The sequence below is a fragment of the Heloderma suspectum genome, chromosome 6, assembly GCF_057233095.1.
Source record: "Heloderma suspectum isolate Gila_16-S chromosome 6, 16-S_ref, whole genome shotgun sequence".
Classification (NCBI taxonomy): Eukaryota; Metazoa; Chordata; class Lepidosauria; order Squamata; family Helodermatidae; genus Heloderma; species Heloderma suspectum.
The window spans coordinates 36,197,107-36,341,285 of record NC_139463.1 but is presented as its reverse complement, the minus strand read 5'-3'; the positions used below and the strand labels follow the sequence as shown (position 1 = coordinate 36,341,285).

Here is a 144,179-nt window from a genome sequence, read left to right as displayed (position 1 = left end):
GTTGACTTATCAGGGGGTTGAGGAAGGCATTAGACAGGCAGACACTGTAACTACTGTAGCCAAGGAAAATGTAATGAATGAATTCCTCCCAGTCTTGGCAGAATTAAAGGTATGGCACCAAGCAGCTTGGACTGGGAGTGGGCATAGTGAAATCATTTAAGCCAAGGGTGCAGAACTTCAGGCTAGCTGTGTGTGTGTGTGTGTGTGAGAGAGAGAGAGAGAGAGAGAGAGAATCTGGCCCACCTGGGGCCCCAATATGGCCCTACAGGGCTCCCCAGAGGGCCATGTCCCCTTCCCATGCCCCCCCCTTTCTCAGCTTTTGTGTACACCCCTCGCCCCCATTCAAAAAGGTTGAAATGCCTCTCCTAAGGCTTAGTTTCTGGCAGTAAGGGCTTTAAGCTAAACTGTGCTGGTGTTTGGGGGATTTTTGGCCCCACCCCTTTTGCATTTGGCCCCACCCACCACTGGAAGAGAGCTGATCTGAAATGAAATTCAGCCCTCCGGCTGAGAGAGCTCCACACCCATTTAAGCATTCTGCTATATGCTGAGAGTCTGCTATTGCATGCTGTAGCGTGTAGTGTCATGCTAAATCACAAACTGGATGTGTTTTTCCACATGGATTAAAACAAAAACTATGAAAACTGTGAGCCAGAGTGATCAGCATCTAGTCAACTTGCTTCTCTTGAAGAGCCACACTGATGTTTCATTCTGGCATAAAGCTTTTTCTTGTGCATTGCTCCTCTGGCTTTGCTCAGTAGAAAGGTGGTAGTGGTGGGGAAACATTATTTTTGGATTTTCCCTTTGGTTTCTACTCATCTGAAGGTTTATTTGTACAGATAAGGCTTCCTTGGAGTCCCCCCACCCCACGCAGTCACCGCTGCCCTTGACATGAATGGCTTTGTAGGTTGATGCAAAGGAATAGAGATAGTGGGTCCTTTGTCTGACAAGATCCTATTTTTACTCATAAGCAAAGCAAAAAGGAAAACTGCAGAGCATATCTTCAATATTAATTCAAGTCATCTGCTTCCGTTTAGGAAAGAAAAATGCAAACAATTTAGCAAGTTTTCTCTCACCCCCCCTTCCCCTCCTTTAAATGCTATTGGCTGGAAACTATGGGACATTATACAATATGCTGTTTTTTACAGATAAATGGCAGTTGAGATGCCTGGGCTAAGTTCTGATGTGCTGATTTCATTCATTTCTATCTGAAGAAATGTTCTGCCTAGGGTAGCTGTGTACCCTATTTGAAGACAGGGCTTTATTTGAAGGGATCCTCTGCAGGGGAGTGGGGGGAGAGGGTAGATGGCCAGATGGGAGATCTTGCTGTGGAGGGGCCATGGCTCAGTGGTACAAGCACCTGGTCTGCTCGCAGAAGGTGCCAGGTTCAATCCCCAGCATCTTCAGGTAGGGCAGAAAAAACTCCTACACAAAACCTTGGAGAGCCACCGGCAGTCAGTGTCAGCAGTACTGCTCTTAGATGGAACAATGGACCAACTCTGTATAAGGCAGCTTCCTATGTTTCCTATGTTCCTACGATGGTTTGGACTTCAGTTCCCAGAAGCCCCTGCAAGCATGGCCAATGGTTAGGAATGCTGGGAGCTGAAGTCCAAAACTCTGAAGATCTACTTTCTGCCCACCTCTTCTCTACAGAAGCCTTCCCTCCTTTGGTGCCTCCAGAGGCATTGGACTACAACTCCCAACATCCCCAGCCAGTATGGGCAATGGGATGTTGATGGGAGTTGTAGTCCAACGCCTCTAGAGGGCACCAGGTTGCGGAAGTCTGCTCTAGAACTGGCCAGTCCAAGTCCAGCTTAAAGGTAAAGAACCATAAGAGGCTGGGAGAGCAGGAGCCCTGAAGTGGCCCACCAACCTGGATAGAAGACCAAGGCAGCATACAGGTCACCTGAGAGCAGTCATCCCCGCTATGGTGAAATGTACTGCGTTCTACTTAAATTCTTCTCCATGTGCATCTATACAGATAAATCAGCCTATTCAAAATTTATGCAAATCTGTCTCCCCTTTTGCCTTCTTCTTGGGTGATGTGGCCAACTGAGGTGAGTCTCTGTTAGGGATGAGAGGATTTCCCATATTCTCTTCCTTTCATTGTTCCTCTACTTTGCTTTGCCATGAAAGTCAGTCCACCTGAGTCCAGGTTGAACTCAAAGAACGTAAAAAAAATAATAATTCTGGAACTGAAGCACATGCTGTTCTCTGCTGCTTTCAATTCCTACAGTGCCTTTGCATCTGATTCTCCCTCCCTGCCCCATCTCATGCCCTGACTGGAGGAGTCCTCAGAGGAGGAGCTAGAGCCCCAGAAGCCCAGGGTGCCCCAGACCAGGGACCGTCACCAGACCCACAGGAGCCTGAACCCTCGGGGGAGGTGGCTGCAGGGCCATCCCTGGCAGGAGAGAGGGACTCTGCCTCTGAGGCAGAGGCTGAGCCACCCCCTGATCCCTGTAACCAAGCAACAGGCTAGTAGGGCTCCTAGGCACTCACCTCCGGAAAAAGCCTCCTCAGGAGGAAGGGTCTCCTCAGGAGTAGGCTCTGGACCCGGAGCTGTGATTGCTGCAGCTGAGCTCTAGGTGGGGTCCTGCTGGCTTTGGGCTTAAAAGCCTTCACTAGAATCCCAGCCAGGGGTGGAACTTGTTCCATCTAACTACTGCCGTGCCCCTTGCCTCCCGAATAATGCCCTGTGATTAATGCCCTGTTTCCTGACCTTCTGCACTGCCTAATCACCCTGCTCCTGGACTGTGTAATGTACCTGACTGATTTACTTTGACCTCTTGCTTGTTTGCCACCTTGACTACTCCTGCTGCTTCCTGATTCTCATTGCCCGCCTGTGTTCTGACCTCTGCCTGGATTTTGAGCACTCCTGCTTTGGCCCAAACCTCCTTAGACTGAAACCTGTGTGCTTGACCATTTGCTTGCCAGCTTGGCTATTCTGTTGCATCACTCCCTGTCTTTGCTTACAAACAGCCAAGACTCAGTCTAGAGCATGACACCCCATCTGACACAGCTACATATATATATGCATTGATAAAACAGTATTAAAAAATCTCAGTGTGCCCATCAGGATTCTTTTTTGTTGAGGTGTTCTACCACTGCAGATTAGGGATGTACGGATTTGGTCAAATCCATTCCGTCTATGTTTCACAGATGGTCAGGCATCTTTCCTTCTGCTGTCTGCTTTGATGGAATTGATTTTTTTAAACCAAAATTTCATCCCACTAATGCACAAATATGCATTAGTGCTAATGTGCATTGTGCACATGCACTAATGCGCACTTGTTGTTCAGTCATTCAGTCGTGTCCGACTCTTCGTGACCCCATGGACCATAGCACGCCAGGCCTTCCTGTCCTGCGCTGTCTCCCAGAGTATGCTCAAGTTCATATTCATTGCATCGGTGATGCTATCTAGCCATCTCATCCTCTGTCGTCCCCTTCTCCTTTTGCCTTCAGTCTTTCCCAGCATCAGGGTCTTTTCCAGAGAGTTTTCTCTTCACATTAGGTGGCCAAAATATTTGAGCTTCAGCTTCAGTATCTGTCCTTCCAATGAGCACTCAGGGTTGATTTCCTTTAGGATGGACTGATTTGACCTCCTTGCAGTCCAGGGGACTCGTAAGAGTCTTCTCCAGCACCACAGTTCGAAAGCATCAATTCTTCGGCACTCAGCCTTCCTTATAGTCCAGCTCTCACAGCCATACATTACAATTGGGAAAACCATAGCTTTGATTAGACGGACCTTTGTCGGCAAGGTGATGTTTCTGCTTCTTACTATGCTGTCTAGGTTTGCCATAGCTTTCCTCCCAAGGAGCAAGCGTCTTTTAATTTCATGGCTACAGTCACTGTCTGCGGTGATCTTGGAGCCCAAGAAAGTAAAATCTGTCACTGCTTCCATTTCTTCCCCTTCTATATGCCAGGAAGTGATGGGGCCAGATGCCATGATCTTCGTTTTTTTAATGTTGAGTTTCAAACCAGCTTTTGCACTCTCCTCTTTCACCCTCAACAAGAGGCTCTTGAGATCCTCTTCGCTTTCTGCCATTAGGGTGGTATCATCTGCATATCGGAGGTTGTTGATAATTCTCCTGGCAATCTTAATTCCGACCTGTGATTCATCCAACCCGGCGCTTCTCATGATGTACTCTGCATATAAGTTAAATAAGCAGGGTGACAATATGCAGCCTTGTCATACTCCTTTCCCAATTTTAAACCGCTCGGTTGTTCCATGTCTGGTTCTTACTGTTGCTTCTTGACCCTCGTACAGGTTTCTCAGGAGACAGGTAAGGTGGTCTGGTACTCCCATCACTTTCAGAATCTGCCACAGTTTGTTGTGATCCACACAATCAAAGGCTTTAGCATAGTCAATGAAGCAGAAATAGATGTTTTTCTGGAATTCTCTTGCTTTCTCCATGATCTAGCGAACATTGGCGATTTGATCTCTAGTTCCTCTGCCTCTTCGAAACCCAGCTTGTACTTCCGGTAGTTCTCAGTTCACATACTGCTGAAGCCTAGCTTGTAGGATTTTGAGCATCACCTTGCTGGCATGTGAAATGAGCGCAATTGTGCGGTAGTTTGAATACTCTTTGGCGTTGTCCTTCTTTGGAATTGGAATGTAAACTGATCTTTTCCAGTCTTGCGGCCATTGTTGAGTGTTCCAGATTTGTTGGTGTATTGAATGCAGCACTTTAACAGCATCAACTTTTAGGATTTTAAATAGCTCAGCTGGAATACTGTCATCTCCGCTAGCTTTGTTGTTACTAATGCTTCCTAAGGCCCACTTGACTTCACTTTCTAGGATGTCCGGCTCAAGTTCAGTGACCGCACTATCATGGCTATCAGGGACATTCAGATCTTTCCTGTATAGTTCTTCTGTGTATTCTTGCCACCTCTTCTTAATCTCATCTGCTTCTGTTAGGTCCCTGCCTTCTTTGTCCTTTATCACGCCCATCTTTGCACAAAACGTTCCCTTGAGATCTCCAATTTTCTTGAAGAGATCTCTAGTCTTTCCCATTCTGTTGTTTTCCTCGATTTCTTTGCATTGTTCATTTAAGAAGGCCTTCTTGTCTCTCCTTGCTATTCTCTGGAACTCTGCATTCAGTTGGATATATCTTCCCCTTTCTCCCTTGCTTTTCGCTTCCCTTCTTTCCTCAGCTACTTGTAAAGCCTCATCAGACAGCCACTTGGCTTTCTTGCATTTCTTTTTCTTTGGGATGGATTGAGTTGCTGCCTCCTGAACAATGTTACGGATCTCCGTCCATAGTTCCTCAGGCACTCTGTCTATCAGGTCTAATCCCTGAAATCTATTCCTCACCTCCACTGTATATTCATAAGGGATATGATTTAGGTCATACCTGAATGGTTTAGTGGTTTTCCCTATGTTCTTCAATTTAAGCCGAAATTTTGCAACAAGAAGCTCATGATCTGAGCCACAGTCAGCTCCAGGTCTTGTTTTTACTGACTATATAGAGCTTCTCCACCTTTGACTGCAAAGGACATAATCAATCTGATTTCGATATTGACCATCTGGTGATGTCCATGTGTAGAGTCGTCTCTTGTGCTGTTGGAAAAGAGTGAACGCGCACTAGTGAATGTGAATTAGCACAAATCCCCATCCACAAGTGGAAAAACTGGTTGACAAGTCCATGGAATCCTCAGAATTTGGAAAAAGCCAGTCCACTGCAGAATCTGTAGGTTGGATTCATAGAAATCCAAACTCATTTGAATCCATTGTAGATTTTTTAACATCCCTAGAGGACATGCACTTTTGCATCTGGCTAAAACACAAAATAATATTGATGCAACCAAATGTGCATCAAGACTGATAAAACACTGAGGGAAAAGCAATGCACATAAGAACAGATGTACGACAGCACTGAGTGGCATAAAAGAACTTTGATACGATGACTTGTATAATTATATCAAGGTAGCTTTTTTTGCTAGGGTTTTACTAAGGTGATGTGCATTGGTGATGTGAAGGCGAGGGGACATGAATAAACCTAAGGAAATCTGCAGCAAAATGGATGCACAGCAGTTTGTACAAAAGCTGAAAATCAAGCAAAACAAAACATAACACAGAACAATGGAGAATTCTTAATGCATCAACTCCATTTTGAAACAGTACAAGATAGTATAGAGATCCAAAATCCAGGGAGAAATCCAGAATGGGGAGAATTTCAGAAGCCCGCTCAGCCTCTGTGCAGTCTTAAAGCTTGATACCCTACCAATACAGGGGATCCAACAAGAATAATTGAATTATAGCGCTGGAAGGGACCTTGGGTGTCATATTCCAATCCACTGCTCAATGCCGGATCAACAGTAGATTCCCAATTATTTCTATCTGTGTTTGGGAATCAACACCACAAACTCTTTTTCTTGTTTTGGAAGCAGGGGTATGCATTGACCCGATTAGCACAAAGTAGCTGGTTGTGGGAGCAGTCATGAAAGCCAGCCAGCTGACAATATCACCCTTGGTTCTAGAGTCAACATCTTTCAGTCTTTGTTGAAGGCTGTGCTGTCATTGCACCTTTCCGGAGGAGGGGTGCTGAACCTCTTTCAGTCCAAGGCCCAAATTTTGGAGAAACTCTTGGGAGCTGCATTCCAATGGTGGATTGGGGCTAAAACTACAAAAACACCATCATATTTTAGTTTAAAGCTCTTGGTGCCAATAACTAAGGCAAAATTAAAAGATGCTTGCTCCTTGGGAGGAAAGTTATGGCACACCTCCTAGACAGCATAGTATGAAGCAGAGACATCACCTTGCCAACAAATGTTCGTATCATCAAAGCTATGGTTTTTCCAGTAGTAATGTATGGCTGTGAGAGCTGGACTTTAAGGAAGGCTGAGAGTCGAAGAATCGATGCTTTCGAACTGTGGTGCTGGAGAAGACTCTTACGAGTCCCCTGGACTGCAAGGAGGTCAAATCAGTCCATCCTAAAGGAAATCAACCCTGAGTGCTCATTGGAAGGACAGATACTGAAGCTGAAGCTCAAATATTTTGGCCACCTAATGCGAAGAGAAAACTCTCTGGAAAAGACCCTGATGCTGGGAAAGATTGAAGGCAAAAGAAGAAGGGGACGGCAAAGGATGAGATGGCTAGGTAGCATCACCGATGCAATGAATATGAACTTGAGCACACTCCGGGAGAGAGCAGAGGACAGGAAGGCCTGATGTGCTATGGTCCACGGGGTCACGAAGAGTCGGACATGACTTAATGACTGAACAATAACAACAAGAGATGATGTGGGGATGGGGGAATAATTGCATAAAAGCTGAGAAACCACCATATGATGGGTTATCAGTGGGAAGGGAGCATAGCCGTTTAGGGTCCCCCAGAGTAGGGATATACAGATTTTGTTAAATCCATTTCGTCTGTGTTTTATGGACTGTCAGGTATCTTTTTTCCCCCATCATCTGCTCATTGACAGAATTGGATGATTTTCAGCAACATAAATTTGTGCACCTCTTCTCCCACCCCTTCAGTTACCCAGCCGCCAGCCTGCAAATCTGCAGAACTTGTGTAACTCAGAAAAAGCCAGTCTGCTGTGGAATTTGCAGGTCAGATCCATAGAAATCCAAACCCATTTGAATCTGTTGTGAATTTCACTGACATCCCTACCAGAGGACTGGATTTGCCTCCTGGGCCTGAGTTTCTGCATTCCTCTTCTGGAGCATTATGCGGTCTTCACTGGCAGGTCATGTTTCACTCAGACTTTAGTGTATGATGTGAGCTTGGGGATTACACTGGATAGAAAGAGCAGCAAATAATTAAATGTATTCCAGAGCACTGGTGTGTGTAAGGGATGATGGGAGTTGTAGTCCAACAAGATTTGGAGGGCCAAAGTTCCTCAGTTCTGAAGTAAAGAACATTAAAATTTAAAGTCTGACCAACCTTTCCAACATTTAAAACAGAAGAACTGAATGGACAAGCAAATACCCCTCTTGGTTTAGGCCAGCCAATAAACAACAACCTACATCAGGTAATAATGTGATTCAGGGTGCAATCCTATATTAAATATATCCAGCTGGAGAGCTTTAGGATTTGGTGGAAATCCTCTACATTTGGAGATATTTTCCCACTGAACACAATTATGGAGAGCCCCTGACACCTACTCCCAGTTCACTCACACTACACTGATGGATGCAAATTAGTGCAGGATTGAACCTTTGATGGGGCAAATGTTCAGACAGAAAGTGATGGTAGTGGCACGGGGAGGAGTGACACAGTGAAAGGGGGCAAATCACTTTCCTTCTTTTGGAATATTGGGGTGGTTGGAAATTAATTCTGAGTGCAATCTTCACCATCACTACCACACTTTTCAGGTGCTGTCCACCATTTTTAATTCCCATAATGCCCTGAAAAATGCTCCACTATGATGTAGCATCATTCTCAGGGGCGTTGTGGGGGTGCGGGAAAGGGTGGCAGCTAGTAGAAGCTACCATTTCTACCCTAGTATGCCATTGATGTCTCTCAGAATGATACTACATCAGGACATAGCATCGTTCTGGGGCATTTTGGTGAATTAGAAGGAGGAGAAGGAGGAGGAGGAGGTAGGAATGAGGAGCCAATGGAGTGCCTTTGAGCTTTGTTCCCCTACCCTCAAAATTCACCATCACCCTTCAAAAATAGCCCAAACACCTTCTACTTTTTGAGGCCTACTGCCAATCCTAGCACAATACTTCAAAGCGGTATATAAGCCCCTACCGTGCATGCTTTGAGCACATGCGAGAAAGCCTTGTCAATGGAAACCATGTCAAAAAGGCACATTGTGCCAAAATATAGTGTTTTGCACCAATATATAGAAATTGGCCACAGAAAAAGATACATAGTGTTTTATTTCTCTTACTTCACTTCTGCCATTTTGTGCCACTGGGGTAGATTTCTGGTTTGTCCTTTCTTTCATGGATAACAGCATACAAGCAGGGAAGAATAAAACAGTGTGTTATTTATTTCTTCCTTGGAAAGGCTAATAATTCATTTTAATAATAAAAGCAGCAGCTTTCGGAATAAGTAGCTTACATCTATTATCAATAATGTGATTTAACAGCTGAACGTTCCCATGCAGTGCTTATTTTTCAAGTGAAAATCTTTGGGGGACACTTCATGTGAGAAAGAGGTTCACCTAAAGGTTGTTAGTTACAGCCACTTATAGGACAATCCTATACTCAAAAGGAAGCCCCATTGAGTTGGATTTATTCCCAGGTGAGTGTGTATATACCCAGGTTTAGTGGGAGTTTCTCCCAGGTAAACATCTGAGTAAACATGTATAGGGTTGTGCTGTTAAAGCTACAGTTTTAATATTCGTTCAGCAGAGACTGTTGTAGCAGTGGAAGTTTAAGAGGTGATGTTGTTTGAAAGCAGCAGAACAGGTGCACTAATGGCATTCGGGGGATCAGCCATGGAAAGGTGGGTGCCAGTGTATGTCGCACTCAGTCTGGTTCAGACTCAACGTTAAGGTAATTGAGGGACAAATCCAAAGGCATGTCAATGAACAGGCAAAGGTCAAAGGCACACTGTTACCAGACAAGTAATTGTTTCCAGAAGAGAGGTCTGAGGTCCAGCCAAGATCGAAATGCAAGAGAACAGTCTAATAGAACCCTAGTCCAAAAAGCAGAGACAAGCAGGAGTCCAGAGGTCAGTAGCACAGAGGTTCCATCATAAGGCAGGGTCAATGAAACAAGCATGCAAGGCACTGGACTCTAAGGTATGGTATTGTTTTCAACAGCTCATAAGCTCCAGCTGAAAGCTGATAGCCCCATCTAGGCCTCAGCTGAAGTTCATCACAGGCTTGTGTAAAAAAAGTCCTCAAGGGCCCTACTCATGAGGAGTGCAGTTGCTGTGGTTCTTGAGGCATGCTCTTTGCCTCTGGGTGGCAGCCTGTGCTAGGGCACGTTCTAGGGCTAGGCAAATACTCAGCCTCCTCCTCAGATTCTGGGGGGGGATTTATGGTCCTCAGGGGCCTCGTTCAAGGTTCATCACTGTCCACCAGTACTAGAGGACTTGGTGTAGCTTTCCTGGATGTGCCAGGAGTGCCAGTGTAGAGATGTAAAATTTCTAGAAATTTTGAGGCCATGGAACACCCCCCCCCCATTTTTCTCCAGTTTTTTCCAGAAAAAAACAGAACTTTTTGGGAAAATGAGCAATACTTTTTTAGTGCTCTTTACAGATCTTGGTTGCTTTAAGACAGCCTTCCCCAACCTGGAGCCCTCCAGATATTATGGACTTTGGCTCCCATCAGCCTCAGGCAGTATGGCCAATGGTCAGGAATTCTGGGCAAGTCCAAAACATCTAGCAGGGCACCAGGTTAGGAAGGACTGCTTTAGGAACATAAAGCAGCCTTCCTGTTCCTAAAGTTATTTTATGTATGACTTAGTTTGCTCATAAAATTATCATTATATTTTAAAACTTTTAAAAGTAAATTCAGTAAATTTGTAATTATTGTCTGAATAGGTTAGAACTACATTAAATGACTGCTACAGCATCAGAAACCCAGGACTTTATAGAACAAAACCCAAACTGTCAAGAATGCACATTTACTGTCAAGAATACACAATGGTGACTACTTACATCCTGGGAAACTGAGCATAAATATCCATCAGTAAAATATAAGTTAGATCAATAATTTCAATAAGGAATGAAAGAACTAACTATGCTGGGAATCTTACAGAGAGGACTAAAAAAAATCCCCCATGGCTTCTTTATTTCCAGGCATTGTAGATCTCTAGTCATTCTATACAAGTATTCTTATTACATGGTTTGTTTTAGAAATCATTTTGGGCAGGATTAAAGGCTGGATAACAATATATAAATACTTTGTCTCAAATTCTAAAAGAAAATATTTCATGATGCAAAGCTGTTCAATTTTTTCAGTTTTTTGGAAAAACACACAAAAATGGTCCTCAGAAAAAAACAGAAAAAATACCATATTATTTCTGAATGTTTCTGGGTTGTTTTTTTCCTGGGTCTTCACATCTTTATGCCCATGTCAGGATAATGCACAGGGTTGTTGGTCTCTGCAGTCTCAGGATCATCATCTGACGAGTCATCCCGTTCTGAGTCAGCCACGACAGACAGGAACTGCTTAGGGCATATCTATGCTACAGACAATGCAGAACAATTCTATTTATGTTTATTTGGAAGTAAGTCCCACTGTGTTTAGTGGAGCTTCCTCAAGGTAAGGGTGCCCAGGACAGCACACTGTTTTCACTGATCCACGCATAAGTTATTTGCATGGATTTGTGTTGTGCTGGTCCGAGTAGTTATGGAAGGTTGATTCTTATGTCTATTTTAGCATGGTGGGATATAGGTTATTTGACAAATGGTGAGTACTTAACGTACACTCCAGCAGTCCTGATTCCCCCTCCCCATTTTTGTTTCTTCATCGCAAGAGCCCTAGGGACAGCCCTAAGTGCAACCTGAAACCCTCATAACACCTTCTGGAGCCTAATTAAATTGGTGTCCTCCATCTGTAAAATGGGTAATTTTTTTCTAGCCAGTCTTCTAAGACAGGCTAGAAAAAATGTGCCCATTTTACAAATCCCCAATCCCTTGATAATATAGTACAGAGATGCATGTATGTTTTGTGACTTGATGTGCAGTCTGTGGATGAGATCATGTGCTTGAGTTATTGCCTCTGCAAATGTTTCTAGTGCTTGTTTTGTGCTTGTGACACACTGTACTAGTCTGGATTATGTTAGATTCAGGCGAGCCAGTAGAAATGCTTAATCAGCATCTGACCCTAGTAATGACTGGATGAAGGGCAAGACACTGAAGCGCAATCCAGACAAGATGGAGGTACTGTTAGTGGGTGGTTCATCTGTCTCAGTGAGTGGTGTTCAACCAGTTCTGGAAGGGGTTGCACTCCTCCTAAAGCAAGGGTGTCTAATTTCTTTCAGCCCAAGGACCAAATTTAATTTTGGAGAAGTTTTGGGGGGCTGCAGGGCCAAAGGCAAAAAAAAAGTATAAGAGAAAAACACCAGCATATTTTAGCTTAAAGCTTTTACTGCCAGTCACTAAGCCTTAGGAGAAGCATTTCAAACTTTTAGGATGAAGAGAAAAAAGGGTACAAAATCTGGGAAACTACTCAACAACTGGCAGTTGGATTGGGACCCAGGCAGGCTGGATTTGGCCCGCTAACCTGAAGTTCAACAAGTTCACAGCTTATAGATGCATCTTTGTCTTTAGAGGCGTAAGTGTCGTCTATGGCATGGAGCGCTGTCTTCCAGCTTAGGCTGGTATGCCAGCTATGATCTCACCTGGATAGATTCAGCCTGGCTTCAGTGATGCATACCCTGGTAACCTCCCATTTAGATTACTGCAATACAGTGTATGTGGGCCTGCCCATGAAGACAGTCCAGAAACTTCAGTTAGTACAAAATATGGTGCTTGGGGTACAGACTGGAAGTGGGCATTATATATATAATTTTATGTATTATATTTAATCTGTTTTTCCTGAGAGGAACCCAAGGCAGCTTACATAATCCTCCTCCTCTCCATTTTATCCTTACAAGAACCCTGTGAGGTAGGTTAGGCTGAGAGTCAGTGACTGGCCCAAAGTCATCCAGTGAGCTTCATGGGTGAGTGGGGACTAGAACCTGGATCTCCCAAATCCCAGTCCAACACTCTAAGCACTACACCATACTGGGTCTACACCAGTGTTGTACCACCTTTTATTGATTGGTTGATTGAGTTGATTTGTACCCCACCTTTCTACCAAGAAAATAGCACTCAGTGGGGCTCACAGTTAGTTTGGGGGCCTAATTCAAGGGGCTGGTATTAATCTATAAAGCTCTTCATGGCTTGAGGCCACAGTATCTGAAGGAGGACACCTTCCCATGTATACCTACCTACCCAAGCCCTTAGATTGTCATTGGAGGTCCTGCTCTGAATGCCCTCAAATGCTGAATTACAGTGGGTGGCTACTCCGTAGTAGCCCTCTAACTGTGGAATACCCTCCCCAGAGAGGTCCACTTGATGCCTAAGTTCTTATCTTTTCAGCACCAGGCAAGAATTTTTTCAAAAATTCTCTTTTAGGCCTTTTAATCCTCTGTATCTTTGCTGTTATGCCATGTTTTGCATTTATACTTTTAGTTCTCTTCTGAGGCCTGTTTCTAGCCTCTGCTGGTTTGAACTGATTGTATTTGTGCTGTTTTCTCCTCTTCCTCCTCCACATGGATTTTGGATTTTATCTTTATTTTTATTGTAAGTCACCCTGAGAGCTTTTTAGCGATAGACGACTAATCAATTTTAGAAATAAATAAATAATAGATGGATAGTGGGGGCCTCATATCAGCTGTGGGGGCCTACCTTCTTCTCCAGTTAGAATGAGGGTGGCCAGGTAACATAGGAACACAGGTAGCTGCTTTATACTGAGTCGGACCCTTGGTCCATCTAGCCCAGTATTGTCGACACTGACTGGCAGCAGATCTCCAGGGTTTCAGGCAGAAGTTTTTCCTGCCTGAAGATGCCGGGAATCGAACCTGAGACCTTCTGTATGCAGAGCAGGTGCTCTACCACTGAGCCATGACCCCTCCCCTCTGCATACTGCATTGTCAAAAAAGAAGGCAAAAGAAGACAGATATTTGCACAGAATTTGCATATGCTATTTTACAGCTGCACATTTAGAAATAAGCGCTGTAATAGAAATACAGTACAGCTCACCGCAGTGTGAAAGACTGTGACCAGATGACCTGTGTGCCCAATGTGCTGTCCGGGTACTGTTGATGGGAAACTTCAAAGCCCAGTTCTTCCTTCTGATGGTTCTTCATCTTTTAACTGGACTTGGACTGGACAGCCTTTTGAATACCTTTCTGTAAAGTAAGATATCTAGCCACCCTAGCTAGAATACCATCTCTACCGATGCATATTTACTCAGAAGTAAGTCCTATACATAAGTATGATTGCAGCCTTTTTTTCTTTTAAAGCTAAATGGAAAGTATTTTTCACATGTGTCACTGATGCTACGTTGGTTATTTTCCCCTCTTTGTTCCCCTAAAAATATACTGGAGGACTATCTTAAATCAGATTTTCAGTCAGTTGTCAGATCTGACTGAAAATCTGTTTGTTTAATCTATGTCTGCTTAAAAATTACATTAATTGGGGTTTGGAGATAGAAAGCTCCAGATGGTCCCATTTGCAGCTGTACTTTGATTTTATTTGAACTAGCAATGCAACTGGATCATCCCATTGGAACCACACACACACCCCGAGTTCCATACAACATCTCTAGACTTGTCTGCTTTAAGGTGGTCTGCAGACTTTAAAAAATGCCTCTAATGTACAATCCAAACAAGAGTTCCATTCTATTCAGGACATTCTGTTTTTGGGACAGAGAAATGAGATTTGCAATACATATATGCATTTGGGTTGGGAATATTCAAATTGTTTCCCTTACATTCTATCAGGGTAAGGCCAGCTTTCCCAACCTGGTACCCTTCAGACATTTTGGACTACAACTCACAGGATTCCTGACCATTGGCCATGCTGGCTAGGGCTGATGGGAACTGAAGTCCAGCACATCTGGAGGGCACCAGGTTAGTGAAGGCTGTTCTAAAGCTACCATTCTGTCCTGATCCAGCTGGGACATAGGGCAAGTACTCATGGAGGCTCTGGTATAGAGAAGTCATATCTGGTGAGGTAAGGGTCACATCCTGTAGTTCAAGTCACATTTGATACAGCAAGCTCACATCCACTAAAGCATATTACATTTGGCAAGTAAGGGCAGAATACTATCAGTACCTTGGACAGTGCTCTGCAGGAGCTATGTGGCTGGTGTAATTTCTCACAAAAGGAGCTGTTGTCCCAGCGATGGACTATCAGGGACCCAGGGCTTAAGTAGGCTGGTTAGCCCAGGTTCTTCAGAAGCTCCATCCTCACTGGGTACTAACTGCAAACCTTAAAGATCCCATGGTCACTTTTGTAGCTTCAAACTTCTACATGGCTGGGGGACGTGAGAGGCTTTGGGAAAGCCATCTTTGGAGGCTGAGACTGAGGAGAGAGCCAAATCCTTTGGTCCAGAGTATGCATGAGGGTTGCTGAGGGTTCTCCCTGGCATGGAGCCTCATCAGGCTCAGCTCTTCAGGGTGACACTGAGACTCTGAGTCCAGTCATGACACATTTGTGGCAGAAGTAGGATCAGAACTGGGGGTTTCCTGTTCTGTAGCTTAGTTCCCCAAGTCTCTTAGAACTTTAAGATGTACAGTTTTTCAGCGAGCATCTAATTAAACATTGAGTAGGCCAATGCTTGCTCACTAGTTGATGTACCACTCACGTAGCAACTACTAACAGCTGAGTAAATTCACCTCCAAGTTGATGGGATAAGTTGCATCCCTAGAGCACATAGATTGTCCAGCTGAGGTACATCTCATGATACAAGGAGCCAAACAGGAAATCAATGGAGCCCTGCAATCGATACAAAATATATGCTTAAAATTCAGGTATGCTCTCCTGGGAAATAGTTGTAGTACTACATGGATCAATGGCTTGGTGTTCCTTGTGTTCACTGCACCTCACTTCAACCAGTCCCCCAAACTCCCCCACTGCAGAGATGAGGGTAGGTCCAGGTCAAAAGTTGCCTTGAGTGCTGTTTTCTTGGTGGAAAGGTGGGGTACAAATCAAACAAATAAAAATAAATAAATAAAAGCAAGTGTGTATGTGAAAGTTAAAAAGGGCTTAATCAAAAGAGACTCAGGGCTTGGAGTTCCTCACTAGGATCTACCTCAAAGTTAGATTACTGAAATATGTTCTACATGGCTCTGCCCTTGATGCCTGCCTTGAAACATTAGCTTGTGCCAACTATGATGAATTGCCTCCTGACTGAAGATTGGGTCACTAGAAGCATGCTTAGGGACCTGCACTAATTTCTTTGTCTTCTAAGATGCTGCTTTTGACCTTAATCAGTGGAGGCTCGTGGTTTCGACTTCAGTGGGGCTGTGAATCCATTCTGGGTTTTAGTCAGAACCAGCCAGAACTCTAAAGGAGCTGTCCCATGTGCTGAATCTCAGCCCCCAAATGGGTTCAGCACATGGGATAGCTCCTTTTGGGTTCTGGCTGGTTCTGACTAAAACCCAGAAAGGGTTCACAGCCCCACCCAAATTGGAGCCATTGGCCTCCATTGACCTTAATAAGTTTGGTCCTCCATATCTAAGAGACTACCTTTCTCCTGATGAATTTAAGAACCTGCCTTGACTGAAGTCAAACTATCATTGGGACACTTAGCTTAGTACTATCTATTTTGACTGACAACAACTCTCCTTTCCAGCCTTGCTACTGGAGATTCCTCATATAGAGATGTCAGGGACTAAACCAGCTATGGCTCCCTTTTGGAGAGACCTGCCACAAAACAATGCTTTGCTCTGCACACATTTTAACCCTGCCTCAGTATGTCTCTAAATCAGACCATGGGATAGTTCCAGATTTACTCAATGGGACTTGGGTTAGTCCTCATTAACATAAGTCCCACTGATTTCAAGGGGTCTACTCTGAAATATGGCTAAGTCTGGAACCAGCTGCATAAAATTTATGACAGCTGGTGACATTTCAATCAAACCCTTGCTTACAAACTGGTATGCAATCACACACATAGCTTGTTCATGTGCAATGATCCATTAAAGGCTTCTGAGGCAAAAAAATAATGTTTCATTAAGTAACTATAGTAATTAAATAGAGATACAAACTGATCTATTGGGCCTGTTGGAGCAATACAATGGACAGCATTCCCCTCTGGGGAACTGTTGTGAAATTGGATTTTCCCTAGTGCAAAAGCTGGCATAGTGAAAGTAGCACAATATTAATAGCTGTGGTTCCAAAGGGGTTAATCCAAAACATGTTTGGGGTATCGTAAATGTGTATTGCCAATATATTGCTAATGTACTAACAACAATATTTATTGTTGGATTGTTGTATATTTGTAACTACTAATTTATTGGGTTTGATTTAAGTGAGATATTGCTATGCTTATTAAAACTAGTATCTATCTATCTATCTATCTATCTATCTATCAATCATCTATCTATCTATCCATCCATCCATCCATCCATCTATCATGAGAGAAAGATAGAAAGACTAACAACAGAGTATTAATTTATATGTGTGTGTGTGTGTGTGTGTGTATATATATATATATACATATATATATATATATATATATATATATATATATATACATATATATATATATATATATATATATATATATATATATATATACACACACACACATACACACACACACACACACACACGTTTTGGCTTCTGTCCTCATCAGTAGCTGTGCTGTTAAATGGGTACAGCTACTGATGAGGGTGAAAGCCAAAATGCTTAGCTTAAAATATATTTTTTAATACTCTGTTGTTAGTCTATCTTTCTTAGACATTTTACCTTAAGACTGATGGCATCCACAATGGATCCAGAGCCCCCTTGTTGCTTTGCTGTTGGGCCGCTTTCCACCAGCCCCCCCCTACACACACACACACACACACACACACGCACACACACCTTTACCTTCTTTCATTTTTGTGGTTCTGTAAGTAGTTAAGGACAGAACTGTTAAGCTGATCATAGACAGGATTGGAACCTGGATATTTATAGGTTGAAGGTGCAATCCTATGCATGTTTTGTCAGAAGAAAAGACATACAACTCCCAGCATGGCTGGCTGGGGAATGCTGGGAATAGTGGGACTTTTTCTGCCTAAATATTCATAGGATTGCACCCTAAATGATCGATGTCTTCTGCACAGTAGGCTAAATCCCTATACCTGAATTAGCTCCATTGCTGTCCATAGAACAGCTTGAGATGGAAACAAATCCAAAGGCTACAGGCTTGCATCCAGATGTACGCATAGTTCCAGGGCTTTCTACATGTGGTCTTACATGGTCTACAATCTAAATAACTGGCATGTATCTGTTACTTTATATTGCTTCTGTTAGCTACAACAAAGAATGAATTATGCAGACCGTTGCCAATCCATCTTGTGATCGGTCTGTCAGGACTTCCTCAACACTGCACCACTTCCAAACATGGCTTCCTTTTTATCTGGATTTATAATTATTAAAATAAATACGAAGGTTGCCCTTACAGTGCTATAAGCCTCTCTGAATTAGTCTGTGATCTAATATGATCTAATATTCACCAAGCAGTAATAAATCCAGGCAGTCTATACTGGCTTGCCAAGAAATTACCATTAAGGGTTTCGGAAACAGTAACAATATGAAGTGTTCAGTTAACTCTTCCCAACCTACACTTCCATGCTAGGTAAAAATGAACAAACACCTGTTTTATTATTTGTAGCCTTGGTAAACATTTCGGTCATAAACACAACCTTATCAGTACCAACTTTCTGGGCTGTTTCACTAAAACAAAATTTAAAAGCACTTCCAAGAAGTGTCCAGTATCCAGCTACAGAGTCAGCTCCACTGCACAGAGTTAACCCCATACCACCACCACCACCACTTAACCCCTTACAGGCATACACAAAGCTCACATTCTTAAAACACGTAATTCACAATTCCGGGTGCCTTGACCATTTCTTCTTTTGCAGTCATGCCAGGCTTCAATTACTCAATATAAATAGGCGACTTGGTCTTCCTCTTGTGTAAATTTGATTCATTTGCCAAAAGAGACACCTTGACTTTGATTATTTTGCCCACATGTTCTTCTTTTGCATGCAGCACCCATGGTTTATTTCTAGGAAATGAACATCTCTAAGAACATAAGGATTGCCTTGGGTTGAGTCCTGGGGTGGCAGACAATAAAATTCTTCAGAGTTTCTCTGGCAACATATACTGGCAAATACAGTATATATTTTTGAAGTATGATAAATATCAGACAGACATCTTCCATTAGACCTATTAGCATATTCCTTACCATGCTGGAGTTCTGACAGTCACAGAGTTGTTCAGCTATTACTTTTAACAGAAATGCAGCCTTTGAGAAACCATGCCAAGGCCATTCAGGTGGGCTAAATGCAAATGTAGCTAATCACTTTAACATCCAGAATCATCCAGAGTGCAACAGTGGTGTCAGAAGTATCTTTTACCACTGCTGAAACCTTTTGAATGCCATGATATCCTCTTCTTCTAGATTCAGGAGCATGTCAGGTGAGGACCTATAGGAATGGTCCCATCTTGTCCTTGTCATGGTGCCCATCTGTAGAGCTCATGTTACGCCCAAGCTTTGTCTCAGGCTATCTATGAAAATCACATCATAAATTGCAGCCAGTGTTATCACAGCCCCTTGAACCCCCTCCTCTTGAAGGCTCTCACTGTGGCCTGCACTGACTGACTGTTCATCAGCAATTCTACTATTAATATTTATAAGCCTTAAATAATGCATACGTTTGTGTACCTGACAGACCATATGTTGCCCTCTGTCCTATTGAGGCACCTGAAGTGATGGGACTTGATGCTCCATGTAATACCAAGGTATGATCCCTGCTCAAGGATGCATATCTTTTCCTCCTCATTAGTTACCAAAGCACATCTCTGGTCTTCTTCAACAGAAAGCTCAGGGATTATCGCTTTCCTTTCCATAACTTGAGAGCTGAAAAAGAAGTCATCAGGGTGTGTTGCATGTGCTTTCTTTGTTTTAAACAGTGACTCCTTTTGCTTGTGACTTGGATTGGTTTAGGCATTTTGCCCTGTTGGTGACAACTTGAGCAATTTGGGGAGCTTTAATTCTTTTGTGTATCCATGCTTGGGTGGGTGGGGGCACAGATGACTGTGAATTAACATTTAATGGTATGCATCTGAAATAATGAATAATGCATAGAAATAAATGGCTTGGGAAAAATCATTTGGACTGGGAAGAAACTGAATATGGATTTTAAAAAATAATCATATTCCTGAAGAGCATTTTGAGTTGCATTATTGGATGGGTGTGACCAAAGTCTCAGTCAAATGCATCTGTGTGATGCAGCTCTACATTTTGGGGGTAAAAATCTGTCTGTACCAATCCATCCACATACACTTTCTGTATTTTATTGCAATCTTTCAGTGTGTAATTCTTCCTAGAATAAAAAACACACACACCTTTGAAGCCATTTGCCCCAAATGGTAAATTATGGGGGAAATATATATATATATATATATATATATATATGACTTACCTTCTTTAGTAGGGCTGAGCAAAGGGCTGGAATATGTTTGATCCAGATTTATGTCATACTCAGAGTAAACTCATTGAAACCAATGGGACTTAAGGAAGTCATGGCTAATTTAAGTCCCATTGATTTCAATGGATCTCCTCTAAGAATGACATAACTCTGGATCCAACCTATTAAGTGAATGGTATGGGTGTTATGTGCAGTCCCTTAAGAACATACAAAGAACCCTTCTAGATCAGGCCAAAGCAAGGTACCTCTTTCCCTGAGCATTTCCACCTAGATGCCTCTGGGAAGCCCACAAGCAGGTTATGACTGCAGTGCCCCTCCCACCACAATTTCTGCCCCAGAAGCAGGTATTTATGGATAGACTACCTCTATTTGCCCCCTCTTCCCTTTCCACCCCCTTTTCCTTGTATACTGTGCCTTTTAATATTGTAAACCTGGGGGCAGGGACCATCGTTTTTGCCCACTGATTGTAAGCCACTATGGGATTCAGGATATATATATATAAAACTGTGAATAAATAAAATAAATAATAATCATGGGGCTGTACCTAGTTATCAGAACTATTAGTGTCCTCCATGAATACATCTAATTCTGGCCAGTGGCCATCATCTCAGTAATAAAGGGGGTGGGACAGAACTCCAAGATATTTTCTAAAGGGACTGTGATCACGCCCCAGGTTCCCTGTAGTGCCTGCCACGAGAGGTGTTTTTTCTCCCCATCACAATCGAAGCTGCTGTGGCTTCGGTCCAAGAGAGCCAAGTAGCGTGGTGCTGAAGGGACAGCGCCTGTAAAGCCAAGTGAAAGGAAGACGCCATCTCACTCAACAAGGGGACCCGGTTGGCCAACAAGGCTGGTGATGTGCAGGAAGCTCTTGAGGGTTCTCCCCTTGCCCAGATTGGAAGATCTCAGGCATCGTGAGCAGGAGATTCGGGAGCAACGTCCAGTCCCGAGGGCCCACTGTAAACACACCCTACAATAAGGTTGTAGGGGCGCTCATGGGGCACTCTAGTTCAATAAGACAGAAGGCCCAAAGAGGCGTTGCTCTAAATGTAGCTATGTCTAGTAGCTATGTTTCTCTCTCTTTCCTCCTCCCCTAATTTTTACTCTAAAGTAGGCACAGGGCCCCGCGATCCAGATCAGCACCCTAGCATGGATGGGTCAGTGGGGGCGTTTAAGATCAGGATCCGGGCCCCTGTGCCTACTCAAGAGTAAAAATGAAAAGACAACATCGGTGCTAGACCCGGCTTCCCCAACCTGGTGCCGCCCAGATGTGTTGGGACTACAACTCCCAGCATCCTCTAGCCAGCCTGCAGCTCCCATCATTCCCAGACAGCATGGCCAACAGTCAAGCTGGCTGAGAACGATGGGAGCTGCAGTCTGGCCAGGGGATGCTGGGAGTTGTAGTCTCAACACATCTGGACCGCACCAGGTTGGGGAAGGCTGTCCCTGGTTCTATCTCTGGCATCTCCAGAAAGAAAGGATGAAAGAAAGAAAGAAAGAAAGAAAGAATCTCAAGTTGCAACGGCAGTGATGGGAGAGACGCCCTATCTGAGACCTTAAAGAGATGCTGACAGTCAGGGTAGACCAGCCTTCCCCAACCGGTGCCCTTCAGAAGTGTTGGACTACAACTTCTATCATCTCCTAGGGGTGATGGGAGTTGTATTCCGGCACATGGGGGGGAGGGACCAGGTTGGGGAAGGCTGGAGCAGAGAAGTCTGGGCAAGATGGACCAATGACTGTCTTAAGACATCCATATTTAACCTTCCCTCTTCAGCCGCTCCTTTTTTTAAGCCTTCTCTCCCCCCCCACGCCTCTCTCTCTCTCTCTCTCACACACACCACCACCACCACCACCACCACCACCGCCCAGTATCGCAGCTTTGCCAAGGTCAAACCTCGCCTCTTCTTTTATGCACCCCCACCCCACCCCTGGAAATCTCCACCTTCGCCATGGCCACCTGCCTGCCTCTCATTCTTACCTTCCCATCTCCTTACACACACACACACACACACACACACTCACCCGGGGGAGGGGAGGGGAGGGGAGGGGGGATGCCACCCATGGCTGTGAGTCAGCATTCTTCCCCCAACCCCGCAGCCTCCAACTCGACTCCCTCCCCAAAGCTGCCCTCTCCTCTGTAAGCGCTTAGCCCCGAGTGGGAGGGGGGTGTCCGTGGGCGTGTGTGTTCAGAGCGGTGTGCTAGGACGAACACCACGGCGTGCTCGCCCCGGAGGTAGGTGTGGCTGATTGGGGAAGCCTCCGCAGCCTCCGCCTTGCACAACCCTCTCCTCGTAAAAGGGGCGGGGGAGGGAGAGAGAGAGAGACGTTTGAACATCTATGACCCCTTCCAGCCCTAGCTTCCTTCCTACCACTTGTGGCAGCTGCAGTGCTGGGGGTGGGGGGGAGAGGGAGAGAAAGCTTCTTTCTTTCTCCAAGCTGTGCCACTTCTATTCGCCCATTTCACTTGTCACATCACTTCCGGATCAATCCTTAGTTTCTGCTGCAGAGTGAGTGGGGATTCCACCCCCTCTACCACTCTGCTTTCCTGCCCTCCCCCTCCACCCCCATCATCTGGATGCTGGGAACTTGAACCCACCCCCTTTCCGGCTGCACACTGCAACTGACAGTCCCCTCCTCGCTGCCAGCCCTTCCTCCTCCCCACCCCCACTCGGTCGCCTCTGGCAAGTCAACTTTGCGTCGCCTGCTAAGCGCCAGCTTCCACGTCCAGCCTGGTCTACGATCCGGGAAGGCGAGCGGCAATACAAAGGCGCCGTCCTCCGGTCACCTCTGCTGGCCGCCCCCGCTGCTGCCGCGAGCGACCCGGCTGTCTCCAGGACTAGCGTGGATGCTCGCATCTGCACTAGCTTTTCCGTTTCAGCCAGAGCGAGCGAGGGAAGGAGAACCCAGGGAGGCAGAGCCGCAAGCCGCCCCCCGAAAGAGCCATGGCTGAGAAGAGGCAGGCGGCGGGCAAGCCCCACGACGACGAGGAGGAGGTCCCAGCCTTCTTCAAAAACCTGGGCTCCGGCAGCCCCAAGCCCCGGCAGAAATTCTGCGGCATGTTCTGCCCGGTGGAAGGCTCCTTGGAGAACAAGACCATCGACTTCGACTCCCTCTCGGTGGGACGCGGCTCGTCGGGCAAGATCGTGGCCAAGCAGAAGGACGTGGCCCACCTCGGGCTGGAGACACCATCCCTGGGCTCGTGGCAGAGCAGGAAGGGCGGGGAGCCATCTGTTGATTTCGCGAGGAAGGTGGAGATCCGGAGAGCCACGGGCAAGGAGGCGCTGCAGAACCTGAATGACAAGGTGAGGCTGGGTGGTGTGGGGGTGGATCCGAGAGCCATTGGATCTGGGAGCCATTGGATCTGGGGCTTGATCTCCCTCTAGGCTGACTGACTGACTGACTGACTGACTGGGGCAGGCAAAACCTGCTCAGAGACCATCCCCATGGAAAGATCAAGAAGGTTCTTCTCTTCGTTAGGCGGTGAGGGAGGGACAAGTAGCCACAGCAGCTTCTCCTCCACTCCCCCCCCCCATTTTTTCTGCGTAGTAGTGGAAGCTGACTCCCCCACCCCTTTCCTTGGGCATTTTTCATTTTTCAAACAGTGCTATAATAAGAAAGCCCCACCCATTTGATGCAGGGTCCAAGACTGTAGGCAATCACTAGACAAAGATGCTCACTGGCAAATAAAACAAAGAGAGAGAGAGAGAGAGAGAACCAAATACAACTACCCTGCTTCTTATCAAAGCTCGCTTGGACCACAATCTTCCACCTGCTTCCTCTGAAGTAGTTTTGGTAATGCAGTGGAACTCCTCCAGGTGTGAGACACTTTGAAGAATGGTCCTGTAGGAACTTGAATCAAGTAAGGATCCCAGTCAGATCAATATTGAATCAGAGAAAATCTTGATTTGAGTGCTCTTGGAACAGCCAGTCTATTGGGCAAATGGGACGGATGTCCCAAGTACCATTACAAAACAGGGTTCTAACTTGGAACCAGTGCTGGTCATGCCGTGGTTGTAAGCTTCCTGGAACCAATTCTCCAGATCAAAAAAGGGTGTGTTTTTTTTTTTTTAATAATTATTTTGTTTCTTAGGAAGGAGGGATTGGGTATCTCAGCAGCTACAGTAGATGGAGTCCTGACCACCACCTGTAGGCCTGGATACTGAAAAGGATGGACATTGCAAGATGGCTTATACTGGGTCAGACCATTGGTCCACCAAGCTCAGTATTGTCTACACCAGCCTTTCCCAACCTGGTACCCAGCAGGTGTGTTGGTCTACCTGCCTGTCAATGACACCACATGGTTTCAGCTGGGAGTCTTTCCCGACCATACCAGTAAAGATGGGGATTGAACCTGGGTATCTTCTGTGTGCATGTGCTCTAACATTGAGCCATGGCCCTTCCCATATAAAGAGGCCATTCCCTTTCCTGTACACTCATGCTACAGCTGGGCCTAGTGCAAAGACATGTGATATTGGGCTCTTGGTTTCAACAGGGTTTGGGGGTGTTAACCACATGGTTGGACAGAATAGGTCATGGGAGCTAATAGCTGGCTGGCTTGGGAGAGGGGGGCACAGAGACATCCTGGCACCTTTGATGAAAATGGTGTGTCCACCTTCAGATAAAGACCTTTAACGTTGCCACTCATTATAAGGACTAAGGAAAGATTACATAGGATGCCAGCATGCAAAAACATCTTGTGTTTTATCAGCACATCTTGAAGAGCACTGCTCTATGAACAACATTGCCTTAGATGGCCACCTCCAGATCCAGTCACCCTCAGATGGCAAGACCACTCAGGATAGAGAAGATTCAGGGCTGGACATCCCATTAGGCATAGGCAGAGTCAAGTGGCCATGTCCAGCAGCTGATTCTGAGTGTCATGAAAGGGCAGCAAATAGTTAGTTGTGTGTGGGGTATGCAGGGAGTTGCAGGACTTTTTAACGTCTAAACATGCATAGGGTTGCACCCTTAATTAACGGTATTTTAACTCCCGAGGAAAGGTGACTATGGGATTTTCTGCCTCAGCTGCCAAAATAACATGATCAGCCTGGGATACTATGCCCCTTTACTGGGGGGTGGAGACGATTTGCTGGTGGGGCAGCACAACGTCATAGGCCAGCCCTGGAGGAGGAGGAGGAGGAGAAGGAGAAGGAGAAGAAGAAGAAGAAGAAGAAGAAGAAGAAGAGAAGTTGGATCTCTCTCTCTCTCTCACCCCCTGCTTGCCCTGATAACACTAGAATTCCAGCAAAATTGACTGGCAGTAGATTCAGGACAAACAAAAGCTGTACACAGGTGTCCATCCTGCTCACATGAGGGCTAAAAGCAGAGATATGCTGGGGTATGCCCTGCCAATAACATTCCCATCCCTCAGTGTCTGACCTTTGCATCTTGAGCAAGGAGGTATGAAGGGGGATGTTCTACTCACATTCAGTTGACCACAAGTAGAAACCTCTGCATGATCAGGAACCCTGCTTTATCTTTTTCTTTTTTCTTTAATCATGAGATGTTATTTTCTTTCAAAATAAAGAAAACAAAGTAAAGGCAACAAAAAGAAGAGCATACATCATAATAAATCAAGATCACTAAAGAAACAAAGGAGTACACTAATTATAATTCTAAGTCTATAGCCGATATGCTTATGGAACATCTGCAGTAAAATGGCCAGAGTACAAGCTCAATACTTAATGAAAGAGTGAAAATACAATTTATACACCTTATAAAAGGACTGTGTGCAAGTGTGTGTTATTTTGTGTGTATTAGTCAGAAAAAATATAGGCAAGTGTACTTGGTTAGAATTTGATCAAAACTTTGAAGAGCTTCAGCATAGGAAATAAATGGAAACCATGGTGCCATAATGTGTTCCTTAAAGTTAGGAGTCCTTGCTTGCTGCACTTGCTGAGTAAGTTTATACATAGTCATATTCTCCCAAATTCTATCAACTCATTGCTCTTTAGTTGATTACTTTGGAGACTCCCAATTACATGCTATACATGACTTTGCAGCTGTATACAATTGCTTAAAGAGGTGCTTTATCAAGGTTCTCCATTGGGCAGAGCCTTCTATTTGCATCCAAGTGAATGCACATTGAAGTCCTCATCAGACCTAACTCAATGTGGGAGAGGGACAGGGGATGAGGACATGGGGGTTGTGTGGAACTGTCCCATTTCTAATCCTTTGAGGCTTGTTGGGAAGCAGGTAGCAAGATCAAGGGAGGAAGGCAGATAAGGCAGAAAGAAAGTGGGACCTTGGATAGCTCCAAGTGGGTCCTGTCTGGAACTGTCTTCTGCTAAAACAAAAGGAGGATATTGTTTCAGCAGGAAACTAAAGCCAACTGAAGACCTGTAGTGTGGTCAACTCCACCCCTCCTAGAGAAGGTTACTGGACTCTTAAAGGGCTCTTGACTGATTTTGTAGCCTGAGACTCCTGCAAAGCTGGAGAGATAAGAGATTCTGCAGGGACTCATCCCCTGAGCCAGAGGACGATGGCAGAGCTGTGTCCTCTGGCCAGAAGGCTCTTACATAAGGCACTGACTGTCCTTCTCCCAAAGAATTAGCCTCTGCCTCATCACCATCAGAATCCTCTGCTGCATGTTGGAAGGTCTGAGAGCTTCCAGTAGCACAGCTTATTTCTCCTTTCCTAAGGGTGGGCTTTTTTTGTGGGGGGCGTTGCTCTGCTACCAGAAGTGGCAACAGCAACAGCTGCAGCAGCAGCTTGGCCCCCTTTTTATGTCCTCCACAATATCCCATACCTAGCATTGTTCTGGGGCATTTTGGGGGAAGAGAGGGAAGGCAGCCACCATATAAAATAAATTGAAGCATGGGAAGCCAAGGTGGCTGCTGGCTGCCAGAGAGATGATTGTACAATGAAAGGCACAGACTCCTTGGCCACTTCATAAGCAAGGTATGCACAAGAACATGAAACCCAGCCCATGAGAATTCTCTGGAGATGTCTTCTCCTTTGAATTTCTTTTCAAAAGCAATTTCTTTTCTATCAAATTGAATGAGAATGGTCAGAAAATTGTGGGAGAAATTTTCAGCACAGTACTAGAGTTGATGTCCAACACATTTAGAAGGCACCAAGTTGGGGAAGGATGAGCTAGATAGAATATTGGCCTTATCTAGCAGGGCTCTTAGGTTCTGAGCAAGCCATTTGTAACCTTTAAAAAAAATACTGCCCAAACTGGGGGTCAGGGTCATTCATAACCTGTTTGGTCCAAAATTAAGATTCCCCCAACCAACTAGCAGAATGTCACCTGCGGCACATATAGCATCAAAGGCATAGCTGGACCCCAATGTTTATCCCACTTTTTTTGGACTGTTTTCCCCACTGGTTATGGCAATGACTACATAATGAAGCATGCCTTTCTTTTTAACAAACACATTTTTTAAGCAGAGCTCTATCTAGATGTGTACTGCTCTCTAAGAGCAGTATAAGCAGCTTCAAACCAGCTTCTCTGGGATGTAAGCCAAGGGATATTGCCACTCTCTGCATTTTCCTTTGCCATTAAAGAGCTCACATTTGATGCTTTGAAGATAGCTAAGTCAACCCAACACCTAACAAACTTCCAGTTTCAAAGCCAAAGGTGTCTTTTGATGTCATTCCACTTACTCAGCAGGAAGGTCAGCCCATGCATCACTCTTCTAGGTATCCCACAGGTGCGTCACCTGAGGACTTGATTTTTTAGAAGTCTCATGAGCCACCATGTCAGCTCATCGCCTCTGAGAAAAACACCATGCTTTCTGCAGAAACTGAAGGAGTGATTCAGATGTTATCTTTTCAAGTGTAATTATGCCCAAAGATGCAACCATTTCATGTGTGGATGAGGGCCATTAGCAACTGGGTGAATGAGTTTTAAAGTGAGAATAGCAGGTGTGGCCCCCCCACTAATCCACATCACGACCATGCTGGGGAGGAAGGGTTTTTTTAACCCTTTCCACCCTGCTTGGTCCCAGTCTGGATCATGAGCCCCCTTTGGCACAAATCGGAGCTTTCCTTCCAGTGCCAATAATGGTTGCAGGGGCCCTGATCCAGATAGAGACTGCAACGGGGGGGGGGATTAAAAACACCTTCCTCCCCCACTGGACTCTGGATCCATATCAGGCCCCAACACACCTGCTATTTCCACTTAAAAAACCATTCACACAATTGCTAATTGTATGAATGGCATCGCATTTAGCCCTAAAAAACGCACACATGTATTTGAAACAACATGTGTACAGGTCCATTAACTGGAGAGTCAGGACTAGCAGCAACTCCCCACCCATTGTATACTTGGTCCTCAGAAACCCAGGTCTGCCGCCATGTAATATGTCAAAAAGCTCAAAGGCCATGTTCCCCAAAGCACAAAGTTGTGTGAACATCTTTACTCATGAGACTATTGGTGTCTTCATTTTATGCATTTCATCTATTTCTTAGCTGCCTCTGGAGACCATTTAGTCTCCCTTAGGCATTCCACAACTGAGCAGAATGATACTATCAAGGGAACAGTGAAACTGTTAAAATAGGCATGGTTAACCGTTAAAATAGAAGTTAGCTTTCCATCTGCATTCTGTTGATTCATAAAAGCAGGGTGATGCGGTGAAGGCACTTGTACCAGGGGGTGGGGGCACACCTATGGTGAGCCTGTCACCAGCCTTAGGAGGGGTTTGAACTGATGCATGGCTCTGCTGGCCAACAGCAAGGTCAAGCCATCAGAATGCCATCAGAGAGCTACAGGCCTCCCTGGCTGACCTCACCCTCTTGTGATTGGGTACTGCTGACCCTGCCTCAGGTAAAAGCTTTCTGGGCAGGCCCAACCCTTTTTTCCTTGAGCATAATTTCTCTTGGCTTCGTGCTCATATGGGGATCCTTTACTCCTCAGCCTTTGGTCTCCATCACTATGTTCCTGGCCTACTGTCATGTCAGGTTCCCTGGTTTCTTCTCCCAGCCTTATTTAATACTGTATCCTTGGTGGAAATCATGCCCCATCTCCTTCACTGCACACCTGTGAGATGTAGGAGCTCCACAAAGAGACTTGAACAAGCAGTCAGGGCAGGATGAACATGGAGGGAAAAGATATCACACATCACAGCCCTGCACATACAGGCTTCCGTTTGCTGCTCCTGCATGTCACATACTTTCAAGTGACTGTCCACCCCCTCCACAAAATGAATGTCATTGCCACTGTTACTAATGTATGAACAGAGGCGCAGTCCTCTTGGACTGGTTGCCAAGCTGTTGACCCCAGACTGTCATCTATCTAGGCTCTTATTTCTGCCATGTTCTGCATCCTGAATTGGACCAATATGCTTACTCATATTCATGACTGATGTCTGACTATACTGCCGCTCACCCCACCCTTCTCATACCAGTGACTTCCATGGAACTACTGTTTGTTATGGTCATACGTACCTGGCACTGTGTCTTCCACATGACTTAATTCACTGCCTATGCACCTATCTTCTCTGCTGCTAGAAGCTTCTGCTCTTGGAAGTTGTCTTTGGATGTATTGGCAGAACAAGCAGAAGATGAAGTCAAAGTCTAAGGATTAAAATCTGATTTGTCCACTTTCACAGGGGCCATCTTTGGAAATGAGCAAGGGCTGACAATGCCACCAGCTCTGACCACTGAGTCATTCTTGTGTGCCAAGGCACCAAGCATAAGCATAAGCATCAGTAGCTCTGCCAGGAGTTTTTCCTTGATGTACCTCAGCAGCTCATTCTCTTACGCAAGCCAAGAAATGGGCAAATGCTCATGCACAACTGATCTGTATGAGGGGAGGGGGAGTATTCTATCAGAGGACCCTTGTGTCACCAGTTGCTGACTCTCAGTTTAGAGTAATAGGAATAAAGAAATGTGGCAAGAAGAAATGCTTATGTCCCCACCAGTGCCAGGGTTTTTTTTTTCAGGGGGGGGGGAGATGCTGTGAGTGAGCTCCTCCCTGTGTAAGCCCAGCTCTTCCTTGCTCACCACTATTGTTATTGTCTCTCCCTCTGGACCCACACCTCCTAGAAAGAATGGACAAGGCTTCCTGAGGTTACTAGGCACATGGGAAGCTGCCTTATATTGAGTCAGACAATTGGGTCCAACTAGCTCAGTATTGTTGACACTGACTGGCAGTGGCCGCTTTTCAGAGTTTCAGGCATGAGTCTTTTCCAGCCATAGCTGGGCTGCACCTAGAACCTTCTATATGCAGAGCACGTGCTCTACCATTTATATATGACCTCCTCTTCCTCTTGTCAGGGTTGGATCTGAGCCCACAGAGTCCCAAAGCAGCTCTGATTCCGAGGACGAGATACAATCCGTGGGAGAGGAACTCTCTCAGGTTTCAGAGGCACAGCTGGAGGGGGAGGCCCCCCCTGCTCACATTCCTGGGAGTGACAGTGACCCTGGCATGGAAAGGGAGGGACAACTTGAGCTTTTAGACATGAGGCGCAGGTGCAGGCACAAATGAGAGGTTGTGGGAGCCAAGTTTAGGCGCTCAGCCCGATTGGCTCGACGTCAACAGCTGTGCCCCAAGGCCCCATGGTAGAGGGGGAGACCTTCCCCTCCTACTCCTTAATTTCAGAGAGTTGCTGCACTTTCCCCCAAATGGAGACCAACTGATGTCCTAACTCTTAGAAACCCCTGGTAGGCTGTTCCTTTGTATTTCCTCTGAGTCTCAGGCAATTAGCATCTGTAAGCTTCATTAGGGTGAATGGAATTAAAGCCTTGGAAAGCAGCCCTTTTGTCTGAGTGTTGCTTCTGGCTACTGGAGATTCAGAAGGTTACAGAGGCAATCCTGACACCTCCCCCCCCCCCGCTTGCTTATTCAAGGAGGACGGGTGAATAGGCAGCATGAGCAAAGTAGAGAAGTAGCAAGACCAGGAAGCTCCAGGGATTGGCAGTGTATCCTCTACTAGAATGTGGGCCTTGGCAGGGACCCAGCAATGCCAACCCCTGAAACTATCCCTGAGCCCCGCTGTCCTAGGATTTTTATTTTACCACCTTAGTCTTTAAAATCCCTCCAGGACCAGCAGTATCACAGTTGCCTCATACAACCTGCTTCATCTCGTGCTTAACCTTGAGAAGAAAAATTAGGATGCGCTGACACGTTCCTATTGGAATCATGGAATTGGAAGGGGCCATTTAGGCCATTGAGTCCAACCCCTTGCTCAGTGCAGGGCGGCCACTGTCATGGCCTGGGATCAAGAGCCCTCTGAGACTGAGGTTTCTAATGGCAGTGACTCTGAAGGTCAGAACCAGTTCCCAGACCTTCACAAGTGGGGCCCTCCCCCTTGCATCCCACACCCTGTCCTCTCAATCCCAAGGAGGTGCCACTGACCCCTGAGGCCAAGGCATGGACTTCAGACACCTCCAGTGAGCAGGGAGCTGTGGGGACCATTCCTTAACCAGCTCCTCATCACCCAGAAGAAGCTAGCAACTGCAGGAAAGGATGCTGGCCCTTTAAGGAAACCAGATGTAGCAGTTGAGGAGGTGGAGCTCCCAGAAGGGCTTTCCTGGCCTGGCTATAAATCCCTGCCAGTTGCTCTTGGCCAGTGCTGGGGTAACTTGTCAGTACTCTAAGGGTGGGATTGTTCTTTGTGGTCCTGAACTTACGCCCAAATCCTGGAATAGTACCTGTTGTGCTGGCCAAGGTGCTAGAACTGCTCTTGTTCCAGTTCCCTGTCCAACACTTCCATGGTGGGAAGACTGTGGCCAGGGGACCTGTGTGCCTGCTGCGCACTCTGCTGTCCATGTAAGAAATGTTGATGGGCAACTTCAAGGCCCCTGCTCTCTCTTCTTTGGCTTCTTTATCTTTAAACCAGGCTTGGACTGAAGTAGAGGGCAGCTTCAAGGAGAGAACTGTCCTGAGCCAGCCCTTCAAATGGGGGAGTATCCTCTAAAGTAGGAGGCATGGCCACCTTAATTCTTGTACACATTCATTGGCGTAGAGTGGCTCACATCAATAGTGCGATGTTGTCATCTTGCTGTCAGGAGTGCCCTTGCTGCCTTCTGAAATCCTCAAGCAGCCAGAATCAACATGCATGCGGATGACAGGGCTCTTTTCTAAGGCTTTATTTCCATTCAACCTAATGATGCTTACAGATGCTAATTGCCTGAGCCTAATGAGGGAAACGTAAGAGAGCTGCCTACCAGGGGTTTCTAGCCTTAGGGAATCAGTTGGTCTCCATTTGGAGGGAAATGGCAGGAAGCCTCTGAACTTAAGTGCTAGGAGGTGAAAGTCCACCCCTTTCCCGTGGGGCATCAGGGTGCAGCTGCTGACGTCGCGCCAAGAGGGCTGAGCACCTCCTCGCGGAGCCCTCCATCTCCCACTTGTCCCTACACCTGCACCTAGCATCCCGAAGCACCAGTTGTCCCTCCCCCTGCCTGCCAGGGTCACTACCACTCTCAGGAATGTGAGCAGGGAGGGGCTTTCCCTCCGGCAGCACCTCTCAACAGCGCGCGGGTTCCTCCCCCATGGTTTCTATCTCTTCCTCAGAATCAGAACTGCTTTGGGGCTCTATGGTCTCTGATCCAACCCTGACACTTACCTGCAGAGCAAGAGGGGACTGTATGGAAGATTGGGGGTTGATATCTAGGGATGAGTAGTTTTCTCCCCTTCCTTCTGTTCCTTTATTGTTCAATGGGGGTACACTGTAGGGATGTATGGATTGTATAAAACCTTTTCCATCTGTGTTTCGAGGAGTGTCAGGTGCCTTTCATTCCACAGTCAGCCCATTGATGGAATTGGATTTTTTTTTACTCCAAATATGGATTTGCGCAAATTTGCGCATGCGAAAATGCACAAATTCCCCCCTCCCTCATACACAAAATCCTCCCAAATGTGCATTTCATGCTTTAGGCTATGGGGAAATGCACATTTTTGGCCAGGTTTTTTTTAATTGAATATTTTTCCACAACAGCATTTGCGCAAAATTGGCAAAGTTAGAAAAATGGCCCAGAAGTTGGCAGAATTCGCTGGACAGGGGCAAAGCCAGTCTGCTGCAGAATCTGCTGGTTGGATTAATCAAAATCCGACCTCATCTGGTTTTGTTGCAGATTTCTCCAACATCCCTAGTTCACAGTGTCCTAAGATCCACTCACACCTCCTGAATTCTGGATTAACTGAAAATTTCTTGAATTCATTATGGCAATGTAGCATACACAGTTTGCTGCAAATGTCAGTTCATTTGCATATTTCTTTTCTTCTGTGTTACCAGTACAAATGCTTCAATGAAACACTGCAAAACAGCAGTTTAGATGTGATCAGACATACAACTGTATCAAGATTCTTTTGGCGAGGAATTTTACTATGCACACATATGTTCACTGACACTGAAAAAGAATCACTGGACAAAAAGAAGTGGAGTACAGTTGAAAGTACGATCACATCAAGAATATATATATTTTTTACAATGTCGACTGAACAACATTGGTAATGTCTGTCTGTGAGAAGACAAAACACTAATGAACTGTAGGGATGAAGAAAACTTGGGGTAAGCAGGAGTGGACTTTGAAAGGACTAGGAGTACAGTTCAAATTCTGGTACTGAGCATGAATGCATTGGGTCAGAATGCATTCTTTCCCTTAATTTTAAGTGTATGTCTATTGCACCTGGCTCTGATTGGAGGATCTTGGGGTTCTAATAAAGAATCCAAAGTAGATCTGTTGAGTGGTGAGGTTATACATTTTGACAGTCCCCACAGCTATGCCCCCAAAGAGGTTGCACAAATGCAGGCAGCCCTGTTGATCTGTATCAAAAAAACAGTTATAGCATTTCTCATCTCCAGGAGACGGCCTTGTGTAAAGCGAATGGGTCTTAATTGCCCATTCAAGACCAGGCCACTCAAAATACATTGCATTATTTAGAATAGGGGATAACTCCCAACAATATATTGCTGCTGGGAAAATCATTTCCCCCCAGCTACTGTGAGGACCGTAGCTATGCTCGGAGGGAATAGGGAAGCCTGAGTGGGGTGAAAGATGACACTATCATCCCTGCTAATCAAAAAAGTCCAGGAGCTTTGACCCTGTGAGCTCCAGCTCCACTACACCACTGCTGAAGTCTGCTGGTCCTTGAACTATGCACTCAGACAGATTCTCCAAGCCAGAGTTCTTCCTCAGCCCTGCCACTTGAGATCCTTTGAAACAGAATTGGTAACAATCCTGGGACCTTATAGAAAGATAGGAAGCTGCCTTACACTGAGTCAGAGCGTGGGCCCATTTAGCCTAGTGTTGTCGACACTGACTGGCAGCGGCTCTCTGGGGATTCAGGCAGGAATTTTTCCTACCCGACCTGGAGATGCCGAGGATCGAACCCAGGACCTTCTGCATGCAAAGCAGGTTCTCTTCCAGTGAGCTACAGCCCTTCATTATAATTGTCAAGCACATGCTCTGCCATTGAGCTACGGCTTTTCTATGATATGCTAGCAAATGGTTACATTTTAAAGTTGATACAAGGAGATGGCACCTTCTAACAGAAGGAGGATTTGAACTCATCTCCTTTGACCTTCCTGACCACCGGCCTACAGCCAAGGGGTTACATTTGGGTGGACCTTGCAAGTAAAAAACATCTCACCCTTGAGCAGTAGCAACTCCCCATATTAATCCGTATCTTAAAGAACAAAACAAAAAACACCAAATGGAGACTGGGATGGTTTCTTAGGGGTGAGACAGGCAGTGTACAAGAAGGGTATAAGTTTGGGCACAGCATTATAGAACCTTCCATACTACACAGGATTCTTTCTTCTAAAACTGAAAGATGGCATCCTTACAAAGCAACCTACATTAGTCCAAGAAATGATTTTTACCATGCCTATGTTATACTTCTTGAACTATTGAGCTGAATAGGATTTCCTCCCAAGTAACTGAGCATAGAATTGCAGATGTACAGTGTGTTCTATTCCATGAGCTGCATTGTTGCCGCTGCTGCTGTTGTTCACACGTCTAAAATTGCTGGGTGCTGTAGAAATATTAAAGAGAAGTTTAAAGTGGCATTTTAGCATTGCAATAACTGTGTGATATCATTTAGAATTCTTTCAGATTCAGGTGGATAGTTCATGTTAAGATTGCAGCATCTGTCCTCTATTCACATTGGGGCAAAATAATAATAATAATAATAATAATAATAATAATAGCCAGAACAACAACAACAACAACAACAGAACCAGATGTGACTACCCAGGAAAGAGATCTTGGGTTGCGGTGGATTGAACCGGCCATGGGGAAAAGAGGCATTGTTTGGGAATATTAAGAAAGACAATGGATGCAAAATAGCCAGAATCATAAGTCTCTCTCTATATATGTTGCAGTTGCACTTGGGATATTGTTTGCAATTCTGGCAAACAGGCAAACACACCCCGTTTGTGGCCTTACTATCTAAAAGCATTTACAGTGCTGCACTTAGAGAGCAATCCTAACTAGATAGGCAGCCGCCTCCGAACTTGGAGGCGACCGCCTATCCAAAGCAAAGCAAGAGAGGCATGGGGGGGGCGGGATCTTGCCCTCTGCGCCTCTCCTGCCTTGGTCTTTTTCACTAGACAGCCGTTTTCGGCTGTCTAGCACTGGGGGAGCCGACTGGGAGAAGAAGCTGCCATACAACACATAGGATGTGTCATACGCGCAGCTCCGCTCTCCCCGCCCCTAGCCCTGCCCCTTTTCAGTTGCTCCGCACTCCTCTTATGAGCCTGGAGGATGGGGCATCTCCGCACTGCCTCTGAGGCAGCGTGGGCTAGGGGGAGGTTGGTTTTCCGGGAACCAACCTCGGAGCGCAGGCTCTGAGTTTGGTTCCCGGAAAACAGCAAATATGGCCCTCTAGACAGTGTCTAGTGGCCATAGGATTGCTCCCTTAGGTAATTTTAGACTCAGATCTTATGCCCCCCCCTTTAGATGGCAACATGTATTACTTCAAATGATCTTACACCCCCGCCCCATCCCTCCCTCCCCACACATTTTGGATGGTAATGTGTTATTTCACTTCAAATTTATGAAAGCCCTTGCTGCAATAAACCAGCATGTGTCCTAGGGAGGTGGTGGGCTCTCCCACACTGGAGGCATTCAAGATGAGGCTGGGCAGCCATCTATCAGGGATGCTTTGACTTGGATTCCTGCATTGAGCAGGGGGTTGGACTCGATGGTCTTGTAGGCCCCTTCCAACCCGACTATTCTGTGATTCTATGATTCTATGAAATTATCTTATGAGGGCCACCCTCTTTAAATGGTAATTAGTTCACTTGCGAATTAGCTCACTTACTTCAAAATACGGTAGAATAGCCCTACTGTATTTGGGAGCCCTCCTGTGTATTTGCTGAGTGGGACGCTGGGCATCTGCACCAAAGTCCTGTCCTGATGACACCACTGGGTAACTGACGTAAGACAGTTGGTATAAGAAGTGGCATTCATTAACAGCTTTTAGGTGGGTGAGGGGCTGAATAAAAATTATGGCTTCTACTCCCATTACAATAAACAAACAAACAAATATCTAATTGGCTATGCACTTTACTCAGATTTAGCATCCTAGCAACTGTTTAATTTGAATGTTTATTGTTTTTAAAAATGGTTACATATTGAATCCAGATTTAGCTCTCCATTTCCCCTGTTCCTGTCTGCAGACTTCTCATCTTCTTAACTGTTTCTTCACCACTATACCTCAGTCCACATGCACATATTCCTGCCACTTTCCCAGTCATATGTCTCTCACTGATGAAAGCCCTTGCTGCAATAAACCAGCTTGTGTCACTACATCAAGGGATGATTTGCATGTGTGAATGGGCCATCACATAGACAGAATGTTCATATCATTTGGACACCCAGGGTTTCTTGAATGAAACGGATTATCTGAAGCCATTTCAGTCTGGCTGCAGGTCTGATTTTGGGACTGAAACTGCTTTGGTCACTTTGGTGGATGAACTAGACTGAAAATTGGGCAAGAGGAATATGCCCTTGTTGGTTCTGCTGGATCTTTCAGTGGCATTGTTCTGTCTAGCTTGGCTCAAGCTTTCTAGGGCAGCTAATCTGAAGCAGTTGTGCTTACTAGAATGGCAAGGTAAAGTCAAATCTTATCTGGCTATCCAGGAAGGCAGGGTCTTTCAGGACCCTGGCCAGATCTATGCAGGCTGGAATTAACTGGGGAAAAGCTTTTGTCTCAGCAATATGCAGAGGCCTTCTAAAAGCTGGCAGGTCTGGACCTGCTGTTAAGTTATGTCTAGCTCTTAAAGGGACATTGCTCAATCTTGCAGCTGGTGGCTCCTATGGCATAGAGATGGTGAGGACTGCATTGAAGGTCCGAGGAGTCTGGTAAAGCCACATCCTCCTGTCTGGAATGTCCCAGATGATGGGGTAGTAGATGAAGCCTCCTTCCCCTGTGAGGCAGAGAGGGGATCAAGGCTGTAGAACATGACAGCATTTGATATCCAACCATGATATCCTTCTGGATCATCTGGCTGGCATGGGCCTTAGAGGGAACATTTAACAGTGGATCTGTCCTTCCTGGGCGGTTGTCTCCAGAAGGTGGTTCTGGAGGACACCAGTTTCATGCCTAGGTCCTTTGGTTTCCCACAGTGTTCCCCATGCTATTTATCATCCTGATGAAACTGCTGGGAGAGAAGATGACATGCAATTCTAGTTCTCTTTTTCATCTGGTTCCAGAGAAGCTGCTGTTGATCTGAACAACAGTTTATTACCCTGTAACAGGGCCTAATACATTGAAACGTAATCTAGACAAGACAGAGGTGCTTGTATATTGATATAGATCAACACAGCTCCATGCATTTTTGGACTTTCCCTGGGGTGTGTAGCTATGGAGACTGTCATGAAGAGCACTTGCACTTCTAAATTTACCACTACAACACTGGCCATCAGACCAAAAACATGGGAGGTGACACTGAAGGGGCAAAGCACATTTCTGGCAGGAGTAGTGCTGATTTTTGTCCCACATGTTAGATTTCTGAGTGTCAGGGTGGAAACTGAGCTGATAGAACCCCAGAGCAGTTCTGATTCTGAGGAGGATCAGCAATCCATAGGAGAGGAGCCAGCTCATCCCTCACAGGCACAGCAGCTGGCAGAGATTCCTCCTGCCGGCATTCCTGAGATAGATAGTGATCCTAGCAGTGAGAAAGTGTGGGAACGGGGCTTGCTAGACGCTCGATGCAGGAAGCGACGAGTGATGGAGGGCAAGGAAAGGAGGCGTAGCGCCCGTTTGGCGTGCAAGCAATGGCCGCCTCCTCTGGGCCCAAGGGAAAGAGGGAGGATCTCTCCCTAGCCCATAAGTTCAGGGTCTTCAAGTGACTCTCCTTCAAACGAGGATCAACTGCCTACTCGGAGCATAAGCTACTCTGCTGTTCCTTGCTTAGTCGCTGGTGACAAGCATCTGAAAGAGTCATTAAGTTGTAAAAGGATTAAAACCTTGAAAAGAATCCTTTCGTCTATGTCTTGAGTTGGCTATTGGAGACTACTGAAAGAGGCCACTAGGGCGCTCCTGACACTGAGACAGAAATAACTATTTTACATTACTGCTCCCATCCTAAACATATTTTCTCTGTAGAAAATCAAAATCCTTTGATTTTGTTGGAATTAACCTTCAAGTAAGGCTTGAAGCCTTATTTTTAGTTTCAGTTTATTGTTCAGTGATAATTTGTATGCAAAACATTCTTTCTCTTTAAGTAACAATTGCGGTCCAGCAATGAAAAGGATCAGGGAGGGTGGGCAAGTTACTTGTCCGAGGAGCACCTCCCCTCCCCCCCCCATGGTGCTACTGGTAGCTGACACTGCAGTATTTTTGCTGCAGATGCCTGATCCTCAATACTCTGAGTTGCCATATACATACATAGCATTTTTCAGGGATGTACTGATGTCAAGCTGGCAGACTATGTTGGTTCTAGCCTTCCTCTGATCTCAGGAAATCTAAAGACATTTACCCAGTTATACATTTATACCATCTTGTTCTTCCAAGAAGCTTAAAGTGGCATTTTAGCATTGCAATAACTGTGTGATATCATTTAGAATTCTTTCAGATTCAGCTGGATAGTTCATGTTAAGATTGCAGCATCTGTCCTCTATTCACATTGGGGCAAAATAATAATAATAGCCAGAACAACAACAACAGAACCAGATGTGACTACCCAGGAAAGAGATCTTGGGTTGCGGTGGATTGAACTGGCCATGGGGAAAAGAGGCATTGTTTGGGAATATTAAGAAAGACAATGGATGTAAAATAGCCAGAATCATAAGTCTCTATACATATATGTTGCAGTTGCACTTGGGATATTGTTTGCAATTCTGGTCACTCTATGAATCATAGAATTACGGTGTTGGAAGGGATCTTGGATGTCATCTGGTCCAGCGCCTTGCTCAGTGCAGGAATCTTGCAACTGCAGCATCTTAACTGATGGCTGTCCTGCCTCTGCTTAAATTCCCCCAGTGAAGGAGAACCCACCACCTCCCAAGGCATACCATTTCACTCTCGAAGAGGTCTTACTCTTAGGATGTTTCTCCTGGTGTGTAGCCAAAACCTGCTTCCCTGCTATTTCCACCGATTGGTTCTAAGCCTGCTCTCTGGAGCAACAGAGAATGAGTCCGTTCTATATCATAAACCTAGGAAAGGGTGAGGAAAGGACAACCAAAATGATCAAGAGGTTGCAGTATCGTGCTTTCAGGAAAGGTTACCATGTTTGTGGGGTTGGGAGTGAGGAGCAAGAGGCATCCCTAAAGTGGGACATGAAAGAGGTTTATGAAGTGATGCACAGTGTGGCGAAAGTGGATAGATTTTGCCTTCCCCTCTTCCCTCACTCTAGAATGCTAAGTCCCCTAAGGAATTTGATTGGCATTCTAGATCCACAAAAGAAAGTTCTCCTTCAAGCAACACATAATTAACTTATGGAATTTGCTGCTTCTGTAAGATTTGGGGATGGCCATTGACTTGGGTGACTTTAAAAGGGAATGAGACAAATTCATGGTGGTGGTGGTGGTGGTGGTGGTGGAGGGGGGTCTATCTCTGGCTATTAGCCATGATGGATCAATGGAACCTCCCATGCTCATAAGCATAACACCAGTGGCTGGGGGCCACAGTGGCAGACGGCTACAGTGGCAGAGGGCTATGGCCTTCATGCGCTGCTTATGGCCTTCTGGGAAGCATCTGGCTGGACATTGGGAACAGGATGTGAGAATCACTGGACCTTTGGTCTGATCCAGCAGGGCTCTTCTTATTGTCTTACACAGCTGGGACCTGCAACAAAATGTTGCAGTGTGGAGTGCTGCTGTTCAAGATTCCATTCAATCCTGCTCCACCCCCTGCCCCTGGTTTTCTGCCCCCCCCCATCAATCAGCATTCCCTGGCCACTGAACATGCTCAGTCCTCATTGGGCTGTTTATGTTGTTGTTGTTCAGTCGTTCAGTCGTGTCCGACTCTTCGTGACCCCATGGACCATAGCACCCCAGGCCTTCCTGTCCTGCGCTCTCTCCCGGAGTGTGCTCAAGTTGGGCTGTTTATAGGATTCCCCCAAAAAACATTTTGTTCTTCTGTAAACCATGGGGTTCCCCCAAGCCTGCTGAAATGTGGATGGTGTTGCCTTGACTACATAAGCATCGGCACTCAAACCCGAACATCGGAAGTAAAAGGGAATGACATGTATAGTTGGCCAGATAATACTCCCCGACCTCTTTAAAAACTTCTAAATCGGCATTATACAACAGGTCTCTCTTGCTCTGTAAAAGATAATCTCAGCCTCCCCCCATCCCACAGATTGATTAGAGCTGGATATAAGAGTTCTGGCAGCAAAATTTACATCTGTATAGACCAAAAGAACATGTATCACAAGCTATAAATATCAAGGGCAGACTCAGAATGGCTAAAGACACACAACTCTTAATTATATATATACAATGAAGCAGGCAGTACTTATAATGTAAGCTGCAAATGTCTGGAAACCCCTTGATGTGAATGGGACTTGGTATTACAGAGCTCCTCTGTAAGCTGCCAGAAACTGAGATTGTAATGCAATTTTAATGACACAGAGCAATTCATAAACATTCTTTTACCCAAGTCATGCCCAGATTGGATCTAGGAATCCCAACAGTACTTGTGGAAGAGGGCTCGTAATGCCTACTCTGGTCTCTTCTGCAGAACAAAAATAAAAATGGAAACGTTCATTTAAAAAGAAAGGTTCCTAGCCTGCATAATTATAAAGAAAAGTATGAGATGATGTGGAAAGGCTGGGTACAATAGAGAGAAGGCCATGCTCTCCTCTGAGTTCAGCACTGTCGAGATTAACATCACCCTGGGTTGAAATTGTCAGCAGGTCTTTGCATTTGAAGTTTTATGGCCAATCACTGTAGCTACTTTTGTTCAGACTAGGCCTTGGGGAGTTGGGGTTTCTTTTTGAAAAGCATAAAGCACGCTTGGGTTCATCTGCCTTGATCTTTGAGGCAGAGGTGTTACTGTAACCCAAATCTGAAAAGTGAGAATCCTTTGTAGTCCTATAGCCAGCCTAAAAGTTTGGGGGGGATGACAAAAAAGTAGGGGGGCAGTTAATGTGGCTTGCAGGTCTTTTAAAGACAAAATTGTGAACTTTTTTTAATAGGGCTGTGCAGGGACCCCCTCCCTCCCGATCCACCTTGAAGGCCACTTCAGGGCTTCTAAGATGGGACCGATTCACTTCAGAGGGACCCTCAACCTGCATTGGCCTCTGAAGCCGCAGTGGAATATGGATGGCCAAATCCTGCTTTGGCCTGGCTGTGCTGCATGAGCCTGCAGGTCATTACCTCGGTCCTAGGGACGTGAGTGCTGCCAGTTGTCTTCCTGTTCTAGGGAGTCGCCATTTTAAAATGCTGCAGGATCTATTTGTGTAAATGCCGCAGGATCTAGTTCCAGAAATACAGAGAGTTGCCATTTTAAAAATGGTGACACCCTGGAACAGGAACACAGCTGCCAGTGTGTGTCCTGAGGACCCAGGTAAGGAGCTAAGGGCTGGGTGGCAACACGGCTGGGGTTCTGGATTGTTCCGAAGCACTTCAGAATGACCCAGCCCACTTTGTGCCGCTTTGTGTCCTGTCCGCCTCATCTCAGAAGAGGCCTGAAGCACTTGCTTGGACTCGGAACCCAGGCTTCCAGCCGAAATGCACAGCCCTACTTTTTAATTGTTTGTTTGTAAAAAAAAGGGGGGGCAGCCCCCCCAGGCTATGGGTTCAATCCTTTGCTTTAAAGTAGGGCTGGGGAACCATTGTTCCTTTGGGGAAAATCTGTCAAGGGACCACACACCAGCAGTGGGGGAGGGCAGTCGGCATCAGCGGATTCGCCAATAGGGGCCCACCGGCAATCCTAGCTCCGAAGTGGTTCCTCCTTGCTATTGCTGCCTGCTGATCTGTCCTTCCCAAGTGAAGAGAAGGAGCAGTAACCTCTGTACGCCTTGCCCTCTCCCTCTCTCTGGGAGGTGGTGTGATTTGGCCTTGAGGGAAAGCAGTAGCAACAGGGAGAAGGTGGGCTCAGTCAAGGAAAACAGCAGGATTTACTTCCAAACAAACATGCATAAGATTGTGGCATAAGAGGTTGGAACTGGTTCACACATGCCTATACATCATTCCATTTTTCTTCACTTGATTACTCAACATGGAATAGCACACTTAGCTGAATGTGCAAACTGGCATTGGGTTTCAGTCAGTCTCACTGAAGGGCCGGCTCCAGATTTGAGAGACCCTTGGCAAAGATATTTCTGCCAGCGCTCTCCTATGTTGTTGGTCCTCCAGGCTGTGGGCTTTACAAGGCCACTGAGCCACCATTCTCAATTTCCCACAAGCCTTGGGAGCACCGTGTGGAAATTTAAAATGGCAGCTCAAAGCCACCCGCACAGGGTGTCCTGAGCAGGCATTAGCACCATTGGGCCAGGCTGAGTTCAGATTAGCTGCCCAGGTTTCTGACAAGGCCTTTTTTGACAGCAGTGCCCAGACTGTGGTCCTCTCTACCTTGGGAGACCTGGTCTCCCCCTACATTTAACGGATTTTCAGCATTCTGTTTAGGCTTTTGTTGTAGTTGTTGACAAGTGTTTGGGTTGATTTTTGCTTTTCTCACAGGAGCAATAGGCTTTAACTATGTTTTATTTTATTGCTTCCATTTTATTGTGCTTTACCCTCTCAGAGAACATCTGTTTGACAGATTAAAAATAAATAAATGGAATAAAGAATGTCATTGTAAGATGCCTTGGAGAGGTCCTGCATGGGGCCATTACGATTTTTTACAAATTAGAAATGATCTGACAAATTAATAAATAAGAAACTTGGATTGGTGGCATGGTGAATATATAAATGAATGCAAAGGATGACTCCAAGGGAAAGCAGGCACTTGACCAAAATTTTTTCCACTCCCCCAGCTTTCAGTCACAGTTAGAGCTGTGTGCAAATGGTGTTTCGAAATTCTCCACCTTATTTCTGGGCAGAGAAACTCCTCCAGGGGAAGGAGAAATTCTCAAAGTTTTCTCACAGGTAGGGCTCACCATTGGTTGGGGTTGTAGCACAGCTTATTTCTTTGTTCTCAAGGATTTGGGTGGGTTTTTGTGTGTGTGCTGCCACTGCAAGTGGCAACAGCATCAACTGTGTTGGCAGGCTGGCCCCCATGTTGCATCCACCACAATGCAGGTGTGATGGGAACAGTTTTGTGTCGAGTTCCAGGTAGAGCTAGTGCTGTGTCTAAATCTGTCCTCCAAATTCCTGGAAGTTTTCTTCCCCCATGAAAGAGGCTTCCATTGTCCTGCCTTATTCACAGGGTTATTTATAATTGTGATGTTTCTGAGCTTACCTAATCACTACAAGGTGGCCGAGGGTGTTGTGTAATAGTAAAACACACACACCTCTATTGCTCTGCAGCCTCCCAGGCTGCCTGCACTTCCTGATCTGAAAAAGCCCTGAATTACCTCCCAATATTTTCCCCTGGGCCTTAATTGAAATGTGGGAAGCTGAGGAGGCTACAGGCTGCTGGAGAGATGGTTGTACGATGAGAGACACTTGAACATACTCCTCAGCCACCTCTTAAGTAAAGTAAGCACAAGAAACCCAATCACAACCCATGAGAATTTCTCTGAACTTTTCCTCTCCTTTGGATTTCTTCTTGAAAGCAATTTCTTTTCTATCAAATTGAATGAGAATCGTTGAAAAAACGGGGGATAAATTTGGGCAAACCATTAGTCACAGTATATCAGGGGTGGGAATCCTAGTACCACATGCCTACTTTCAAAAGCCCTCTGCTAGTGATCAGTTCAGACCTCTGGGAAGAGTAATCCATTCTTTTCCTAGCAGCTGGCTAGGCAGGGAAGAAGAGGTGAGGGAAGAAGAGGTGAGGGAAGAGAAATGGTGTCAGAGAAAAGGTGGTGGTGAGAGAGAGAGAGAGAGAGAGACAGCAGCAGCAGCAGCAGCAGGGCCCCACCCACTATTGGCTTCAGCCCCACCTACAGCCATCATGCAGATTATCCCTGAGGGCATGCGGCCCTCAACAGAAGAAAGGTTGCCCACCCCTGGAGTATATTACGCCCAGCCTTGTATTCACAACGCACCCTGGTCACCGTAGGCGACAAAGAATTCCATGAGGTGAGTGAGCAGGCTGGCAGAAAAGGACGGAGAGACCTGCTAGTCCATTTCGCTAAGCCCCTCCCTATGTAAGCAGCCTGGCAAAGGCGGGACGGATCGCTCCACCTCTCCTCTGCCAGCTGCCTTGGTAGAAGTGCATTTTTTTTCTAGTCCCGTAAGAGGTGAGTAGCCTGCGTTTTCATGCTGGCCATAGAGAATGGGGCTTCCCCCACTCCATGATGGACACAGGAGAACAGACTACACCTTCTTCGTTGACTGCTAGCCTCTTTCATAGGTTGCTAAAAAAAAAAAAGCAGGCTATTAACGCTCATAGACTTATTTACAAGGCTGATTAAGGTCCTATTAAGCATGGATTAAATTCTTATTCGCCTAACATGGTCTTTGGTACTGCTTTGCTCCCCCAAACTAGTTTTTGTGGAGTTATCCCTGAATGAACAAATGAGTGTGTGTATGTATAATTGGAGAATAAAGTGTGTGTGTGTGTGTATAAATAAATATAAAGAGAAATTGGTGTAAAGCAACACAACAGCAAAGCAACAAGGAGGCTCTGTCTCACTGGATGCAGTCAGTCTTAAGGTAAAATGTGTAAGAAAGACTACTCTGTTACAGCTCTGTCTGTGGTGGTTAATTTCCCCAGGATCATTCACACAAGACAGTCATCACTTGATCACCGAAGCGGGGTAAACATGCACGTGTGAAGCAGCCACCCAGCCCAGACGTGCTTTTAAGATGGCACACAACTCCCTCCTCACTGTGCTTCAGCAGCCGTAACCTAATGTGGGCTAAAAGGCGGCTGCGGCGTGTTCATCGATACTTTCACAATATAGCCTGTAATTTCAGTTCTATTTCGGGAGAGACAAAAATACGATGTTTTTGGGCAGGGACCCAAAATCAAATAACGGACGAGTAAAGCCACTGGCGGATGGATATATATATATATATATATATATATAAATTATATATATATAAATATATATACGGGTTTGCCTAGTCTCGCCCGGTACAGACGCTCGCTCCGCAACGGCCACTGCTTTGATTCGGTCGAGGCCGTTCCCCGCGGTAAAATTCAGCACCTTCCCAGCCCCGCTAACGGATCGGTCCCGCTGCAGCTGCTCATGCAGAAACAGCCCGGCTGATGCAAGGCGAGGCTTCTCTTCCCCAGGCATCAGCAGAGCCGGAAAGATCGAGCCCCTCCTCCGCTCTCCCGTCTGGCTCTCGAGAAGAAGGCGCGGACAGGCGCTTGGCAGCGAACACGCCGCGGCTCTCCCCGACGTCAGGATGCGACCCAGGCCCATGCGGGACGGTACCCAGCCGCGCCGCACTAGCACGCCATTGCGCAGCCAGATACCGGCTGAAAAGGAGGAAACCGGCATCACTTGCAAGAAGAAGAAGAAGAAAAAAAAAAAAGGACCCTGCAACAGAAAGATCCGGAAGCGGCCGCGCCAAGATAAAAGGAAGGCCCGCCGCCCCATCCCCAACTGGTGCTGCAGCCTCCCGCCGCATCCGAGGCGGCGGCGGCGCGGCGGCGGCGTCGCCCGCGCGCCGCGACGTTGCTCGTTCGCTCTGCCTTCCCGCTCACGGCGGGCGCCGAAGGCTGCAGCCCCGCGCTCAGCGGCTCCTTCATTGCGCCACTTTACATGCTACCGCTCCGCTCGCTCCCCATTGCACGGCAGCCGGCCTTCATTTGCATACCACGGGCGGCCGCAGCCAATCGGGGCCCGGGGCAGGCCGGCCCGCCCGCCGTGGGAGGGCAAGGGCGTGGCGGGCCGCGCAGGCGCAGCGGGGCCTTCCTTGTGCTCGGGCTGCGGTCGCGGTGGCGAGGGCTCCCCTCCCCGTCGCCTCCGCCTCTCCTTGCCTTGAGGCGGGGCTGCGTTTGGAGCAGAGGGAAGCGAAGGCGGCGCGCGGGGATCGCCGTCCTTCTCTCGTTGCTGCGGGTCGGGTTTTCTGTTTTTTTTTGGGAGGGGGTGCAGACAGCAGGGCGAAGCTTCTCCGTTGCGCGGTCTGTGTTCCGCCCGGCAAACGCGAAACGGCGGCCGCAGCAGCGGAGCCCCGCGCAAAAACGCTGCGGCATTCCCGCCTCCCTTTTTCCGGAGCAAACCCCGCAACGCGCGCGTTTGCGATTTTTTTTTTCTTTCTCTTTTTCCTTTGCAAAGAACCGAGCCCTCCGCGAAGCGGGGTGGTGGCTGTCGCCCTCTCCGTGCGCGCGGGAGCCCGCTTCGGCCGAGAACGAGCGAGCGAGATGTCTTATCAAGGGAAGAAGAACATTCCTCGCATCACGGTGAGTTGCGAGCTGTGCCGATGGCCGCAGCGCTGCCCTGGCGGTGGCGGGATTGGGAAGAGGGCGGCGGTGTGGATCAAGCCCTTTGTGTGTGTGTGTGTGTGTGTGTGTGTAGGGTGGGGAAAAAAGAGCGAGAAGCGTGCTGGCTTTTGCAGTCAAAGGGGAACAAGCGCGCCAAAGCTGCTTTGGATGCAGCTGCGGATTAAAATTTTATTTATATATATATATATATATAACAATGAACGTGGTCGGGGGGGGCGGGGGCGGGAAAGGTACCGGGGCTGGTGCAGGAACAATGGTTGCCTTGGAAGTTGCATAGCGGATGCAGATCTGTCTCTTTCTTTTTCTCTTGCTGCTTGCTTTCTTTCTTTCTTTCTTTCTTTCTTTCTTTCTTTCTTTCTTTCTTTTTCTCTTGCTGCCCAAAGATGCCTGACCTTGCTAGCCCGGCTCTTCGCAAACGGCTGGCAGATTTCATAATACGCCCGGAATCATAGGGACTAGTGAGAGAGACGAGGATGGAGCGAGAGAGTTGTCCCATGACTGCACCCACGGTCAGGCTAGGCTGTTTCATAACCCTGGCTGAGTGCTGCTGTTGGGGCTTCCTTGAGGATCTGTTTGTTCTTTCTGCCTTCCTTTAAAACACACACACGCACGCACACACACACACACACAAACACACACAGCTGCAGCAACAACCGGCTTCTGAGTTTGCAAAGCCATCCTGCGGTGTGGAGAAAGGGAGACATGGAATAGATCTGTGATGAAAAAGGGTGGCCACTGGTGGCGGATGTGGATCCGGTAATGGTTGTGAGATAATTTGTGTAATTCTAATTATATAATCAGGGTTTTGAAAGACAGTGGACGTAAAGGCAATCCTGCTTGGGGGGGGGGGGCGCCTTGGTAGCCTTGCCCCTTCCCTCCCATGTTGGGTGTGGGTGAAAGGAAAGGCGTGGGGGAATGGTGGATATGGCTGATTTCTTAGATTTCTCTTGTCTCTCTCCCCCACCCCCTTCTCCTGCTGTTAGCTCTCCCCCCACCCTTTTTATTTATACAATGGAAGTGGGGCTTGAAGAACAAGGCTGGCTTTTTTTTCCAGCAGGAGGTAATGGCGCTCACTCTGGCAAGATGGGCAGATGGGGGCTGGCTGGCTCAGTTCATCTTTGTACTCCTTCCCCTGCAAGAAAACAGTGTTGATGAGATGGGGGGGGGGAAGAGACATGGTTCTTTATTGGTACAGGAGGCCCCCTCTCCCTGCTGCACATTTCCAACCCTCCCTTCCCCCCCCCCCACTAATTTTTCCATCTCTTTTAGGATGATATAGGATATAATTCTGTTCTGGAAGGATCCCCCCTTGCCATTTAGAATATCCCGCCTTCATTTCTGCTGGGAATCCTAAGGGAGAAGAAAGAGAACAGTTATATAAAAGTCAGATGCTCATTAATAAGGGACCTGATTGTCTTGCGAGCATCACCAGACACATAGAGAGCAGTTGCATATGATCATAAGAGATGCAGCTCATTATATTATGATTGTCCTTAACCAGGGAGAAGCTTAATTCGCTCCCCCCCCCCCCTTAGTTACGTGACAGCTAGAAACATGGGCACATCCTCTCTTGCCAAGACTCTTTCTTAGAGTATTTAAATTGGGGACATGTGGATAGCTTTTTTGAGAAGCATCTTCAACTGCTGGGTTGGACAGCAGTCTTTTTACATAACCTTTATAGATCTTGTCAGTGAATTTGTATTATCTTGCCGAATCTTAACATCCAGAGGCTTAAAAAAGAAGTTAGATCTACAAAAGGTTGAACTATACCTGGTTGACGACAATGCAGGCCTTCAAATGTATGATATATTTGTTTTGTTTCCTTCTTTTTAATCACTGGATACTGACCGTGTAGAAGTGACGATAGTAACGTTCTAAGATAAAGAGGGCAAATGGGTATGATCTAGTTCGTTTCGGTGCATCAGCCTAGAATTACTCTGCAGGGTTAATTGTGTTACAACAATGGAAAAGAACTGAGCACATGATTCAGCACAGAGGCTAATTTTGCCAGAAGCAACGCTTCTGCATCCAACAATTAATAGAAGCGTGGCATTGCAAGGCCTGGATGGGGTTTGAAATGCATTTTGTCTAGTGACCTTCCATCTCTCAACTCCAGAATTCACATTTAATCTGAACTTGCAATGGAGGTGGGGTTGCTTTCATGTTTGGGTTTTTTACGCATTGTTTTCTTTCTGTGTATTTGCCGAGACCTCCCTTTCTTATCCTTTTCCCGTTTCGCTATCCTTCAGTCTACAAAATATAGTTGTGGCATGCCTGGTTTAATCCACCTTACCTAGAGTGATGGGTCAGTTTTTTGTTGCGAGCCGTTGGCTGAAGACTCAGCTCCTCAAAACGGGACAAGTTTTAGAAAACCCAACACCCTTAAGAGCCTAGCTCACCTAATCCAGATTAATGGTGTTCATATGTCATGCTTCAGAGGTGCCACATAGAACTATGCTTAGAGATGCTCATAGAACAACCTTTACCTGAAATATACTTGCTTGGCTTATCTTGGAGAAGAGAATGCTGAGAGGGGACTTGGCAATGCTTTTCAAATACATGAAGGCTTGTCATATAGAAGAGGGCAAAGTCCAATTCTTTGCTGCTCCAGAGGGTAGGACTAGATCTAATGCGTTTAAGTTACAGGAGTGTAAATTTCAGATGAACATTAGGAGAAACTTTTTAATGGTAACATCAGTTTGACAATGGAAGCAGTTGGTAAAGGCGGAGGTGCTCCCTCATTGGAAGCCTTCAAGTAAAGGTTGGACAGCGATCTATTGGGGATACTCTAGCTCTGAGTTTCCTGTATTAAGCACAGGGTTGGACTGGATTGTCTACACGCCTCCCTTCCAAGTCTGTGATTCCAAATCAGTGTTACTGTGTTCAAGGCGAACTGCTTTTGCTCAAGTGCACTTTAGGACCAAAGCCTTAGAAAACCAAGTCTGGATGGTGATGGCCAATCTTCTTGTCAAAGGAGGTGGAAATCAAGTCCAAAATATGAGAGAGTACCATGAATATGGAGAAGGGGACGGCAGAGGATGAGATGGCTAGATAGCATCACCGTTGCAATGAATATGAACTTGAGCACGCTCCGGGAGAGAGCGCAGGACAGGAAGGCCTGGTGTGCTATGGTCCATGGGATCACGAAGAGTTGGACACGACTGAATGACTGAACAAAACAACCATGAATATGCAGACCTCCTTTGCCTTGGGAAGGGGGTTGTTGCTGGTCTTCTGAGGGAACAAGTCACAGCACAGAACTGAAGAAGGATGCAAGCATGCTGAATCCAGAGATCCCTCCTGGTCGTGTCCAGGGGCCACAAACCCCCACTTTCTGGGCCTCTTCATACATGTGTTCCAGAGAGTGACCATCCATGTTCTGTAGGCGAAGATAAGGAAACCCACATTTCCATGTCCTCAAAGATAAGGAAACCCACCAAAACGCCTGTTACATTCTGGGCCAGGGAGAGAGACGGTGGAACCCTCGGTAGCACGCTGTGACGAGTTTGCACGGCACTTTGAAGATAAAGTCGCTCAGATTCGTCATGAATTGGACACCACCATTAATGCAGTTCCGTTGGTAGAAGCGTTCAGAGAACCATCTGGTCCAGTTTTATTGGATGAGTTTCAGTTACTGAGGCCTGAGGATACGGACAAGGTGCTTGGCCAAGTCCGATCGACCACTTGTGTGCTTGACCCTTGCCTTTCATGGCTTATTACATCAAACAAGGAGGGGATGTCTGGCTGGGTCCAGGAGGTTGTAAATTCCTGCTTGAGAGAGGGAGTGGTGCCTGCCGCTTTAAAAGAGGCGGTAATTAGACCACTCCTGAAAAAGCCTAACCTGGACCCAGAGAATGTTAACAATTATAGGCCAGTGGCCAACATCCTCTTCCTGGGCAAGGTGCTTGAGCAGGTGGTTGTAGGACAGCTCCAGGCACTGTTGAATGAAACGGATTATCTAGATCCATTTCAATCGGGCTTCAGGCCTGGTTTTGGAACGGAAACTGCCTTGGTCGCCCTGTGGGATGACCTCTGCCGGGAGAGGGACAGGGGGAGTGCGACCCTGTTGATTCTCTTGGACCTCTCAGCAGCTTTCGATACCATCGACCATGGTATCCTTCTGGATAGGTTGTCTGGGTTGGGAGTTGGAGGCACTGCACTACAGTGGTTCCGCTCCTACTTGGATGGCTGATTCCAGAAGGTGGTGCTGGGGGATTATTGCTCTGTGCCATGGCAATTGTGCCATGGGGTTCCACAGGGCTCTATTTTATCCCCCATGCTGTTTAACATCTACATGATACCGCTGGGGGAGGTTATCCGGAGGTGTGGGCTGAGGTGCCATCAATATGCGGATGACACCCAGCTCTACCTCTCTTTCTCATCAAAACCAGGTGAGGCAGTGGCTATTCTGAATCAGTGCCTGGGCACGGTAATGGACTGGATGAGGGCCAATAAACTGAAACTCAATCCAGACAAGACAGAGGTATTGTTAGTGGGTGGTTCGTCTGCCCAGTTAGGTGATATTCAACCTGTTCTGGAGGGGGTTGCACTCCCCTAAAGGATCAGGTTCATAGTTTGGGGGTGCTCTTGGATCCAGAACTGTCACTTGAGGCACAGGTGAACTCAGTGGCACGGAGCACTTTCTATCACCTTAGGCTGGTATACCAACTACGCCCTTACCTGGACAGAGATAGCCTAGCTACAGTTATCCATGCTCTGATAACTTCTCGTCTGGATTACTGCAATGCGTTATACGTGGGGCTGCCTTTGAAAACGGTCCGGAAACTTCAGCTGGTCCAAAATAGGGCAGCAAGATTGTTAACAGGGACTGTCCTGCGAGCTCATATTACGCCAGTACTTTTCCAGCTGCACTGGCTGCCAGTCCATTTCCGGGCCCGATTCAAAGTGCTGGTGTTAACATTCAAAGCCCTTAATGGCTTGGGGCCAGGTTACCTGAAGGATCGCCTCCTCCCATATGTGCATGCCCGGACCTTAAGATCATCGTCAGCGGCCCTTCTCCGTGAGCCCCTGCCAAAGGAAGTGAGGCGGGTGGCTACTAGGAGGAGGGCTTTTTCTGCTGTGGCACCCCGGCTGTGGAATGAGCTCCCTAGTGAGGTTCGCCTGGCACCTACACTGTATTCCTTTCAGCGCCAGGTGAAGACCTTTTTATTTCCAGGCATTTTAGCATTTTAGCTTTCTAAATTTTTATCTTTGCTGTTTTAAATCTGTATTTTAAACTCCTGCACTGCTGCTAGGTTTTCTTGTGGTTGCGTTGTTATATTGTGGCTTTAATGTTCTCTATATTTTAAATTGTTTTATTGTGTGCCGTTTGGTTTTAATTTTTGTGAACCGCCCAGAGAGCTTCGGCTATTGGGCCGTATAGAAATGAAATGAAATAAAAAAATAAAACCCCTGTCCTAAAAACATACGTGTTTGGGAATTCCATTTTGAGGCTAGGGCAGGGATCCACAAATGTACTCACTGGCAAGTACGTCTTTTATTCTGCAGAAACAAGCTCAGTGCAAGAACTCCGCTTTCTGGGAAAACTGGGATCTCTCCAACATTATGTTAGCCTTGGAGACACTCATAGGAACACAGGAAGCTGCCTTATACCGAGTCAGACCTTTGGTCCATCTAGCCCAGTATTGTTGCCGCTGACTGGGAGCGGCTCTCCAGGGTTTCAGGCAGGTTTCTTTCCTAGGGATCAAACCTGGAGTCTTCTGCATTCAAAGCATGTGCTCTATCACCCTGAGCTGTGGCCCCTCCCTCATAGTAAGGTGTCTCACAGCTTTCTGAATGTATTTACAAAATTCAGCCTGATACCAGGGACAAGGCCCAGCGCCCTCCCATCAGGGCAGGGTCATTTTTGAGCATGTATTTTATCTGGCTACCAAGGCTGGCCAAACTTTGTGAACTGTTGGGGCGGGAAGATTGTTGGGATCTTGATTAGAGGCCATCTCTTCTATTTTGGGTTCCAGAGCATTTTATCACCTGCCCACTGTGAGGGTAACCCGCTCATCTATGAGCAGCTCCTGCATGGCCGGAGCAACATTTAAAGGACCCAACTGGATGGGCAGTGGCGGATTTTGCAGATCCAGACCTCAGTGTTGCCACAATGCTGAGAGGATGGGGAGGGAGTGTCCATTCCATGGGAAAGGTCCAGGTGATCCCATGTGGCTGGGATACTTAAATGTCACTCCAGCCATGTCTTAGTCATAGACTAATAGCTATCCTGCAGCTATTTATGTATCTTATTTGTACTCTGCCTTTGTACCAAAAAACGGCACTCAAGGTGGCTTACAGAACCAATTAAAATTGATTAAAACAATACATTAAAATACAATAAAAACCTAATGTTTACAGAAAAACATGAAAATATTTTTAAAAAGTGGAGCAATTCACATCCATGAATTGGTATATTGCACATTAGTATATTACTTTATATTGGGGGGCCATTATTGGCCACACTAGAGGAAATTGACTAGATTTCCTTCTCCTTTTGTCCTGGTGGAAGGATTACTTTTGAGCAGGCTTCCCCACCCTGAACCTCTACAGTGGCTGTGCTGGAATGATGGGAGTTTCATTCCAACACATAAGGGGAAGGTTGCGGAATCCTCTTTTCAGTCAACAATTTCTGTGATGTCCTTATTGTGTACAGGTAGCAGAATCTGTAGAAAAACACACCAATACTGAAAAATGTATGGCTTACTTGTTGATGTGCCTTAAAACCTACCTTGTCTAGCTACCTACATGGTAGAGAGACCACTGGAATGATCTCTTTTACTTCGGCCTTGTAAATAAGCCTGCAAAAACTACTAGCCTGCAATAAGGTGTTTTTTTGTTTGTTTGCTTTTTTACTGACTTGCCAAGTGGCTCATATCTTCTGTTCTGGCTGCATAGGAGGGGAACTCCTCTCCTCTGTGGCTAGTATGGAAATGTGGGTGATTAGTCTCTTAGGAGGCTAGTAAAAAGCAAAACAAAACTCTGCCTTCTACTAAGTGGGCTGGTAGAGAAGGGATGGTGTGTGCTGAAGAGTAGGGCAGGAAGTGCCTACATAAATTAACAATGTAGGTGCCTCAGCTGAAAAGGCCCTGACCCTTAGACACACCCATGGCCCTTCAGTTGGTTTGAGAAGCCAAAGTAGGACCTCTGATATTGATGGGGCTGCACAGGACAGAATGGGAAAAGGTGGTTCTGAAGGTACCCAGGTCTCAAGCTTTTTAGGGTTTTACAGGTGAGAGAGCCTGAACCTTGCACTGGGCCTGGAAACTGTTTGTGGCCAATGGAGATTGAATAGGACCAAAGTAATATGCTCTAGCCAGCCCCAGACAATAGTCTGGCAGTATGGCATTTTGTCAGCCCTATAATAATCCAGACTGTATGTTAATATGACATGAATCGATTTCTACAGGGGTAGCTGTATTATACTCCATTGCAGGAAAACCAACGAAGTATCTTGTGGTCCCTTAAAGACCAACACACTTATTATGACATAAGCGTTCATGGAAGTGCATTCCAGTCCATGAAAATGTATGCCATAGTAACAGTTTTATTTATTTATTTATTAGATTTATTAGCGGCCCATTTGGCCGGCTACGCGGCCACTCTAGGCAGCGTACAATACCAATAACAACACAAAATGTTGTTAATCTTTATATTAATCTTTAAAGTGCCACACGACTCTTTGTTATTTTGACCACAGGAATTACCTTGGTCATTGAATGTTGCTACATCGTTGTTGTTTTAAAATGTTGTTGTTGATAATAATAATTAAATTGTCACACATAGAAAACTAGCATGTCAAGGAAATGGGTAGGCCTTGAATCTTTCCCCTTGACATGCTAGTTTTCCATGTACATTATTATTGTTTGTTAGTGAGGAGTGTGCAGTCACGCCATGCAGTCTGAAACAATACGGCCCACGTCCTTCAGTGAGAACTAGGGCCTAGAGGGAGCAGAGAAGGAGGCTCTGTCCAAATTTGCCCCTCTTGTACCTCAGGCAAACAAGACGGCAAAGAGGAGGGAAAATAAATAAGAGAAGAACTGTGACAGGCATTGCCGTCTCCAGATTTCTGAGGGCCTTTGCCCAAGGCCCCCTGACCAGGCTACCATTTCCTTGCTTGCCAGGCAGAGAACAAGTAGCCCACTGCCCATACAGTGACGGTGGTGAGAAGGTGGAGAAGTAGCTACTGTCGTCATCACTCCACTTTCTCACCACCATTGCTGTATGGGCCAGAGCAAGAGGCAGGTGAACTATGATGAAGAGGAGGAGCAACTCCAGGGGGCTCTTGTCAGTGGGCCCCTGCTGCGGGGTGGGCCCTCTGCAGGTGCTCGGTCATGCCTATCCTTGACCCTGGTCCTGTTGACAGTGCATCTGCTGCTCCGTTACATGTGGGTGGGTGGAGAGCCAAAGAGGCCCGTGCTTGTATTGTCAAGGCAGCTGCTGAGATGTGCAACAAAGGACTCATCAGCCTCTGATGCCTGTGTTGCTGTTGATGGAGGCTGTGGGGTTACAGTTGTTCAGTGAGTGGAGCCAATAGGTGTGCGGAGATGGAACTCCCCCACCCATTCAGGTAATGTGATGTGCTCACTGGCTATGTCCCTTAGGCAGCCAAGTCTACAGTGTTAGTGAGAAAAGCCCAGCATGTATATGGCTATATTTATTTATATCCCATCCTTCCTTGGAAGGAGCCCAGGGCTGCTTACGGCCCTTATAAAAATAATACAACACGTGAATGCCGGTAAAACCAAAACTTTAACATTATAAACACACAATGAAATACAGTGAAACCATCACTACAACACCAGAAAACAGATAAAACCCTGCTTACACCCGGAAAGTCTGTACAAATAAGTACATCTTTAACTGGCGCCTGGATCACAACAGCATGGGGGAATAGGCAAATTTCTACTGGAAGGGAGTTCCAAAGTTTGGGTGCCCCCATTGAGAAGGCTCTGTCTTGTGTGGTAGACCCACAAGTGACATTCCTTAAGGGTAGCACAAGCAAAGCCTTCCAGGCCAATCTTAAATCCTGGATTGGTTGGTACTGGGGAAAGTGGTCCTTCATTTCTGTATAGCACCAGTCCTTGTGATCAGCGACTCTTGTCCTATCAGGGTTCCTGATGGTGAGGAAGTGTCCTTTGTGTGCACAGCCATTCCTCAGTAATACCAGTGACTCATGGCCGGTGTGTCCCCCCCCCCAATCCACGTATGTGATGTCTGTGTGGAGCAGGGAACCTAATACTGATCCTTTAGCAACTGCTCAACTCAAAACGAATTACTAAAACCAAGGCCAATCATCCTCCAAGTTTGGAATTGGGATAAAGGAGTTTCAGGTAAGAGGAGGTATTTTTGGCCAGGTTTGAGCTCTGGAGCCTCTTGCTTTAGGAGTGAGCCCAAGGGTGTTTTGGGGTAGTGAGCCTTTAGTTAGGGGCAAGCCCTTGCCCTAAGTTCATCATCCCAGATTCTGCTCACTGGCTCACCATTAAGCTCAGTTAGGTGGGCAGATATTAGACACGGTGCCTTTTGGGTGGTGGCCCCTAGTTTCAGGAACTTGCAAGGTTTTGGGGAGTGCTGGTTATTGGATGTAGTCATTGTTTTGTTTGGGCTAGGCATGTTTTAATTGTAGTTATTGCTCTCTGGCTTTTGATATTTCATTGTGTGTAGTTTATTTAGTTATTTATTACATTTCTATACCTCTGAATAGCCGAAGCTCTAGATTGCATTTTATATTGTATTACTTTATTGGAATCGCAATTTTGTTACATGTTTATCAGAGGTCTAGAGAGGACACTGCCCTGTAAGGCAACCTCACAATCCAATCAATCAATCAGTCAATCAATCAATATTTTAAATGTGCTGCAGTTGTGAGTTTTGAACAGGTTTAATAAGCTAACACCTCAGTGATACTCATGTTGGAAGGTACAGTTCTTCCCTTTCTGATTCTAAAGGGATGTTGTTTGTTTCCCATATATAAGCATACATTGCTGCCTTAGCCCATCTTCTTTTTATCTGTATCCCGCTTTTCCAGAAAATTGTGCCCAAAGTAGCTCACAACACAATAAATAAACAACAAGAAATATAATTTACAAGTTATCAAACAGCAATAAATAGAACAATATTAAAAAAAGCAGTATAAACAATTGCAAATAACCCCAATGTTGCCAGATAAATGCATAGTAGAAACGTACGTACGTATGTACGTACGTATATATATATATATATATATAATATCCAATAAAACAGTAGAACTAAACTAATCCAACAACTGAGTACCAAACAGGAGAGAGAATAAAGCACAATACAAAAATATTAACAAATATAAATAAATCTTCTCCACAATTAGCCTGCGAACACAGGCTGGCAGTTACACTTCTCACTCGTGGCCTCCCAGCTCTCACCTGCATCTCCTCTCATAGTTCCTTCCCTATCTCACCTGGGGAGGTAGAAATTGCCAGTGTCAATCCTTCTCGCCTAGGATTCTCCATACCAGCCTTTCCCAAACTGGTGCTCTCCAGATGTTTGGACTACAACTCCCAGCATTCCTGTCACACGAATGCACAGCACGAGGGTGCTGTTGCACTCGTGTCCTGCTTGTGGGTTCCTGGTCGACAGCTGGTTGGCCACTGTGAACAGAATGCCAGACCCTTGGTCTGATCCAGCAGGGCTCTTCTTATGTTCTTAGGTTCTTATGTCCATTGGCCACTCTGGCTGGGGATATGGAACTTGAAGTCCAAAGTTGCTGGAGTGCACCCGGTGACTGCATCTCCACAGCATCAGGCAGATTCCAGGCATCAAACCTCATACCTTGTGCATGCAGGGCATGTATTCTCCATTCTGATCTATGACCACTCCCCTTCCCTCTCTTTGTTTCATGCCTGGCTGTTCTCATTTTATAGCAGAGTTGTATGTCTTTGAAAATGTTTGCAGCATCCATATACGCTCCTTTCTTCCACTTTTTTTTAAGGTATTGAAAACGTTTATATACCAACCTGTATGCAATAGATTCCAGGGAGGCAAATGTATGAATAAAATATGCAATGCAACCACAAAATTAATGATAAAAGAGGCGGCAACCAAAAACGTAACTTATCGCCTACTGTAGAAGGGCTGATTTCAGGCTTGTGGGATTTACTTAATAATAATAATAATAATAATAATAATAATAATAATAATAATAATAGAACCTTCTGCTCTGCCAGCTGGAACAAGGAACAAAATAGTGGCTGGGGTGGGGCTGGAGCCAGGTATAAAGTGGTGCTTGCTGGTAGAGCCATTTACTTTCTGCACCCCACGAGCCATACATTGGGATGACCTGCATACAAAAATACAGGTCTACATCCGAGATACTATATCCGAGTTAGAATCAGGGATTCTAATACAAAACTCTTAAAACTGGCCAGCAGAGCTGCAAAAAGACTTGCTCAAAGTCAATCAGCTTATGCTCCTATTTTGCAGATGAGGAACACTGAGGCTGGGAAAGATGTGGTTCACTTAAGCTAACAGATATATCTATATATCTATCTTGCTATGACTGAATTGTTGGGGAGCTGGAAATCCTCATTGATCGACAGCAGATCATCCAGAGGTCTACAGCAGATCCCAGTTGACTTTCTACCTGCCCCTAGCTTACAGTGGACAGCGGGAGTGGGCCAACCTCAGGCTTGCGGGGTCTCCCCCCTTTAAAAAACAACAACAGGAATCTTTAGATCCACCAATCAGAGCCTGGCGCAAAAGGCATACACTTAGAATGAAAGAATCCTGAGCCCAGAAATTTGTTTGGAGTAGCAGAACTGAATGGAGCTCACAGTCACTCCACATAAAAAATCCTCACCTGGTTAGTCCAAGCTTTCATCATTTCAGCAGCATAATTTAGGGCAGCTGTGTCTTTTTGTTGTTTGCTGTTATTAAACAATTGGGAGTCAGGGATCTTTGCCAAACTACTTCATATTGCCCAGAAATCTACCACTAGATCCAGATCTACTTTCTGCACACCCTTGGTGTACAGTGTGAAAAGGAAACATGTTTTCTTTATGATGTTCCAAGGTGGAGTTTGCTAGCTGTACTACTACTGCGATTTTAATGTTTCAGTTTCTACCACCATAACATTTTCATTGGCGTAAAATGCAATTGCTTAGGTTTTCTACCTTTTTTCCCCTCTTCTCCAGCTTAACTAGAGACTGTGTGTGGATTTGTTTTCATTGCAATATACAGTAGCTGCATTAGAAGGGAGGGCATATCTACTCAATTGAACCCTTTCTAGAACGGAGCTGAAAGGCTTGTTTGTATTGCAAGTCCCATGGCAACAGACTTTTGGTCAGTTTTGTTGATTGCAGTTGACTTGAAATAAGCCAAGTGATGACTTTATCCTCTGTGGATGTCTTTAGGAATCTAAGCTTACATCTAAACTGAAATAAAGTTTTATGGGAAATGGTTAATTTGCCTCCTGTAAAATGGTCGCTTTGCAGTAGCTGAATCTTCGAAAAGGTTTTATTTTAATTGTTTTTGGGTGTAGCTTAATAAAATAGGTGAACAAGCCCTGTAAATGTAACCTCTTTTTTTTCTTTTACTGGAGCACATGCATTTACTGTTTACTGAGGGTTAGATTGATGAAAGGTATCTGTCTGTAGTTCTGAAGAGTCATTTTATCTTTCCAGTTGAAAGTACAATAGTTGACTTGTTTATATGGAACACCCTCTGAATAATTCAAATATAGATTCCCATGCCTCTGCTTTTTAATCTGGCACTGCATACATACTGTCAACCAGTAATTGTTTGATGTCTCTTTGTTTCAGAGTGATCGCCTTTTGATCAAGGGTGGTAAAATAGTTAACGATGACCAGTCTTTCTATGCAGACATTTACATGGAAGATGGGTTGATAAAGTAAGTAACCAGCAATTTTGTTTTTGCATTGGGATCGTACATTGGAAATGTTAAATCTCATAAAATAAACTGCGGTGGGTAACTTAGCCACATGGCAAAGTTTAGGGCAGGGCTGGGTGGCTCTCCAGATGTTATTGGACTGCAACTCCCATCAGCCCTAGCCTAGGAGTGATGAGAGTTACAGTCCAACAACATCTGGGGGGGGGTTACACATTCCCCATCTCTGGTTTAGGGGAAATGGATAACTGCTGTTTAGTATTGTAAGTGATAGAAGATTAGCAACATAGGAACACGTGTGATAGCGCTCTTCAAGTACTTGAAAGGTTGTCCCAGAGGGGAAGGCCAGGATCTCTTCTCGATCATCCCAGAATGCAGGACACGGAATAATGGGCTCAAGTTACAGGAAGCCAGATTCCGGCTGAACATCAGGAAAAACCTCCTGACTGTTAGAGCAATACGACAATGGAACCAATTACCTAGGGCTGTCCCACACTGGAGGCATTCAAGATGAAGCTGGACAGCCATCTGTCAGGGATGCTTTGACTTGGATTCCTACATTGAGCAGGGGGTTGGACTCAGTGGTCTTATAGGCCCCTTCTAACCCTACTATTCTATGATTCTATGACATAGGAAGATGCCTTATACTGAGTCATACCATTGGTCCATCTAGCCCAGTATTGTCGACACTGACTGGCAGTGGCTCTTGAGGGTCTGAGGCAGGATTCTTTCCTTGCCCTACTTGGAGAAGCCGGGGATCAAACCTGGGACTTTCATGTGCTCTAACGCACTGAGCCCCTCCCTTAAAAAGATTATTTTTTAAAGTGTTCTAAGGCTGTGCATGCTTACATGGGAGTAAGTCCCGTTGAATTCAGTGGAATCTGCTGCAGAATAAACATGCTTAGGATTGTGCGCTACGCATTGTCAGGGTGGACACTGAGCCCATAGAATCCCAGAGTAGTTCTGATTCTGAGGAAGAGGAGTCGCTCCTGGAAGAGGAGCACGCTCCTCTTTCCCAGGGCCAACAGCTGACGGAGATTCCTCCCACCAGCATTCCTAGCTTAGATAGCAGTCCTGGGAGTGACATAGCGCGGGAAGCAGACTTGATGGACGCGCGACGCCGACGCAGAGAGCGGCGCCAAATGGAGGGCGCAGAAAGGAGGCGTAGTGCCCGGTTGGCGCGCAAACGATGGCTGCGCCCAGAGGATTCAAGGGAAAAGGGGAGGGACTCTCCCTAGTCCTTAAGTTCAGGGGTCTGCCAGTAATTCCCTTTCAAACGAGGACCAACTGTTCCAACGTAGGGCATAGGTACTCTGCTGCTCATATCTAGTTGCTAACAGTAGAGTTGTGAAGTTGTAAAAGGGGAATAAAGCTTTGAAAAGAATCCCTTTGTCTGTGTCTGGACTTGGCTACTGGATTAGACTGAGAGAGGCCTCCAAGGAGCCCTTGACACGCATGTAAATATGGACGTGTTATCAAATGTTATCAAATCTATATCTTTTAAATTGTTTTATTGTGTGACGTTTGGTTTTAATTTTTGTGAACCGCCCAGAGAGCTTCGGCTATTGGGCGGTACAGAAATGAAATGGAATGAATGAATGAATGAATGAATGTTTGGCTATGCAATTGGGTTGTTAAGAAGGACTTGGTAACACAAACTCTCTCTCCCATGCTTTGCGAATAATGGTTGCAACTGTCCCAGCACACCAGCAGTACTGAATCTCCTTTCAGACCAAGGGCCAAATTCCATTTTGAAGAAGCTCTCGTGGGCTGCATTCCAGTGATGGGTGGGGCAGGAATGTACAAGGGGCGGAGCCAAAAATACCAGCATATTTTAGCTTAAAGCTCTCACTGCCAGTAACTAAGCCTTAGGAGAATGTGGCCCCTGAAAGCTTCTCCAAAATGGAATTTGGCTGCCAGGCTAAATGACCCTGTTGTAAGCTATCCCAACCCAAGCGATGAATGGGCAACTCAACTTGTGACCCAGCTTGGCATGCAGGAAACTCGGTTATTTTTACTGCATTTTCAGGTCTACACTGATAATCCAGCAGCAAGAGCTCTGGGAAAGCCAGAGCAGTAAACTCCAGTTCAGATCAGTACCTCCTTCATGGTCAAATGCATCCCTTAAGAATTCCAGCCATGAAAGTGTCCAGGCTAAAAATTGGACATGGGATCCATTCTCATAGGAACATAGGAAGCTGCCTTATACCAGGCAGTCTGTCTGACCCAATATTTGACTCTGACTGGTAGCTGGTCTCCAGGGTCTTGGGTCGAGACAATCACTTGTTACCAAATCATTTTTTTCATTAGAGATGCCAGGGATTTGCTGTTGTGCTGTGGCATGGTCTTTGCCCCATGAGTGATTATGTGTCTATGTGTTTCCCTCACTGTTAGATGTGTGTGTTTGAGTGTCCTATTATTTTTTTAATGCTCTCCAACGTTTTCTGCAAACTTAGCCATATTATCTGCACCAGCTATGCCTAGCTTAATTTCTAGGTGAAGAAATTTATTTCAACGTTTCCTCACTTTCTTCACTTTTATTGAACCTCTCTCTCCCCCCCCCCCCGAGAAAAAAAAATCTGTCTTCTTTTGGAGACCTTGGGGACTAGGGATCGCACATACCTCCTGACATAATAATAACTTAATCCAGACTTCCTTGGAATACAAATTACTTTGGGGAGGAGAAAGAATGGAGGATGGTTATACATGGATTGTTGACTGTCTGGGCTACATGTTCAACACATCTGTTCTTTAACTCAATATTCAAAGTTGGAGGAGTCTCTGACAGAGACAGATTATAATTGATTATAATGTGCCATATGCAACTTCATTTGAAAACAACAACAAAGCCCTTAAAACACGAGCGCTTTCTTCACAGCAGAAATTTGGTAGCAACCACATGTGCAGATTTAATGTGCTTCTTGGATGAATGGTCTCATAGAATGCACAAAATCTAACCTCAGGTTTGGAGGCTTTTCCAGAATGGCAGCAAGATCAAAATCTGGGGCAGGGAACTTATTTTCAGCTGGAGAGCTGAATTCTCTCATGGCTGACCTTCCAGGGGCTGCATGCTAAGTCATAGGTGGGTTCAAGGCCCAAAGTGGGCACAGCCAAAGTTAAAGGTAGGTGGGGCCACAGCTGCACCCATAGCCTGTGTATAACTGTCCCAGTTGGTAAACATAGGTCCAGGGTTCAAGTTCCTGTTCAGGCACCAATGTTTATGTAACCCTGCCAACTGGCTAGCACAGGTCACAGATCAGTTCAAATATTTTACCTTGTGTGGCTCTAAAATCATAAAGTTGTTTCAAGGGAGGAAAAATAAGGCAGATCGAATATTCAAAGGGGTATTTTTTTCACAAATTTGTTGAATAAATAAAGACCTTGCAACATGTATTAAGCAACAGTACAGATTCTTCAGTACTCCTCCAGGAGAGTACACTGCACACAAACAAGAAAGGGTGTGGGTGGAATCCATCAGAGGACCCCCCCCACACACACACACACAATGCTTTAGAAATCCTCAGCTCAGTATAAGTCCTCTTCTTCCCCCAAAATGCTGAAAAGGACTCCTCTTGCTGGTACAGCAGCTTGAGCTTGTAAAATGAGGGACAAGTGTGAGTCGGTAAATCCTCAGGCCTTCTCCCTTATGTGGAGTTTCTTCTCCTGTTAGCTGGGCTGGCTGAGGTATTTGTTAAGTCTTTACGGCAGGAGTGGGTAACTTATGGCCCTCCAGAAATGTTGGCCTTCAACGCTTGTCATCCCTCATGGTTGGCTATGCTGGCTATGATTGATGGGAGTTGTAGGCCAACAACTTCTGGAGAGTTACAAGTTGCCCATCCCTGCTTTACAGGGCTCTTTGACGTTTCAAGGGAAGGATATGTGTTGAACATGGGCCTTCTTCAGTAATACCCAATTCTTCTGAAATGTAAATAGCTCACAGCCCAGCACACACAACTTCTTCTTTTGAGGTTATTTGGCCACGGGTGGGTGATGGAGAAGATGGCTGGTGAAGCAGAAGTGTAAAAGAAACAATTTTTTAATGCTAGTTTTAATGCTTCCCCTGGGGATTGTGTAGATGTCTCAAAACAGCTGCTGTTTGTGCGACCACATGGCTAGTCACATTTGCTGGAAAGTTCTAGAAATGTAGAATGCGGGGAGAGTCTCATGGATGTTTAGAGGTACCCTTGGGCGTGTGTTTGACTCCGATCATGCAGTTATGGCATTTGCATCAGACTCTGCCTGAAACGTCTTTTCTCAGACAAATAGGAGAGAACCTGATCGTGCCAGGGGGAGTGAAGACCATTGAGGCTCACGGACGGATGGTGATCCCTGGAGGAATCGACGTCCACACTCGCTTCCAGATGCCTGACCAGGGGATGACCTCTTCCGATGATTTCTTCCAAGGAACGAAAGCAGCTCTGGCTGGAGGCACCACTATGATCAGTAAGATCTCTCTATCAAATCTAAATGTAGTAGGCCAAAAATCAATAGTTGTAATATGGAAGAAGAGCAAAGAGCGAGAGAGCATGCTGCTCCTAGAGCAAATAAGGAAAAGGCTCTGGTTGAAACAAGCTACAAATAATCAGTAAGGGGTCTGGTGGATGGAAATGGTGCATTGACCCAATGTTCCCTTTATAAAGTAAAAAACCTTTAAGAGCAGAAAATGAGACTCTGCCCAAGTTCTTGTGGTAGAGTTGTATCTGGGCTGTGCCAGTTGTGACTGCAGTTGGAGGTTCACGTGATAAAATGTTCCTCCATACCAATAAATAAATACATTCCCTGAACATTCCCCGAACATAGAAAGCTAGCAGTGGAAAAGGTTAGGCAATAACTTTTTTCCCCTCGCTGACCTGCTAGTTTTTTACATGCAGGGATTTATTTATTTTTTCATATGGAGGGACATTCCATCATGTGAGTCCCACATGCAGTCTGAGGTAATATAATACAGGTAATATATTACCTGTATTATTATGCAGGTAATAATTTTGTTGTTGTTCAGTCGTTCAGTCGTGTCACCTGCATAATAATTATGCAGGTATTATTAACCTGCATAATAATATTATGCAGGTTATTTCCCTGCATAACCTGGGAAATTATCCCAGGTTATGCAGTCTGGGATAACCCCCCATTGCTTATCAATGCAGTGTTGAAATGCAGAGGGAGGGCGGTTTCACTTCAGCCCTAGTCTGAATTGAGCCTAATCCCCCCCGCTTACTTTTTTCCAAATTACACAGTGTCCCTCCATTGCCTCTTTCATTCCTTCACCTCAGGGTTGATTAGCTGATTATCATGTTGCTTTTTATGGGCTTCCAGGCAGTTGTGCCTCCAATGTGCGAAATAGTAATCTCAGGAACTGGTACACAGTTGGATTTCTGTAATACAAAAAAAGACTCCTGGAGCGCAGAGGCGAGATGCATAAGTTGATACCCTGCACGTGGTGACTTTTTTTAATGTCTTCCAGGTATGCAGATATGCAAATGACTCTGCATCTACAAAATCTAAGAAAACGTTGGCCTTTGGCTACTGCCAAAACAGCGCAGGATGCCTGTTTCTGTAAGCATTTGGAACTAATTAAGGAAACTGGGCAAGCATATGCAGATTTGCATGATCCCCCCCCCCCGTCCCCCAGCTAATTTTATACTTTCTTCCATCACAATACATAGAATATGGCCCCTTTTTAAAATGAATCTCCACAAATTAATCACTGACATCTTTTTTTCTTTTTTTTAAATCTGGAGTTCAGTAAAGTGTTTGCAGCTCGCATCCATCTGGGTTTTTCTAGATGCAGCTTTTGGAATCTTGTTTTTACTGCAGAAACTTTTCTCCGACTCCCTTGGACGCTTTCAGCTTGGAAGCTCTGAAATTTCCAGCTGGTAATCTCTTCCTTCCTTTCACCATCTTGGAGGGAAATGATCTGTTGACATTCCATGTTTTGAAGTGCGCAACCCCCTCATTATTATCTTTCAGAGCAATTATTGTGGCTTAAAATTACATCTCTCTGTAATCTCTCCCTCTTGGGAGCCAGCTTCTTCTGAACTTGCTGCCTGTTAGCCTAATACCGTCATGAACAGAGACCTGCAATCTCCCTTTCTTATCTTTGGCTTGCTGTAAAATGAACCGAGACGTCAAATTGGACGTCTGGTGAAGGTGAAAAAGCAATCTTCATATGGAAATGAGAGCCAAAGGCTGCACTTCTAAGCACATGCACTAGAGCCGGAGTGCAGATTTTTAAGGGCCCTTAGGCAAGACACCCTCAATGGGCCCCCTGCCTCAGTGAGCCTGCCTTCACCATTGTCACCAGCCGCTATTGCTCCTCTTCCTCTTTCTCATCATGGCTACCACTTGCTTGCCAGGCAGAAAGCCAGTGAGCAAGTAGGCTGTGGCATCTACTGCTCCTGACCGCCACCATTGACTGGGCCAGGGTGAGAGGCAGGTGAACAGCAGGTTGCAATGGTGAAGAGGGGGAGCAAGTCCAGGGTGTGCTTGACAGTGGGCGTGTGGCCCTTGGGACCAGGCCTACCCTTGATGCCGGCCTGGTGCAGGATTTCAGGCTTGGGGGCCACATTTGGCCCTGAACTTTCCCCCCGGCCACCGATTGTTTGATGGTTTTGCAGCATTTGTTCAGTTTTCCCCCCGTTCTAAAAGGTTGAAATGCCTCTCCCAAGGCTTAGTTACTGTCAGTAAGAGCTAGTCAGTAAAAAATTCTCCCACATTATTTTTTGACGGTTCTCCTTCAATTTGATAGAAGAGAAACGGCTTTCGAAAAGAAATTCAAAGGAGAAATTTCAGCGAAATTCTCATGGGTTGGATTTGGGGTTCTTGTGCTTACCTTACTTGTGAGGTGGCTGAGCAGTGCGGATGAGTGTCCTCTCTGTCATTGTACAATAACCTCTGTGGCAGCCTGTCACCTCCTCGGCTTCCCGCACTTCGCTTAAAGCCATCGTGAGGAAGACGTCATGAGGTGATTCCTCCCATGGGGCTTTTTCAGTTCAGGAATGGCAGGTGGCCTGTGGGGCTGCAGAGCAATGGAAAGGTGTGTAATAGAGAGAGAAAACACAGCACCCTCAGCCACCTTGCAGTGATTAGGTGAGCTCAAAAATACCACCAAAATAAATTTAAAATTCTGCTTCAAAGAAGTGGAAGCCTCAACACAGTTGATGCTGTTGCCACCTACAGAAGCTGTGCAGTAAACCAAAAACCCCAAGGAAAGACAAAAACAAAACAGAAGCTGGGCTACAACCCCTGCCAACAGTGAGCCTTATCTGTGAGAAACTGTGGGGGAATTTCTCCTCCCCTGAGAAATTTGGTGAAATTGTCCCCCCAAGTTCTCTGCCGACAAATAGGCCGGAGAATTTTGAGAGGCCATTTGCTCACAGCTCTAGTAAGAACATTAAACTCAAACATAAGATCTTGTAGACCTTTACTGGTGATTTCCCAGTAGTTACTACTCCTCCTTACTCCAGACTGTTCTATATGCAAGATGGTTCTGGGAGTTTTTGCCTCTTGTTATTTTGATTTCCTTTCAGTCAGAGGAGAACAATGTCCCCAAACCTGGTTTCATCAAGAGACCAATAAGTTCTGCCACAAACATAAAATCTGTTTAGACCTTTATCTTCTTCTTTTTTTCCTGTAATTTGGCCCCACGCCCCACTGGAAGGCAGCTTTTCTGCAATGGATTTCAAGCCAAGAACCTTGGCTTGAAAGAGGTTCTGCATAGAGCTGAGCACAAGTGGCCTCTCAAAATTCTCCAGCCTATTTGCGGGCAGAGAAATTGTGGGGACAATTTCACCGAAGTTCTCCTAGGGGAGGAGAAATTCTCCAGCCGTTTCTCACAGGCAGGGCTCACTGTTGGCAGGGGTTGTCGCACAACATTTTTTTTTTCTTAAGGGTTTTTGGTTTACTGCACAGCTTCTGTAGGTGGCAACAGCATCAGCTGTGTTGAGGCTTCCACTTTTCTGAGGCAGAATGTTGGATTTCTTTTGGTGGTATTTTTGAGTGTACCTAATCACTGCGAGGCGGCTGAGGGTGCAGTGTGTGTTTTCTGTCTTTATTACACCTCTTTCCATTGCTCTGCAGCCTCCCCGGCCACCTGCACTTCCTGAACTGAAAAAGCCCCATGGGAGGAATCGCCTCAGGATGTCTTCCTCATGATGGCTTTAATTGAAGTGTGGGAAGCTGAGGGGGCTACAGGCTGCCATAGGTTGCCAGAGATTACTGTACAATGACAGACAGGACACGTATGCACAGTAATCAGCTACCTCACAAGTAAGGTACACACAAGAACCCCAAACCATGAGAATTTCTCTGAAATTTCTCCTTCTTTGAATTCCTTTTTGAAAGCAATTTCTTTTCTATCAAATTGAATGAAAAAGGTAAAAAAAAAAAAAAAAGTGCGATAGAGAATAATCCCCACTGAACGCAGTGGGACTTATGTCTGAGTGAATAATATGTAGGATTGCATCAAATGTGGATTGTAAACATGGATCATAAACAAGTAAAAAGGAAGGAGGCAACAGTATTTTCTTACTCTGCTTTTCCTCCTGAGGAGCCCAAGGTGGTGTAAGTTTTATTTATTTAAGGTTGCTTATGGCCATCTTCAGAATAGGCAGTTTACAAAACTCATCAAACAGCACTAATGCATAACTGCAATCCCAATTAAGCACTGAACTAATAAAAGCCAAACAGCTGGATTATAACCAGCCAAATGCAAGCATTGGAGTCAGTCGCTCAGTGAAACGATTTCCAATGCAGATCCCTGTAAAACAATTAGGAAAAGTCTGCTGGGAATGAATTAATCCTTAGGGCTCTTCTGAAGGACTGCAAAGATGGGGCCTGCCCTGATACACCCCAGCTGATAGTAAGGAGTTACCCGCAGGTGTGGTGCCACCACTGCAAAAGCCCTATCCCTTGTACCTGCCAGTCTAGCTGTTCTCAAAGGTAGGCACACAAGGACAATCCTGGCTGTTGAGCTCAGACAGCGGACAGGTTGGTTAGGGTGAAGGTGGTCCTTCAGATAACATGGACTCAAACCAGCATGTTAAATTGGGGTTGGAAATGCACTGGCAGCCAGTGCACCTGGTGCAGTATAGACAGTGCCTCATGATCTGATTGTTTTGCACCCTCTAGCACTCTGCACTCAGCATTCTGCGCACACTGATGTTTCTGAACAGTCTTGAAAGGCAGCCCTATGTACTACACATCACAGTAATCTGGCCTAGGCATCGCAGCAGCTAGACTGTTGACTGGAACATCTTGCAAAGATCACACAACATCAGACTTAAAGGAATTGCACTGGCTGCCGATACGCTACCGGTCGGAATTCAAGGTGCTGGTGATGACATTTAAAGCCCTAAGTAGCTTGGGACTTTGGCACTGAGATCTGTTGGAGGGGCTATCTTCTGCATCCCACCAGTGTGAGACATTCACTATGGTGGGACGTGGGAGAGGGCTTTTTCTGCTGCAGCGCCCCAATTGTGGAATGCCCTCCCCCTGGAGGCCCGATCAAAGCCTTTGAGGGCTAAATGCATTCCGCAAAGTAGCACACTGTTTTATTGTTTTAGATTTGGAGGGAGCAATCCTGTGTAGATCGACAGTTGCCTCCAAGCCTGGCCCGGAGGAGTGGTGAGGAGCAGATCTCCTCCTTGCTGCCCCCGGCCTGCCTCCGGGAACGCCCCGTTGTTGCCTCTTCATGCTGCTCTTGTGGGCATGGAGTGCGGGGCCGATCTGTGGCACCCAGGAACCGACCTATCCTGCTGCCAGCTAGCCGCTGACTAGTGGCCATAGGATTGCTCCCTAAATTGTCATTAGCTTGCTTAATGGTTTAATAAGTTTTAGCTGTTTAAATTATTGTTTTATACTGTCTAAACTGATTTTATCTGTACGCCGCCCATCTTTTGTAAACCGCTCAGAGAGCTTTGGCTACTGGGCAATATACAAATTCGAATAAATAATAATGATAATAATGCATCATCCTTATTATTTTCACCAGCTGCCCCACAACTCTGGCACACTCCTTTCTCTCTTTTTCCCATCTCATCAAAACCTGAGCTTTTAGTAGGTGAGGGGCGTGGTGTAAGACACGCACTTCTAGAATTGGGCTGCTATTTAACGGTCAGGTTTATGCCCTTTGCCTGGACATGTCATTTTAAATCTCACAAGTGGCCCTTATATGAGGGCAAATAAAGCAGCCACTGTTAGAGACAGCAGAATGGAAAACAGATCTGAATCCACTGGCCAAAACCTGGCGAATTTGCCTGCACAATCTCTATTAAACCAAATGGAAGCTGCATATGTGAATGGTAGTGCATTGTGCTCCAAATTAAAAGAAGTTGGGGGGGGGCAGACTACCACCTCCATTATGACCCTGCCCAATATTTTAGTTCTTCTGATGAGGCTCTACTCCAGACGCCCCTGCCAGGTGACACAAAGTGGATGGCTACCAAGAAAGTGGGCCTTTTTGGTGGTGGCCCCCCTTTGAAACTACCTCCCCAGACAGATCTGTGAGGCGCCTTTGCAGCTGATTATAGGCATCAGCTGAAGATGTATCTTTTTAACAAAGCCTTTGATTTATGGCTCCTGGTTTTATTGTTCTACGCTTGTTTAGGTTGTAATGCTTTGTTTGATTTTGTTCCTGTTTTGTTATTTTGTGGGTAATCCTACTGTGTGTTATATACGTCGACTTGAGTTTTTGGTAGAAAAGCAACAAATGCATTTTTGAATAAATAAAATGAAACTGGATTTTTTCCCCGCTGGCACCAAAATGTCTTGAGCCTGCCCTGCTACTTTGTATAAAGCCTCTGTTATTTAACATGATTTACATTTGTCCATCTCTGTGTATATGTTATATAAGCTAATTTATTTTAATAACCTGTGGGATGAAAACACTTGGATAATTGTAAGGTTAGAGAAATGAAAGGGCAGAGGGCTTCTTGTTTTTGCCAAAACAAGCTTTAGCAAACACTTGGCAGATGGAGGGCATACTGTCACGTTGTCCCATTGCATACTCTGCCCCCCTTTACTGAAAAATGGAGATTGTTCTAGAAAATAAGATTCTAGCCCTCATGTTTGAAGAGTCGAAACTGACAAAGAATTGGAAATGATTAAACAATTATAATAAGGGGGTGGGAAATTAACTTTTAAACTTGTGGTTCCAACTGTTTATTCATACCCATGTATTAAGCTGCCTTATCTGAGTAAAACTATTGGGCCATTTTGCCCAGTATGATGGGAGTGGAGCACCTCAAGCCTGGGGGCTGAATCCAGCCCTTATGGTGTTCCAGTCTTATTCTCCAGGGGCACAGACCTTTCCCGCTACCACTGATCATTGGTTTCCTGGCTTTTGTGCAGTTTTATTCTCATTCTAAAATTCCCATTCTTTTATTCCCATTCTAACTGCCTTTAAAAAAGCATAGTTCCTGGCAGTAAGAACTTCAAGTTAAATATGCTCAGGGATTTTGTACTTTCGATCCTACCCCTTTTGCTTTTGTCCCCACCGACCACTGGAATGTGGCCCCTGAGAGTTCCTTTGAAATCATATTTGGGCTGGGCTGAAAGAAGTCCCTCACCCTGCAGTATCCTCTGCTTTGACTGACAGAGGCTCTGTGAGGTTTAGGGCAGCCTCATCATCTGAGCTATCAGGTAGAAATGTCAGGAACCCAGGACCTTTTGCATGAAAAGCATTGCTTTCCAACTGAGCTATGGCCCTTTTCCCTTCCCCACCCATCAGCGGACTCAAGTTCATTCTATCTGGTTTCAGAATAAGAGTAGATTGTATAGTTTGGTGTCTGTCATGGTTGTGACAATGAGTCAAGCAAATTAGCAGTGACGTTCCAGCTTGTGATAAGAGTTCAGTTGGTAGGCATATATCTGATGAAGTTGACTGCATTCCACAGAAGCTTTTGCCATAATATACATACTTAGCCTTGAAGGTAGGATTGGGGAACCTGTGTCCCTCCAGATATTGTAGGACTCCAAATCCCATCAGCCCCAGTCAGCATGACGGCTTTAAGGTGCCATGAGACTCTTCATTGTCATTCCAATGTGTATGGGTTCATTGATAAAATATTGCAACCCCCCCAATATTGATAAAATTGCATTGCATCAAGATGCTTTTTGTACAGTTTTCCTGCGCACTCGAGGAAAAAACACACTACATAAGAAGATACTTGATACAGTCAATTGTACCACTGCACCAAGATTATTGCTTTTCTTTTTTTTCTGTTCACGCATCCAAAATGAGTGTGTATGCATGGCACAACCCTCTCTTCAAATTTCGAAAATTAAAAAATGGAATAATGGAGGATTCTTAAATTGGGTTACATTTATTACTGTTTATTAAAAGTATATATACATCACTTTTCTGCCCACCAGGTTCTTCAGTTACAATTTATTTTGTAAAAAGTATAATACAGTGAAATCACAATAAAAGAAAGGGAAGATAACATTTAAAACAAGCCTAGTAATACTAAAATCCATCAGAGCCCAGACAAAACACTTAACAAAACAGTTTGGGAACTCCAAACTCCAGGGAAGAAAACTTCAGAAGCATCTGAATGCTGAATAACACCTCAAGTGTCCCTGCCAAACTAGCAGATGAGCTTCTGTTTAAATTCAGAGCAGTATTTAAGCACCAGGTTGGTCACCACAGGTGACCAGAAATTGCATGGAGGTGAGTGAGTGGGCTGGCGAAAGGGGGATGCCACACTGTCTTTCCTTTGCGCCTAGCATAGAAGCCAAGTGGGCTTCTAGGAGAGGGAAGCCCCAGCCTCCACACCCACGGTAGAAATGAAGCGCTCCATCCATCCTCCGCCAGCCTCCAGCAAGCTAGTAAAAAATATTTGGGAGGCTAAGAATTTCTATGGCCTTATTTACATGGGCGATTTGGAGTCACTGTTGCCTTGGTGAAGGGTATGGTACCCAGTCTGTCCCCCCTCCTCCCTTTGCTTAAATCTAGCATCTTAGGTGCATCTGATTCTGATAATGCAGCTAGAATAAAGCAAACAGTGTATTGTCTCTAAGTTTACTTCTGTAGCTGTTCCTGCCTCCCTCAAATATTTCCGGCATTGTTTTTCTAGCTAGTGTAATTGTATGTCTTGTTTTAAGGCTGGGATTTATCTGGGGCCCTTTCTTAGATCAAAGCATTAATGCACTGAGCCCGTAGTGCAGCTTGCCAATTAGCACAGAAGGAATTATGCTAACAATTACACGTATGCTTCCGCATTGCATGAAGATTTCTTTTTTTCTTTTCTTTTTTTTGATCTGGTCATGGTGATAGGATTTATTAGGTCTTTTTTCTTTCAATCTGGAAAAAGATTGCTGGCATGGGAGGTGGGGAGTGTCTTTTCTGAAAGGAGGAGGAGATAAACCAAAGATTACCAGTTCATATCAGGCTGTATCAGGCCAGGGCCTTATTTCAGTGGCTCTGACATGGAAGCTTGAGCTCTTTTGGGTCACAGGATGTTTCAGCAGATGCAGAACTCCAAGGATCTGATGGTCCCTCGCTGAAACCAGCAACAGGCACCGTAAGACTACAAAAAGGTGTTGGAAAATATGGCCCTTGGGCCAAATGAAATCCGGTACTACTGAGGTTTCCTCTGAAAGTAAATGAGATTTGAACTTCAAAGTGCAACTCTTTTTGAAAAGAGCTCTGCAACTAGCTTGGGAGATTAAAATGTTTTAAACTATGCAGCAACAAGCCAGGACTAGAAAAATCTTTGACTCTATCACTGAAGATACTGTTGTTGTTTTTTAAAACCTAAATAGAGAATCTTCTTACAGTCTCCTTTTCTGCCCTTCACCCCCCTCCCCTTCTTGCCGAAATATCTCACATGTACAGCCTCCAGTTCTGGTGCGCTCCCTTTCTCCGTCTCTCCTCCAGCCTGGCAAGCTGTCTGTCTCCTGCCGCTGCTAACACATTGGATATTTATCTATTCAAATGTGGTTTGGCATATGTTGTGTACACATTTTAAGTACTACTTTGTGTATGGTGTGTATCTGTCTGATTGATACAAGAGCTGGCCAATTAGCGCTATGTAAAACCCTGTTTTCTGCCCAAACCCAGACAAATTGGTTTCCCCAAACCCTGATCCAGGGGAGGAAACTGTGTGCTGCTTCTCACATCACATGAGACCACCGTTTAGCATGTGCACACAAGCTGGAACAAGCCTGAGTGAGTCTTTGGCTTGCATGCTTCCCCATGTGGTGAGGTGGAACAGGAGGCTTTTGCCTCAGCTTTTCATTAACTGCAGTTCATTGCGTCATCTGGACCAATGGACTGTGTAGTTTAAAACAAGCCACCTTTAAACTGTGGTTTCCGAAGCTGGCTTGTTTAAACTAACCATGGTTAATGTTAACCACAATTCTGAGTCTGGGCGATGTAGCAGTCTGTGGCTAATCAGATGCAGAAGCAAAAGCTTCTGAATTTCTCCCGGCCACACAGAGAAACAAGGAGTGGGGAGCACGTAATCACAAGGCTGCTTGGACTTGTTCCGGCTTGTACCTGTTCGCCTACCTCCCGTTTAGCCTACCTGGCACACCCTCCATATGTGCTGGACCACGACACCTGGAGGGCTACAGATTCCCCACCGTGGTTTAGTATAACGTGCAAACATCATCTTCATTTCTATACTGTCTAATAGCTGGAGCTCTCTGGGCGGTTTACAAAGATTAAAAACATTAAAAATACAATATACAGAGATTAAAATCCGTTTACATTAAAAACACATGAACAGACAATTTACACAAAAGAAACATATATCTAAAACAACTTCAAACAATCTCAAAAACAAACAACCATAACCATGTCTGTCCACAGTGCATGAGGGTGTTTCCATAGTAGGCTTGCTACTAAAATCTGTCTATGCTAGGAATAGACAGATTTTCTATTTTCATCTTTTTCATCCCGAGGGCGGAATCCAGTTGCGGAAAAGTTCTTGTGGCCCGCATTCCAGGGGTGGGTAGGGCTGAAGGCAAAAGAGGGAGGGCCCCCCAAATACCACCATAATTTAGGTTAAATCTCTTACTGCTAGTAACTAAGCTATAGGCGAGGCCTTTCTGCCTTTCAGAATGGGGAGAACCCTTGCAGAAGCCGGGAAGCCACTGAACGGCCGGCGGTTGGGAGAAAGGAAAAGGCGGTGGGGTCATGGGAAGGGGTGTGGCCATCTGGGAAACCCCAGAGGGCTGTATTTGGCCTGCGAGAGGTTCATCACCCCTGATAGGTGCAGTCTGTGTTATCCTGGCTGCCTTGATATTAATTCATTTTGTCCATTAAAAGAGACTAGTTTAGCACCTTATTGAGATGACAGGAAAACCCTCTTTCAGTTCACTGTAATGAGGGCAGCATTTGAATCAGAAGATGGCCAAGCTTCCTTTCCTGGTTTCATCAGCTTTGGATATCGCCACAGCTAGATGTGTGTGTGGCGATACTTTTACTGTTTCTCTCCCTCTGCCCTTCTTCATCCTTTGGGGCCGAGTAGAATTCAGGTAGAGGTTCACACAGGTGTGATCCCCCTCCTTGAGGATCTCCTTGAGTAGGCAGTGAGCCCTTTGGAGGCCCAAAACTGCTCCCACAGAGTGTGATCTTGGATCTCCTGAGCTGCCCACCGGTTCCTGACACCTGAAACACAGTTACATCTCAGCCACAAGGAGTGGATTGTGCTTATGCAGTGACAGGTCAGTCCACTTACCGTCAGCTGTCTGGGGCGGCTGGGGAAGTGACGGATGGGGCTAACCTGTGCTTCACTCATTTCACATAAGGCACTTGTAAGCGGTGTGTAAATTCATCTTGTTGAACATCCCAAGGTGAAAAAGGGAGTGGATAAGGAACATCACAGCCTTGAATAACTAGGATCCTTGACCAGGATCCTTGAAGACACATGTTATTATCCCGCCTGATCACTGAGGACTTCTGAAGCAGCGGTCCTGCGTCAGAAGACCTCAGAGATCTCCACATGGTTCAGAGATCTGCTTAGAAATCACCAGGAACACAGGAAGCTCTCCTGTACTGAGCCAGCCCATTGGTCCATCTAGCCCAGTGTTCTCAACACTGACTGGCTGTGGCTCTCCAGGGTTTCAGGCTGGAGTTTTTCCTGCCCTACCTGCAGATTCCGGTGATCAAACCTCGGACGTTCTGCATGGAAAGCAGGTGCTCCTCCATTAAGCTACGGCCACTCCTAAAGGACTGAAGACTTTAATGTGGCAGATCCCACCCAACAGAATACGCTTGCAAATGAGAGCTTGCCTGCACCTACATTACTTTGCTTCTGACATCTGCTGGAGAATTTTCTTTTTTGGCAAGCGTTTCCTGACTAATGACAAACTCCAGCCAGTGTTTTATTGATGTTTCTGCCGTTATTGTGTTTTTTAATATTTTAACTTGATGTATACTGCTGCAATATTGCTTGATGTGTAGTCTATAAATTCTATAATAAATAAATAAGTACATCTCAAGATCTAAGGCAAAGAAGGAGAACATAAAAAGAGCCATGCTGGATCAGACCAAAGGTCCATCTAGTCCAGCATTTTGTTCCCACAGTGGCCAAAGAGCTGCCTGTAGGAAACCCACAAGCCCCATATACTGCCTCTGATACTGGAGGTAACATATAGCCATCAGGCCTAGTAGCCATTGATAGCCTTATCCTCCATGCATTCCTCTAATCCCCCTTTCAAGCCATTCAAATAGGTGGGCGCTTCACTACATCTTGTGGCGAATTCCGTAGTTTGACTATGCGCTGTGAGAAGTACTTTTTATTTGTCCGAGGAGGGTGGGGAGACGTTAACAAACGTCACACCAGAATGGTACAGCAAAAGCACACTTATAAAATCAAATTTAGGTTTGCGGTGGGATTTCAGAAGCAAGCACATTTGCCCGCGGCTTCTGAAGGGCCAAGTGCTATTCAGCATTCCTTCCTGCCTTATAATCATTAACAGAGGGCAAAACGATTGAATGAAATTTGCCTTGTGGATGGTGACAGAATGTTTTGCTTAGCTGAGAATTGACAAGCATTGAAACAATAGCATTCCTGCCAGCCTCTTTTTCCAGCAGATGCATCTGGATGGCTGACCTAGATATTTCTCTCCACCCACCACCCCACCCCCAAATCTGACAAGAAGGATTTGGCATCTTTTCAGGAGAATCAACCACCGTTAAGTGCTTTGTACAATAAAGTATTAATCCACATTTTTTTTTAAAAAAATAGTCCATATTATGGAAGCTTCTTTCATACTAGAGCAGCCCTCCCCAACCTGGTACCCTCCAGATGTTTTGGACTACAACTCCCAGCATCCCTGACCATTTGCTATGCTACCTAGGGCTGATGGGAGTTGAAGTCAAAAACAACTGGAGAATGCCACATAAGGAAAGTCTTTACTAGAGGGTAAACAATTTTGTTAGGGTGACCGGTGGCTTAGTGGTTAAGACGCTGAACTGCAAACTGGAAGGTCGGCAGGACAGCAGTTCGAGACCCGAGTGCTGCGTGACTGAGTGAGCTCCCGTCTTCAGCCCCACCTTCTGCCAACCCAGCAGTTCGAAAGCAAGAAATTGCAAGTTGATAAATAGGTACCGCTTCGGCGGGAAAGATAACAGTGTTCTGTGCACCTCGGTGTTCAGTCATGCCGGCCACATGACCACGGAAGCGTCTTCAGACAGCGCTGGCTCTTCAGCTTAGAAATGGAGATGAGCACCACACCCTAGAGTCGGAGACGACTGGTTGGGGACACCTTTACCTTTACCTTTTTAAACAATTTTGTTATTTATTTTATTTGTTACATTTATATTCCGCCTTTCCTCCAAGGAGCCCATGGTGGCCTATGTGATCCTCCTCCCCATTTTATCCTTACAACAACCTTGTTGTGAGGCAGGTTAGCCTGAGAGCCGGTGACTGGCCCAGAGTCACCCAGTGCGCTTCATGGCTGAGTTGGGACTAGAACCCTGGTCTCTCAAGTCCTGGTCCAACACTGCAACTGCTGCTGTTGTTTTTATCTGTATACCACCCCATGGCTGAAGCTCTCTGGGTGGTTCATGGCAATTCATAAGAAATACAAGAACAGGATTATACAGCAATACAACATTATGATAAAAACATAGTCTAAACATGTTGTAACCTAAAAAAATGGAAAAATAATTTAAGCAGCTAAAAACATCAGTAAACAATTTTTAATAGGCCTGTTCAGACAGCAGACATGCCCCATCGTATCTCATTAAATGCTTGGGAGAAGAGGGCAGCCTTAATCTGGCGTCGAAAAGATGACAATGTTGGCTCCAGGCGTGCTTCAATGCGGAGCTCATTCCATATTTGGAGGCCACCACTGCGAAGGTCCTCTCCTTTGTTGCCATCTTCTGAGTCTCCCTTGGAGATAGCACTCGGAGGCAGGCCCCAGATATTGATTGTAGTGTCTGGGTATGTTCAGGTTGGTAGAGGAATTCCGTGACGTACTGTGGTCCGGAGCCATGCAAGGCTTTATAGGATAAAACCAGCACCCAGAATTGGGCTCGGAAACATACTGATAGCCAATGTAAGCAGGCCAGAATTGGTCTTATATGCTCAGACCTTCTGGTCCCACTTATTAACCTGCCACATTTTGCACAAGCTGCAGTCTCTGAACAGTCTTCAAGGGCAGCCCCATGTAGAATGCATTGCAGTACTCCAACTTGGAGACTACCAGAGCATAGATTACTGAAACTAGGTTATCCCTGTCCAGATAAGGGTGTAGCTGTCCAGATAGGGGCCACCAACCGAAGGTGGTAGAAGGCAGTCCGTGCCACTGAGGCCACCTGAGCCTCAAGTGACAATGATGGCTCCAGGAGAACCCCCAAGATATGAACCTGCTCCTTCCACTACACCACACCAATTGTGATAGTCTTGCTTCAGTACTATAGTGGTAACATAGATGATCTGGATGAAGCTGGCCCTTGTGCAATGTGGCATTGTGTGCCTGCTCATTGTTCCCACCTCCAAATTACACCAAAGTTGGTGAGAGGAGCAGTGAACTGCAGTGATACTGAGCAAAATGGTGTGGCACATTTGGGGAGATCCTTTGGAGAATATTTCAGGGCACAGTATCCAACTGTGTCATTCCGTTAGCGCAAATTATGTTGTGCTAGCAGAAACTAGGTTCCAAACTATGTGCAAGAGGAGAAGCCAAGTAAAGTTACGTTTGTGCAAATGCGGTTGCACAACTGGTGCATTATGCTTGTGCAACTGGTTGTGCACTCCTCTTGTGCAAGCAGTTGTGCAATGGAAGGTTCGGTGGAGCTCCACTAGTGCTATTTGAGTTTGTGAAATACATTGTCGGATACTGGAAATGTCCATCTACCAAAATTCTGCTCAGCCCTTGTGATGATGAGAGGACAGCCGTTTTCACTGTGGTCCTTCCCCAACTAGCTTAAACATCTGAAGAAAAGGACTGTCCATATCTTGGGGTGGGCTGATGGACAGCGAGTTGAAGGCACAAAAAAGGACCACATACCTCCCTAACAGTGCTTACGTAAAAAAAGAAGAGGAGCCCTGCTGGATCAGACCAAGGGTCCATCCAGCGTTCTGTTCACACAGTGGCCAAGCAGCTGTCGACAAGACACGCACAAGCAGCACGTGAGTGCAACAGTACCCTCCTGCCCATGTTCCCCAGCAACTGGTTCACATAGGCATACTGCCTCTGATACTGGAAGTACCATATCGCCATCAGGACTAGTAGCCATTGATAGCTTTGTCCTCCAGGAATTTGTCCAATCCCCCCTTAAAGCCATCCAAATGCATGGCCATCACTACATCCTGGTGAAGTGAAACTGGTGAAATTGTTCCCCCAGTTTCTCTGCCCACAAATAGGCTGGGGAAGTTTCAGAGGCCATTTGCGCACAGCTCTAGAAAAAAACTGCACAAAGTTTGGGAAATCACCAGATGATCAGTGCTTGGGGGAAAGGAGGTGGATCTGAGGGAAGGGGTGCAGCCTTCTGGGGAACCCTGGGTGGGCAGGATTTGGCTCATAGGCCTGAGGTTCTGCACTGCTGTTGTACCGGATCCTTTTTAATTGCAGATACCTTGGATTGAACCTGATACCTTCTGCTTTTAAAGCATATGCTGTACTACTGGGTTACAGGCCTTCCCTCAAAGAAGGAGAAAGATTAAGTTAATCCAGGAAGAAAATGGCAGAGCTAGGAAGATCTGCACATACATTCTAATAGCACTTCTGGAAATGAAAAGTAGAGCTCTGGGATAACACTGAAGCTTTAAAAATGTAAGGAAAGCGTGCAGTGCAAAAAGTGAAATCCGTTGTTGTCTAGGAACATTAAATGGTTCTTTCCAATCTCTTTTCGGGTTGTCCAGGTATTGGCTGGCGAGCACGTCTTGTTGTTGCTAAGCTCCCACAACACACTTATCCCTTTCGTTCCAGAACTAGCAGTATGGCTGTTGAATTGGGCTGCAGCGACTGGCAGCTCCTGCATTTCTGGGCACCACAGCATGAAAGCCAGTCCTTGGCTCCCTTCTCTTCCTTTAAGTGCGTTTATTGCAAAGTTATTTTGCAATAACTCCAAGTTCAGTCACCAGCCAGCTCCTTCTCCAAAGCGTTCCCTTTGGTTTTCAGATTTATATCTTTTAAAAATGTTACACATGGTTATTTTTTTTAATGGACATCAATTGTGGAGTTGGCCCCCAAAATATTGCTTCAGTCCTTGATGATTCTTTTTTCTAAATATGCAGCTTTTATTTTAGTAGTCCCCTGAGAAGTAAAACCTAATTGGAAGCATACAAAAACAACGTCGAGAATGAGAATGAATCTTGAGTTTTTTTCTGCATTGTGGTTATTTCTATTACTTTGGCAGCTGGAAAGAGTAATGAATGGGGATTTTTTGCAGAGGGGGGAGAGTCTTTTTGGATGCAAGATCCTTATTGGTTAATGCTTTTTGATCCAGGTTTAATTATTCACTTTTTAACATTTCGGAACTGATTACCAGTGGCTCAGTACAACAGCAGCTAGCACCAAAGATATTCCTCTGGTACAGTGATTACCATTCTCAGACTAGGATGCATTGCCCGATTCCTCCTCCCATCCTTTCCTGACTCTCATCCAGTTCCTTTTAAAAAGAGAGACTGATGCACTGAATCTAGCAGACAAAACAACATGTAACATCATTTTGTCTCCTTGGATTCCTTTAGAATAGAGAAGCAAACAAACCATTGCCACATCTGCAATTGGTCTAACAGTTGTCACTGTAGATATTTCTCCCCCCACCCACCTGAATCTAGTTCCAAGCCATTTGCCTAATGATTTACTTCTCAAAGGATTCATAAAACAATTTTGAAGAAAACCCTTCTTAGCTTAGAGAGAGGAATTTCAGTTGCAAATGGTTTCCAGGAGATGAGCATACATATCCTTTTTTTCTTTCTATGGGTTAGTGGCAAAGGTAACATCAGTGATCTTAACCAGCGGTAAGAGATCATAGATCATAGACTAGTAGGGTTGGAAGGGGCCTACAAGACCATCAAATCCAACCCCCTGCTCAATGCAGGAATCCAAGTCAGAGCATCCCTGACAGATGGCTGTCCAGCCTCATCTTGAATGCCTCCAGTGTGGGAGAGCCCACAACCTCCCTAGGTCATAGGTTCCATTGTCATATTGCTCTAACAGGAAGTGTTTCCTGATGTTCAGTCAGAATCTGGCTTCCTGTACCTCGAGCCCATTCTGTGTCCTGCACTCTGGGATGATCAAGAAGAGATCCTGGCCTTCCTCTCTGTGACAGCATTTCAAGTACTTGAAGAGCACTATCTTATGTCCCCTCTGTCTTCTCAAGGCTAAACACGCCCAGTTCTTTCAGTCTCTCCTCACAGGGCTTTGTTTCTCAGGAGTGGGTGTTGTGATTTCTCCAATGCAAATTCCCCTCTGCCTGTCTTAATCACGGTAAAGTAATACATTGGAACCAATGTTACCCGTGGGGAACGCTAACAAGAGTCTGAAACCAGGACCTGAAGCTTGTTAGCAAACTCTGGTTTCAAGGGAAGCTGGCGAGCCGTGGCAGGTTCGTGTTGATCCTGATATGATACTTAACCATGGTTAAGGCTATTGGAGGAAAATGCAAAAGTGTGTATGTGTACTTGTATGTGTTTGTATTCACATCAGAAGGAATATTAAGGGCACAATCCTATGGCCGCTAGTCAGCATCAAGACAGACATAGGATTTTTCAGTTTCTGGGAACTGAGCTCAGAGCCAGGGCTCTGAGCTCGATTCGCAAAAGCCTCACTTCTCGCCCCTGCGTAGGCAGCAATGTTTGGCCCCAGCTCCGTGCTTGTCAGAACAGTGTGGAGCGGGCAGAAAGGGGGCATTTCCAGGGGCGGGGCGGGGAGGAGACTGCGGAAGCATCATTACAACGCTTCCTATGCACCATCCGGCCTCCCCCGCCCCCGCTCTGATGCGCCTCAGCTAGACAGCCGAAATCTAGTTGCAAATGCAGGGCAGCTGGAGTGTGGAGGAGAGGATCCCCTCCTTGTTCTGCCAGCCCTGCATTGGATAACTGGCCGCCTCCGAGTTTGGAGGCAGCTGACTATCTCCATAGGATTGCGCCCTAAGTTTCACAGCCTGCCTCTTGATAACCATTGTTAAGAGAATTGTATTGTCTGCATTGTCCCTGTGAAACCCACATTAAATTGCTAAGAGTTTGCCCAGGAAGTAGGTAGTATTTGCAGTATTTGCCAGATGAAAATAAGTTGCCTGTTCTGTGTTACAAAAGGCAGCGGTGCATCCTGGTGAGATAATCAAGCAAACCACATTAGACAAACCATCAACTGGCATGCCCTATGAAAGAATTCCCTAACTTCCAAATGTACGTCCCTGTTGCTTGGAAAATGCACGTCACTGATTTAAGTCAAATCTGCTAGTGTGAGTGTGTGCTTCAGAGCTGTCAATATCGGATCTTATATTTTCAGCATCTCAAAATGTAAGACTATCAGTTGGCTCCAGACTTATCCACTGAATATCAGATCCATAATGGGGCAAGTTATTCATGACTAACTTATGTCCCAGTGATTTCAGTGGGTCTCCTCTAAGCATGGCTAAGTCTGGATCCACCCCCATATGAGAAAAAATAACTTAAGTGCATAGTCCTCTGCGTCTTCAGACAACTCCCAGCATTCCTCCAACCAGCCATACTAGGAATTGTAGGACTTCTTTTCTGCCTAAACATACATAGGATTGCACCCTGATGGTGAAATCCTCTACATGTATACTTGGAGGTAAGCCCCATTGAGTTCAGTGGGACTTACTCCCAGGTAAGTGAGCATAGCTTTACAGCCCAAGTCTCCTAGGTGGGTGTTCTGGTCAGGAGAAGGATTGGGAAGCATAACCTTCTCTGATAAGAATGTGCTGTAATGAGCTACAACTTTGATGCGTGTATAGTGCTTCAGTGCTGAGCCTATTCAATAGCAAGTAAGGTCTCTTTCAGACAGACTTTGAATAGGGCTTCACATGTTCAGAAGCCTCTGGATTCCTTAGTAGCTGTTGCTTCTGACAGTTGCTACAGGGACTTGGGGCTGGACAGTTCCCATTCAGCCCCTTGCTCCAGGTGAGGAAAGAGTTGCTTGCATCTGGCAAGGGAGTCATTCCCAGTTCCCTTTCTTCCTCTCTCTGCTTTTAGCTGCTCTTGTCTGCAGTTAAAGGGCAGGGACATTGGCTTGTGTCAGAGACAGTAAGGGAGGGAAGCAGCTGGAAGTGACACCCTATTCTTTGTTGGGAAAAAGCCAGCCAGCCCTTTGCTAATCACAGCCATATATGCTGTAACAGCATCTTCAGACTCGTGTGCAGGGAGGATGCCATCCAGCTAGCTCCCACTGCTGACTTTAATTACATTTTTGGAAAAGGAAATGGCTTGCAAGAAGAAATTGGTATTGGTTGAGTACTCACAATTTCATTAGATGCTGGTAGAGTTAATGCCTGTGAGCCCAAGCCCCATTACTAAGCCTTAAAACCCAGATGTGGTTAGAACAAAAAAATATTATTCAGTGCTTGGATAGCAGGGGGGAAAAATGCCTGCAAAGAGTTCAGCATGTCCTTTTAAAGGATTTTCATATTATAAATGTGTTTTGCTTGGTGGTTGTGGGTATGTGTGTGTGTGTCCCCAAAAGTAAGCTTTTTTTTAATGGCATACAGAAAGTTTGACACAACCCCTAATCCTCGGCGCTCATTAAAACTAATACCCGTTAACGTAAAACTGTTCCCCTTCTGTCAGCGTTGTTTGCTAACTAAAATAACGAAGGACGTTTCCTGTATGCTTTTAATGATTAACCAGACCTTGTGTGTGTGCCTCTATGTGTAGATATTCTCTCAAAGTATTAATAGTTATGTCAGGAAAAGCACAAGCTGTTCATATACTCAGCCAGGATGTTTTACAAAAGAGAGAGAAGGCACTGTCGCATAATATCAGGAAACTATAAAATCATTTCTCCCCTGCCTATTTTAGAATCTACCCGCATTGATTTTGCCACGCCAGGCATGGAAGTCTTATATTGTCAAAGGGAGGCCCTTGTTACATAAGAGCGTGTTTCAGGGTTTTTTGTTCAAATCTATAACAGCAATACATTAAAAAAAATAGGGAAGACTTTCCTCTTAAACAAATTGATGGAGTCCCATTTAAGTCAATGGGGTACAAAGTAAACGGGGAGGAAAAAGAAAATAAGCTATGATTATTAGCAAGCTGCTGTGTCATGTGTATAAGTCTGTGTTAGATCAAACAGCCCCGTAAGGATAAGCAAGTAAGCTTAGCTTTAGCTATAGAACCATACAGTTCAGTTAGATTCATTCTGTGCCAGGAACACATTGAGCCAACCAGCCATAGCCAGTGTGTGTTGCAAATACAGTAGGGTTGCTTGTCTTGATTTAGGAACCGTCCAACCTGTTGAGTCAATGGGTGTCCAGATAACTGGGGCACCCTTGGCTTTGGATTGGCTCTTGCCACACACTGCTCATCATCCGTTGAGTTAGAGCTGTCAGAGATTCTGCATGGCTGTTTGTGCCGATGGGCTGTTTTTGCTCCTCGAAAACACCCACAGACGTAACCCCTTTTTAGGCCCAAAAGGTATGTGGTGCAGGAACTCTGTGATTGGATATGCAGATGCTACACACACACGCTAAAGCAGCCACCTGCTTCTGGGCAGGAGCCTCTGATTCTGACACCTAATTGTCAGGCTTCCAGTTGACCCAGTCCCAGCGGAGACCTCTTTGGAGGAGGATTGGGATTCCTCAGGAACTCCACTCCCACAGAAGACATGGAGCAGCCTGAGCAGTCCCCTTGTCTGAGGGCCCAGTGAACCCCTTCAGCCCCTCCCCGAGCCCTGCTGCAGTTCCTTACTCTCCACCTTCATCCCACAGCGCAGCAGAGCGCTAGTGCTGATGGACCGGGTGGGACGCTCGGTTTTGTCGACGTTGGAGTGCCTGCCTGGCTGCCGGGAGACCCTTGCCCCCAGGGTTTATTCAGGAGCAAGGATGAAGACCCAGATGCAGCTCCTGAAGAAGCAGGCGCAGCTGCAACTGGTGAATCGGTGCCAGCCAGTATATAAGCCTTCAGTCTTTCCCCAGACCTTTTGCGGGGTTAACAGCTCTCACTGAGGTCTTTGCTCCAGCTGTGTGTTCAGGACATTAATCTGTTTACTCAGAAAGCAGGCACGTAGTAGCCCTGTTCAGAAGTTATTACTCACGGGTAGATCAGTGCGTGTGCAGGACTGGGCTATCTAGGCTTTCCCCCTGGCATCTTCACACACCGTAAGAATGACAACAGGGAGGCAGCCTTTGCATGTACAGCTGCATGCACAAAGGGTTCCGCATCAGACATTTTGTTGCCTGAGGCAAAGGACAAGATGGCACCCCCTTCCCATTCCACATACAACAGCTGAATGACCTGGCAGTTGAATCTTTCTTCAACGCTGGCAATGGGACAGCATCTTCTACCACAGCTGAAAGCTTAGGGTTAGCTTAGGCTAGCTAGCTTAGGCTAGCTTAGGGGGCTAGCTTAGGGGGCACAGGGCAGCTTAGGGGGCACAGCTTAGGGGGGTTAGCTTAGGGGGCACAGGGCAGGTTACATGGCCCACAGCTCTCTCCTCCAGTACCTTGCTGCTGCCTCTCAGCATTTACCTCACTCTGCCTAATGGCAGGGCCGGTTCTGAACCTTGGTACATATGTCTATTCACCCAAAGCCTCCATCTGTGCAGATGTTGACACGGATGCCAGGGACGGGGCTAGACTGTGCATCTCCACTCTCTGATCAGGTCTTGGTCTATGCATAATTAATAGCTTTTGAAGAGGGTGAATGACTCCCAGCACCACTGGGTACGATCCAAGTGAAATTGCTGCCCCAAGTGAACTGGTGCTAAATCTGTCATCCTTAAAGATTCTTATAGAAACACTTATTTGGGGATCCTGCTGCATATCGACAGCAAGAATCATCATTGCTGGGGGTGGCGTGGGGGATCGGCTAATTTGGAGCCATCTATACGGCCATTTTGTACATCCAGTGGCCCCTACATCATTGGGTAAAATCCAGCTTAAGTCCTACTTAGAGTAGACCCATTGAAATGAATAGGACTGAAGTCAGTCAATATCTCAAGTCTCATTCATTTCAGTGGGTCTACTCTACATAAGACTTGTGTTGGATTTTACCCAATGTCTCCGGATGTGTGCAGGGCTAGATAGAGTTTATTTACCATGGGGGTGCAGAATCCCTGGTTTGTGGCCTCGTCCAGCCTGCAGGGTTTTCCCATCTGTCCTGTGGAGCCTCCTGGGATTCCTCCAGGGAGGAGGGGCAGCCAAGCCCCCTGGAAGAATCCCATCCAGAGGGAACCTCAGCTGTTATCTCCAAGCTGAGACTGGAGATAACGGCAGGGATGCGAGCAGTGGCAGACTCAGCTAATGTGAGGGAGAGCGGCACACAGGAGAACCCCTGTTGTAATTTTCAGTCTCAGCTCGGATGCAGGCACTGGCCAAGTACATAGGAACATAGGAAGCTGCCTTATACTGAGTCGGACCCTTGGTCCATCTAGCCCAGTATTGTCAACACTGACTGGCAGTGGCTCTCCGGGGTTTCAGGCAGGAGTATTTCCAGCCCTGCCTGGAGATTGAACCTAGGACCTTCTGCATGCAAAGCAGGTGCTCTCCCACTGAGCCACAGCCCCCCCTTAGTACTCTTCTCTGGGCTGAGAGGGGCACAGAGAAAAGCTGAAATGGGGGTGGGGCTAGATGACATCAGTGGGGGTGGGTTCCTCGCACCCCCAGCCTAGTTCTGCACCTCTGACTTTGATGAGCACATGGAGGGTGTCTACATATCTGTGATTTGCACAATTGTAGTGACTCTTCTTTGAGCTGCCATGGGGTAGAATCCAACTAAAGTCCTACTTAGAGCAGACCCATTGAAATGAATGGGATGTTAATCATGGCTAACTTAAGCCCCATTTATTTCAATGGGTCTACTCTGAGTAGGATTCTACCCATGGATTGTGTGTGCATGCATGTGTATGGCTCTGTTGCTGGATGATGGTGTTTGCTGTTATTTTAATGAATGGCTGTGTGCTGCCTTGAGGGGCAGAAAACAGGATATCAATATTTTTAAATAAAAGTTGGTTCTCCCCTAAGAATGTACCCATGTTTACCAGTGTGATATATTTCCCATCCATTTTCTAATGATCCTGGTAGAACTGTACTCTTAGATTTCACTTTCTCCCTTTATGAGTAGCTGATGCTTTATGAAAGGTCTGTTTCAGCCTTGCTACTCCTGTTTTGGTACTTAAAAATAAAATAAAATGAAAATAAATACGATAGCACAGAATCTTTGGCAGTTCCGTTCCGGATATATTAATAGCGCTTATCTTCCCTGGCCAGTTTTTTTTGTAAGCGAGGCACATAATGTTTCAGTGTGGCTCATTGCCAACTCTGGCGCATAAAACCACACAGATAAGCTAAACAGTGGTTTGCCTTGTTGTCTCGCTTTGGCTTGTTTTTTTTTTTTAACTCTCGACCTGATTAATTTGTTCAAGGAGAGACAGAAAAGGGAACGGGAGAGACAAAGGCAGCAATCAATATGTAGGCCAGGGGTAGAGGGAGGATGCTGTAGGGAACGGACTGTAGCACAGTGGTAGAGCACCCTCTTTGCATGTACTATAGAAGGGTTCCCGGTTCAATCCTCAGCATCGCCAGGTAGTGCCGGAAAAGACTGCTGCCCGAAACTTCGGAGAGCCACTACCAGCCATATTGGCAACAGTGAGCTGCAGGGAGCAGTGGTCTTACTCGGTACCAGACCGAGCTTCCTGTCATCCTAATGCTAGGGATTATAATAAGGCATGCTTTGGGAGTCAGGGATAAAAGCTGAGTGTAGAAATGTGTGTGTGAGAGAAAAGTTCAGGAAATCCGTTTTCCGCTTTGGGATGCCCAAAGAATGCTTGCGTTTTGTACTTGGACAGGAGACCACTGAAGACCCTTCATTTTGTACTTGGACAGAAGACCACTGGAGACCCTTACGCGTGCTTGTCTGAATTGTTAGAGGAAAGGACTTATACTGCTTACACTTTGTTCTCAGAAACGTAAATAAGAATAATGTTTAGAAGCTGTATTTGCAGTTTGCAAAGTTCTGTTGCCCTTTTAACCAAATGAGAAAATCAAAAGCCAATAAGCTATTGCTGAATGCAGGATTTGTTATCTGCTAGGAGGTGCTGCCCTAAGCATTACAAAACCCATGCTTCTTAGATATGGTTTGTTTGAGGTACCTAAAACCATTACCAGCAACTGCCCTGTGGGAAGGAGCCCAGAAGAGAGGCAGACAGAGATCACCTGTGGCTCCTGCTCCAGCTGGACTGTCCCTTCCTTCCTTCACAGAGCTTTCTGCTATCAACTGCCCTGTGGGACGGATCCTTATGAGTTATTTTTAATATTGTTTTTATCGTGGTTTTTATTAACATGTTGTTTTACTTGTAAGCCACCTTGGTAGGATTTTATCCTGAAAAGCGGGCTATGTATATAATAAAATAAAGGCCCGGTGTCAACACCCAGCACTCTTGAGCAGTTGCTGGGACCCTAGTGGCCCAGTAGGGCCTACCGGTTTTGACACCTGTCCTTAGCCCTCAGGCATATGTGGCCATATTAATATCTTACAGTGCCCCCGTAAAGATTAATTCCAAGGCATTCTGGAAAATTATAACGGTGGCTCCATTCGAGTGCTGTTGCTGTCTGGGTAAGCATGCCTGCAAGGCCTGCCAGTAAGGAGATGGACTTGGCTGTTTATATGAAAGTAATAAGGATCATATCCACCCATATATAGCTGCTCGGAGTCTAAGATTGTCTTCAGAGGCCTTTCTCCATGTGCCCCTGCCACATGAAGTGAGGCGCGTGGCTGCTAAGGAAAGGGCCTTTTCCACTGTCGCACCCAGCTTGTGGAATGCGCTTCCCAGAGAGGCTCACCTGGCACCTACACAGTGGTCTTTTCTGCACGAGGCGAAGATCTAATTTTCCCAGGCATTTTAGTCTTTCAGTTTCTGTTATTTTTAAATCTCTTACTGTATTATTAAATATTTACACTGCCGCTGGTTTTTACTTTGGTTCTGCACTGTAGTTTTAAACTTCTAATAGTTTTATGTTTATGTGCTGCATTTTATGATTTTAATTGTTATGAGCCACCCAGAGAGCTTCAGTTATTGAGCGATACAGAAATGTAATAAATAAATGAATAAAGAATAAGAGCAGGAACAACCCAGTGATATAAATATGTAGCTTAACAGAGCTTATGTTTGGTCTCTCAGATGTAGAGGGGGGACTCTCCCTAGAAAGACAGATAGATAGGTAGAACCTATCTTCTTGTTGTTGTTGTTGTTATGATCATTTATATACCGGCTTATTTGCCATCAGCAATTTAAAACCAATAAAAAACAATTTAAAACAATAAAACCTTAACGTAATAAAAACAAGAACATTTGAAACATTAAAACTACACAATTTAAAAGGCTACATTAATTTAGTTTTTAGATTTGTATACTGCCCAACCAAGCAAATGCCCTCAGGGCGGTTTATAACCACAAAACCAAAGAACAATAAAATGAACTGATGATGATGATAAATAGGGCAATAAAAATATAAAAATAATACAGTATTTAACATCAAAACTGTTAGAAAGCAATCCTGTGGTCACATAGGATTGCTAGGAGAACCCCTCGGAAGGGGGAGTCCGAGATCTGACCACAGACTCTGCCCGCTTGAAGCTGGTGCTGAGAGAGCTGTGCCGGCTGCCTCTTTGAGGTCAAAAGAGCAACCTCGGAGGAGGAAAGGGGGCATTCTGGTGGGTGGGGACAGGAGGAGAACAAAGAGGCTGGGATACTATTTATCCTGAGCCTTCTCCAGCCTCCTTCGCTCCCCCTACGAAGCGCCCTTGCTTGACAGCAATTGCCTCTACCCCTCTATCCATCCTGCCGGCTTCAGCCTGGCAGGACATAGGAATCTTGGAAGCCTCCAGTTTCCGAGGCTTCCAAGCAGCACGCGTACATTCAGTAGGTTTGCACCTTAAAAATATTGAGGAGGCAGCAGTAAAATGAATAGCCAGAGCAACAGATTAAAGGGTAAATGCCTGCAGAAGGTGTGAACCTGGCATCTAAATGTATGCAATGAATTTTAAAGATGCGTCTTCACAGCCTTTCTTAAAAGTCAAGAGAGTGGAGACCAATCGTAGTTCTTGAGGGAGTGCATTTCACAGCTTGGGAGCAGCTCAGGAGAAAGCCTTTTCTCACACGGCCAACAAACGGTGTCCTTAATAACGGGACACGTTCATAATGAGATGGTTTAAAGACGGCCCCTGAGGCCCTGTTTTTGAATCTTGCTGTCCTAACACATTTTAACACTCTCCAAACTAGTTTCTACCTAAACCCACGGTGTGGTGGGGTAGTCAGTGTGGGTGAACCGGTCTCTTGTTTTTGTTGGATTCTGCTGTAAGAGCTTTTCAGTTAAGTGATTTGAAAGTCTTGTCAGTTTAAAACTCTCACCTTCCTCAGTGGCCTTTTTAGCCAGTACCTTGCTCCCTTCATGCATGCCCTGCAAAAGCTGGGGAGTGTGTACCTATTTGATCTCCCTCTTTACCTGCCGCCTCGCCCAGAAACGTGACTACCTGCATGCAAAGTGGCAAGCTAAACCCCCATGCGTGGTTCTCTCTGCTGCATCCATCTAGAACAGAGCTGGGGAACCAGCCAGCACCCATCAGTCCCAGCCAGCAAAGCTGACAGTCAGATGATGGGAGTCGTAGACCCAAACACCAAGAGGGCAGCGAGTTCCTCAGCCCTGATTTAGCGTTTAAAGGTGTGGCTTTGCCATATTTGGGCTGCGGTGGTGTGAAATATTTGGTGACGGGCCTTGATTCCTGCTTTTCAGGAGTATTGGCCTTGCATAACATCCTGAGCTGTTTTGCAAATGGCGTGTTATTTATCAGCAGCTTCCAGATTGGAATTAAATAAGTGGTGCCAGTCTTGGCTTAGTGCAGCCATGAACTGTCAAAAGAGCTAAAAGGGAATTGTGGAAGATGTGACAGTGTTGCTTTCATGAGCCATGCCTCTAATCTGGGAACTGACTTCCTCATACATTTGCACCACCACCATCACCCCTTCGTTCTCATCCTCATTTATATAATGTAGGAATTTGGAGAGAGGCAATTTGGAGAGAGGCAGCTGCAGCTGTCTTTCTCAACTGATGCAAAGAACATGTTTTTATTCTTCATGTGCTTTCTGTGTGGGCTTGTAATATGGGAGTTTACCATCTCAGTTGAAATGCGCTTCTAGAAAAGTGGTGAAACCACTTGCAGGTAGGAATGGGTGAACTATTTGTTCAGTTCACATTTATATAAGGACTTACCAAATGTGAACTACCTGAACCCATACACAAACTGGGTCATAGTTTAACACCGATATCCGTGCTTTTATGGAGTTTGTGATTCAAAGTTCCTACATTAAAAAATGTGTACCAAAATGCATCTAGTCTAGAAAAGTGCACACAAAAATGTGTGTATTATAGCGAAGCATGCAGAAAGACTTTTTTTTATCTTAGGGGAAGTTGCCTGCACAAAAAATGTATCATTTGAAAAATGTGTCCAAAAATGGGTACACTTTGAAAAACGTATGAAAATACAGACAAATTTTCAGGCGGACTAAAAAGAAATATTTGCAAACTTATGCAAGAACAGGATGGAACGAATGTAATTCTGGGAAAATGAGCTAAATCATTCCAGGTATTGGGGGGTTGGGGCAGAGGCTGCCCTGTCTGGATAGCCATCTGTTGGGGATGCCTTAGTTCTGGAATTCTTGCATCGAGCAAGAGGATGGACTAGATGGGTTACAAAGTACTCTCCAGGTCTGTGATTCTATGGTTCTCAACCCTTTGAATATGGAAGTAATCATTGACAACGTGTGCTTTTTACATTTTTCTTTCTTCAGTTGACCATGTTGTTCCTGAGCCAGGCAACAGTTTACTCTCTGCATTTGACCAGTGGCGAGAATGGTCTGACAGCAAGTCCTGCTGTGATTACTCTTTGCATGTGGATATCACAGAGTGGCATAAAGGGGTTCAGGAGGAGATGGAAGCCTTGGTGAAGGACCATGGTAAGTCTGCGGATTCTTTTAAAGCTCTGATTTAATGTATATGCTGTTTTCCCCCAACACTCCCAAGTGGCTAACATAGGGCAGAATCCAATGGGGCACTTACATCCCCTCCTGATTTCTTTCTGCCCCACCGATTCCCTTCCAGAAATGGTGGGTCCCACTTCTTCCATTGCATAAGCAGGACTCACTGCTCACACAAAGTGTCAGGTTTCCCTTTTTGCCCCTGCTGTAAACTTCAGAACCCAAATCAAAACACAGACAAGAGGCTTCTATCCACGGCTCTTTAATCCTTTTACTTCCATGGGTCATACAGATGCAAATTGTCAGTAACTCACAGTCTACAAAGGAAATGCCTTCAGGGAGTTTAAAGGGAAGCTAAGAAGGTTAAAAGTTCCCCACCATTTAAGAAAAGGTGGGTATGCTTTCCTAACTTAAAGGGTGTGTGTGGGGGATCTCCCTCTATCTCGTGAGGTCTCTACACGTAGCTGTTCCTGCCGGGCCAATTGGGCAGATGGCCTAAGCTCCGCCCCTGCCATCTCTCTCTTGGCTCTTCACCTGGCGTCTAAGAATTCCAGCCTCACCTCTCCCTGATCGCTATCTCTCACAGGGAGGTGTGAAGAGAGGCCCTCTCTGTCCAGCCAGACTATTGAAACCTGAGGAGTCTGTCTCTCTCTGTCTGGAAGAGTCTGGGAAAATTCCTTCCCCACATTTTGCGGTTCCTCTTCGGAATCTGAGCTACTATGCCACTGCCTATTCTCAGAGGCACCCCTGACACAAAGGTGATTTAGTGCTTCCTAGGAGAGGCCCCCAAATGAGCGGAAACACTCGTTTTTGGGAAGGAGGCAGGTCAGTGGGACTCCCTTATGTGAGCTCTGCTGACCTGCCTCCTTCCAGAGAGCAGTGTTTCTGCTCATGTCGGGTTGCCCTGGAAGTGTTAAATCGCCATTGTGCAAATGGTGGGGATGACTAACGCAGCAGAATTGGGGGGGCGTAAGAGAATCGGTAGTGCTTGTGGGGAGGCCCCTTGGATTCTGCCCATAAACATGGAATACACACAGTTCAAACTATAATTTAATAACCATTTCAATTTACCACGCATAAAGTTAATCAGAGCAGCACATGGAACTGCAGTAAAATGGTGCAGTGTGGGGTATTCAGGCTTTCAGCCACTCCATTCCATCCCTTCCCTAACAGTCAGTATTCCTTGCCCACTGAGCATGTTCAGTCCTCATTGGCCTGTTCCCCCACCACGTGTTCTTTGTACTTCTGCAATCCTTGGGTTCCCCCTACCCTGCTGATAGGGGGTGCATGGGTGGTGACATTTTGGCTACATAAGGAGTGGCACTCGGGAGAACTGAGATGGCTATCAGTATATGCGATATAGCAGCCGCCGAACATGGAAAATGTTGTTGTAGCAGCTACAAATGAACTAGTAGCTGGATGTCATCCAGAATTCCTATGGATACCAGAGTGGGAAGAGCAGCTCCTGACCTCAGCAGACAGGTCACTGTTTTCCTTCACCACCACCTTTTTGCTTGTTTTTGGTGTTGGGTAAGTCTAATCATGTACCTGCATTCATAGTTAAAACAACAATGTGTAAGTTTGCAATTCAGGACCTAACGCTGGCAACAGGTTTGTAATGTGCTGCTTGCATTTGAGAAGATGTTGATGGATGGTGTGCCTTTTCTGCCTTGGATTATTATGCCTCTTTTCCCATAGCATCCAGAACTGGTGGGTATTAGAGATACAGCCAAGTGAGGCTTACACAGATGATAGGCATGGCTGTTATTTCGGTGGCAACTAAAAGTTTGATGTCCTTTTAAATTTCCATCCCTCTCTCTTTCTGTTAGGAGTGAATTCCTTCTTGGTGTATATGGCCTTCAAGGATCACTTTCAACTAACAGATTCTCAGGTATGGCAGTTTCTTGGTTTTTGCTCCCCCCCCATCCCCCCATCAGCCCTTGCCCTGAGTTGTGTTATAATTGCATACTGTACATTTCCATACAGTATAATTGGCTCTGTGAGCACTGGACATAACAGCAAGAATGTCTAATTCCTGGATGTAAAGAACAGGCTAGATCAGTGGGCCAGAGCTGCCTCTGTAAGAAGTCTGTGCCAAGGGATTTGGCAAAGTTTTGCTGCTGAGTGGGAGGCAAGTGTTTTTCAAGCAGCAAACAACCCTTTGGGACTTTCTGTCTTTGCTGTCATGTAGGAGCTTTTAAGCTTTATAGACCACATCCCTCTTCTCTGCAGTCCTCGTGATCTGGATGACAAGCTGGGTTCAAGAGCAGATGTGAGCAACTCATGGCCCTCCAGATGTTTTGGCCTACAACACCCACCATTCCCCATTGTTGGCTATGCTGTCTAGGACTGATGGGAGTTGTAGGCCAAAACATCTGGAGGGCCACAAGTTGCCCATCCCAGCCCTAGAAGGAGAAAGAAGAACCTTCCTTGTTCTTACTGGTCATTAGGAGTCAATGTGTGTGAGCACTAGGGATATGCCATCTCTGTGCCACCCTGAGCTGAAGGAGCAAGGTAAAAATGAGCTAGATTAGGGTTTCTCAAATGGTGGTCCGTGAGCTGCATTCAGGTGATCTGCAGAAAGTTTGTAGAACACTTGAAAATATTTGTACTTGGCCTGCATTTGGTTTTTATTTCTTCTGATGATGGACATAAAGGCCATTTTGACCAGGGTCATACTATCAAACAGGCTAAAAAGGCCCTGGGCGAAGTGCTGTGATTTCCTAATATGGCACCGGCACAGTCAATTGTAGGGGCCCTTCTCAGAGGTCCCGCCTATGTCAGTGACCTTAATAATATGCTGCTGGTATGAATGAAGATGCCGGCACTGAAGAAAGAAATGTCACTAACATGTATGTCCTTAGATTTAAAGATTGTGCACAAAATGCGGTGGCCTGCTAAGATCCTTAGCAATTTTCAAGTTGAGAACCACTGCTCAATAGTTGTAGCCATCCAGAATCTTTGTATCAAGTTTTGAAAATGTCTTGACTTGTCCAGATAGCCATTGAACTCATCATCGTCATCATCATTTATTGTATGGTCACAGACCCATTAATCTAGAACTAGTCCAAGGGGCATTTGAACTTGCAATGGGAGGGTGAATGTTGAAGTAAAAGCAAATAAATTGGGAGCATAGATCAGGAAAAAACATCCTCTTTCCTTTCTCTCTAGATATATGAGGTCCTGAGTGTGATCCGTGACATTGGTGCCATAGCCCAGGTCCATGCTGAGAATGGTGACATCATTGCTGAGGTATCTTCTAACACTGTGTGGTGTTGGTAGTGCCCACGCTGTCTGTACACTGTGTTTTACAGAGTAGTGTAAGGAAGAAAGATGACAACTTTCCCCAAGGAGCTTCCGATGTAACCTTTGACAGTGGGAGGAGGGTGTCGAACCTCTTTCAGCATGAGGTCCGAATTCAATTTTGGGGAAGTTATTAGGGGCTGCATTCCAGTGGTGGGCAGGGCCAAAGGCGTGGTGGGTGGGGCCAAATGCAAAAAGAGCAGACCCAAAATACAAAAAAAAAAACCTCCACATTTGAGCTTATTGCCTTAGGAGAGGCATTTCAGCCTTTCAGAATGGGGAAAAGAACCCACACAAGAGCGGAGAAAGCTCCTAATGATCAGCAGTCAGGGAAAAAGGAGCAGGGGAAGGGGAAAGGGTGTGGCCATTTGATGAACCCTGGAGGGCTGGGTTCAGACCAGAGGGCCTCCTAGCCTGATGTTCAACACCTCTGGGCTAGATTTATTTATTTATTTATTTGGAATATGGGCATGCATTTATGTAGTAATGAATGTAACATTGAATCAAGCATGCCCCATTTGGTTTAATTTTAACTAGTTAAAAAATGCTCTGTAACAAATGGGCACAACCTGGCCATGTGCTTTTGTTATCTCGTTCATCACTCTTTCAGGGCTAAGGCATATGTTTCTAATGTCTGGGGAATTCTGCAGGGGTGGGGGAATGGCAAAAGCCAGTAGGGGCTGCTGTCCCCCCCCCCCCGCTGCCCCAAATGCCCTGGGATGATGCAGCATCTGGAGAATTATGGGAAAATCAAATAGTGGGCACCATGAGGTAGGTGCTCATATTGATTCCACCACTGGCACAGGTGGCCTCTCCACCTCTTCTTCTTCTCTCTCTCTCATGGTGACACAAACAAAGTCTTTAATAATGGAAATGAATGGAATTAGAAAGGGAAAAAAAGACTCTTTCACATCCTTATATAAGACAAATGTTTACCAGCAGTTGCATACATTAGAAGTTGGTCAGAGTGATAAAAGACATGTCCATGGGGTTGATAAAGGACATGTCCTTGGGGTTGATAAAGGAGATCTCCATGAGGTTGATAAAGGGCATGTCCATGGGGTTGATAAAGGGCATGTCCATGGGGTTGATAAAGGGCATGTCCATGGGGTTGATAAAGGGCATCTCCATGGGTTTGATAAAGGGCATGTCCTTGGGGTTGATAAAGGACATCTCCATGAGGTTGATAAAGGACATCTCCATGGGTTTGATAAAGGGCATGTCCATGGGATTGATAAAGGGCATGTCCATGGAGTTGATAAAGGACATGTCCATGGGGTTGATAAAGGGCATGTCCATGGCGCTGCATACATTAGAAGTTGGTCAAGTTGATAAGGGACATGTCCATGGGGATGGGGTTGAAGAACCAAAGCCAGAACTCTTGGTAGACTCCTCGACACTTGTCAGTAAAATATGTTTAAGCGGTGTTCTTTTTCTTTCTGTTTTAGGAGCAGCAAAGGATCTTGGAACTGGGAATCACTGGTCCTGAGGGCCACGTGCTGAGCAGGCCTGAAGAGGTGAGTGTGTGCGACAAAGCTTTGCTCATTCCTTCGCTGGGTGGGGCCAAAAATACCAGCATGCTTTAGCTCTTCCTGCCAGTAACTAAACCTTAGGAGAGGCATTTCAACCTTTTAGAATGGGGGGAAACGCACACAAAATCTGAGGAAATACTTTATAATCAGTTATTGGTGGAAAGCAGCCAGGAGAAGGGGGTGTGATCCTCCGGGAATTCTTAAGAAGTAGACAGCAGTGATAGAAGGCGTAAGGGGTGAGTGGGGGGAAACACTTCTGAGGAAGTCACAGCATCAGTGTCAACGGACTACAGATCTCAGCAGGAGCCAGACACAAAGTGTGGGGGAAGTGAGGAGTGTGCAGTACTGGAACACGACAGGTCGCAGTGAGGCCTGCTTCTTAAAGATGACATTTCTTAAAGACGACAAGGTGGGGAGAGTGGCTGTGATGGGGAGGAGGAGGAATTGTCAGTAAAAAGACAGTTGGAGGAGGAGGTCAGGGAGAAAAGCCCAAAGGCAGCTGGGTCAGAGAGGCTGTCTTCAGGAACTGTCACAGAAGCAGGTTGTTGGGAGAGAATGACAGAAAGTCAAGCATCAACATCTCATCAGAAAGTTCAGAGAGAGTGCACAGCAACGAGATGCAAAGGGGCATGGAGAAATGTTGGAAGAGTACCGGGAAGAAGGAAGAAGCATCTTCTAACGGAGAGGGTAGTAACTGTGTCAGTGGTAGAAGCAGGGGGCAAGGAGCTGGATTTCAGGGAAGTTGTCAGGGTTCCAGGAGTGGCTCAGAGGGTCCAGGTCATAAGTGGAACCTTGACAGAGGGTAAGGAGCTGAAGGGAGCAAGGGGCCAGGAGAGTCATTTTCTCTTGACAGTAGTTCCAGAGGGAGCCAGACATGGAAAGAAGGAAAGGGATGGAGAAGTAAAGGGAAGGCAGGAGGCAGCAAGTAGTGATGAGACCAGGAATGAATAATCAGGTTCACCTTTCCCCAAGGAGTTGTTAAAGGAGTCCCCTCACTTTTCTGCATCCCTCTTCAACCCACCTCTCGGGACACATAGAAGTCCACCTCTGCATCACTGGAAATGAGGTGGGTGGATCTCTAGAATAGCTCAGGCCTAGGTGGACTTGCTAAGGTTTTCTGTGTCAGTGGCGAGATATGTTCTAGATCCTTCAGAGTTTCCCCCTGGGAAAAGGTGGAGGGGAAATAGGGATAGCAGTATCTGAAAAAGGATAGCAATATCTGAAGATGAGAAATACAGGATAGCAGTATCTGAAAAAAGGATAACAGTTTCTGCAGATGAGAAACACAGGAATCCCAGTACAAAGTGGGTTAATGCATTTTGGCAATGAGTGAGTTGTGACTAAATCCATCCAGGCTGGCATTGCAGCATACAGTGCCCAGAGGACTTGAAAGGCGACATTTTACAGCCGTGTCTCCCCGCCCACATGGAAAAGGCTGCATCGAGATTTCATGTGGTTTTAGTAAACATTCTTCGCCACAAGTGAGGGTTTGCAACAGTTTTTAGTTTAGAAAAAGGCAAGTAATGTGTATGCCTGTGTGTGTGTGGGGGTGAATTTTATAAAATTATGCATGTTGTGGGCACACTCGACAGGGAGATGTTATTTATTTACAATGTTTATATGCTGCCCAATAGCAAACTGCTCTGGGTGGCTTACAATAAGAACAATAAAAGACAGCTATAAACAGTAAACTACATTGCAGCATTTAAAAGAAATCCAACAGCAGAAAATAAAATCAGTATAACAAAAAATAATGTTATATTATCCAGCAATAACATTCACTATGGGCAAGATCCTTCTGTACTGTTTACTCACAAGTTCAGCCAGTGTCCTTTCCAACGTTAATGACAAATTTCCTATTCACATGTTCTGGCCATCTTATACTATTGATTGAGACTGGGGGATTCGTGATAGATCGCCTTGAATATCTTCATTGCCCCAAAGTCAGTTTCTGTTATCACGGATGGTTTTACTTGCTAGCTTCCTGGATTTTTAAATTTTCATTCTTCTGTTAAAATAGCGATATTTTGCTGTTCTTTTCTCACTCTCTCATAATGCTAGAACTCACAGGTCATCCAGTGAAGCTGAATGGTGGGAGATTCAGGACAGACAAAAGGAAATATCTCTTCACACAATGCATAGTTAAACTGTAGAATTCACTACTGCAAGATGAGGTGATGGCCAGCTACTTAGAGAGCTTTAAAAGGGAATTAGACAAATTAATGGAACAATGGTTACTAGTCATGATGGCTATATCGTTTGTTCAGATTTTATTATTTATAGCCAATGGCCATTACAATATAAACACAAGAAAACATATTTGTAAAACATTGAACAATCAATCCGGTAGGACACAAGTAGGGCCTTGGGAATACAAATAAAAGATTTTGAGCATATGTTTAAATTAGAAACAAAAACTCCTCTTTTGTCACTGGTGTAAATTCAGAAAGGCCACTCTTAACCTTGTTGCAGCTAGTGGGAACATAGCTACTCTGTAACTGACGGATTTATCTGTATCTGCCAGCAGCTATCTAATCTTAAGATCATCTCATAGGCCTTCTAAAGAGGCCTGGAAAGGGAGAATAAACGTGACCCTAGATTTATTTTATGTAGAGGGCAATACAAAATATAGTGCACCACATCTTCAGTTTGGCCTAATCCACATACACAGAAACCATCGTTTGCTGGCTTTTTAGAGAATCTGCCAGCCAAATATTCAGTGGGCATCGTTTGAAATCTAAGCTGAGTAAAAGCACACGTTACAGGGAAGAAGGTTGATTCCCACAGGTAGGTGGACCTTTCACGGTCTAGCTTAATTTTAGCATACCAAATAGCAGACTTACAGTTCTTTATATATTCAGAATCTCTCTTGGCATTTTCAAAGAAGATTATGTCCCAGATCTTATGAACAAAGGCATCCTGCATTATCATTACTGGAGAGATCGAATAGCTCTGCATCAAACCTCTGTGTGATTGTACGCAGCCTTCTCTATTCTGTATTTTGAAAAAAACCACAGCTTTGATAAATAATGATCCAACATCAGTAATAGCTTTTCTCAGTACAGGATGGCTATATGCTACCTCTGGGTTCAGGGACACATGCCTCTGAATAGCAGTTGCTGGGGAAGTACTGCAGGAGAGGACTGTTGCGCTTACGTCCTGCTTGTGGATTTCTCATAGGCATGTGGCTGGCCACTGTGGGAAACAGGATGCTCAACCAGATAGGTCTTCACTCTGATCCAGCACGGCTGCTCCTATGTTCTACGTTGCTATAGAAGGCCAAGGGGATGATCTAGAGCAGGGGTGCACAGCCTTTTTGTCCCTGAGGGCCAGTTCAGGTGACACCAGAGGGCCACACACCTGTGTGCAGGCACATACACATGCTTACACATGCATATGCATGAAAACACATGCATACAGCCTTATCTGCAGTCGGGGATGAGGAATGGGTTAACTTGCTAGCAGGAGCAAGAGAAACCATTCCTTTGTCTCCAGCCTCTGCTGAGAGATTAGAGGTAAGGCAAGGGTTTCTCTTGTTAGTGCTAGCATTAGCCTGAGAAACGCTTGCCATATTTCTGATCTCTGCAGATATTTTTCAAACTCTGGGTTATCATTAACGAGGAGGCTGCCCAGTTGCTCCTGCTGCAAGCGGTGCAGTTAACATTATGTATGAATCAGGACCTCTGTCTTGCCTCTCCCCCAAACCTATGCGTGAACTGAAATGCAGTGTTAGGGCAATATTTGCAATTTCCTGAATTTTGCGACGCAATTTGCAGTTTTTAAAGAACTGGATACAGAGGGGGCAAAGTGCAAACAAAAACTCTGTATATTAGGGAAATGTCTGCACAGAACTACAGGGAAATTTGCTTGCAAAAAAGTCTGTATTCAGAGCGGTGCATACAAAAATGCATTCATTTGGAAAAATGCATACAAAAATGCGGACATTTGGAAAAATGCATAAAAAAATGCATACATTTATTTAATATTTATTTATTTGATTTGTACCGCCTTTCTACCCAAAAATGGCATTCAAGATGTTTGGATCAATTCGCATGAAAATATGTATGAATTTCATGCTTCCTTTAAAGAACCAAAACAACAAATTCACATACTGATGCGGAAACAGGACGGAAGAAAATTAATGAAGTAAAAATGGGGAAATGAACAGAATCGAACTTGCGGGTTTCATCCACCCCAGTAGTCTCCATGCATCCCCTTATATGTTGCTTGCTTGTTAACATTAATTTAGGGCTTCATTTTCAAAAAGGAAATACCACGGACAATGGTATAGTGGAGCCAGGGCTCACAGGGACACTTCACCGGCACTTTTTTTTTATTAGCAGGGACGCTGACGTCATCTGCCACCCCCTTCAGAATTCCCTGCTCCCTCTGGGAAGAGCTACAATCTTCACAGTAGCTGGGAAGAAATGAATTTTCCCACCAACAATATACTGTTTACTGTTACAACACAAAGTATTTGGGGCTGGCTTGCTCTTGACTAGGCTGTTAAGACCCATTAAGATCCAGTAAGACTAACACCCATTAGTTTTACAAAAGATGTGTTCCTAGTGGAGATGAAAAATGCTAGAAGTTGTTTGTTGATATGGTTCAAAACAGCTGCCTGCATTTTTGGCCTCTCCTTGGGAGTGTGGCTAAGGGGGACTGCCATGATGAGCGCCTGCACTTCAACATTTACCACTACAACACTGGTAGTCTCCATGTGTTCTCTTATATGTTTATTGCATGTTGTTGTTAATTCCTTTAATGCACAGTCTTATTCATGTTTGGACAGAAAAGTCCTATAACTCCCAGCATTCCCCAACTAACATGGCTGGCTGGGGAATGCTGGGCGTTGTAGGACTTCTTTCCTGTCTAAACATGCATAGGATTGCACCCTTAGGGCTTCATTTTCAAAAGGGGAAATGTCATGGAAGGAATTTGTTGTGGGCAGGGTGAGGGCAGGCGGGTACTTTGCTTGTTGCTAAGGCAGATCTGTGCTTCTTTTCCCTCCCATAGGTGGAGGCTGAAGCCGTGAACCGGGCGATAACCATTGCTAACCAAACCAACTGCCCCTTATATGTCAGCAAGGTGATGAGCAAAAGTGCAGCTGAGGTTATTGCCCAAGCCAGGAAAAAGGGTAAGTTCTATTAATAGAAATATGATGGAAACTTCCTGTTAATTCTTCCGCTCTGGTTTCCTTGCCAATGTCATATGGCTCTCTCTTGGATATGTTTGTGTTCTCTGTCCAGTCTGAATTTTAACTTTCTGAGCAATTGGCTTTTCGTGGGCGACTTGTCCTGCAGCCCAAAAACAGCTTGTTGGGACGCTGGCTTTCCAATCCAACTTTCCTCTTTCTCCTTTTTGTTCCACCACCTGGCCCAGTCGCCTTGGTAACACCTGTTTGCAAATACAAATGGATGATCAAGTGCTTCGTTCTCTTTAATCACATCTTACCCCAGGCTTGTCAACCCCTCTCTTTCATCTTTCCTCCAAAATCACCCGCCTGCTGTTGCATTTGTCTCCAGCCTCCCTTCAGGCTCTCACCTGCCCAGAAATAAACTCGGTTTCCAGATGTGACACCAGCTGGAAGAGAAACAGTGTTTCGGCATTTATTTTCCTAGTCAATAAGAACTGGGTTCAAGAAGGTGCTTTGTGACTGGCAAAGTCTGAACCCAGATGAAGTCTGGGCAACATTTGTGTCTCCAAATGCCAAGCAGAGGATAGCCCTATTCATGTTTTACTTGTGTGTAGGGCAGTTGTGTATTGGAGTGGGACTGAGCTGTTCAAGCTCCTTTTTCTTCCACCCTACTATCCAACATGGCTAGCTAGTTTTGCCCCTGATGTCTGCCATTGAGTGCAGGAAACAGCAAGAGCAATATGTTGCAAAACAGGAAAGAAGATATTCTCAGATGCCAGGGAAAGCTTTTCATTGGGCCCAAGGTGTTTCGGAAAGAAAGTTCTTTCCTCATTTTGAAATAAAGGAAGCATTGGTAAGATTTTCTGTGGTATATTTAGAGAAAGATAGGTGACTCCTGAAAGGGAATTTCTTTCTGAAACACGTTGGGCCTGATAAAAAGTTGAGAGTATCTTCTGCCTGTTGAGTGCAGACATCTGAAAAAGGACCCCTATGTGTGAGTGGGTGTACCTGCATAGGGTTTTACGTGATAGAGATGCCCATGCAATTGGTGATCTCAATTGCATGGAGCCCCTACATGCAAGGAGGTGGTACCACGCAGAGCAGTGGTGTTGAACCGCTTAGTGACTGCCAGCAAGAGCTTAAAGCTCAAATGTGCTGGTATTTTTTACCCCACCCCTTTTGCCTTTGGCCCTGCCTACCACTGGAATGGGGCCCCTGAGAGCTCCTCCAAAGCGAAATTCGGCCCTTGGGCTGAAAGAGGTTCTGCATCACTAATGTAGGGGCTCCTTTTCATATATATATGCTCAACGCTTGGACATGGGGAGCAGGGGCTAGCTTGGAGATGCAACACTGGGGGCTTGTCTAGCAGCATGGCCCTGCTCCTACACATGAGTGCCTTACACATGAGTAACCCATGAATAGGGCCGGTGTTATGCCAGAGATGTTGGATTGGCCAGGTTACCCAATGAGGGATGCGTTCTCACCAAAGGGCAAGCCAGTTCTCATAAATGACAATCCTGCGGTAGGAGGAGCAAGTCCCAAAGCAACCCATTTGTTGCAGAAGAAGCAATCCCGAAGGCTGCAATCTTGGGCAGAAAGAGTGTCGGGATGGAACCCAGGCTCCCTGATTTGGTTTCACATTCCGAGGCAAAGCTAGACGAAGCCCAGCCGAGACCAAGAGCAGGAGAGGAAATTCCCCAAGGCTCTGCAGGAGTCAGGGATGAATCCTCCCAGGAACTTACTGAACAGGAGGCCCAGTTCAGAGACCATCCACACCCCCGTGGGAACTCAGCCTTTGTCGCAGGGGGAGGGAGCACTAGAATTGACAGTTCCCGGAGTCTGCCACAGGGTTAAACAGGCAGAGTTGAGAGGAAGTGGGAGGCAGTTCATCAGATTGGCTGCACATCAGAAGTTTAGTCAGGAGGATCCGCTTAGTTGAAAAGCAGCTGCCTTGCCTTGTTCAGCTAATTAGGCTTAGGGGACAGCTCCTCGCCTTCACAGATGCTACAGGTGTGAAGAGATGTTTTAACTGAATAAAGGCGTGGTGGGTTGCACAGAGAGTCTCTGTTGCCTCACTATTCAGTGGGAGGGCTGGGAACCTTGACAAGGAGCCTACTTCGCAGGGTTGTTGCGAGGATAAAATAGGGAGAGGACAACATTGGATGCTGCCTTGAGGTCTTTGCGGGACCAGTGGTATATAAATGCAACTGTTTTTGGAAACCACCCTGAACGCATTGCTGAGGGGCTATATATATATATGTATATATATCAATCAAATAAGAACAAGGAGGCAGCTAGAGCTACAAGTAGCTCTGTGGACTGCAGGCAGCAAGCGGGGCCAGTATTGGCTGCAGGTGGACAGCAACAAAGGTGTATCTAGAAAGCAAGATTCAGAGCTGTCTGCTGCACTGGCAGAAAGTGCAGGGAGGAAGCCAGACATTTAGCCAGTTGGGTCCATAAGAGTGGGGCCCAGGAGAGAAGTTAATAAAAAGCGTCCAGTCCAAATTCACCTGCTGCTGGCAGTTCCTCCTTGACCAAATGGGGAAGGCCCTGAACCATGCTAGCCTTGACACTCCCATGCTGCCAGTTCTGCCATCCTGCCTTGCCACGTGAATCTATATTTGGGGACTGGTTCATGCAATTTGTCACAGCAACTCAGGTTTGCCACCAGGGGTATAGTCGACAGGGAGTGGTAGCCAATCCTGGCTTTCTGGAGAGTGTGTCTTGTACGATGGATGCACATGTTTGCAAAACGTGCCTTTGTCATGTGTACACTTAAAAAAAAAGCAACATGTGTGATGCAGCCTTGATATCATGTGTGATGCAGCCTTGCCAATTGTCACCTGTTCTGAGGACCATGCTGTTTTCGGGACCATACACCTTATAAGCCATCTTGTTTGGCTTTAGCTGAGGATTCTTGTACTTTGAATCCTTCCTCTGAATTCTAGCCTTCAGGATATTATGGTTCAAACGGCATCAAGGACTCCTATTTCCGCTCTCTTTTATTGCTTAAGCTTTATTAGTTTCTATTTAAAGCATCCCTAAGTGTGGGTGTTTTAAGCTGAAGAATGTCTCCGTCCCCCCCTCCCTCCTATGCATAAAGAATTTGAACTGTGACGCAGTCTAAATAAACATAAATTAATGAGATCATTTTTCCACCTTCCGGGGGTGGGGGTGTCACTATTGTAATGCTGAGAATGTTTATTCATATCTCAGCAGAGCATGATTGCTAAAATGCAACACAGTGGGGAACAAAAGTGCCTGTAAGTTGTCCTGAATGAAAGACCCTTCCACCAGCTTTTCTCAAAACCAGTTGCATGGAGGCTGTTCATTGAAGGGGAGGGAACTCTGTGCATCCTCAGAGACACTCTCTTGCTATTTCATAGGCTCCCCATCTGAGCCCTGGGATTATAAACCAGGTTGAGGGTCTAATCCAGGGGTGGGCAACTTTGATGGCTCCAGGGCCATTTTTGACACACAACCACACACACCACATCAAAAGGATCGAAATTAGTTTGTTTTCAATCTAATTTTTACCCTTTTGGTGCTCCATGGGAGCTACAGAGCAGTGAAAGGGTAAAGAAGGGTTTTAAAATAGCCATGGGGGTGGGCAGGGGACTGCATTGGGGGACAACAGGGACTGGATGTGGCCTGACCCTGGTCGAATCCTTATTGCCACAAATGTAAGTTCTAGTTAAGCTCTGGAGAGGGAGAAGAAGCTCTCCAGGGAAGAGTCCTGAAAGGCGGCTAAGAAATGCATTAAATAAATTAATTAAATAAGAAACTATTGAGATTCAATAGCTGTGGACAAAATCAAACAGAAAGCAATAATACCAGCTGTGCAGACAAAAAGTATCCACTAACTGCCAACGTATGTTTTAAACATCACCCTTTTTCTTATGGGAAGAAATGACTTCACCAATAAGTAAGGCAGTTGGATCTGTCATCTGTTTGATCTTGAGTCTTTCCAAACCTTTCTCAGTATAATTGCTGGAGAATCATCTTCTCAGTAGTTACAAAACAAGTATTCAGTTGGGGTCTCAACCTGGAGACTGCCCATACTTTGTATTTATTAATGACACTTTTTCTGCCATCCTTCCTTCAAAGGAGTTCAGGTGGCTGAAATTATTCTTTTCCCAACCTCCATTTTCCTCTCAACAACCCTGTGAAGTAGGCCAGGCTTAGACATAGTGTCTGGCTTAAAATCCTCAAGCAAGAGGGCACCTGGTTGGGGAAGGATGTGTTAGATGGTGAATACTGTTTCTGGTCAGCAGCAGTGGTAACATTCACTTCCCTGCAGTTGGAACTTTAGAGTTCTGACTGGTTCTGACTGAAACCCCAGAGCAGATTCACCGCCCCACTGACATCAGAGCCACCAAGCTTCCATTGTTTCCACGATGTCTATTTGGTAATGTTGGAGACAGGATACTGGGCTAGAGGAACTGTAGATATTGCTGCACGAGGTCGCTCATGTGGTGCTACAGAATTTATTAGTACCGCGTCCTTCCTATAAAGAGCTGTACATGGTCCCCACCCTTCTTGTATCCTCACAAGAACCCTGTGAAGTGGACTGGGCTGAGAGATCGTTACAGGTCCAAAATCATGGCTGAACAGGGATTTGAACCTACTACGCTAGAACAGTACGCTAGTTCTCTGCAATTGTCCAACCACTTCGAATTTCAGAAGTTTTAGGGGAAGGGTCAAGTAAGGCTGGCTGCTCATTTCCCATTGGGACAGGTATCTTCATCAGCCCAGGTTTTGATGTGCATGGGGCAAAGAGAACAATTACTGGATTGAAAACAAATCACAGAAAAACACATGGTTTCCTTAGGTTAGGAACATCTGCCTTAGGAATGTCTGCCTTCCATCAGGTTAGGAACGTCTGCCTTAACTCAATGATTCTCAAAAGTACTGAGAACCGGGTTGCCGATCTTGGCCATATAGACTATTCAAATGCAACAAAAGTGAGCAAATACCGCTTGGCTGGCATTGCTCATTCTCACCCCAGGCACAGAGGAGCCCTATTCAGGTGGTGTGCTTGAACAGGGGAATTGTAATGCCTAACCCCCTCCAGTGTCCTGGTGCATGCTGGACCCAACCCCTCTGTCCCCGGCCTTCCTTCTACTAGCCCTTTAGCCAGCTAGTATAAATAAAATTGCAGGCAAGTAACTTTTTTATGCCTATTTTTACAAGGCTGGAATAATGCTTGCTGGGGGATAACCAATGGGGTAGAGCTATTGCCTTCATGTCCTGCGTGGCCTGGAAGCATCTGATTGGCTACATCTGGAAACAAGATGATAAACTGGATGGACTGACCCTTGGTCTGATCTAGCAAGGCCTCTTCTTACATTCTTACTGTTGGTTTCAAGCCAGCTTTTCCCCAGGCCAAAGCCCTCTACCTGAGAGAGCGCCCTCTTCCTTGCCAACCTGCCTGGTCACTGAGGTCATCAGAGGGCATGTTCCTGGTCGTTCCACATGGACCTATGGCCTGATTGGAGTCAACCCAGAGAAGAGCCTTCAGTGTGGCAGCCCCCTTCCTTTGGAACTTCCTGTCCCTGGAGGTCAGGCAGGCGCCAACTGTGTTGCTTCCGGTGCCTCCTGAAAACAGTTCCATTCCAGGAAGCGTTCCTTAAATGACCAGCCATTGGCATTCTGTTTTTAATCATTTTAATATACTGTTTTGATCTTTTATCCTATTTACTATTGTACTTCTTGTGTTCACTGCTGTGGAATCTGTTTGGATGGGGAGTGGTATATGAATGTTGTAAATAAATAAATATTTGTAAATAAATTGGGAGCCTCTGGATGCTGCCATCTTAATTTTCTATGAACGCCTCTGGGCAGGTTACACATCACCCATGGCAGCCATTTTATGGTTGTGCCCAGGACAGTTTCTCACATTTCCAAATGTGCCTGTAGGCCCAAAAGGTTGCCTACCCCTGTTTTAAGCTACTCAAATTATTTGTTCAAACTTCTTACTGGTTTATAAGCATCCTTGTAAACCAGCCCACAGAAGTTACTTGCTAAGGAAGTAGTGGTCTGCATTTCCATGTTTGATTGTGGAGGATGGGAAAAGTGCATTGTATCAGAAGTTCCACATTGGGTGTATCTACCCTGTTCATACCGTCCTGTTCGTATCGTCATAGGCACTGTAGTGTATGGAGAGCCCATCACAGCAAGCTTGGGCACTGATGGATCTCACTACTGGAGTAAAAACTGGGCCAAAGCAGCTGCTTTTGTCACCTCTCCACCACTGAGCCCTGACCCAACCACTCCGGACTTTCTCAATTCTCTGCTGTCTTGGTGAGTAGGAGGGGCACTTCCTTGAATAGGTATACTCTGTACTTCAAAAGTGAAATTCACTACCAAGAAAAGAAAAGAAAAGAAAGCTGAATTCTGTGATCTGTACAAATTATTAGGGATGAACCCAAACAAGATGTGCATGTTCTGCTACTCTCTTTTTGACAATAGTTGAGAGGATCTGAGAAATGGGGTGAAAATGTTTACCTGTTCAGAGCGAGGGCAGGAAGCATTGCTCTCATTCTGACTTGACTTCATGACATTATTGCATAGCCAGATCTAATAGGCTAGTTTGGACCATGACAACACCACACTGGCCACATCACCACACTGTGCAGTGCAGCCTATGCACATAGCTCATGCCTTACTAGAGGAACCCCTGCTCCTCAGGTAGGGATGTATGGATTTTGTAAAATCTGTTCCATCTGCATTTTGCAAATTCGTCGGGTGCCTTTCATTCTGTCGTCTGCTTATTGACGGAATCGAATTTTTTCCAGTTTTCCAAATCTGCTGAAATTTGTATTTTGTGTAAATTTGCACTTGCGAAAATGTGCAAATCTCCCCCACAAACTGCAGAAATCCTCCCCAAATGCACATTTTCATGCTTTAGCCTATGGGGGGAATGCATACTTTCGGCCAATGGTTTTTTATTTTACGTATATTTTGATGACTAAATTTGCATAAAATTCCGGAAAGTTAAAAAAAAAAAAATGGTCCACAAGCGCGCGGAATCTCTGTGATTTGGGAAAAGCCAGTCCACTGCAGAATCTGCAGGTCGGATTCATAGAAACCTGAACTCATTGGAATCTGTCCTGGATTTCTCCAACAGCCCTAGCCTCAGGCATGGGTTTTCATGGGGCTCAAGTGGCAGCCGTGGTAAGATGATGGAGGAATGCTGTGTTATGAGAGCAGGGCTCACTATTCTCTGCATCCAAGCCAGTGTGTGGTTCTCTCCTCATTGCGGCCTTCACTCCATAGAATGTGTTCCTTTCCAATGTTAATTAAACGTCTGCCGAAACAGGTTATACGATTGCCATCAGCTCCTTCCTGGGTGCAAACTGCGGTCCTTTTGCTCTTAATTGCAAATGTTCACACAGGGATTGCTCGCTCATTGGCTCTGGGTGGCATTCCCCCCCCCCCCCGCAAGCTTTTAATCTCTTACCTTTTGGAACATCAAGCTCAGGTAGATGTTAAACATGGTGTGAAGTCAGATAAGACCATTGCTATTTTAGCCTGTGGGCAGCTCCTGTCTTTGATCTTCTCCCTTGTACAGCACGTGGATTAGAATGTGCTTTCAAAATAATAAATACTGTAAACATGAGAACGTATCTGGGTTAACCACCACCAGCAGTTGCCATGGGGAAGCTTCATACCAGCTACAGTTTCCTTCAGATTTTCCCCCCACTGTTTGTTCTTACAGTCCCCAATTGTCCTGTATTAGATTTTCTGGGGGATTCATAGCATCATAGAATAGTAGGGTTGGAAGGGGCCTACAAGGCCATCGGGTCCAACCCCCGATTCGTCTCCTACAAACACCTCTTGCCCTATTGGCTGCATTTGGCCCTCATGCTAAACTATGGTTTGCAAGTTGGTTTGTTTCAAACAAACCATAGTTAACATTAACCACAGTTTGCCCCTTCGGACCATATAGTAAGCTGTGGCTGAGTAAAAGCTGAAGCAAAAGATTCCAAACACCTCCTTGTGGAGGAGAGGGGACCCATGATATAGCACCATGGTGCTGAACCTGAGGCCAAATCCAGCCCACTAATCTAGGCCTTCAGGGTTCCACAAATGGCCATGCCCCCTTTCCCTAACATTCGATCATCTGGTGGTTTCCTGGTTTTTGCAATTTTTTTCTCTATACTAAAAGGTTGAAATGCCTCTCCTAAGGCTTAGTTAATGGCAGTAGGAAACTCTAAGCTAAAGTTGCTTTTATTTTTGGCATTTGGGGTTCACACCCCTTTTGCCTTTGGACCCACCCACCACTGACATACAGCCCCTGAGAGCTGTACCTGCTCCCCAGATGTAACATTTGTTGAGTAAAGCCTGGGGGAAAATTGTTTTAGAGATGCCTGTGCTTGTTTTCCTCACTGGAAGTGCACTCAGCCTGCTGGAGTGCAGCCAGTCAGTCAGAACCTGTGGTTCTTCCATACTCCTGGGGTAGGGAATGTTGCAAGGTATTAAAATAAACATTAACAGTAAAAAAGCAAAATTTTAATTTTCTCTGACCATTTTCCCCAGAGAAAATACTTTTATTTTCTCAAAGCTTCCTATAACAGTGCAGTTGTAATCCTGTGGGAAGAAAAAAAAAGAATTAAAACTCCAGGTCTCAGCATTTTTAAATTAGACAGAATGTTGGGGAAAGGCTGATCTAACAGCACCATTCTTTCAATTGAAAATGCCTGCCAGAAACAGCCAAACCACATCCATTCTGCCAGAGCAGAATTTGAATAAAATAAAAAGGAAATCATCCCATTTCAGCAAGTAAACTGCCAGCGTAGTATCAACTCTGGGCTGCAGAATTTCTAGAGCAAAGAACCTCACTGCAGGGACCATAAGCAAACTCTCACTTCCCTGGTTGTTTAGGTCAAGGGTGCACAATCTTTTGGCCCCAAGGTGTCAGGGTGGACACTGAGCCGATAGAATCCCAGAGTAGTTCTGATTCTGAGGAAGAGGAGCCACTCCTGGGAGAGGAGCGCGCTCCTCTTTCCCAGGGCCAACAGCTGACAGAGATTCCTCCCACCAGCATTCCTAGCTTAGATAGCAGTCCTGGGAGTGACAGAGCGCAGGAAGCAGACTTGCTGGACGCGCGACGCCAACGCAGGGAGCGGCGCCAAATGGAGGGCGCAGAAAGGAGGCGTAGTGCCCGGTTGGCACGCAAACATCGGTTGCGCCCAGAGGATCCAAGGGAAAAGGGGAGGGACTCTCCCTAGCCCTTAAGTTCAGGGTCTGCCAGTGATTCCCTTTCAAATGGGGACCAACTGTTCCAACTTAGGGCATAGGTATTCTGCTGCTCATATCTAGTTGCTAACAGTAGAGTTGTTAAGTTGTAAAAGAGGAATAAAGCTTTGAAAAGAATCCCTTTGTCTGTGTCTGGATTTGGCTACTGGATTAGACTGAAAGAGGTCTCCAAGGAGCCCTTGACACAACGCCCGTATTGTGCGCATGCACAAAAATGCACTTCCTTGAAACTTGAGATTGAGGAATGAGAGGTAATAAAGATATTTGACTGTGTTAATCAGGGGCTCAGTAGGGATTATGGTTGCTACAGATCTACCTGTTTAACTGTCTTTTCAGACTCAAAGTCCCCAGTTCAACCTACAGCATCTGAAAGCTCATGCTAATTTATTAAAATATTTGAATACCTAAAACAGTAGTCTTTATTTGCGCTACACTTAACCCTTGAACTAGCAAGTCCATAATTGGCAAACTGGTAGATTTCCTGGACATTACTGTCATCCTGTGCAACCACATGCCATGAGGGAAAGCAAGGAGGAGCGTGCTAGCAAGCGCCATCTTTGTCAGCCACCACAAATTGGAGGCAAACGTCTACAGTGGAGAGCCTCTTGTATACATGCAGATGTTGGCCTCCAGTTCATGGAGGTCAACGAGGTGGCAACAGGGGTCTGGAGACCTCGTCCCCACTCTCCCTCATAGGACCGTAGGAAGCTGCCATCTACCGAGAGACAATTGGTCCATCTAACCCAATACTGCTGATCCTGACCAGGAGCAGCTCCCTGGGTTTTTCTGAGAGAAGCTTTTCCTCCAGCCTTTTTGCATGAAAAGCATGCACTCTACCACTCAGCTACAGCCCTTCCCCTAAAATTAAGACTCTAGTCCTCATGGTTCTAAATAAAGGCCTGATTTCAACTGGGGAGTAATTGTGCGACTGAACAGGGCTTGCTTTGTGTAATCACCTCTAATTAAAGGCGGGGTGGGGTGGGGGTGGCTGTGGTGGTAAGTTTTGCTATGGATGTCACTTCCATTAATTGCACACCTTTTGTCTCCTGGTTTTAGTGGTGATCTCCAGGTTACTGGCAGTGGCCACTGTACCTTCAACACTGCCCAGAAAGCTGTTGGGAAGGATAACTTTACTCTGATCCCCGAAGGAACCAATGGAACTGAAGAAAGGATGTCCATCATCTGGGATAAAGCTGTGGTGCGTTGCCTTGAGAAAAGGGCTGTTTGCCCAGACACCCCCCGCTGATATTACTTGATATCCTATGCCAGCCTTCCCCAACCTGGTGGTTTCCAGATGTTTTGGTCTACAAGTCCCATCATCCATGACCATTGGTCATGATGGTTGCGGGGCTGATGGGAGTTGTGGTCCAACACATGCGGAGGGCACCACATTGGGGGAGGGTCTCCTGGATCTGCTGAACACTGGTGCAATGAGGAGCAAACATTTAGTGACATGAATCCACAATGTCTGGAGGATAAATCTTGGGGGTACTTGAATCTCTCTGAGAGTCTTTTTAATGAAACATTTGAGCCTAAGCTGCTCTAAATATCCATCTATTTGTCTTATGATTTCCTACACTTCAGTATGGCAGGAAATTATTATTATTATTATTGTTGTTGTTGTTGTTACTATTATTAACCTCAGGTGAGCATGCCCTGTTCGAAGCTCGCAGCATGAGGACATGTCTGTTGAAAATGTTTGCAAATGGTCAAACACATGATCGCATACATCTCATTCCTGATTTCCAGTTCAATTTGTGCAAATTTCCTAATCGGTGCAAATTTCCTAATCTTTGCGAATTTCCTTCGTCAGTTGAATCAGCCCTGCTTTAGTCTATGGAGGAAATGTGTGCAAAGTTGGGGAAACTTAGGGAAACCTGCACAAATCTCCCGGTCGATTGCTGCTTGATTTTTGCAAGTTTTCCATTCATGCAGAGCAAGCAGCAAAGGGGTATCAGCCATGCGACGAGTGGCGAGATGTTCGGAGAATCCTAAGAATCTCAAACATCACTCGTTTGCCCATCCCTGTCCTCAGGAGGATACTGGGCTTGGAGCAGACTAACTGCGTACCTGAGTTCGCCTAGAGGTTTCTCTTAGAGGTGTTGAGGAGGAAACATAATGTCTTGAGCATTTAGGAAAACTGCTATATGTATTCAAAATGCTTAGGTCCATAGCTAGAAATTAAGGGGACCTAAGGAGGTGGGGAATCATTGCAGAACACCCAAAACTTACAGTCAAGGAAAGCCTAATATGCTTAAAGTATAACTGCTGAATCCAGATAGTACCAGTACAGGAAATAGCAATTGATTAGGGTCGTTTATGGTCTAGTTCAAACATAACAGGAAACCATGGTTTTCTGCTGTATGAACAAGCTGCAATGAGCCCCAGACTCATACACTTTCCCTCCCCTCCTCTTTTATTTAGACTATGGTTAATGAGAACAAGCCAGGATGAAACTGGCTTCTAGCTTGTTCTTAAACCATAGTTTAAACATGCCACAGTTCCTGGTTTGTTCAGAAATCATAGTTTATACAAGCCACAGTTTCCCTAGTCTGGATGTAGCAAGGAACTGTAGCTTGTTTAAAATCAGAAGTAGATGCTTCTGATCTCAGGGCCACAAATTGTGGGGGAGGACATGAGTGACTGAGGCTCACTGGTTTATTCACATAGCAGGAAAACATGGTTTCCCATTACATTTGAATGGGGCCTACACTACATTTCATAAGCTGCAACAGCAAATAAAAATGTTTTATTGATAATATATTCATCTCAATCTGATAACAGCAACCCTTGAGAAAAATCTGAAAACTCAGGAAAGGGTTCCAACAATCCAGTTCTTGGAACATCATTATCACCCCATATTTTGGCACCATGTAAAATCTGAGTTGCCTACCTTTGCGTTAAGGATTACTTTACTGTTCTGCTCCTCTGATGGAACCGCTGCTACTTTTTGTCTTTTGGGGGGTTAGGTGACTGGTAAGATGGATGAGAACCAGTTTGTAGCTGTGACTAGTACCACTGCAGCCAAAATCTTCAACCTGTATCCACGGAAGGGACGCATTGCTGTGGGCTCTGATGCTGACCTGGTTATCTGGGACCCAGACAGTGTCAAGACAATCTCTGCCAAGACTCATAACATAGTAAGTAATTTCAGCAGAAGTCTTTTCCTTTCAAGTACAAGCCTCCACTTTCAACTAAACATTAGGAAAAACGTCCTGATGGTGTGAGCTCTTCGACAGTGGAAGAGACAGCCCTGAAAGGGTGGTGGATTCCCCTTTGTTAAGAGGTTTTGGAGCGGAGGTTAGGTGGCCACATATCAGGGATGCCCATAGCAGTGGGTTTCCTGCATTTAGCAGGGGATTGGTAGGTGACTTTGATGAAAATGTTGACCTGCTGTGAAAAAAGGCAAATTTCACGTTGGGCACCATAAGAGAAAGAACTGAAATTAAAACTGTCCATCATATCATACCGCCCTTATACATATCTATGGTACAACTACACTTAAAATGCTGTGTACAGTTCTGGACTTCACCTAAAAGAAGATACCAGAGTTGGAAAAAGTGCAGAAAAGGGTGAACAAAAAGATTGAGGGACTGGAGCAACTCCCCTATAAGGAAAGGTTGCAACATCTAGGGTTGTTTGGCTTAGGAAAAAGGCAAATAAGGAGACACATGATAGAGGTGTTGAAAATTATGCATTGTGTGGAGAAAGTGGATAGGGAGTTTTACTCCCTCTTGCATAATAGTAGGACCTGGATCATCCCATGAAGCGGAATGGTGCTTTATCTGTCATTCAGGACAGATAAAAGGAAGTACTTCTTCACACTGTGCATAGCGAAACTAGTAAATTGGCTACCACGAGATGTCATGATGGCCACCACCTTGGATGGCTTTAAAAGGGGATTAGACAAATTCATGGAGGAGGAGGCTATTAGTCATGACTACAACTCCCACCAGCCCCAGCCAGCATGGCCAGTGTTCATGGATGATGGGAGTTGTAGTGCAAAAGGGCACCAGGTTGCCTACCCCTGATCTAAATCTCCCCCCCCCCAGATTAGCCCTGCTACTTAAAGAATAACAATAAACAAGAGCAGTTTGAGGGCAATTTCGATTGGGGAAACAGCAGAGAGGAAGGGTTTAACACCTCCTCTCCCAGCACTGCTGCTCCAATCAAAATTGCAGCCCACTTTGACAGCTTTAAAATATGTTTTAAAAAATCACTGAGAGATCCAGGCATGGATCTCCCAAATCATGACTGTTTTAGCCCCTACAGGGGCTGGAGCTGAGCATTCACTGAGAATCTGGAATGTAGGTGGAGCCACAGTCTGGAAGGAAATGTTGGAACTGACCTTTAGGAAATGTTGCACGGACATTTTCTGATCTGATAGCCCTGAAAGAGAGGGTGAACGACCATTGCATGGGCCTGTTTACATCTCCTCTAGCTACTGGAACAAAGCCATGTAAATTTTGTTGGGGAAAAACTTATCTGTGTGCGTTTCCTCTCATGAATCCTCTTTCTCATGCTGTACTAAAAAGATGCAGTTATTTCCCATAGGCAAGGATCTCCAGGTGTTCTTTAGACAGAAGCTTTTTTAAAACCTCTCGAAAGCCTCTTCCTTGTTAGAGATCCCTTAACATATCCTGTTGGAGAACTCTGAGAAATTAAAGCAGATTCGGAGTGAAAGGCGTTGGCAGCAGGCTGCTATGTGAAAAAAACTAATATTATAGTAAAGAAATGCTGTGATTTTTCAAACTAGGTTCCAGAGGTTCCCTGAAAGCTTACCAGGACTCCCCCCCCCCCCCCGCCGCATTAGAAAATCAGGAACTGGCAGACAACCTCCCTTGAAAGATCTTCCTTTGCGATGTGCAGCTGGAGGGAAGCGTTGCACGTGTTCTAGGTTGCACGTTGAGATGGTGCGAGGTGATGATGCGACCTAAGAGGCTGGGGCAGCAGAACCTCCAGCCTGCAGGAGACCCCAATCTGGCCTGCGCCACCTCTTGGGGTTCCTGGGGGCCGGGTAGGAATTCTCTCAGCGGGCATGACAGTGATCAGAGATAGCAGTGCGGATGTTGAGTGTCCTGGGTGTTGGAACTCACCCACACAGTGTGCGGGGGCGTGGTGTAGCGGACACTCTTCCACACACACGGGCTAGTCCCAAGCCCCACCACCTTTCACCCCCCCTGCTGAGGAGGGATAGCAGCAGGATGAGAGGCAGTGGGACTCGCCTGTGTGGAGGGGAGAGCGAGCGTCCCCACCCCCATGCACAGGCGAGCCCTGTTGCCGGAAGGAGGAGTGGGTGGCGGGGGAAGCCTGCTGATTCCCATTCACTCCTCCATTGGAGAAGCAAAGGGGACTCGCCATTTCTCCTTCACCTGCCCCGGCTCCTTCCCACAATGGGAGAAGGAGGCAAGGCGAGTGGGTGAAGAAGAAGCAGCTCGGCCTCAGTGTGTGTGGGGTTTCCATAACCAGGTAAGCCCATGTATGGCAAAACCTGGTCCACCCAGCACTTGGGCCAAGGAGCAAATGATGCCAGGTGAATGTGGCCACATCCACTGAGGTCTGGGGTGTGCCACGGCTGCTGACGTCATACAGCCCATGGAGGGCTGGTTGGGGGACCATCCAGCCACCCACCCAAATCTGGTTCTGCACCCCTGCAATAGTCTTACTGTGTTCTGTGTGAACTGACGGTTCACCCTACAACATCTCCCCAATCCCTGTGCAATCTGCAGGAGAAGAACAGTAATTCCTTGGCAGGCAAGTTTAGTGTGGAAAGGGTTCGAAGGCGGGGGGGATGTATGGATGGATCTGGATTTCCACAAAGCATTTGATGAAGTTCCCCATGATATTTTGGTTAGCAAACTGGTTATGTGTGGACAAGAGGGTAATGCCATCAGGGGGATTCACAGCTGGTTGGAAAACCATCCTTGGAGTGTTCATCGGTGGCTCCTCATCAAGTGGGAGGAGGTTTCGAATTGAGTGCCCCAGGCCTCTGTCCCGGACCTCTGTCTTGAACATCTTTATCAGTGACTTAGACCATGGGTGAGCAACCTTGTGGCCCCCAAGGGCAACATGGGATGATGGGCCGGGGGCCACACCCGCTACGTGCACATGCACATACCTATCAGGGATGAGTCCAAGCCCCTTGAGATGTCTGACAGTTCTGATTCTGAATCAGAGTTCGAACAGCTAGATCAGAACCCGGGGGAGGGACCTTCCCCAGAGCCCCAAGACACTGGGAGAGATTCCTCTGAAGGCCTTGACAAACAGATGACCCAGGCTGAGTTGCTGCCCCCTCCCTCCATTGTGAGAACTCAAGTTTCCGAAGGTGGGGGAGGAAGAGGGGCGTGACTTGAGAGATGCTAGGGCATGTTGCAAAGCAGGAAAAGTTAGGGACAGGGCTCAAACGCTCTGCCAGGATAGCCACTCTTAGAAGCCAACATAGGAGGGAGCTGCCCTAAAGGAGTGGCATCACTGCGAAGCAAGTTCGGCTGTGAGGTTCATGCCCACACTGTTGGCAACTTCGCTACCCTCTGGTTCGTCTCCTCTGATTAGAGGTCCCAGAGTAGTTGTTTAGAGCCTGAGGCAGTCTGAGAGCTTCTTTGAATCTGCATTTGTAGAAAGGCTAGTCTCTAGCAAATAAAGTCTTATTAGCTTGAAGCTTTGTCTCTTTGTGGTGTTGATTATGAAGGGCAAGGACAATCCAATCCCAGCAATACCATATGCACATACCACACTCAAGCATTGGGATACAGGATGTGGGGTGGGGGGGGGTGACACATGCTCATGGAATCATTTAAACCTCCTCTCTCTTGGTGCTGAGATCTCGCCTACCCCCTCCCCGCCAAGCAGCTAGGTAGCAGGGGAGATGTGCGACGTAAATCATTGCTGCCATCGTTGCTGCAAGGAGAGGAAGCCCTTCAGTATTGCAAGGCAGGTGGAATCCGGCACTCTTGCTGCTGCTGTCTTGCTGGAGCTGTACCTCCACCTGGGGGACTTCTACTCTGCCTCCTTGCAGACCCAGGTCCAGCCAAGCACCACCCCACTCCCAGCTGCAACACCCGTGGGAGCTGGGGCATAAAACCCAGGCCCGGTGGGGGTGGGACCGCCGCTGGTGGGTGTCGCTGCTGAAGGGGGTGACACCAAAGGGGGTTGTCCCTCTGGGGGAGCCACTTTGGGGGAGCACAAGGGCGAAGGCCTGTCCCCTTGCTTGAAAGGAGGGAAGGGGACTGTTTGCCTCAGTGTGGCCTGCTGGACTGCCTGCATTAAATATGTGTTTTTTAATGAAGGGGGGAGGTGTTGGGAACCAGGGAACGGCCATTACGGTTCTACAGGGCAGAGGGAGATACGGAGGGGGGAGACAGTCACACTGTAAAAACAGAGTGTGTAACAATAGGGTGCTGACTGTCCCTAAACTGTTCCCCAATTCAAATAACCTGGATGGCCCTGGCAACAGACCCCCTGGGTTGAAACTGCTGCCGCTGAATGCCAGGTTAGTGAATGGTAAAACAACTGCTATCCAGGACTTGATCCTGGATGAGTGCACTGACCTGGCTTGTATTACAGAGACCTGGCTGGACGAAGCTGGGGGGGGGGGGGTGTTAATCTCTCTCAGCTCTGCTCTCCTGGGTTCTCTGTTCAGCAGCAGGCAAGACCTGGGGGGCGGGGAGGTGGAGTGGCAGTGGTCTATCGTGATTCGATCCCCCTTACCAGGTGCCCTATCCCACAGTCTGCTGCGTTCGGGTGTGTGTATTTGAAGGTGGGTGCCCGGGACAGAATAGGGATTCTGTTGGTGTACCGTCCACCCCGCCGCGCAGCAGTCTCTCTTCCTGAGCTAGCCGGGGTAGTCTTGGGGTTGGTGTTGGAGACCCCTTGGCTTGTTGTGCTGGGGGATTTCAACATCCATGCTGAGGCTGCCCTGTTGGGAACGGCTCAGGACTTCATGTCCACCATGACAACCATGGGTCTGTCCTAGAAGGTATCTGGCCCCACCCATGCTGCTGGGCACACTCTGGACCTCGTTTTCTGTGCTGGATGGGGTGATAGTGATCTGAGAGTGGAGGAACTCTCTATAGTTCCGTTGTCATGGACAGATCACTACCTGGTGAGGTTTAGACTTGCTGGCACTCGGAACCTCTGCAGGGGTGGAGGGCCGATTAAGATGGTCCGCCCCAGGAGGCTGATGGATCCGAATGGTTTCCTGACGGCTCTTGGGGATTTTCCTGTTGCCTCGGCAGGAGATTCTGTCGAAGCCCTGGCCGATCTCTGGAATGGAGAAATGACCAGGGCCGTGGACACAATCTCTCCTGAGTGTCCTCCCTCACGAAGTGGAGCTGCACCAGCACCCTGGTTTTCTAGGGAGCTGGCAGTGATGAAACAAGTGAGAAGACGACTGGAGCGACGTTGGCAGAAAACTCGGAGTGAATCCGCTCGAACACGGGCTAGAGCCTATTTCAAGGCCTACTCTGTGGCAATATGGGCAGCAAAGAAAATATTTTTTTCTGCCACTATTGCATCTGCAAAGAGCCATCCAGCGGAGCAGTTTCGAGTGGTTAGGGGTCTTTTACACTCTAGCCTGCAAGAGGATAATTTAAACCCCTCGACAGCCCGCTGTGAACAATTTGCTCAGCACTTTGCAGACAAAATTGCTCGGATCCGCTCTGACTTGGACGCTATAGTTGCTACAGACCCAGAGGATGTAACTTTGGCCCCTGCTTGTCCAGTGTTGTTGGATACTTTTTAATTTGTACAGCCTGAGGATGTGGACAGGATCCTTGGAGAGGTGAGAGCCACCATGTGTGTTCTAGATCCTTGCCCTTCCTGGCTCATACAAGCAGCCAGAGGTGGACTGGCCAAGTGGGTAAGGGGAGTGGTTAATGCCTCCATTAGGCAAGGCAGAATTCCAGCCTGCTTGAAGGAAGGGGGTGGTTAAAAAAGCCCTCCCTGAACCCTGCTATACTGGATAATTATCGGCCAGTCTCCAATATTCCATTTTTGGGCAAGATATTGGAGCACGTGGTGGCCTCCCAACTCTGGAGATTCCTGAATGAGACAGATTATCTAGATCCGTTTCAGTCTGGCTTCAGACCCGGTTATGGGACAGAAACAGCTTTGGTCGCCTTGGTGGATGACCTATGCCGGGAACTAGACAGGGGGAGTGTGTCCCTGTTGGTTCTGCTGGACCTCTCAGCAGCTTTCAGTACCATCGACCATGGTATCCTTCTGGGCCGCCTTGCTGGGATGGGACTTAGAGACACTGTTTTACAGTGGCTCCATTCCTTCTTGGAGGGGCGGACCCAGAAGGTGGTGCTGGGGGACTCCTGTTCGACTCCCTGGCCATTAGCTTGTGGGGTCCCTCAGGGTTCTGTTTTGTCCCCCATGCTATTTAACATATACATGAAACCACTGGGGGAGGTTGTCCGGAGTTTTGGGGTTCGGTGTCACCAGTACGCTGATGACACCCAACTCTACTTTTCCTTTCCATCTAATTCCAAGGAAGCTGTTGGGGTGCTGAACCGGTGTCTGTCGGCAGTAATGGACTGGCTGAGGGCAAACAAATTGAAGCTTAATCCAGACAAGACAGAGGTGCTCCTGGTCAGTTGAAAGGTAGATCAGGGAATAGGGATACAGCTTGTGCTGGATGGGGTTACACCCCCCTGAAGACTCAGGTTCGCGGCTTGGGTGTACTTCTGGATTCAGCCCTGAGCCTGGATGCCCAGGTTTCAGCGGTGGCCACGAGTGCATTTGCACAGTTAAAGCGAGTGCGCCAGCTGCGCCCATTCCTTGAGATGTCTGACTTGGCCACAGTGACACATGCCTTAGTTACATCCCGTTTGGATTACTGTAACATGCTCTACGTGGGGCTGCCTCAGAAGAGTGTTCAGAAACTTCAGCTGGTTCAAAGAACTGTGGCCAGACTGCTGACTGGGGCTGGTTACAGGGAGCATACAACTCCCCTGTTAAAACAGCTTCACTGGCTCCCAGTCTGTTTCCGGGCACAATTCAAAGTGCTGGTTATGTCCTATAAAGCCCTATACGGCTCGGGTCCAGGTTATCTGAAAGACCATATTCTCCCTTATGAGCCTACTTGTAGGGATGTACGAAAGTCACTTACCTTTTCGCGGATTCTGTTCATGGTGGGGAGGGAGGCGTTCCATCCCTCCCCCTGGAATCCTCGACGGGGGGGGAGGCGATCCGGTCCTCCCCCCCGGAATCCTCAACGGCTGGCTGTGCTCTGCGGCGGCTCCGCAGAGCAGCTGGCCAGGCTCAGGCCAGGTCTGTCCGCAGCTGGATTTCTGGCCGCAGAGGGCTCTGGGTAACCCCCCCCAAAATGGCGTACACAGATGGAGGCGGCTACAGCCGCCGCCATTTGCGCTTCTTATTTTTCGCCGTCTTAGTCTACGTAAATATTTACGTAGACTAAGACGAAGACAAGAAAGGGGTGCTATTTGCGTTCCCCTTTCTTGTCTTCGTCTTAGTCTACGTAAATATTTACATAGACTAAGACGGCGAAAAATAAGGAATGCAAATGCCGCCGCCACTTGCGTACACGTTTTTTTTTTTACCCAGACGTGATAGGCTACGTAAGTCTTTATGTAGCCTATCACGTCTATGGGGGGAAAAAAAAGAAAAAAACACAGACTACAAGACCAGCCGAAGCCGCCGCTGGAGCCACCGCCGCCCGAAACATCCGCCCCAGGTAAGTCTCATCCCGGGGGGGATCCGCGGGGGGCGGGGGGGTGGCAGGCCGTTCCGTGATGGATTTCGGGGGGCCGAATGCACCGAGATCCGTCGCGGAATTCTCTGACATCCCTACCTACTTGTGCCCTGAGATCTTCAGGGGAAGCCCTTCTCGTCATCCCGCCATCATCACAGGCATGCCTGGTGGGAACACGGGAGAGGGCCTTCTCGGTGGCTGCCCCAAGGCTCTGGAACTCCCTTCCCAGGGAGGTGAGAGTGGCACCCTCCTTGGTATGTTTTTGTAGGCATGCAAAAACTTTTTTGTTCCATCAGGCCTTTGGGGATAACTAGTCTGGACCTGGGAAAATGCGACGTATGGATACCATTTTGTTGTTCTGGTTGTCTTGTAATGTTTTAATATCTTTACAATTTTAATATTGATGATTTAATTATATTTTTAACTTTTATACAGTTGTATTTATATTTCTGTTTATAGGCTTTAATTGTAGCAGTTGTAACGTTGTAAGGCCGCCTTGAGTCCCAGTATTGGGGAAAAGGCGGGATATAAATATAATAATAATAATAATAATAATAATAATAATAATAATTCGTGCTCCCAGTGGGAGCCCAATTCTAGTGGGAAAGAGGATGCCAGTGGGGATGACTTTTCCTGTGCATCCTGTTTCCCAGCATTTTCCTCTATTGTGCTGAGAAGCAGGGTGAGCATGCCCTCTTACCTAGCACAGTTGTGGGGGTGGTACAGGGGTTTGCCCACCCCTGACTTAGATGAAGGGGTAGTGGAAATCCTTATTAGATTTGCAGATGACACAAAACTAGAAGGGATAGCTAACACCTCAGAAGATGGGAACAAAATTCAAAATGGCTGCTAGAATAGAAAACTGGGCTGAAACGAGCAAAAAGAAATTCAACAGAAACAAATGCAAACTTCTGAACTTAGACAAAAAAAAGAGAAGCAAATGTACAGGTGCAGGATGGATTGGAATCCTACTAGCTCGACAGTGGTGCATGTGAAAAGCATCTCGGGATTGTAGTCAATCAGAAACTGAACCTGAGCAATGTGGCTGCAAAAAAGGCGAATGTGATTTTTGATTGCACTAGTAGAACCACAGCTTCCAAATCATGATAACTAATAGTTCCACTTTATTCTCCACTAGTCAGACCTCATCTGGAGTACTGTATCCAGTTCTGAAAGATGTTAGAACCAATTAGAAAAAAATGCTCACACATGCCAGTTAGATAAAACAAATATTGACACTTCTTAAAGGACCATGGAAGTGAAAAGGTCTTTCCCTGCCACAGAAAAGATAACAAAGCTGGTGCTAGATGAGGCAATCTGGGGACGGAATTCCAAAGACAGGGTCTTTTTAGTAGAGGCACCTCATCTCTGCTTGGGGTTAAGCCTGGGCCCTGATGCATAGTAGGCTAACCCTTTTTTTTCCCCTTCTAGTCTGTGGAGTACAATATCTTTGAGGGCATGGAATGTCGTGGGTCGCCACTGGTGGTCATCAGCCAAGGCAAGATAGTGCTGGAGGATGGTAACCTTCATGTAACGGAGGGCTCTGGGCGATATATTGCCAGGAAACCTTTCCCTGACTTTGTTTACAAGCGCATCAAGGCCAGGAGCAGGGTGAGTACAAAGCCTCACGACTGTTTCTTGAAATTGAAGTATGTCAGATTATGGGTAGCTCATGTTGATCTGTTCCATAAAAATCTAGCAAGAGTCTTGTGGCTCCTTAAAAGACTTGCGGCAGAAGCGTTCATGGACTAGATGCCCCCTCCCTTTCATCAGATGTGTGAAAATAGGTATCTATAATAACTAAAAGAGGATATGTGTCTGTCTGTCCGTCAGCACCATAGCACATGAACCTTGGCATACATACAAAGTGGACTCTAGGGATGTACAGCTCAAGGTTATTTTGTTTTTAAAACGCATGAATTAACTTTAATTAATTTAAATAATGGTCGTGTGGTCGAGGTCTGCATCTTCAGCCACTAGGGGCAGACTCCCCTAAGCTGTACAGAGTTTTGCAGTCCATACAGTTTGAAGCTAGGGGAGATTAGTAAGCTGAGGAACAGAGTTATATGCCTGCCTTCTCCCTCCTGCTGTGGGGCACCCCCCTCATGGGAATGGATAGACCCCTCCCTCAGAGGGCTGTAGGAATGCACGATGGCAGGGGCTGTGCCTAGGGTTGCCGGAGGGCTTGGCTTCACTCAGATGGGGAAGTCGCAGTGTGTCCAGCTCTGACAGCTGTATTAGGGATGTACGAAAGTCACTTACCTTTTCGCAGCTTGGCTTCGCGGTGGGGGGGGAGGCGCTTCGCTTTCCCCCCCGAAGTTCAGGCGAAGGGGGGGAGGCTTCCCGCCTCGCCCGGCTGAAATTCAGGCCGGGGAGAAGCGCCCCGTCTCCCCGGCCGCGAAACAAAAAGTAAAAAAAAAAAAGACCCCGTGATAGGCTACGTGACGATTTACGTAGCCTATCACGGCTAGATTTCCAAAGTCAGCCGTGATAGGCTATGTAAATCGTCACGTAGCCTATCACGGGTGACTTTGGAAAAAAAAAAGCGCGTATACAAATGGCGGCGGCCCATGGGCGCCGCCATTTGCGTTCCTTATTTTGGCTCGTCTCGTCTACGTAAAGATTTACGTAGACTACGGTGAAAATAAGGGCAATGCAAATAGCGTGCCCTTATTTTCGCCGTAGTCTACTTAAATCTTTACGTAGACTAGACGTGCCAAAATAAGGAACGCAAATGGCGGCACCCATTGGCCGCCACCATTTGCATACGCGCTTTTTTTTTTTTTCAAAGTCACCCGTGATAGGCTATGTGACGATTTACGTAGCCTATCACGGCTGACTTTGGAAATCTAGCCGTGATAGGCTATGTAAATCGTTACGTAGCTTATGCACAGGTGTGGTTGTTTTTTTTTTTACTTTAGTTTTTTTTTTTTGCAATGGCGGTGGCAGCAGCCGGTCGGGAGACCGGCCGCCACCCCCGCCTGCGCCGAACCGCCGCCGAACCGCCGCCGGGAGGGACATTCGCCAAAGGTAAGTCCCATCCCGCGGGGGGGCGGAGAATTTCACCGCCGATTTCGGGGGGCCGAATGCGTTGGCGCTCGGCTCCCCGAAGATTCGGGGAGAAATTCTCCGCCATCCCTAAGCTGTATAGGTTTTCTTGAAGGTTTTGCTGCCCCAAACTAAGGGCTGCTCCAACCCATGCAAAGCCACGTCAAACTTTCCCCTATGTATTGCAGAGGAGTACTCAGGGCACTTTGGTGTTCTCCTGTCAGACCAGTAAGAGGAAGATTGGAAGGACAAGGGGTGGGGTGGTCTGACCTGGAGTAGGCTGCATTGCCCTTGAGAATGAGCCTGTGTTCTGAGTTGAGCTGAATTTGCTGAATTTTAGGTTTTTTAGGTTTGCTGAATTTTACTGTGCGCCCGCACATGCGTGCAAATGAAGTCCCCCCCCCGCCAAATGGGGCACACTTTCTCAGGGGTGGATTGAAATGATTCAAGTTGTTTTAGCAGAGAGGAGTGCTTACCAGGGCTTCAGTGGCATCTTCCCATTTTCCTCTTCTTTTTTTTAAATAATGGTGCCTGTGCTGATGATGTTTTCAAAACAGTAAAAAGAAAAGTGGAGGGGTGGGGGTGGGAAGAGGCAGAGAAGAGAGGAAATTACCACTGGAGAACATGGTATTTTTTAAACACGAAAAAGAAGAAAAAAAGGTGAGCTCCTTCCCCCACCACAGTATGGGCCTTCCCCTCCCCGCTCCTCGAAAGAATTCACATTGTTTCAACCCCCACAACATGGTGCCCTCCAGATATTTGGGACTTCAGCTCCATCAGCCCCAGAGCTATTGAAGATGCTGAACTCTGTCTCCACAATAATTTCAGCACCTTGGATAGCTCCTTTAGAGTTCTGGATGGTTGTAACTGAAATCCCGAATTGGTCCTGGGGAATAGTATGAAGGCACATGAGGCAGCTACTTTGCTGAAGCTAAGCAGGTTTGGGTCTGGTCAGTGCTTGGAGGGGAAACTACCTGGGAACCACATGTAGCCACCTTGAGTTCCAAGATGGAAGAAAGGTGGGATATAACTGTAATAAATAAAAACAAATAAAAAATAAAAAATTACAGCCCCACTGAAGTAGGAGCCAACAGCCTCCACTAAATTTATTTTAGTGTATTTAATTTTCTTTTAAACAGCTTGGAGATATTTTGGGATATGGTGAGCGGTAGATACATCTTAATAATAACAACAACAACAACAACAGCAACAATATAGTTTTTATTATTACTACTAATTATTATAAATGATAATAGTTTATTATTAATGTTATTGTTATTAATATTATTTAAAGGGGTCATTTTGGCTTCATCTTAATTCTGGGGCCAGTTCGTACTCATATGTTCACTGCAAAATCCAATGCTGTGGAGTGGCAGCAGCGATCTCTTCTCGCTCCTGTTCCTGCTTGCTTGCTCAGAGAGGGCAGGGAAAGCAGCAGCTGCAACAACGGGGAGAGAAGTAGCCAGACCAGGGGGCTCTGGCAGTTGCCAGCGGGCCCCTAGCTGCAGCATGGGCCTTGGCAGGTGTCCAGTGTTGCCGACCCTCGCCGCCAGCCCCGGTGGACAACACTCGTGCCCCCCAGTTCGTATGTTACAGTTATGGTAAAATTGCCTGCCTGCCTTTTGTTAGAGGTGTTCCTTTAGCAAATGGGGAGCCAGTACATAAGCAATTACAAACAGGCCAAAACACAAAAACAGGGTTTGGTTTTCTTCTTCTAGAGCCAAATCCAGTTGTAAATCAACACAGCTGCACTGAAATCAGTCGTGCATCAACGTAGCACAATAGTGTGACTGTAGTTCTTGGCTAGCTAAGAAGAGAAAAAGCCTCCAAGCCAAAATGGATCTGTTTCAAGCACTGCCCTCTGCTGGATAGAATTGTGTTCGGCTTAGGTCACGAAAGCAGCCGTGAAAAAGAGTTGCTGATTTTTCTGCATTTTATGCTCCATGGTGATGCATGTGGGATTGCTTCACACACAGTTGGGGCTGATACGTGGTTAGGTTGAAGCACCAGGGCTGCAATCCTAAACAACACCTGCTAAGGAATAAGCCCCACCAAACACAAGTAACGGGACTTACTTCTGAGTAAACATCTATAAGCGGGCGGGGAGCCTGCGGACTCAGGGCTGCAGGTAGCCCTCAGCTGAATTTCATGCTGCCCTTGGAATAATTTCAGAAGCCCTGACTGCGTGCAATAATTTCAAAAACTGATTGTGTGCAATCCATTCAGACCTCTGGTAAGAGTGATCTGTCCCTTCCCCCACCAGCCCGTTAGGTGGGGAGGTGGAGGGGAAGGGAGGAGGTGGAAAGAGAGAGAGAGAGAAGTGGGTGGCCTCACCCACTTTTGGATCTGGCCCCACCCATCCACCGCTGTTTTTGGCTCCACCCACAGTCAGTATGTGGCCTCCGGCAGATTACCCCCAAAGGAATTTGGCACTTAGTGAGCATGTTCACACGGCATGCTAGCCCATCGTGGGTTAAAGTGCATGGTTTGTGTGCCTGACAGACAGTCAGGCTTGTTTCCCCTCTCCTTCCCCCTCCTTCCATCTCAGTTCTCCACCCAGTATCCCCGGGTCCTGTGCACCAGAACCAGTCTTGTCTGCCTGTCCCAACTCGCCCCCTGCTCTGATCATTAGCTCTTTTCAGCCACCGGCTTTTTTTTTTCTTGATTTTTTTTCTGTTGGTCTTTTGCAATAGTGCTATAGTGGATTAGCACTATAGCAGCATGAAGATTTTTTTTTTTTAAAGGGTGAAGGGAAGCAGGCAATGAAAGCATGGCTGAAAATGACCAAGACATTGACAGAAAGGGGAAAGTGGTGAGAACATCACCTACGAGCAGTACAATGAGAGGAGAATTGAACAGGAACACGACGTCCCCTGTAGCTGTCAGTTGCTCCATCAGAATAGCACTATAGCACCATGAAGAATTTTTTGAAAAGAAAAGGGCAAAGCCCTTCACATTAAGGGTGGACCCAGGGTATCTCCTTGTAGTCCACACCTCCCCAAATTGGTGTTAGGGATGTCAGAGAAATTCGCTGCGGATTCAAATGAGGCCGGATTCTTTGGAATCCGGCCCCAGGAATCCGCAGTAGATCGGGACCACTTAGCCTGCTCCAGGAGGACTGGAGGCGGAACCGCACTCAGCTGCTTCTTGCCAGTCAGAGTCATTCACCTCCTCCCTGTCCCTGCTGATTGCCATGTCTTTTTTTTTTAAAGGCGATCGGGAGGATGTGCCCATAGATTTATACACAAATAGAGTCATGAATCTTGCGTATAAGTCGACGGGCACATCCTGCCGAACGCCATTTTATTTTTTTAAAGACATGGCAATCAGCAGGGACAGGGAGGAGGCGAACGCCTCTGGCTGGCAGGAGGGACAGTAAGCGGCCCCCAAGCCAGTCCCGCCCCTCCCAGAATCTGAGCGGAGCGGAGCTGCTCTGGAGGATTCTGAGGGAGAGGAACGGATCCCCCCCCATGGATTCCCCACTGGAACAGACGGTGGGGAATCCATACAGCCCTAGTTGGCATGCATGCCATCCCACTTTTCCCTCCTGATCGGATTCCCCATCCTGTTGTATAAGATTCCCCTGTAGATCTGGACTGTATCCATTTAAACAGTCACAGCTTCATACCTATTACTGCGTTAGGGAGAACACAAACAGAACTAAATCCTGTAGTGGACTGGTCTGCATATATTCGAATCGAACACAAGTGACAAATGTTCACTGCAATGTAGGTCTCGTTTCAGTACTTCCTTTCTCCTGTACTCCTCCCCCTTTCTCCCTAGCTGGCTGAGCTGAGGGGTGTTCCTCGTGGCTTGTACGACGGCCCAGTCTGCGAAGTTTCGGTGACACCGAAAACGGTCACACCAGCATCCTCAGCCAAGACGTCTCCGGCGAAACAGCAGGCACCGCCTGTTCGAAACCTGCACCAGTCTGGATTTAGCTTGTCTGGTACATACCTATGTGAGGCTAAATTATTATGGTGAAACCTTCTTTGTTTTTATTTGTCTAGGGCTCTGGGTCTCCCTTCCTGTACACATTGAGGGTGGGGTGGAGGGAAGGCTTTGAATGTATTTTCTGTTTCAGGAATCGGGTACAGAATAGGGTATAAACGTTTGGAGTTCTGCATGACAGGCCAAGTTCGACGTAGTAGGTTTCCTTGAATATTCCATTTATGTTCCTCAGTATTCCATTTCTGGTTTGCTTCAAGGCCAGGAAGAAAGAGAGAGGGAGGCCTTAACCTGGGAACTATTTTATTGCCCCTGTACCTCTCCTCTCCATCGCTACAAACAGACAAGAGTTCCACTGATGTTATTATGGAGCCAAACACACTTCCTTGGGACTAGTAGCCTAAGCAGCAAAGTGGATGGGTCTAGAGGTATGCTAGAGGAGATTTGCTTATTCACAACAAGGAACTGTCATAAACATCCACTGAAGAGAGGATTCAGATGTCCCAGTCTCTCCCCACACCCCAGATGCTGTGACTTGTGCAATCAGCATGTGATGCCATCTGCATGGATCATTGTTTTCTGGAAAGGAACTTGTTTATTTAATTTGTCCCTCCTTTCCACCCCCACCCCCTGAAATGGCACTTAAGGCAGCCAACAATCAAATCTAGATTAAAAACAAAATCTTAATGAAAACATAAAAACAAATACATTAAAAACATGGATAAAAACACAATAATAAAAGAAATAGACAGCGCCCGGCCAATTAAAAACTCTTTCAGCACCAGACCAGCTTACACGCCAAAGGCCTGCCTAAATAAAAACGTCTTTGCCTGCCAGTGGAAGGACAACAGAGAAGGGCCAACCTAGCTTCGCTCGGCAGGGAGTTCCAGAGCCTGAGAGCGGCCTCCAAGAAGGCCCTGTCTCCTGTCCTCCCAACTTCTATTGTGCTGTAGATTCTAGTTGCCACCACACAAGGTTTTTACAGCTTATGAATGCAGGAGCTCTGAATGGTGGACTGAGGCTGCCATGCTTTTGACAAGTTGCATCCATCATGCAAATCTCACGTTTTGCACAGGAGCTCATTGTGCACAATTTTGCTTTTCCCATGGAGTCATGGAAAGGGGCAAAGGGTTATGTTGGATGCCGAAGCTCCCTCCCTCCCCCACAATCGCTGGAAATCTGATCTGGCCCCAGGTTGGCTTCTGAGATATATGACACATTTTTAAAGCTTGCTGGTCAGCTTTTAAGAGCCAGAAGCGTTTCCTTTTCTTCTTTTATTTTTTTAAAAAAAGAATGCTTGAGGATCCTGAGGATGTGGAATTCTGCATCTGATTTTAAGATTTCCATTTGCTTGAAGATTCACAGCACTGTTCATCACAAGCACACAGTAAAGAGATGATAGGCAAAGACATGTGGTTAAAAAGAACTTGAGATTGCACAGGCCCATGCACCCCATCCCCCGCCAATTTTAGTAATTTATTTCTAATATTTGTATACCACTTCTCAGTCACAGTATTTCTCAGATTGGTTCATCATCATCATCATCATTATCATCACCATCCTTAAAAGTGATATCAACTAAAATAACAATTTAATTAAAACTACAACTGGCAATTACAAATTACCAAAACAAAACACGGGAAAGCACCGATAAACCAATAGCGGTGGTGCCACTTTTCCAAAACGATCAGGTAAAATCAAACAGGAGAAAAAGACGCAATGTCCTTAACTGCCCTCCAAAGTTGGAAAGGACAGAATATGCCGAGCTGACCTCAAACAGGAAGAAATACCACAGCTTAGGGGCTACCAGTGAAAAGGCCCTACTTGTTATCAGTTACAATCTAAGCTCCAAAACTGATGGAATGTGGACCTGATGAACAGATTGTAATATCGGGAGAGAGGACAAGGCCTTATGGAAGAAGATGCTCCTTGAGATACTCAGCTCCTACCCACATGTGGTGGAGAAGGGTTGTAGTGTGTTGGTGGAGCATATGCTTTACATGCAGAAAGTGCCAGGTTCATTCCCTGGCATCTCCAGGTAGGGTGGGGAAAAACACCTGTCTGAAAACCTCGAGAGCCCTTGCCTGTCAACATAGACAATACCGAGCTTGAAGGACCAATGGGCTGGCTCAGTATAGGACATCTTCCTGTGTTCCTGCGATTATGGCTTCGCTGCCCAGGTAAAGGAAGTTCTAAAGCTATATTCTCAGGCAGCACTCTTAACACTCTCAGGAAACCTGGGAACAGGAGCTTGTGAGGTTTGGGCGAGCTAGAGATCTCAGCGAGAAATCTGAACACCCTCATCAAGCTACAGTTCCCAGAATTTCCTGAAAGAAGCAATCACAACTATGCTAGTACTGAGGTGGTGTTTTTTTTAACCCCCCCCCCCCCCGAGAATGTACAAAATCTGGCATCACCTTAGAAAAGGCATTTCCCATTGTTTCATAGAGATGACTGTCTCTTCTAAAATGCTGCCTATTGCAGATGTGCAGATGTCATCTAAAAACAAGGGAAGTGTGCCTTTTTCTTCTGCAGCATGCTTTTATTCGATATAGATCAATCAATTAAATCAAGCAGTTAAGAGGAATTTAATCCTGTGAGAGCCTGAGTTCATCACATAGGATGTACCTCATTTCAAGCTCCATATGCTGGAAACACTTGGAACTTGTTCAGTGTGGGACTACAGTTAAATGAATAATTTGGGGTCTATGTACATGGTCAGTTTTTCCCTATGCTCCTCTTTCTCTCTCCCCCCCCCCCCGCCCCCCGGTCTCCTGGAAACACTTGGAACTTGTTCAGTGTGGGACTACAGTTAAATGAATAATTTGGGGTCTATGTACATGCTCAGTTTTTACTATGCTCATCTCCCTCCCCCTCTCTCTCTCTCCCCCCTTCCCTCTCCCTCTGTCTCCTTAGGTGCACAAATTGATGATAACATTCCACGCCGTACCACGCAGCGCATAGTGGCTCCACCCGGTGGCCGTGCCAATATCACCAGCTTGGGCTAAAAAAACACGAGGGGGGAAAAACATGGCCGCTTAGCGGATCATGGAAAAGGGTGGGGCACTTGAAGACCCGTTTTTGATTCTTTTAGAGCCTGTGATGGTTACTGTGGGCAACCAGTGGGTAAGGCCTAACTGAGGCCTCAGTCTCTCCCAGCCCCCTTGTTGTCAATCTCTTTCCCCACCCCCCATCCCCTCACCGTCTCTTTCCCCACCCCACCTCCATCCCCTCACCATCTTCACAGAACCTGTTCACTTCCCCTTTCCGATACATTTGGGAACAACCCCCTCTGTTTTTGGCACATGCGAGATGCAAAAAAGGCAAACGTTGAAGAGTTTGGGCTTATGTTACCATTAACATCTTTTATTTTATTTTATTTTCCCTTTTTTGTTTTTTTTTTTAGAAGGAAGGATAAAGTGAATTTCTTGGGAGCTGCCTCTTCTGTTTTACTTCTCCTTTTAAAATAAATAAAAATAAATGAAGGTTTGGGTTTAACTGTTGAAAGAAGGAATAAAAGGTCTAAACTGGATGTTTCCAAAACTGGAGTTGTGGCCATGCAACTTAAAATGGGGCATGGGAGTAATGATCAAAACCAAATTTTATACCTGTTTATACCCTCCTTTCCCATTACAGGAAGGTAGAGTTTGTGCTGCTAAGATTTCCGTCCAAGGTTAGTGGGGGTAAGGGTTGGAGGCGGAATATATCCCATCGTGTTTTGCGTCTTTTAATACTTCTAACCCGTTCTGGAATTGAAGGATCATTTGTCTTCCCCTTTTTTTTTTTTGGTGTGTGTGTGTGTGTGTGCACTTGCTCCTGCATGTTGTGTTGTGCTCTGATTTGAGATGCCTTATTTTGGAATTGAGATCATCCTTCATCTTTCCTACCCACTACAGTTCTGAGGTCCCCACGGCTGCACATTCTTATGGCCATGCTGTCACAGAATCTATAGGTCTTTAGTATTATTCAGACATTCACAATTCTTGGGTCAACTCAGCCTTGATTTTTTCGGTGGAGTCCAAATGACGATAGTCTTAGAGTGGTCTTCTATTGTTCTTCTCCTAAGGGTACCAGGTTCCGGATAGACTGGATCATTCCAAACATCCGACTCTTTGAAGGGTTGAGACCTAAAATCAGGAGATCTAGCCAGGGAGTATGCTGCCAAATGCCCCCCCCACACACACACACCCCTTTAATCAACCCATTTAAAACACATGAGGCCCAATCCAGTCTTACCATGGATGCAGTACGAGAGGGCTCACCATAGGTCATGACGGAGCCTGGATTCCATCCTCATCTGTTGTGAATGTTTTGTACCAAGGTCTTATGGACAGTGGGAGGCCTGTGTACACCTCCTCCCCCCCCTTTGTACTCAGTCAAAGAAGGCTGTCTCAGAGATCGAGTTGGTGGTTATGCGCGCAGGAGAGATGGTCATGCACGCAGGCCCTGCACCAAGGTAGTTCAGGAAATGGGAGCCCTTTTTGCACCACTCATACCTCCATTCAGTTTTTCCTCTACCCTTAGTCAAGGGAGAGGAAAGACTGAACGGATATATGGGTGGTGCACATAGGGCTCCCATTTCCTGAACTACCTTGGTGCGGGGCTTGTGTGCATGACCATCTGCACATGAAAAGGGGTGTGGAGGGAAACTGGGCTCTGTGGTGCCAGATAGCCATCTCTTTGGTTTCTGCGCCCACAATACCAATGGATTCGCTTCACCATTGATCCTTAAATCACTCTTGCCGGTAGAAGGCAGTGCACGCTTATCAAGTCGATAAGGTGTTAAGCTGCAGTTAAATCCTTTCTCCATGTTTAAATTCACCGTTGCGCACAGGCATCTCATCATCTTGTGAATCTGGTGCCCTTTCAATGTTTATCCAGGTGCACGGGAGGTACTTACAGCCTGCAAGCGGATTGCACATGGTTGGGGGCTGTATCTAAATGCCCCAGCCCTGTGGGTGTGGTCAGTAGCCTGCTTCTTTACCCACAGAATCTGAATTTGATTTGGACATCCCAGCTCTAGCCTGCACAGATCTGTTCCTAAGCTTCAACATGCAGGTACTGCATGAACAGCCCTAATAAACGGCACATGGAAATCCGATGGCTCACGTTGAACCTAATGATTTTAATTGTTAAGACAGCATAACCTCCCTTGCTTTGCCCAACCCTTTGTCTTGTTCTTTCATTGATATTTTTCCCACATACTTTCCCCCTTACATCCAGACAGACATTTGCCGGTTCTTTGACAGGAAAAGTGTGATACATTTAGGTCAACATGTTTGCCTCGAAACCGAGCTTTTGACATGTGATCTTCAAAGATGGCGCTACATCCCAATCCTCAAACAGGTGTGCCATGCTGCTGCCAGTTTCTGACCATTTACTTTTGAAGAAAATAGTTCAAATGCAGACCAGAAGCCCCTTGGAAACTGGGGAGTGTGGTGGGGAGAGGAGTGCGGAGAAAGATGCTACAGGACCAGAGTGCACTGGAGACTGAAATCTGGAAGGGCCTGGTTTAAATATGCTGCAAAATAAGGTGTTAGAAGAGTTCTGAGGTGGTAGGTAGAGTGAACTGTGCATTTTTTAGACTGCTGGCAGGAGTTTCCATTTTTAATGCTTCGTTATGTAAAAAACATCCTGCAAATAGAATGCTAGCAAAGCAGTGTGGAGCTGTGCTAGAACATTTCTCCCTGATGTGCTAGGTTTTTTTTTACTTGCTGTGTGTGTGTGTGTATTAGTGAGCAAGCATCAAAGATGGTATGTCCCCCACTTGCAGTCTGCAGCAATCCAGAATTCCATCGCCCCAATCAACCATCTCATTCCCGTCCGTGGATAACCCAAGCCTGGCATCCCTGCTCCATATCTCCCCACCCCAGTTGACGCCTGTAGAGAATGTTCACCATTCTGGATCTGCATGACCCCCCCCCCCGCCCCAGTGCTGGGCTGTTTCAAGAACCATACTGGCCCAGGAGAAAAGCCCAAAGCCACTCATTCCCAACCCCTGCGGCCGCTAGCCCCAACCTAACATCACACACCTCAACCCCCGCACATTTACTGGAAAGCACATAGATTCTCCTTTATAGATGTGCAGATGCCTGGGGCAGCATTGGCGGGGTCAGTGGGGGCCCGTTCCTGCTCCCTTCAGATTCGGCCTACGTGTGGAGGTAACGCCTGAACTGGGCTTTGGTGCTGGATAGTTCCTGTATTCTGGGCTGTGCCCTCCAGTGGTCTGCCAGGGCTGTAACGATCTGGCAATTAGATGCCGAAAGCTACAGACAGATCCCAGTCAGATTTGAATTGAATTTGCCCTTTTCCCGCTCTTTCACTCTTGGCACTTGATGGCAGTTTATCATTCCAGTTTCAGTTGGATTTTGCTTCTTTTATTTGCTGAAGAGATTGCACTTTTTATTAAGGGAAAAAAGTATTTAGTAAGTGTAATATATATATTTGCAGGTATTTTTTAATTTCATTTGTTTCAGGGTTTTTTTTTCCGTTTGTGCTTTAATAATGAATTTAGGCAAGTTGTATGTGGGGTTTTAGTGGGGGAGGGCAAATAATGAAAGAAAGCGATTGTGTTTGTTTCAGTCCTACAAAACACATGCAGCTCTTTGCTATTCACTTGAGTCTTCCTTCCCCCCCCCCCCCCAATATCTGTTGTTATTATTATTGTTGTTGTTGTTTGAGTAATTTTGTTCTTTAGGGGGAAAAAAAGAGAGAAAAAGTTTCAAAAAAAAAAATGTTGCAGGTTATGTAAGCATGTTTTTTCCTGTGGGAGCTTTTGCTCGCTTCGTGTGTCTGTTTTAATGAATGTCATATGTAAATGCTTAAAAGAAATGACATTGAACATGGGATTAATTTACCGCAGTGACTGGATGCTCTAAAGGAAAAGGAAAATAATAATAATAAAAAAACCATGTAGAATTTACTACTAGCTGGATTTTAACCCTTGGATTTGTGCTTGTGAACATGAGTGAAGGAGCTGTAAAGTGCTAAGCTGATCATGTGTGTAGACAAAAGAAGTACTGATATTTGACCATTCTCTTGATGGTGGAAATAATGGCATAAAACGAGTCTTGTGTTTTTTCTTCCTTACCAACTCTGTGTTATATTACCATGGGAAATCCTAATAAAGACAAAATGTTGTTGTTTCAGTCCATGTGTCTTAGTAACCGGTGTTCCGTGTCTGTGTAAGTCATAGGCGGTGTTCGCATAGCATGCTAACCATCATTCAGCATAGAGCTGGGCAATGTGCACCTCTCTAGATGATGTTGGACCGGACCGCAACTCTCACAATCCCACTCCCATCGGCTAAGGCTGATGGGAGTTGCAGTTCAGCAACATCTGGGAGACCCCATTTCTTCCACCCCTGGTTTAGTGTGATGTGAACAACTTGGAATGAACCACAGGAAGCCTTGAGCTTGTGCACTCCCCTGTCCTCCACAGCTGGGAGGAGAAGTTCAGAACCTTTCACGGTGGTTATAACCATGGTAGATTTCCAACAAAGAACCAACAGATCAATTAGGATGTATAAACTGGCAAAAATAAACATTCACAAACTCGTGTAGCAACTTCGTATTGTAAGACTTGAACACCTTATGCCTAACGTGATGTTCAAATCATTATATATAAAGAAAATCAAATGGAATGTAACTGTTTTTAAATATATCATAATTTTATATCTTCAGACTAAAACTTTACAGCTATCGTATCGCTCAAACCAAAACCAAAGAAAACGTAACCAAAAACATTTCAACCATGGGGCTTCTTAAGTGGTCTAATACATAAAACAATATACTAAAACACATCTATCCAAACTTCTCACACCAGTTCACAATATGAAAACTGCAGTATCTTCATCTGCAAATAGAAAAACATTCAGTTTAAAAGAAACTACTAAACACATTGAAAGAAATTTGCTGCAACAGGCAGATATATAATGTAAAAATAAACTCACTGTTTCAGGCAGGTTCAGTTCAGTTTCCAACAAGCCAATTTCAAACCATATTTACTGAAGTTGACTTTGCTAACCATAGTTAAGATGAACCACAGTCACAGGACTGTGCAACGTGGCAAGCTGTGGTTAATCAACTGTGAAAGCTTCCAAAATCATCAAGCCAGGTGGGAGGAAGTGGGGAGGGCACAAGCAGCTTGTCCATGATGCACTAAATTGTTCTAGTGCAGCCTTCCTCAACCTAGAACCACCCAGATGGGTTAGACCACAACTCCTATCATGGTAGCTGGGGACAATGGGAGCTGTAGTCCAACACCTCTGGAGGTCCCCAGGTTGTAGAAGGTTGGTTTAGAGTGGTGTGTGGATTGGCTCATCTAGTGAGGTCTATGTAGATTTATGGCAGCCTTCCTCCAACATGGGGCAATCCAGATGTGTTAGACTGCAACTTGCTATCCACAGTGCTATGTTGGATGGTATTAAGATGCTTAATAAGCATACGAAAGCATTACACTTCAATAATGTAACATTTGCAAGATAAATACATTTTACCGTATGCAACTCCAGTCCAAATTTTGGGGAGGCTTATTAGAAATCTTAAAAGTGACATCCTGTCTTGGCAGAATCCAAGAAGGCGCTTACATCCCTGCTGCCCCCCTTTCACCCCATCAATTCCATTCCACAAGTGGTGGGTCCTAATGATTCCGTTGTGCACGTGGGACCCACTGCTTATGCAAGGAAGATCTAGTGCTTCCTAGAGGAAGCCCCGAAACAAGCAGAAACAATCATATGGGAGTGCCGCCAACCTGCCTCCCAGAAACGAGCATTTCCATTTGTTTTGGATTGTCCCAGAAGTGTTAAATTGATGTTGCGCAAGCTCGTGCAGGCTCTTTGCTCAACGGAATTGGGCTTGGCAGGGTATAAAGTAAATTGATGGAGGCATAAGCACCCTGTTGGATTCTGGCCTTTGCTCAGACCTAAGTCTGGAGTTCAATGAGATTTACTGTGAGCTAGGTGTTTATAGGACTGCAGCCTAAGAACTTAACAAAATGTAAATCCTATTAAGATGTTAGGTTGGATCCAGACTAAGCTACTTGCATATAGCGCATAAGTGCTCTTCAAGTCCTTGAAAGGTTGTCACAGAGAGGAAGGCCAGGATCTCTTCTCGATCATTCCAGAGTGCAGGACATGGAATAATAGGTTCAAGTTACAGGAAGCCGGATTCCAGCTGCACATCAGGAAAAACTTCCTGACCATTAGAGCAATACGACAATGTAACCCATGACCTAGGGAGGTGGTGGGCTCTCCCACACTGGAGGCACTCAAGATGAGGCTGGACAGCCATCTGCCAGGGATGCTTTGACTTGGATTCCTGCACTGAGCAGAGGGTTGGACTCAATGGTCTTATAGGCCCCTTCCAATCCTACTATTCTATTATTCTAGTCCCATTGAAATGATTGGGACAAGCCATGATTAACTCCACATTGCTTTCAATGGGGCCTAAATGCAACTAAGGCTGCATCCTATACACACCTGGGAGTAAGGCCCATTGAACTCAGTGGGACTTATTTCTGAGTTGATATGTATAGGGTTATGCTGCAACGTAGTTTGGAACCAATCTGCTAATTGAATCACTGCTAGATAATTTATTCTTGATATATTCTACACCATCTTACACCAATGTAAGATAGTGTATTTTTATTGATTTTTGTAGTGCAGTCTAACCATCTCGAGTTGGTCCCAGTTTTTTTCTTTGTCATTAATAGTGTCCTGCTAAGTTTTTGATAACCATTCTACATCTTTACAACCAAAATTCTTGAAATAGTTATTTCCCTTATTCAGAGAAATAGTAATTATATGCAAAGCAGCTTCTTTTTGTGTACTGGAATGGTCAGTTTACACAATGGAGGGAGTGATCCTATGCCCCCCAGCCAGCGTCTGGGGTGGGGTGGGGGGTCATTGGATAGTTCAGTTTCCTGGCTCCAGGGTCAGAGAGAGAAAACTGTAGCCCCTCCCCCCATAGCTGGCACGGAGAGAACCGAGCCAGTGACCTCTTTGCACTTGGAAATCAGAGCTCAGACACAGGGAAAGGGCTGTTCCTGGGGCGGAAAGGGGAGGAGACTGAGGCAGCTATGATACGATGTATCCTATGGCCACCCCAGTCTTCTTCCCTTCTCCGGGGTGCCACCACTAGACAAGCAAAATTGCCCATCTAGCAGAAATGCAGGGTGGCTGGAGCATGGAGGGAAAGATTGCCTCCAGTGTTCTCCTGCCCTGCATTGGATACTCGGCAGCCTCTAAGTTCAGAGGCTACTATCAATCCCCAGGATTGTGTCCTAAATCTATACAATATTGGATCTGGTATCAGGTTTAAATTATGTATGTATGTATGTATGTATGTATTGCATTTATATCCTACCTTTTTTCCTCTTGCAAGGAACCCAAGGCGGCTTACATTCTCCTCCTCCTCTCCATTTTATCCTCACAACAACAACCCTGTGAGGTAGGCTGGGCTGAGAGTCTGCGACGGGCTCAAAGTCACCCAGTGAGCTTCCATGGCTGAACAGGACTAGAACCCAGATCTCCCAGCTCCCAGTACAACACTCTTGCCACTGCACCACACTGGCTCTGGTGATATGGATGGTGATTATCCATATCTCCATCCTCTAAATTGGGAGTACAATCCTATGCATGCCTTTTTGAAAGTAATCCCTACTATTTTCAATGGAGTTCACACCCTGGAAAGCATATATAGGATTGCAGCCTCGATTTTCCCTCTTCACTGCCTGCCTTAGGGGTGAAGAGGATGGCTTTCCTTAAGAGGGAAGTTAGCTTTATATTTAATAAGGAAAGGAGTATCCCCATAGTTCAAGCATTCGACCATCCATTGGGTTTTGTTCCATAGGAATCACACTTTCTGGAATGTCAAGAACAGGTTATGCTTGTGCGCTCTTACCTTAATAAGAACCTAATAAAACCAAAACATCCCACCATTGATGCTCCAGCAGGAAGATTTAAAAACAAAACAAAAACAAACTCCAAACATTCCAATACTACTAATAAAAAGATATTAAGGCCGCAATCCTATGATCCATGGAAAGGCATCCTAGGGGCTATAGGATAAGGTCTACCAACGGAAGCCTCCATGATTCCGGTGATGGCACAGAGGGGAAAGGGGCATGTCAGGGGTGGATCAAGGGAAGTCTTGGATCCAAAATCCCTCCCATTTCCTGGACATGCCCTCAAACTAGGCCTGAAACTGTGCCATGACTGGAGACAGCATAATTTCTTCCCTCCCACTGGTTTCAACAGGAAAGAAAATGGTTTAAAATGCTAAACACCAGCTCAAAAAACAATGAGCAGGAAGGACTATAAATGTGGCAGAAATTCCACCTCAGATCTCCAGCCCTGTGAAGTAGGGCTGCTGTTCCCCAAATGTGCAATTCTAAAGAAGAAAAAAGAAAGAATGTTTATTTCAATTTTTTAAAAAGTTGCCAAGTTTTGGAAATGCATCTCTGGCTGAACCATGGAGATGTGTGTGTGTGTGTGTGTGTGGATTAAGCTGTCTTGCAAGGGTTTGCTCTAAAAGGCATGATGAAACGAGCTTTAATAAATTTACAGGACTTGAAGAATACCATGTTTGCTTTACTTGAGGGTAGGGATGCTAGAGAGATTCGAGATGAACTAATTTGATCTCGGATTTCTAAAAATCTGACCTGCGGAATCCGCTGTGCAGCAACCCCCCTCAGGCTGCATGGAGTTCATGGACTTTCGGATCTTTTTTTTGCTTTTCTGAAATTTACGCATATTTATTCGTAGGAAAATATGCAAGTTTCTGCTGAGACTGGTAAAAATATGCAGAGAAAAGTTGAATGGAATGGGGGACAATACACTAAATGTTACATACTAAGGTAAGTTATGTAAATAGTTGCAAACCCTCTTACGGAATTTTTTGAGTATTTTTCCGCATAACAAAGAAAAATCCCATCCGTCTGTGAGCGGACAATGGAGCAAAAGGTGCTTGACAATCCACGAAACACAGATGGAGCTGATTTTACACAATCCATACATCCCTACTTGAGGTGCACACTGGCTATGCCCTCCAAGGTGAGAAAGGGACCCTATGTGTGTACCACTCCTCCATACAATCAAGATTTTCAGTGTTGGGTCAGCATTCCCCATTAGGTGAAGGAGCCCTATGCAAATACAACTGTACATGTGTAGGGTCCATTCCTCACTAACGGGAAACATGGACAGTGGGAGAGGCATAGTCAGTGGTTTCATTCCTGCCACCCCCTCATGCATTCATATGAACTAGGGATACAGGAGGAATTCGGTTCACATCTTAATGTGAACCGACCTAAATTGCACTTCCCAAACTAATGCATGAACTGGAACACCATTGCCCATTGGTTTTGCACTTCTCCGATTTTGCAATGCAGTTCTTCCATTTAAAAAAAAATGCACACATTAACAAAAATTGTGTACAGAAATGTGTATGTTGGATAAAGCAGCATTTTTTAAAAAAGCATATATTAGGGCAAACTGCCCGCAAAACTGCATACAAAATGTTCCTGCAATGAAAATGCACACAAAAATGAATGCATTTACATGTTTGTTTGTCTGTTTGTTTTAAATTGCAAACAGATGTAGAAACGGGACAGAACAAACTTATTTATTTATTTATTTATTTATTTTCCGCCCAATAGCCGAAGCTCTCTGGGCGGTTCACAAAAATTAAAACCTGCACTTGGAAAAAAATGGGAACATCATAAAAAGTGAGATTCATTCATCTCTAATATAAACATCCCTATGGACTGTGGGTTATTGTGTATGGAGGTGTCATGGATATGTTTACTTGGTGTTCATCAGGCTGTTTCTGATGTCTCTTCCTTTACTGTGACTATATGCATTGCACACATCTGTTTGTTTGTGGATGGTGGGTCACTGCGTAATTGTTCCATGTCTGCATAATGCGAAAATATTCCATCATTTTATGGTCAGTGTGTTGTTGGGTGGCGGAGAAGAGAATCTGCCATCTTTGGTGTATCCCTGACTTGATTGGAGATCCAGTGTGGTGTAGTGGCGAGAGTGTTGGACTGGGAGTTGGGAGATCTGGGTTCTAGTCCCCACTCAGCCATGGAAGCTCACTGGGTGACTTTGGGCCAGTCACAGACTCTCAGCCCAACCCACCTCACAGGGTTGTTGTTGTGAGGCTAAAATGGAGAGGAGGAGGATTATGTATGCTGGCTTGGGTTCCTTAAGGAGAAACAAGGGTGGGATATAAATGAAATGAATGAATGATTGTGCTTAAGGAGATTGTATTTTTTTTTGCAAGATGCTATGTATGTATGTATTGAAGCAAACGTTGACCCACAAAAGGACCTGAAAGTCTCTGAACTGGAACAGAACAATTTAAACTATCCAGAGTTACCTGTTCATCAATAAGGGTTCATCTATGGGCTCCATCTTCAACTCCTTCTGCCCCCTTCTTCTGAAAGGAAGAAGCTGGAGCCTGGACTGAATGGCCAACTGCCATGGGCTAGAAGAGGCTGTTCCCCGGCCACGCATACACATACACACATATGCATACACAACAACATCACATCCCTAATTCTATTGTACCTTTGTGTGGATTTGTATTGTAAGCTGCTTTGGGAGTCGAGCTGAAAAGAAAATGGGGGAGTATAATATACAAGGGGAGTTTAACTTCAGGACAAACCCATCTCACCTGGGGAACAAATCCAACCTTCCAGAGTTCTCCAGATGTCTATGCCCCCTTTCCCTGTTCCAGCTCCTTTTCTCAGACTGCTGATTGTTTGGTGGTTTCACAGCTTTTTAGTTCCCCACCCCCATTTTAAAATGTCGAAATACCTCTCCTAAGACTTAGGGGCAGTAAGACCTTTAAGCTAAAATATGCTGCTATTTTGGGCCCTGCTGCTTTTGCTGCCAGCCTTGCCCACCACTGAAATGATTCAGCGCTTGGGCTGAAAGAGGTTCAACATGCCTGTTTTAACCCCCCGTCCCAATCTTGAACCTGATCCAGTGTTGAAGCAGCATTCTGATTTTATTTATGTACTTTTAAGAAAAGGTCTTCAGTTCTCTGTTAAATTTTTCATGCATGTACAGAAAGGTCTGCCTGCTTGTCCTCCCCTCACTGTTTTATGGGTTGTGGTGTTTTGGAGTTTGTTTGTCTTTTTGCATTTAATGACTTCTAACTGAAAATGTTCCTGTCTTCAAAGCACTATTTTGCATCAAGTAAAAGGTGGAGAGAAATAAAACTCCACCTTGGAGAACACTAGGTGGCAGCAAGACCTACAGAATATATGTACATGACAATAGGGATGTATGAAAGTCACTTACCTTTTCGCAGCTTGGCTTCGCGGTGGGGGGGGGGCTTCGCTTTTCCCCCCGAAGTTCAGGCGAAGGGGGGGAGGCTTCCTTCAGGCCGGGGAGAAGCGCCCCGTCTCCCCGGCCGCGAAACAAAAAGTAAAAAAAAACAAAGACCCCGTGATAGGCTACGTGACGATTTACGTAGCCTGTCACGGCTAGATTTCCAAAGTCAGCCATGATAGGCTACGTAAATCGTCACGTAGCCTATCACGGGTGACTTTGAAAAAAAAAAGCGCGTACGCAAATGGCGGCAGCCCATGGGCGCCGCCATTTGCGTTCCTTATTTTAGCACGTCTAGTCTACGTAAAGATTTACGTAGACAACGGTGAAAATAAGGGCAACGCAAATAGCGTGCCCTTATTTTCACCATAGTCTACGTAAATCTTTATGTAGACTAGACGTGCTAAAATAAGGAACGCAAATGGCGGCGCCCATGGGCCGCCGCCATTTGCGT

At 45.9% G+C, this 144,179-nt stretch overlaps 1 protein-coding gene across 2 annotated transcripts; it reads left to right on the top strand.

Moving 5' to 3' along the window:
- Positions 1 to 46,086: 46,086 nt before the first annotated feature.
- On the top strand, positions 46,087 to 136,534 carry DPYSL2 (dihydropyrimidinase like 2). 2 transcript variants are annotated; one of them, XM_084803931.1, is made up of 14 exons: positions 46,087 to 46,909; positions 59,746 to 59,834; positions 64,090 to 64,274; positions 92,259 to 92,423; positions 94,274 to 94,335; positions 95,616 to 95,696; positions 97,196 to 97,264; positions 102,296 to 102,416; positions 108,563 to 108,719; positions 112,734 to 112,875; positions 114,647 to 114,817; positions 123,823 to 124,002; positions 129,223 to 129,400; positions 132,304 to 132,920. In XM_084803931.1, exons 1-14 carry the CDS (start codon positions 46,871 to 46,873, stop codon positions 132,393 to 132,395), a joined length of 1,731 nt encoding a protein of 576 aa, XP_084660057.1. In that variant the 5' UTR covers positions 46,087 to 46,870; the 3' UTR covers positions 132,396 to 132,920. The 2 variants fall into 2 exon arrangements, with proteins under 2 accessions (XP_084660057.1, XP_084660058.1); XM_084803932.1 differs by having other exon boundaries at positions 46,088 to 46,909; positions 129,223 to 129,388; positions 132,304 to 136,534.
- The last annotated feature ends 7,645 nt before the right edge of the window (positions 136,535 to 144,179 follow it).

What these genes read in the sequence shown, in the direction of transcription:
- DPYSL2 (XM_084803931.1), top strand. Translation starts at nt 46,871, where the DNA reads ATGTCTTATCAAGGGAAGAAGAACATTCCTCGCATCACG. An exon ending in AGAACATTCCTCGCATCACG is followed by an intron (nt 46,910 to 59,745) that starts GTGAGTTGCGAG and finishes TCTTTGTTTCAG; the next exon opens with AGTGATCGCCTTTTGATCAA. An exon ending in CTGCCAAGACTCATAACATA is followed by an intron (nt 114,818 to 123,822) that starts GTAAGTAATTTC and finishes TTCCCCTTCTAG; the next exon opens with TCTGTGGAGTACAATATCTT.